The 144179-nt window shown below is 39.4% G+C and overlaps 8 protein-coding genes across 9 annotated transcripts; 3 read left to right on the plus strand and 5 right to left on the minus strand.

Moving 5' to 3' along the window:
- Positions 1 to 13872: 13872 nt before the first annotated feature.
- Positions 13873 to 35624, plus strand: LOC143862202 (uncharacterized). The gene is made up of 3 exons (XM_077373212.1): positions 13873 to 14185; positions 16984 to 17194; positions 30689 to 35624. The coding sequence occupies exons 1-3, from the start codon at positions 14012 to 14014 to the stop codon at positions 35428 to 35430; spliced, it is 5127 nt and encodes a 1708-aa protein (XP_077229327.1). The 5' UTR covers positions 13873 to 14011; the 3' UTR covers positions 35431 to 35624.
- Positions 35625 to 44364: 8740 nt separating this feature from the next.
- On the plus strand, positions 44365 to 57047 carry LOC143862072 (uncharacterized). Its single transcript, XM_077373066.1, has 3 exons — positions 44365 to 44629; positions 46483 to 46693; positions 52094 to 57047. The coding sequence occupies exons 1-3, from the start codon at positions 44456 to 44458 to the stop codon at positions 56833 to 56835; spliced, it is 5127 nt and encodes a 1708-aa protein (XP_077229181.1). The 5' UTR covers positions 44365 to 44455; the 3' UTR covers positions 56836 to 57047.
- Positions 57048 to 58601: 1554 nt separating this feature from the next.
- LOC143861622 (uncharacterized) lies at positions 58602 to 64073 on the minus strand. Its single transcript, XM_077372516.1, has 4 exons — positions 63956 to 64073; positions 61530 to 61808; positions 59740 to 59798; positions 58602 to 58880 (listed from the first exon to the last, which is right to left on the minus strand). The coding sequence occupies exons 1-4, from the start codon at positions 64071 to 64073 to the stop codon at positions 58722 to 58724; spliced, it is 615 nt and encodes a 204-aa protein (XP_077228631.1). The 3' UTR covers positions 58602 to 58721.
- A 1079-nt stretch (positions 64074 to 65152) lies between these two features.
- On the plus strand, positions 65153 to 90932 carry LOC143862479 (uncharacterized). Its single transcript, XM_077373528.1, has 3 exons — positions 65153 to 65446; positions 67706 to 67916; positions 85944 to 90932. Exons 1-3 carry the CDS (start codon positions 65273 to 65275, stop codon positions 90683 to 90685), a joined length of 5127 nt encoding a protein of 1708 aa, XP_077229643.1. The 5' UTR covers positions 65153 to 65272; the 3' UTR covers positions 90686 to 90932.
- A 1348-nt stretch (positions 90933 to 92280) lies between these two features.
- LOC143862227 (uncharacterized) lies at positions 92281 to 96126 on the minus strand. Its single transcript, XM_077373235.1, has 3 exons — positions 95448 to 96126; positions 93537 to 93595; positions 92281 to 92677 (listed from the first exon to the last, which is right to left on the minus strand). Exons 1-3 carry the CDS (start codon positions 95875 to 95877, stop codon positions 92519 to 92521), a joined length of 648 nt encoding a protein of 215 aa, XP_077229350.1. The 5' UTR covers positions 95878 to 96126; the 3' UTR covers positions 92281 to 92518.
- Positions 96127 to 97881: 1755 nt separating this feature from the next.
- Positions 97882 to 103169, minus strand: LOC143861716 (uncharacterized). The gene is made up of 3 exons (XM_077372606.1): positions 102829 to 103169; positions 102131 to 102308; positions 97882 to 101877 (listed from the first exon to the last, which is right to left on the minus strand). The coding sequence occupies exons 1-3, from the start codon at positions 102985 to 102987 to the stop codon at positions 98063 to 98065; spliced, it is 4152 nt and encodes a 1383-aa protein (XP_077228721.1). The 5' UTR covers positions 102988 to 103169; the 3' UTR covers positions 97882 to 98062.
- A 3296-nt stretch (positions 103170 to 106465) lies between these two features.
- LOC143861623 (uncharacterized) lies at positions 106466 to 115334 on the minus strand. Its single transcript, XM_077372517.1, has 3 exons — positions 115173 to 115334; positions 114218 to 114428; positions 106466 to 111891 (listed from the first exon to the last, which is right to left on the minus strand). The coding sequence occupies exons 1-3, from the start codon at positions 115332 to 115334 to the stop codon at positions 106466 to 106468; spliced, it is 5799 nt and encodes a 1932-aa protein (XP_077228632.1).
- An 11152-nt stretch (positions 115335 to 126486) lies between these two features.
- Positions 126487 to 128752, minus strand: LOC143861055 (NAC domain-containing protein 83-like). Of its 2 annotated transcripts, none has more exons than XM_077371942.1 (3): positions 128123 to 128752; positions 127167 to 127453; positions 126487 to 126896 (listed from the first exon to the last, which is right to left on the minus strand). In XM_077371942.1, the coding sequence occupies exons 1-3, from the start codon at positions 128301 to 128303 to the stop codon at positions 126624 to 126626; spliced, it is 741 nt and encodes a 246-aa protein (XP_077228057.1). In that variant the 5' UTR covers positions 128304 to 128752; the 3' UTR covers positions 126487 to 126623. The 2 variants fall into 2 exon arrangements, with proteins under 2 accessions (XP_077228057.1, XP_077228058.1); XM_077371943.1 differs by having other exon boundaries at positions 126487 to 126893; positions 128123 to 128749.
- Between the last annotated feature and the right edge of the window lie 15427 nt (positions 128753 to 144179).

Consider the following 144179-nt stretch of genomic DNA (forward strand, 5'->3'; position numbering starts at 1 on the left):
GTGGCTCTTCCAACCCATTGCAACTATGGTTGTCAATGGATCCACTTCGGATGGTCATGATTCGTTCATATCCCTTATCGATTAGATCCTTTTCCGAGTGCTTCTTGGATCTTACTTCCAAGTCCAGGTCACGATCCATTCTGAATGGGACCATCTATTGGAGTGTTCTAGGTCCTACCCAGTTATATACAATTAGAACTTAGGATTAAAGAAACAAAGGGGGAAGAAACTTGAGAGAGAGAAAAGAATCATCATCGAAACAAAAGCAATAATGTGTTGGGGCCGAATGTAAGGTGCAAAATAAAATAGCCGAATATCAACCCATTCATCTATTCTGTGGTAATAAAGCTCCAATCCATATTGCTGCTAATCTTTTGTTTCATGAGAGGACCAAACTCATTGAATTATCATGATGGTTTTTATCACTGCGGCGAAAAGAAGGGATGAACAAAGGGGGTCTTCCCACTATCAATCCTTCCTAAGATCCTTGAGAGTTTGATCAAGATGTTGAAGTTTATGCTCAATTGGGATCCCTCTTTGTTGATACTAAAGATAATGGTATGGATAACGAACTTGAGATTCATCCACCTCTTTGTTTCTGTTCTTACTGCAATGAAACATAGAGAGTATACTAATTTTTCAGGGTTTCTGACTTGTGGGTATTACATGGGGGTTAGGCATCCTTCTTTCCTCTCTGTTGTAATTTTCTTTTTCATCCTGTGACCATGACGCGTGGGAGTTTTGAAACTATGGATAAAACCAGACGTAGTGCACACGTTTTACATGTTATCTGATCGATATTTCCAAGCTTCACGTCGAGTAAAGTTTAAAACGGAGGGAACAAAAGTGTGTATCGATCGAAACAGTTTGGGCATAACAATAGAAAAAACCAGAAACAGAGCAATTACAAGCTCTACATGTCTTTGTTAATTGGCACTAAAGAATAAACAAATTTCTTTCTTCCTATGCAGCTTTTTCACAAAAGAGTCTAGGGTTGCACTCTGTGGGGGCCGCCTTGTAGCAGCCCCGGACGTTCAAAAGGCTAAAAACAAGACTTTGAATCTCCTTTCCTTATTCTTCTTCGATTTCCCTTTTGACGATTCCTGCATAAATGGAGCATTTAAGAAGAATCACTACAAGAAATATAGGTTTTGGTGATGGACTAAATCTGTCACTATAAAGCAAAAATCCATAGCTATAAGTAATTAGAAAAAACCCATCTCAAAAAATGCATTGCTAAGGAGCCGTTTGGATATGCGGATTTTATAATCTTGGATTTCCTTAAAATCGTAGTTCGGAGACTAGAAAAGAAGGAGACCGACTGCTTCGCTTGTCTTTATAATCTTGGATTTTAAGTAAGAAATTCAGGTTTTAGAAATCTCTCCCTCATCCTGTGATTTCTAAAACTTGAAAACATGGGATGATCGGTTACGCTCTTGCTGACGGAAAGAAAGGCGAGAAATCAAAAAACGACGGCTGGTCCGCTTCTGCTCATCTCATCTACGATTTCGAAGAAATCCCCGATTCTAAATTCGGCGTATCCAAACGTCCAGGCTTTGGCGATGGAAATTCAAGGTTAACTACAGACAAATACCGTCACTAATCAATATTTTTTCAAAAAAAATAAAAAATTAATTGAGTTAGTGACGAAAAACCCGTCTCCAATATTCCTTTTTTAGGGAACAATTGCCTAAAATATTATTAGAGACGGAGTCCATTATTAATTGTCTGTTACTGAGACCAACTAATTTCCATCGCTAAAGATCTTTTTTTTTTCCCCACAATTGCCTAAAATGAGTCGCTAAAGGGGTTTTCCTTGTAGTGAAATTAAAGTGTAAGCTTCCAGAGCCATTCAATTTTGATCAGATGGATTTTGGCTGCAATTCGTGCGTAATTTGCAATATAAAATTACTTTGTATTATAAAAAAATGCACTTAGGTTGCACACCAAACATACCATCATAATTTTTTTTTATTTTTTTTAAAATAACCATTTTATTCAATAGTAACCGATCGCAAGTGCACTTCAAGTGTAAAGATTGCCCCATAATTTCTCAAGACAAACATGCCATCGCATTTGCAATGTATAGTGTGCAAAGGAGGCATATGGGCAAGTGAGAGATCCATTTATGAGCTTTAAGGAGAAATTTCAGACAGTTCTAAGGTTCTAACCGTTTGATAAATGACATTTTTTTGCGAGTTAGACAATGTAATACCTCATCTGAACTAGGAGATTCTTCTCCCTCCTTTCTTCTCCTCTTTGTTCTTCTTACCTGCATTTCCATATACACCAAGGAGATCAGGGTACTAACGTTCTTGAGAAATTATATGGTGTCCCACCGTGAAGTAGCGTCATGGTGGTACTTCAAAAGTACCACCCTTGATATTTGATCCAACAGCAGCCTCTTAAAAAGTGTGCTGCAGTTAGATCAAATATCAAGGGTGGTAGCTTTTTTACGCTACTTGACGGTCCGTGCATCATCTAAAAACTCTACTTTGGATCTTCTTTATTTTAAGGGAGCTGATATTTACACCTGTTTGCCTCTGTAATTATCACTCAATTTTAGTAGGAGGGCAACTTGGGCTTAGCTCAGGCCGGCCCAATGGATTCAACCCGGTTTCGGCCCATGTTTAAGGTTGAGTTGACTTACTGGAAATAATTTTCTAAACTGGAACATATTTTACAAATTAGGGATTTAATGGTAAAACTCCCTTCTTAAAAAATTAAACAAACTATCAACGACCAATTTGACGTGTTTAAAATAATATTTAAAAAAATTGAATTAGAAAAGCTCAAGCAGTTGAATCATGATGACATTAATGTTTTAAAGTCAAATTTTAGAAAACAAAGATTTAAAGAAAATGGAAAATGCATAAAATAAAAAAACAAAACTATATCATAAAACAAATACGTAACTTATAAATTAAAAAGTTAAAAGAAAATCAAGAAATTGACCAGTCTTAACTTATATTTTTTATTAATTAATAAGATAACTTTGTAAATGGTAAAGTTTTTAATTTTTACTTTTTTAGGTTTAAAGAAAATGATATAATTAACAAATTAAGAGGCCAACTTTAGTAGGTATATCAGCCAACGTTTGAAGTGAACCCATCAATTTAAATGGGTTGCATGCTCTAAATAGAAAATTGTAAAGTTGAATTAGTCTTTTGAAACTTATACTAGCTCGATGCCGAGGTTTTAAATTTCGGTTTCGGTACCGATTTCAGACCCCAAGTCATTCATGCTCTAGGGGCGGAGGCACATAGAGCATGAATGACTTGCAAAATCTCTTTTGTGGGTTTAGGCTGTACATGCATTCTAAGCTAGTTTAGCGGCCATGGCCTCCCAATGACCCATGCGGGCAAGTGTAAATTAGTTTGGCCTCCCCAAGTGTAAATTCCTGGCTCCGCCCCTGTCACTATGTGACCTCTGCCAAAGAGGAGAAACTAACACTGGCTTGGTCAAGACGGATTGACAAATTGACCAAGTGCGTCAGTTTGATCCTTTTTTAAAAACATTGGTTTTGCTGATAGCAAAGAGGTGAGATGTGAATATCAGCTCTTGATGATATGATAGAAATGCCCTCTCGGGTTCTGCAAGTATCCAGGAATATCTCTCTCTCTCTCTCTGATGTGTTTCTCTAATCCTTTGCAGAGATGACCTCTCTCATTATTTTACCTCTAAAGTTGGGTTAAGACTTAAGGGTGCACCTGACCCTACAGAAACAAAGGCATGAATCGGGAAATCTCGTCTCTGTTCACATGTGAACCTAGGCCACCTGACCCAGGAAAAATATCCGGATCTGGAGAGGAAGATGAGCGAATATGGCCTGCCCTAGCATCTCCTGAAGCAAGCTTTTCCCACCATGTTGACTCCTTGACGAAATACAGAATCAGGGACCCTGACCTTTCGGCTGAACGGATTGTTTCGTCTGAGGGACTTCTCGCCCCATCCATGGTTTCCGGCATGGACTCTCAAAAAATCCTACCAAGCCAATCGGAAATGAATCTCTTGCCTAAAAACATAGCAGAATCCACCCTGCAAAAATACTGGCCCTCGGAATACCTCCTTGCAACCCAACCCGCCTCCTGCCAACCTATCCCCTTCTCCCTTCTCTCATCACCCCCAATCTCCGATCCAGGTACCCGCTACAAAAGAGGAACTAGAAATCACAAAAATTTTGACAAACCTGTAAGAGCCTTTTCATCTTCCCCAAAAGCCACTAACCCTCTCCGAAATCCAGTATCAACTCACCCCTTCAGAAAATCCATCCCCTTCAAAGCCCTTGATGCGGATTCCAGGTATCATCTTACTCCACCTCCTCCAGCCTCCCTTTCCAGCTTCCTTCCCATCGAAGAGGGCAACTCTGCAATTCAACCCCCATTTCCTCAGGTGACTGAGTCCACTCAATTGGGAGAATCTAACTCAATGACTCAACAAGGGCGATCGCCAATTCAATCGACCCCCTCCCTCATCTCAATCCCCGCCCCTATTCCCCCTCACTCCCCGTCCCTAGCTGCAAACCTGCAACTTAGAAACTTCCCCAAAGATTCCCACTGGCCTGCTCTTCACCAAGATAAAAGCTCAACAGAACCAAATTCGGAATCCCATACCCTCCAAGGACCTACCTGGAATCTCTCTTTACCCTCCCAAAGCCTCTAGTGGTAGACACAAAAATTGCTTTTCACACTCCCATTGAAGCAGACACAAACCCTAGAAGGGCAAATATAGTTGAGGAAGACTTCCACAATGCCTCAAACAAATGAAACCACTGCCTCCTGGGTTATTTTCTTGGTAGACGCCCCTTCTACCTTTCACTAAAAGAGCATCTAATGAGAAAATGGATGCCAAAAGGAGACTTCAAGCTCATGGCCCTTCCCAAAGGATTCTTCCTCTTCAGATTCAGCAATGAAGAAGACTGTACAATGGTCTTAGAAACTCCAACTACTTATGGAGGAAGAACCCTTATCATTCAAAAGTGGTCACCAGAATGTGCCCTAGAGAAGCCAAGGTTAACCTCCATTCCCCTCTGGATCAAACTCCCCGGTCTTCATCTAAAATTCTGGACCCCAACTGCTCTGGGAAAGATTGCAAGTCTGATTGGGCGCCCTCTATACATGGACACCCAAACTGCTGAAGGTACTAGATTAACATTTGCAAGGATATGTGTGGAGATATCAGTAGATGATGTCCTCCCTGAGACCCTTCACATTCAAACTCCCACAGGCATTGAAACCCAAGAAGTTGATTATGACTGGCGGCCCAAAGCATGTCAATATTGCAAGGAATTCAGCCACTCAACTGAGAAATGTTCCCAATTCCAAAGACCAAAACCTAAGTCAAAGCAAGATTGGATTGTAAAAGGTCCTATTGCTGAAATCTCTGCTCCTGCTCAAAAGCTCCTTCCAGAGTCTGATCTGGAAATAAGCCAGGTTGGGGGGGAAATCTCCACCTCAAATGTGTTTGATTTGCTGGGAGATTTTGTTGAGGAAGAAACTCTTCCTCAGCCCTCTCAAGCCCCGCTCCCCTCCTCCTTATCTTCGGAAGCAAACCATTTTCCTTACCCAAACCATCGCCAACCCTGTCCTCAGCCCGCTTCTTTGGCTGATTCCCAACCTGAAACAGCCCCAGCCTCTCCCCAATCTGACCCCCAACCGTCGGCTGCAACTCTGCACTCCAAATCCTCTCCCGCCTCTGTGCCAGGAAATCCAAACTTAACCTCCTCTACCCCATCATCCAGAAAAAAAGGAAAAGAGAAATACCCCATTAAAAGCCCGGAGTCCCTTACGGAATGTCCATCCCTCCTCTTCCCTTGTTTCCAAGGCTCTGGAAAGCCTTGTGAGAATCGGGAAATCTCCTTGACCTCTCCTGCTGATTCCCAATCTGACGCCGCCCGAGCCACTCCCCAATCTGACCTGCACTCAAAATCCACCCCCTCCCCTGAATCAAAAAATCCAAACCTTACCTCCTCTACCCCATCATCCAGAAAAAAAGAAAAAAAGAAAAACTCCATTAAAAGCCCTGAGTCCCAAGCAGATCAACTCTCTAGAAGGGACACTCCCCCACAATCCCCTTCCCTCTTGGGCCAGACCGTTCCCTCAACAACCCCTCTGAGCCCACCCCTCCCCCATCCTCCTGATCTGGCTAGCCTGAAGAAGACCCCTCCCTGCCATTCAGCAAGTCTCTCCATGAGCCCTCCTTCCCTCGCCATTATTCCTAAATGAAGATTGTAAATTCCTGGAATATCAGAGGTCTCTGTACCAGCAACAAAAGAAAAGAAATTACCGAGCTCATCAGAAAGACTCGGGCTCCAATATGCTGCATTATTGAAACAAAAGCAAAGATTCACAAGCTAAATGACTATGCTTCCCAAGTCTGTGAAGGATGGAAAGTTCATGGAAACTATTCTGCTGTCATAAAGGGCAGAATTTGGATCCTCTGGAACCCAAACCTTGTAGACATCAATATTCTCGAAGAGTCCAGCCAATATGTCCATTCAGAGGTGCGGATCATCCAAACCAATCAATATTTCAACCTTACTGCAGTCTACGCCCATAACTACTATATCTCCCGTAGAGCCCTATGGTCTAATTTAGAAAGTTTGGAACCTGGAATTTCTCTCCCTTGGTTATTGGTGGGGGACTTTAATGTAGTCAGATATGCTAGTGAGAGACTTGGCAACACAAACCATCACCTCAATGAGATGGAAGAATTCAATGAATGCCTCACCAACTGCTCCTTAACTGATCTTCGTTCAGACAGCCAAACCTGGACATGGCACAATAGATCCTCTGCTAATAGAAAGGTAGCCAAGCTTGATAGATCCCTGGTCAATGAGCTATGGCTTCACCAATTCCCCCGAGCCTTCACTGAATTCCTTCCTCCTGGCATCTCAGACCATTGCCCCCTATCCATTTCCATTCACCCTCAGGAAAACCTTGGTCCTAAACCCTTCAGATTCATGAACATGTGGATTGAGGACAGATCTCTTTTCCCTATTGTTGAAAGAGCTTGGAACTTCAATTTCAAAGGAAACCCAATGTACCAACTCTGTCGCAAACTCAAGGAAGTCAAAGCCCATTTGAAGGCTTGGAACAAAGACATCTTTGGAAGAGTGGACATAACTACCCCTCTTATTCGAAACAAGCTATCTGAAACCCAAACCCTTCTTCAATCTGACCCTCTCAACCTTGATCTCATATCTCTTGAAGACAAGCTCAGGTCTGACCTTATAATAGCCTCATCCCTAGAAGAATCTCTATTCAAGCAGAAATCTAGAGTGCAATGGCTCCAACTTGGAGACTCCAACACCAAATTCTTCCACTCCTCCATGAAATCCAGACATCACCAAAATAGCATCCTTGCCATAAATGGTCCTAATAATTCCCAAACCTCTAACCCCAAGGAAATTGCAGACATCTTTCACAATCACTTCATTAGGGTGCTGAACAATGGTAAATCCCAAAACCTCCCCCCTCCAAACCCCATTAGAAGACTAACTGCTGATCAAGCCTCCTCCCTGTCAAAGGAAGTCACAAAAGAGGAGATTAGAGAGGTGGTGTTCAAGGCAAACAGGGACAAGTCCCCAGGACCCGATGGTTTTAATGCAGCCTTCTTCCAATCTTTCTGGTACCTCATAGAACATGACTTCACCAAAGCCATCCAAAACTTCTTCATTAAAGGCACTTTGCTCTCGGAGATCAACTCTACCTTCATTGCCCTGATCCCAAAATGCCTTGAGGCCTCCACCCCTGAAAAATTTCGTCCCATCTCTCTTTGTAATTTTGTTTATAAAACTATAACAAAAATTTTGGCAACAAGATTAAAGTCTGTGATGGATTCCCTCATTCACCCTGCTCAGTCAGCTTTCATTCATGGTCGGCTAATCCAGGAGAATATCCTTCTTTCACATGATCTCCTTCACAAGTTTCACACCCACTCATTCCCTAGAACTATGTGCCTCAAGTTGGATTTAGCTAAAGCTTTTGACAATGTGAATAGGAATGCTCTTCTGGAGTTCATGGAGAAGCAAGGATTTGATGATAAGTGGTTAGGGTGGATTTCTGAATGCATAAACAAACCATCTTTCTCTATCATTATCAATGGCTCACCCCATGGCCACTTTACCTCCTCAAATGGCATAAGACAAGGAGATCCCTTATTCTCTCTTCTCTTCTGCATCACCATGGAGATGTTATCCGTCTTCTTTGAGGAAGCTCTGAATCAAAAAAGGATTACTTCCCCTTTTTCTAGAGGTAGCACCACCATAACCCATCTAATGTTTGCTGATGATCTAATGGTTTTTGCAGATGGGAATATTTCCTGTGCCTCAGAAGTGCTTGACTGCCTGAATAAATTTTCTATTACAACTGGGTTAGAAGTGAACAAGGTCAAAAGTGTAGCCTTTTATGCGGGTCTGGGTGTCTCTCAAAAAAGAAGAATTTCTCATATGCTTCAAATAAAAGAAGGCAAGCTTCCAATCTCCTACCTGGGCCTCCCTCTCATCTCTTCTAGGCTCTCTGCAAATGACTGCACTCCTCTCATATCGAAGATCAGAAAGCGATTGCAACTTTGGTGCTGCAAGAACTTAGCTCAAGCTGGAAGAATTGAGCTTGTAAAATCAGTCCTTAGCTCATTCCATATTTACTGGGCTTCCTCATTTGCCCTCCCCAAAGGTATCCTCAAACAAATCGAAAAAATCTTCAGAGACTTCATTTGGGGTGGCCCTGACTGCATCAAAAAAATTCACTCAATCAGCTGGTCTGAAATGTGTAAGCCGAAAAGTGAAGGGGGGGGGGGGGGGGGGCAGGTATCAGAACTCTAGAAGATATTTGCAGGGCTCTGCAAGTCAAGCTGCTCTGGCACCTCCTTCAAAAGAAACAATCTCTGTGGACAAACTGGGTTCAAAACAAATATGTCAAAAGGAAAAATATTTGGACTGCACCAATGCCGTCAAAACCTTCCTGGGGAATCAGAAACATCTTCAAAGCAAGGGAATTGGCAAAACCTTTTATTTGCTATCAAATTGGGAATGAAGAAGAAATTGATCTCTGGGATCAGCCATGGCTTCCAGCTGGAACGCTGAGCTCTCTCTTCCACAGAAATCATTCAGATTACTCCCTCAGTTCTCTAAATCTCCTTTCTGACATATGTATGGATGGAATTTGGAAACCCCAGCTCTACAAGCCATCCCTCAGAGATGAAAAGGTTGTACTTAGTCAGATTATTCTAAGTGATGATGAATGCAATCATCCCATTTGGAAACCAGCCACAGATGGAGCATACAACACTAAAAGTGGATGGGACACACTTAGAAATAAGACTCCTAAGCCCCCTTGGCCGGCAACCATTTGGTACCAGGGCCACATTCCCCGTTTCGCCTTCACTGCATGGAAGGCCATGCACAACAAGATGCTCACAAAAGACAGAATCAGGTCTTATGGCATTATGATTGACCCAATCTGCTCTCTCTGCAAATCTGAGCCTGAATCTGTGGATCATTTATTCTTTAGGTGTAGTTACTCAGCTTGGATCTGGAAAAATCTTCTCGGGAGAGCTGGTTATAGAAGAAGGCCGAGACTCTCCCTGCTGGAAGAGGAAGAATGGGTGAGACTTCACAGCAAGGGAAAAGGTCAGGTGGCAACTACCCTAAAGCATTGTTTCTCTTCCCTAATCCATCATCTCTGGACTGAGCGCAATCAAAGAATCTTCCTATCATCGAGCACCCACAAGAAATACATCCTCAGATCCATCCTCATGGAAACAAGCACCAAGATTAATGGAATGAATCTCTATGACATTCCCACTCAAAAGAACCAAAAAGTTGCAAGGCACTTCAACCTCAAACTCTCCCCAAAAACAGCTGAGCCAAGAATCTGTTATTGGATCCCTCCAAATAACCTGGAATTCAAGCTAAACGCAGACGCCTCCTTGGAGCCTGAAGGTGGCGGGATTGGAGGCCTTATCCGTGGCTCCCATGGGCTGTCCCTTGCAATGTTCTCGGAAAATGTTGCTAAGCAGGAAATCTTTGAGCTCGAATTTGATGCAGTTGCTAAAGGATTGGAGCTCTCCATTGCCATGGGCATCCAATCACTGTGGATAGAATCTGATTCAATTTTCATTGTTGATATTATTAAGGGGACTGCCACTGTTCCATGGACAAAGAGAACCCTGTTGCGCAAGATAAGAAATCAGCTCCTCCTCCTCCACAGTTGGAGAATCTCCCATTCATGGAGAGAAGCAAATTCCGCCGCGGACTTTCTCTCGAAGAGAAACTGCCCCTGCAAAGGGATCTTCACTGATCCCTCTTTGGCCCCCCCATCCCTCCTCAAGATCATTGACGAAGACCGAATTGGAACCCCCTACACCAAGCTGTAATCTTCTTTTGTATCTGTTTTGTTCTTTTGGTTTCCAACGGGATTCTTACATCCCTTTGAGACTGTTGGCTTCTAAGCCCCCCTAATTGTTTCTTACATTTTTTCTTATCAATGATATCTGGTAGGGGTCTTGCCTAACCCCAGCTTACCTATCAAAAAAAAAAAAAGTATCCAGGAATATGACATAAATGCGAACAAATAAATCAATAAAAAGACCAAAATGCCCTCTTACAATCCTTTATAGTGTCTAAACTCCGTTTGGATGCTGGAAAAGAAGGAAAATGGAAAGGACGAGGAAAAGGAAATGAATGGAAAAATGCCTGGCATAGATACAAGGATGATTACAAGTCAGTTTTTGGTGCCACCTCGGCCGACAAACAATCTACAAAGGGTAATCGCAGCTCTCGAAATTCCGGTTCCCTGTCAACCACCAGGTGTTTGCCGGGACCGAAACCTAAAAATCCTCCTACTTTCTCTCTTTTCATGGCAACCAAACGGACTCGAAATCACTGAAAATTAAGCGGCCAACTTTAGTAGGTATATCAGCCAACGTTTGAAGTGAACCCATCAATTTAAATGGGTCCCATGCTCTGAATAGAAAATTGTAAAGTTGAATTAGTCTTTTGAAACTTATACTAGCTTGATGCCAAGGTTTTAAATTTCGGTTTTGGTACCGATTTCAGACCCCAAATCAGAAATTTCGGGCCGAAATTTGGTATTTTTGCTCGAAATTTCAGACCGAATTTCCGAAATTTCGGACCGAAATTCCAAAATTTTGTAACAATTTTTTTTAAAATAAAAAATGACATTTAATCGAAATTTCAGACCGAATTTATCGAAATTTAAAACCATGCTTGACACTGCTAGCTGCTTGATTTTAAGTTTTTCAGAAGTTAACTGTCAGATTTCTGACTTGACGACTTGACAACAAGATCTTTCGGTAAGAAGCCACATTCTAGGACCCGAAAGCCTTGTGACTACTGCCAGCTAAAGTTAAAACGAAATGTCCTTTCTCTTTAGCTTTGGCATTCAGCCACTATGCAGGGGCGGAGGCACATAGAGCATGAATGACTAGCAAAATCTCTTTCGTGGGTTTAGGCTGTACATGCATTCTAAGCTAGTTTAGCGGCCATGGCCCCCAATGGCCAATGCGGGCAAGTGTAAATCAGTTTGGCCTCCCCAAGTGTAAATTCCTGGCACCGCCTCTGTCACTATGTGACCTCTGCCAAAGAGGAGAAACTTACACTTACACTGGCTTGGTCAAGACGGATTGACAAATTGAGCAAGTGCGTCAGTTTGATCCTTTTTTTAAACATTGGTTTTGCTGATAGCAAAGAGGTGAGATGTGAATATCAGCTCTTGATAATATGATAAAAATGCCCTCTCGGGTTCTGCAAGTATCCAGGAATATGACATAAATGCGAACAAATAAATCAATAAAAAGACCAAAATGCCCTCTCACAATCCTTTATACTGTCTCCGTTTGGATGCTGGAAAAGAAGGAAAATGGAAAGGACGAGGAAAAGGAAATGAATGGAAAGATGCCTGGCATAGATACAAGGATGATTACAAGTCAGTTTTTGGTGCCACCTCGGCCGACAAAAGATCTACAAAGGGTAATCGCAGCTCTCGAAATTCCGGTTCCCTGTCAACCAACAGGTGTTTGCCGGGACCGAAACCTTAAAATCCTCCTACTTTCTCTCTTTTCATGGCAACCAAACGGACTCGAATTCACTGAAAATATAGAGGATAGAAACCCCCCTACCAATAAACAAAATTGGCGCAAAACACATCAAAAGATGATAATTTTAAAAGGAATGTTGAAAAGCTATTAGGCTCGTCTGAAAAAGACACATTGGGCCTCACTTCTGCAATATGTATGTGATCAGATCCATTGATCCAAACAACAACCATAAGCCCCCCCTAATTGGATGATCCTAAGCCTTTGATCCAACAAGCTTCTTTTGAGTGGTTTTAAGAAATAAAATCTAAACTGTTGGTTTTTTTAGTCCATTTTCTTAGATGGTACCAAAACCATGTGGCTTCCTCGATGATTTTCTAATCTAGCAATTATACCACACGTGGGGTCCAAAAATTGAATGTATGTTAGGTACCTAACCAAATAAACCAAAAGCTCCCTAGGAACACGCTAGGGTAGGCCCTTTAAACCTATCCCATACCAGGCTGGGTCGCAGCTACCTAGGCTGGGTCTAATTCGGGACTGCAAAATTCGATGTTGGCTGCTATGATACCAAATTTAGGTACCTAACTAATACACCAATAGCTCCAGGAACACATTATTCTAGGCCCTCTAATCATGTCCCATAAGTCCATACCAAGCTGGGTCCCACCTAATCCTATACCTAGGTAAGCCCCCCACTCAGGACCCACAACATTCCATGCTAGTCGTTTCCATTAGGAAAACATGGAAGGAAGGGCATTTGTGTCATTTCATGCTGATTTGAAAAAAAAAAACGGAAAACAACGGCTACCATACCTTCTCTCGCTCGTTCCAATCTCGCCCGAGTCACAAACCGAGTTGAGGCAGTACTCTCTAAAACTCGGCGATCCAGGCAAATCCCCAAACCCTAAAACAATCTCATCATCCATCTCTGAAAACCCATCTCTCTCTTCATCTTTTTCCTCATCAATCTCCTTCGCCACATCATCAAATTCCGGCACCGGATCCCGATCCATCGAATCCTTCTCCGATCCGACACTCTCTGGCGAAAGTGACTTTTTTTGGCATATATTGTGAATTGAATAAGTAGGAGATCCCTCTTCCTTTAAACCCTCTTCTAGAAGCTCCTTCTTTGAAAGGGGGTTCCATTAATTTTCCGCCGCTTTTTTATCTCTTCGATTTTCCGGCGAATGGGGCCAAACCCTAATGTCGGGGTTTCGTCTGTATCGGGCCTCGAAGCCCCACACCCCATTGAAGCAAAATCGAGAGACAGAGAGAGAAACTGAGATTGATAGATGGAGAGAGATAGAAAGAAAATGGGTTTCTACACACAAGTGTAGATAAGTTATCTACACACTAGCTTAAAATACAGTGGAGGGTATATTGTTTGGGTGATCCAAACCATTCATTTGATTGGCCCTCACATAGATAGAGTGTCCACAAAAAATCAGCTCGATAGGATCATACCAACCCTACGATTTGTGGAGGTAAAATGGTTGTGTATAACTTACCTACACTAGTTACTTGCTGTGTATAAACCGTTTTCTCATTTTGGAGTGCAGAAATCATTTAACTTAGGGAGTTTTTAGTAGTTTTCCCGGAGGAAAAAAGTAATAGAAAAAGAAAAAGAAAGAAAAAGCAGATGCCACCGAAGTGAGAAAGTCGAGAGGAAGGCAAAAAGGAAGACTAGAAGTCCAATCGTCGTCTCGAGCCAAGCAAAGTCTCCCTTTAGCCTTTTCCGGCACGACGTCCGTACATTCTCTCTCACACACTCTCTCATATGTGCTATTGCTTCTCTTGCAAGTTTTCTGATGTTATAAAGACCAACCACAGATAAAAATCATGGACACAAGAAAGGCTCTGAGAGTGAGAGTGAGAGTGCAGAGAGAGGATTTGCACTGTGAGTTTTTGTTATTAATTTGCTGCTAAGGGATCTGTTTTGACTAGTATCATCATGGCCACTACTAGTACTAGTACGCCAAAAGAACACATTGAGGAGATAAGGAGGGTGAAATTCTCAATCGGAGGAGAACCAAATCTTCTCACTGAAGATCTCCACCAGGCTGTGAAAAACCTCTCCGCAGAACTTTACGCCAAAGACGTCCATTTTCTCATGGAGCTCATCCAGGTATAATGGATAATCTTAGCCGTTGATTGTGACCGTCATGTTGAACCCAATCTGAGTTTCACCCACGGACCACACCGTAGGGTGATCCAAACTGTCCATTTGATGGGCCACAATCTAAGTAGACTGTGCAGTAGGATGATCCTAACCCTCCAATTTTTCGGGGTTAGGATCAGCCTATGGAAATGATTTTTGCCTATCAAATTGACGGCCTGGATCATCCTACGTGTGGGCTGTATGTACTTTAAAAAAAATTTGTGTATGTACGGGCACCCATCTAATAGTTGAGCATTTCTGTAGGATGATCCTAACCCTCCGATCTAATAGAGGGACTGCACAAATTTTAAAACTTCTATAGATCGGAGGGTGAGGATCATCATATGGAAATGATTTTTGAGGCTTAATCTATTTACGTGTTGGCCCAACAAATGGACGGTTTGGATCATCCTATGGAGTGGGCGCTACCATTCTTTTTTATTTTTAAAATACGGCTTTATACTGCCACACATCATATAAAATCTCCGAACCACTTTACAGTGTCGCCGTATAATCCAGTATTTTCTCAAAAGGTACGGCAGACTCCATGGGTTGATCCAAACCGTCAATTTGTTGGGCCATAACTTAAACATAGTTTGTGCCTCCAAAATCATTTCCATAGGATGTTCCTAGCCCTATGTGGTCCAACAAATGGATGCTTTGGTTCATCATATGGTATTTTAGAGTTTTTATATCGTGGCCGCCTGTGAAGTACTGCCCTTGATATTTGGTCCAAAAGCAGCCAAGTTTTTAAGTGGCTGCTTTTGGGAGTTTTTATATGGTGCCCGACTGTCAAGTCCCTCGTGGGCGGTACCACCCTCGATGTTTGATCCAACTGCAGATCACTTTTTAAGATGCTGCTGTTTTTGGATCAAACATCAAGAGGTACTTTTATGGTACCACACGCAAGGGACTTGACAGTCGGGCACCGTATAATTTCTCTTGCTTTTGGATCAAATATCAAGGGCAGTCCTATCATCATATTTCTCACAAGCGACTTCAAGGGCGGCAACCAAATAATTTCTCTTTATTTTGTGTGCTTAAAGATAAGAAATAGAGATTTTATACGGTGCCGATCTGGCGCGGACACTGGTGGGGAATCCACCCTTGATATTTGATCCACCAACAGCCTACTTTTTCAAAATTTTAAGGGCTGCTGTTGGATCAAATATCATGGGTAGATGCCCCGCCAGTGTCCGTTAGGGCTGCAACTCGGGTCGGGCGGGTCGGGTTTTGGAGAACCCAACCCTACCCAAGAAATATCTCGGGTCGGGTCGGGTCGGGTTTTTTTTCGGAAAACCCACGATTCCCAAACCCGGCCCTACCCACGATAAATCTCGGGTCGGGTCGGGTCGGTTCGGGTTTTCTCATGTTGACGCAATTTTTTAAGGAAAATTCTTGTTTGGCAAGGCAACTCAACTCATAGAAGCAGAAACTACACTCACATTACACTTGAATCAAACAATTATGTAATTACACTCACATTACACTTGAATCAAACAATGCTGTAATCAAACAATGTTATAATTACAATCAAATAATGCTGAATCAAACACTTGAATCAACTCAACTCATAGAAGCAGAAATTACACTCACACGCAATAACAGTGGGTGCGTGGGTTTTCACTTTTAACTTTTAACTAACAATAGAAAAAAAATGTACATACTATAACTTATGTAACTCGGGTCGGGTTGGGCCCCTTCAAACCCGGCTCGACCCGAGATTCATGCGAGCTTTTGAATGCTCAACCCGGCTCGACCTGAAACCCATGAAACCTGAACCCAACCCAGGCTATTTTCGGGTCGGGTCGATGCGGGTCGGGTAAAACCCGGCTCGAGTTGCAGCCCTAGTGTCCGTGCCCGAACCGTCACCTTATAATTTCTTACATGGTATATACATGTGAAGGCCGGTGTTTTTCAAATTGTACAGTGGGGCTCACTTCATAAGATGATCAAAACTGTTCATTTGTTTTGCTGTACCCCATAAATCTTCTGCATATGATGATCCCAGCCCTCTGTTTCTATAATGTGCAGACCCTCTACAGATTGGAGGGTTAGGATCATCCTATGGAAATGATTTTTCTAGGTACATCCTAATTAACTTGTTTCTCGACAAATGAACGTTTTGGATCATCCTATGAAGCAGTCCCCGCCATGCGTTTTGGAAAATACTGCGCGCTCACCTCATAAAATTTCAATATTTCATATGATGAATGGGGTATAAACACCTCAAGGTTGTACGAAGAAAGTACCACCCTTGATATTTGATCCAACATCAGCTGCTGTTGGATCAAATATCAAGGGTGGGATGATGAGTTCGTGTTCATACGCCCATTCATTATGTAATTATCTTTCTGTGCTTTTATATGGTAAATACCAACAGTTGGGCATGCTTGTTTGGTTGATCCAAACCATTCATTTGTTGGGCCCTGACATAGATAGGGGTGCCCAAAAAAATCTTTTCCTTAGACTCTACGTACATTTTAAACCTCAACAAATCTTTTCCTTAGATTTTCTGGCACACTCTCTCTATGAGAGGACCCAACAAATGAATGTTTTCGATAATCCAAAAATGTGGGCCCAGTGTTTTTTTTGGGGCTGCACTTGCACACACGGCCATGCACCATATAGTTTCTCTCTCTTTCTTATATCCATGAAATCTCTATACGTTAATAGGAAAATATACTTAGATTGTTCTTCGTAAAGTTTTGTTTAGAAAGAATATTATATGCTGAAGATGATGAGTTGAATTTTATGTTACGCAGAATGCTGAAGATAATGAGTATCCTGCTGGTGTGAAACCATCTTTGGAGTTTATCATCACATCAAAGGATATAACTTTGACTGGAGCCACTGCAACCTTACTTATTTTCAACAATGAAAAGGGTTTCTTTCCGAAAAATATTGACTCAATTTGCAGTGTGGGGCGATCCACAAAGAAAGGAAATAGGCAACGTGGTTATATTGGAGAGAAAGGTCCGGTCTAATTTGACACCATTAGATACTCTCAATGCTTGAATTCATGTTTAGCGCATTTTTTTTTCAAATTTTTTGTTTCAAAAATTTTAATGGTTCATCATTCATTAGTAGTCTAAGTGTAGATTAGTTAATTTTGTTGATTATAAAATTTGAATTGCAATATTTGATTCTGGCTTGGTATTTGTGAATGAAATATTTGTTCTGATTCATATTTGTGAAATGTTTAAATGGGTTTCTGACTTGTTTTTTAGGTGGGTTAGATCTTGCATTCACTAGCGTGGTCCTTATTTATTTTGTATTTGAAACATAAATGTTTTCTCCTATCGTTAAACCTTGTACTCTGTATGCAAGTATAAAAATGTATTCATGTTTGTGGTCTCTGTATGTAAGTACCATTTTTTTTTAACAATAAAAAGTTTTATTAGAGAAGAGAAGGGTAACCCCGTAACCAAGGTGGTCGAAACAAGGAGAACTAAACATGTGCAACAGGAAAAAGCAGTCCTCAAGGGGGTAGAAAATCGAAAATCTCCAATGCCACTCTTTTAACTTTCATCCGTACAAGTCTATCCATGTCACTATTTGCCGATCTCTTCATGTGCTGAATTCGTACATGAAAATCTTCCACCTAGTCTAAATCTCATCGACTATATGAACAAATCTCCAAGGGTGGGGATGACTGTCGTCCATCCACCTAATTACGTTAATGGAGTCTCCCTCTACAATCAACCTGCGTAAGTCCCCTCACCTCTATAATTCTAATCACCTCTATAATTCTAATTTCTTGAAGGACTGCTCTCAATTTTGCTTCATTAGAATCCATGATCCCAATGGGGCCAGAGAAAGCTCACATCCTTAGACTCAATCATCCCTGAGAACTTCTCTGACCCCGGCTGGCCCTAGGTAGCCCAAGTATGAGCCATCAAAGTTAGTCTTTAAGAGTCCTTGTTTGGGAGGAGACCACAGCGAAGGGCTCTCCCTCGTATCCCCCTTTAACAAATCTCTCTCCACCAGTTCCGTAAATTAGTACTTGAGATGAACCTAAAAGAAGGATGAATCTTTAATCGAGTAATAATAAGATAGATGGCTTTCAAAAACAAAAAATACAGACTTTTAACCAAGTCTCTTAATATTCTATCATTTCATTCCTTTCAATTAACCCATATCGAAGCCAGCAACACCACTCTCCACAAAATCCATGGATCGGGTGACCAACAGTCAAGGATATTAGTCATCCTAGCCGAGAAAACCCACGATAACTTGAATCTCTCTTGAATTCAGCACTTGACATCTTTGGCTATCCTGCAATGAAGAAAGAAATGATCCAGTCTGTCTGCATTTACACATGGGGTGCAATGATTAATAATTGGTATCTTGCGATTGAACATATGACCCACTATCAAAATTGTATTTTTGAAAAGCTACCTGCCCAAATGCGCAAACTCTATTTGGAGCAGGCATACTCCACAATCTGGCCAGACGAGAGAAAGAAGGGTTAGGAACCGGATGGTGGTTGAAAGGTTTGACCGTGAATACCCCAGACGAACTCCAGATCCAAACCCTCATCTTTTCCTGACTTCTTAATGCAGCACAAGCCCAATGAGTTCAACAAACATGTAATACCGTCGATTTCTTTCTCATAAAAGCTTCTCCTAAACTTTATCTTCCATGAGATCTGGCCCTCCTCCCACTAAAAACAGTCTATGACGATGACAGCCTCATCTGAAGACACCCAAAACAGATGTTCCTTGCCAAAGCAAGCCCTTCACACCATTTTACATGTTGGAATTTTATCCTTTCCATAGAGTAGACTTTAAGCCTAATCCCCTTGTCAAACTTATGCTTGATCTTCAAAATATTCCCCCACACAATCAATCCACCCCTCCTGATCTGATCTTCAGAAATCCACCTTCTAGGGAGAGAGTCGTACTTGTAAGTGCTCGGTTCCGAATAAGCACAGACGCGATCTTGGGCGTGAAACTTTGAGAAAACACATGAGATTATCATAGTGAGTTTCCAAATGAACGGAAAACACATACCTCTCTCCATAGCTTATGGTTGGGTATGCTTGTCAACAATTTTCTGTTCTATAGTGAACTCCTCATCTGTAATAAGAGGCTGATGCACAAAATTGAGTGAGAAGCCCGCATCATTCTCTCTTCACATCTACAAGCCGATGGGAGCCCAGATGCTCGGTTTCACGTGGATACAAAAACCGGCTTCCTCTGTCTCCTTTGGCGTTGTGGATCCCGATCCGAGAGAGAGGCGGGGAACGGGCCATACGCTAAGTCTCTATGGATCATCCACGTGAATGGAGAGCTCTACTAAGGAACTCTCGAAAGAAGTGCCTCTCACAACATGAGTGGCGATACAAAGGTGAGATACCTCTCGATTCGGGGACTAGCCCAGATTCGAGGCGTACCTTAAACAAAGAAGAGTCGCCATCCAAGGAAGTGGGCCAATGATTTCATACTATGCTCTGTTGCAACGGATAACCAGAGATATAAAAGAAGGTTCGTGCCTGGTTACGAAATCGGAAGGTCTAAAGAGCACCTCATCCGCCCAAGTGCAAATACCTGGTCTCTTATGCCATTTACTTAATAATTTTGAAGAGTTTTGGGTGAAAGTCATATGAAATGGGAACGAATATCTCCGAGAAGACGTCTATCTATAAAAGGGAGATGAATAATAAGCACACATAAAAGGAATGAAAGAATTGTCGCCTAATAATAGCTAGGTTTTGAGTGTCATACCTAATTGGTGTCTGAGTTCTGGTGTGCAAACACATGCATACTACAGCTAAAGGTATAGGATCTGTGCATGAAAGTAAGAAAACACAGCAAAACATACAACATAAATCAATTCTAAACATAAATGGATGAAATGAATCCTAAAACTCTAATGCATTGACTCGGACCAAGATGGCCGTCCATCTCAGCTGCTCTACGTATCCCGGCTTCGGGAAGAATCGGAGTCAACGTAGTTCGATGACCTATTTTAAACTACGATGCCTAACCATCAAGAACTGCTATCCTAGACTCGATCCACTAGACTCGACTAATTTTAAAGCTTTTTGCACAATTGCTTACGTTCAAGTGAATTGTAATTTTTAGGACTCCCTATATGTCCTAACTAAAGCAAGTTGATTAGCCTTAAACTAATGCAGGTGGGCCCTATACCCTATGTGTAACTAGGCTGTGCATCCTAAAGAAAACTATGGGCTGACTATATGCTTCCTAGTCTAGCCATTGGTTCGACTAAATGTCTAACCGATCAACTTGAGGCCTCCTAACTCTAGGGACACTCACACGACTGGACACACCATATCAACAAATCAGGACAGACTCCTAACTCTAAAATACCCCAAACAGCTAAGACAGACTCTTAACTCTAGGAGAAAGATCTTTCTGAAAAGGTTTTAAATATTTTTTGTATTTTTTTTTTGAATGTTTGAAATGTTTATTTTTGAAAGTTTGGCTGGACTTGGAATATGAATCCCAAGCTGCACTACGTACCCTGTTGAAAGGGATCAAACCAACGTAGTTCGGAACAGAATTTCCTAGCTGCTCCTAATGACTCGAGATTTTTAAGATTTTTGGCTTTTGAAATGTTTTTGATGTTTTTGAAATTTCTGAATGTTTTTGAATTTTTGACACCAGAGGACAAAATCCTATCATCATAAGGGGAGGATAGACTCCTGAATATCCCGCAAAGGTTGGACAGCATCCTATGCTTTGCGGGGGAAAAAAAACAGAATAACAACTCTGCAAGGGTTGGACAGCATCCTATACCTTGCAGGAGCAGATAGAAAAACACATGATTTGATGAGAGGTTGGACAGAATCCTAACCCCTATGATGATAGGACAGACTCTTGAAAGACTGACTCTCTGGCTAAGGACAGACATCCTATGCTAAAGGATTGACTCCTATACGAAAGGACCGACTCCTAATGCACAACCCTAAGAGGGGAGGTGCCAACGAGACTAGGCTAGTCTCTTAAAAGAAGAGGAGATAAGAAGGGTGCTAGTGAGACTTGGCAAGTCTCTTAAACACAGAGATGGGCTCCATTGCCCTTGCAATGATAAGAAGGATACGGGTTTTAACAGACCAAGTCGGTCCTTAACCTAAAGGATGTGTTCTATTTGAGACTTGGATTGTCTCCTATGTATGACTCCCTAATGAGACAAAGCTTGTCTCCAAAGGATTTGATTATATTTTCGTGAGACATAGCTTGTCTCCCTAAAACGGTGATGATCAGTAGGATAAATGAGACACAGCCTGTCTCTTAAAAAAAAAAAAAAAAAAAAAAAGAAAAAAAGAAAAAAGAAGAAGCTCTAGATAGCTCTTTCATTGCCCTTGCAATGAAAAGGAGAAACAAAATATCCAAGATACATGCCTAAAAGACTTATAGAGTCTTCTAAATGAGAGGGGAAAACGCTATTTGGACTTAGTTAATCCCCTAAGGATGGGCTTGGGCTATCGCCTTCATTGCCCTTTCACAAAATATGCATAACTCTTGAATACTAGAGCCAAATCTAATGGAGGTAAGACGAGGGTAAAGAGTACCGAGATTTACCACTCTGACTGACCCATTCTATATGCAACAAAATCGATTTAGTTAATAAAATGGAGTGGTGCAAATTCTAAAATATGTGCATGAAAGTACTGTAGCTTCCACAATATATGACTATAGTTCGAAACTTAGTCGGCCAAATAATTATTCCAAAATTCTATTAGACACATACAAAGAACTGAAAAGAAACAGTTAGAGGTTAGAAGCATATAAAATTAGGTGCGCATATATGGATTCTGCAAACCTATAACAGTAAAATTTATGTGCAACACAACTTAGCAAATCCGAATGTGCATATGAACACAAAACTAAAGAAAGCATGTATATGACTCATACTCAAAAGAACAGAATATCTATTTTCACATTCATGCTAATTCCAGGAAAGAGATGAATCTAAATAGAACTACCTGGAAGAATTAGCATCGAAAACAGTTGATCATGACATTTGTAATATCAAAACTAAAGACATTGAATACCATCATAGTTCCAAACTGAAATCTTACCACTAGGGTTTAGTGACAAGAAATATTATCAATAAAAAAAAAAAAAAACTAGAATGAAGATAGAATTACAAAATGAACCTCACTAGCAAGTAGAACTTACGCTCAGACCATCTTATCCTTTGATCACTTAGAGATATCAACCAAATATATACCTCATGAAAATTATTGTAAGCCATATGGGAAAGAAAAAACCAATTAGGATAGTGCAGATACTACCATATTATTATGCTAAGGGAGTTTCACTATCTACACTAATTCGTTAAAGTGCGAATATTGGCAGCCAAAATCTTCTTTAACATTCACAGTTACATGTACTTGACATAAAAAAAAATCTCTTTTCCTACTTCAATTAAATGGGAAGGCCTAACTGCTATAAAGAGGTCATGAATTCCTCTCAGTCAAAATCTAGATTACATTATTTTGATAGAGCATAATAACAGAATCGTTTTGATGCTCTCAAATATGACCACCACCAGACATGTATAATGTTGATACAATTCCTAAGACAAATTATGGGTAAAAGGTGAATCAACATCACTAGAGAATAACATGTGTTAGTATCTTTATATCCAACCAATAGTGATAATATCATTTGCATCAAGAGTCAGAACATATGCGTGAAAATGAATGATGAACACCTTTAATTTAAAAATAAATAAAAATTACATCAATATAACTTTCTATCATACATAATACTAGTAATGAAAACTATAGCTGATTCCACAAGACACTTAAGTGATAGAGGTCAAGTTTTAATGAAAAGTGGAATCCTGGAAATGACCTCTCTCATGAAATGATCATCCAAAAATCTAATGATCTTACATTCTATAGTTAAGTTTATATATGAAAGAATTAAATGAAATCATGTACATAACTTAAGATCTACATATTGTAGACACACACTTATAGACTCACACACCCCTACTCACAGTCACCTACACATCAAACCCGAACTATGTTGCAACTGATAGCAATGAGTTAATTACAGACACAAATAATAGAATAGTGCTGATACTAAGACATATAGTTAATGCCAATGTAAAGGAAACTAGACTTGCACAATTTGTAATACCAACTATGAAGAGGATAACTGAAATTTGTATAAACAATAATGCAAACTGTGAAAAAGAAAATGATTTTGTGCAACTTGTAATGCCATAAATGAAGTGAAAACTGATTTTGGGCAACTACTAAAACATGATTGGAACCACAACATTAATTGATCAACTTGTCAAAATATGATCGACTTAATCATACCATAAATAAAATGAAGTGCAGACAACCAAACAAAACATGATACTGACAAGTTCTATGAGCAGCCCATTCCTTCTAATTTCAACATCAATTTTTGATCCAATTCTATTCAATATAAGCCTATGTAATACTGCTAAGTTTACCATCAACTCTTATAACTCAACAACTCATTACTGAAAAGGACATCATCAATATAATATAACCACACACCTTCAGCTCATATATCATACAATCATCTTAAGATTTTTAGACCTCATTTAGCATAACAATGTCAGTATCACTTATCCTAAAGGAATCAAATAAGCTTGATGTAATTATACCATACTACATCTAGTTTTGCTAACAATGGTAATGACTATATCTTATTTATACTAGCATAACACCAAGAACCATGAAAACAACAAAATATGGGTGTACAAATTCCATAAACAAGCAGAAGGAATTAATCAAATTTATACAAATAAAGGAACAAAATGCTACAAAACAGGTGGAGTGTTTTGGGTCTGTACGCCCAAACACATGCTATATGTGATATCATGAGGATTAAAAACTAACGTAGCCATCAAACCTGTAATGTTAATAATAATAATAATAATATAAAAAAAAATGAATGCAACTATTACACCTGTAATGATAATAGTATAAAAGAAAACCTGAAACAGCACTTACTGGAATATATAGTGTTGATAATAAAGATGGGAAACTGATGAGCAACAGATGTGTAATATATGTGCAACATATGTGTATTTGATGTGCAACAGATGTGTATTTGATGTGCAACAGATGTGTATTTGATGTGCAACAGATGTGTAGTTGATGTGTAACAGATGTGTAGTTGATGTGCAATAGATGTGTAACAGATGGCAACTGATGTGTGACAGATGTGCAATAAATGGCAAATGTTATGAATTCCCTTCATACATACTATGGTCATAGGTTTGTGTAAATTTACAAGTAATTATTTTGACAAACATGTGAAATAGAAATCAAATACCTAATCAAAATTATTAAGACAAAATAAAATAGAGCAAATTATTCCACCAATTATGAGGACTGCCTTATTCCAACAACAAAATGAAGGCTGCTAATTGTTTTCATTTCAGGTTATGGCTAACTAGTTTAAGGTTTTATTAATGGAATATTCAGCCAAACTTCATAGTAAAAACAGTGGATAAGGGATAGAATAAACAAAGGCACTGCTTATACTTTCAATACTATGCTTTAGTAATGATCTAATCATACCATACAATCAGGAAAACACAGCTAAACTAATTTCATTTGCCCAAAGAATAATTTAATTCGCTCACAGTTATAATAGAGTCTTTTGATATTTGAAGTTCTGTTGAGAAGTCCTACCGGTTTTTGTGAGAGGATAAAAATAATAGATAAAGCAAATGGTGCAATTAACAACGCAGCCACATTTTAAAGTGCTGGTGAGAAATTCCATCGGTTCTTGTGAGAGGATCAAACCAAGTAAAAGGAACAGGTTCTGCTCTGTGATGTCAAAGCTAACAATCGAAGTATTCAATGCAATGAAAATTGGTTCAGTTTTATGCAATCAAAGTAAGCAATTAAAGTGTATAATGCAATTGAAAACAGGTTCAGTTTTGTGTAGTCAAAGCGGACAATAGCAAAACAAAACAGACATTGCCAAATAAGGCTTAAAATGCCATAGAAACAGGTTCTATTTTGTATAGAAATCTTTCTACCATATTCCATCATAAGTGATTTTTCTCCTTTAATAAAACAAGTGAAAGAAAGCATAGCTTCACAAGTTTTAGGATGTATGAGACAATCCTCTATTCTCCCAGCTTCTTCACAACATGAACTAAATTCTATGAAAAATATGAGTCATGCAGAGTAACAATTCATGCAGACAGTAAGATCAAAATTCAGACTTTATCATAAATTCTCCCTCCTCTTTCTTTCTTACTCAATTTGTCAAGAACTACAATTACCTTTGACAACTAGTGTTGTCATAAAAAAAAATTGAACCTGTTTCACTTTTAGAGCACAGTAAATAAGAATATAAAGGACCTTAAGTGATGGAACCAAGCATTACTTTATTGTCAGTGACTAAGGGATAAAACCAAATTTTCATATAATTCCCCTGAGTAATCAATTTTCAGGTGCAAACAATACAGGTCAATAACCAAAATGAATTTCTCAAATAGGAAACATCCTTTCCTACTCCCTTTGCTTACTCTTAAACAGTCAAAGGAAATAACACTTGGTTAAAAGATTAGCACTACATACAACTGAATTTTAAGAAGTATACACTCAGGTCAAAATTTGATTTATTGAAAATCTAGTATATATATATTTTTTTTTGCATAAGACCAAACGTAAGATTTCTACTATAAATTTTTCAAAATTCTTTTTAATCCAATATCCACAAGCCTTAAGTATAACACCTCTTTCTCCTGTTCATTTTTCTTATCATATACACACTTAATAAGGTCTTTCACACTCTCTTTTGTAACTCTAGACTTGTTTACAAAATGAAATCATCTCAAGGAATAGCAACAATCTACACATCAAAGATACAATTTCATCGACTCAGGTCTTCGCAATTACCTCAACAGCAATCAAAACTAAGAGACTATTTTTAGGAGAAAACAACATGAAGACATGCTTCAAACATTCTTATCTAAAAAAAAACTGTACGAATAAAGCAAGCAGAAACACACATCCAGCAACCTTATGCTCAACTCATCGATCATGATTTTAACATAAACTTTTCTTCCACGCATATAAGAAATTGAATTAGTTCAAATAAATGAAGATTTTCCACATACCTCTGAAAATGACGAATTTAGAAGCTCACTGTAGCTAAAACCTTGCTGGAATTCTGGTGAGATAAGAAATTGCACTTCCAAACCTCGTCTCCTTCTTTCTTTTACTCTGAACACTCCAGATCTATGCTTCAAACCATCAGATCTGTAAACGTGCAGATCTCGCTTTGATTTTCTCGATGTGAAAAATTAAGATTTCGAATTAAAAGAAAAGCAAGATGAAAGTCAAAGAGATTTATAGTGATTGAATGAGTAAAAAGCTAGGCCAAGGTTTGCCGGAGAAGAGAATATGACCTGAAAATCAACCGGAAAACGATCGGAGAAGAAAGAGAAGCGGATTTAGGGTTTCGGTTTTTGCAGATCTACTTTCTCTCTCTTTCTCTCTGATTTCTGCTTCTCTCTTTTTTACAGATCTGAGGTTTTGGGATGAACAGATCTACGGTTTTGTGAAACTAAGGTTTCTAAAGGGAATATACAGGGAAATCAACAGATTCACAGAAGAATGAGAAGAAGAAAATCAGAAATTTCATGATCTGAACTTGGCCGGAGTTAGGCCGGAGATTGATCGGAGAGGACGAACAGAACTAGGATTTACACAGAGGAATGTAAGAGTTTTGAAGTGAAAAGATGAAGGAGATATGCCGATGATAGGTTACTCTTACCGGAAAGTGTGAACGGTCGGAAAACTTGCCGGAAAATGATCGGAGAAGATGAAGAATGGTGAGATCTGTTTTCTCTTACTAGAAAACCGAGAGCTTCTCTCTAGAAAATGAATTTTTCTCTCCTTTTTTTTTAAAAATGAACTTAATTTCATATTTATAGGAAAAATGGGAAATTGATATTGGCACAAATATTTGATGGGCGCGCGGAAATTTGATATGGCGCGCTTGTCAATTTTGTCCCATTCGGCCCAGGTTCGGCCCCATCCAGGATAATCCACCCCCCTTTTAGTTTACACTACGGATACTCTCACATCTCGTTCGCTAGGCAAACGCGCTCGGAATTCAACAAAATTTTACAAGGACCTTGGTGAGACCCTAACCTATCTTGGTAAGAAATTTGGGGTCCTATCTCAATCATTTGATGGGGTTCTACTCAATCATGGGAGGATTAGGGTACGGTCAAAATGGGGTGTCTACAGGCGTGCGTGAGCAGCTTGGACGAAGGGATTTTTAATCCTTTATATATACCACAATGGGAGTTGGGAAAGGAGACTCCCATTATACTCACTTCCCTCTCTCCCCACTATCTATGCTGTGCATGTTTTAGGAAATAACCTCCTTTAGCATGTTTGAGTTTATCTCAATCTCGAAGGACTGAGCCCACAAGATCATTGCCACGATCTTTGCAACGGCCACTTAATTAGGATTTTCCTAACAACACTTGTTCTCAATAATCTTGGTCCACAGCTGACAACTCTCTTCCCCAAATCCCCATAACCATTTCCCAAGAAAAGTGTTGTTCACACTTCTCAAACTTCTAAAGACTAATTATCTTGCCTTTATTGGTTTATACACTGCTGCCCAACTAACACGATGAAACTTCCTTTTATCATCAGATTTACCCCTAAGAAACTCCTTTGAATCTGCTCAATCCGATCGATCACATTTATTGAGCATCTAAAGACCAATAAAAAGTATCTATGGATGTTGGCAAGAACCGCCTTCATGAGGGGTAATCCTTTCTCTCAACCAATGTTCTGAAAATCGGAATCGAATCGTAAATCGTAATAGGGGTCGAATCGTATCGTAAATCATAAGATTCATTCAGAAAAAAAAATCTATATCTATATATAATAAACAAATTAAAGAATAAAAAGTAGCCAAATATTCATTTTTCATACAAATTCTTGAATTCAAATAGAAACTACCATGCCACTAGGTGTTCGATGTTATTAAACCATTGTGGATGGTTGTCGTGCTTATATGATAGTTTCTAAGTATGTATTTGTGTTTATTCTAGCATTTCATGAAGTTTCATCTTTAAATTCTATCATTTGTATATTTTTTTCTTCATATGTTTCCTTTTTTTGATACGATTTGCACTGAAATTTCCAACCACAACTGAAATGCTTCCGTTTCCTTGGTGACCGAAATTGACCCAAATCAAAACAGAAACTCAAATTTAAAATATCGGGAGTGATAATGGTTGTGTTGCTTGGACACTTGGCATTGGTGCCAAGTTTTTGGGTGTCGGCAACCTTAGAAATCCCAACTCAGGGTACTTTTCATCCATACAAGAAATTAAAAAATGTAAAAATAAAAAGTAAAAATATAATTGAAATTGAACTTTAACGTAAATTTTAAAAGCATATAAATTATTGAGTTGTGATTTGCTGATTAGGATTTATGAATTATCAATCACAGATTTTTATTTGAGTAATTTTAAAGATGGTAATCTAAACTAAGTAGGGACTTGCTAGGGACCATCGCAGAAGGCATTTTGCGGGCTGGCTGTTGCAAGAGAGTGCAGGCACCTTAGATGAATTAAGTGAATAAGACAAAATCTGTTGAAAAGTGAGCCGGTCCGCGAGTTTGCCTTCTGCGATGGTCCCTAGCAAAATCCCCACTAAGTAACGATAAGTCAATAAGTAGTAACTTCATACTATCAAATATTCTTAAGGAACTAAATAACTAAAGTAGTAATCTCAACAGTCAACAAACAACATTGGTAATGAATAAACATCCATGGTTCAAATTTTACATAACATCATAATTCATAAGATGTAATAACTGTCAAGAAAAGAGATTGCACCATTGCAGTCAACATACATACATGTTCATTGAATATATGTACAGCGGACATTTATTTTTGATTAATATGAAAACATAATAGCAATTGCTTTAGATTCAAAGTTTAAAATCCAACATGAAAGGAATTGTACGAGTCATACTGCAAATTACATGATTTGATAATGGGCACTGAAAACAATTCAGACATCGATTAATGCTATCCGTCCAAGTATTGACCTGTGAGAGATGAGTAATTATCAAACATCCTGTTTATTATTATAAAGTTTTAAAAGGATACTATTTGAAATTAATAATATTATGTGTCCTACAGCTCATTAAAGGTGCTGCGCATCTAGACTACTTGATTTCCAAGTGTTTAGAATGGGGAATCTTTAAATGGGGTGTCAAGTGTCCAACGCTTTTGATAATGTCATCACAGCATTCCATCTGTATGTAACCACAGGTGTTTTGTCGTGTCCAAAGGTGTCCAATCGTCCTGAAGTTCCAAAACTTTAGTGTTCAGGTACACAGGATAATTCTGAAATTTAGAAGACAAAAATCAATTTAGAAGGAGACTTTGATATGAATGATTTGCTGGAATCAATGATGAACCAAGAGGGGAACCACTTAAACCTAAAGAAAAAAAATTCTACATGACTCTCCTAAACAAAGTCACCTTTGGTGTAGATTTTTCTTCCTTTTCTCTTTTCATTGAATTGCTACTACATAAATACAAGCAAGAGGGAGTGCCACATCACAAGCACACTTACCCACTAACAAGACACATCATAAATAACTAACTCCCACTACCCTAAACTCATTTGCCACAACTAATGGCCATTGCACTAAAACACATACCCACTATTATGCACAAACCCACCCCACATATATCATAAGAAAATATACATAACATTCCTTCCCCCTTACAAATGACCTTGTCGTCAAGGTCGAATTATTGGAGAAAAACTTATTCCACCAGGGTCCCAAATCTTAATGGTTTTACGTCGCCTCCAATATCCATCGTGATCAAAGTTGGGAAGAAATAAGATTTTTCATGAAGCCACTTCAAAATGATGAAATGATCAAGTTGATCCTTGGTGGTGTCTGCAACAAAACTATCTTTGCCTCCATCAATTCTCGCATTTTTCTTCACATGAACATCAACACTTCCAAGATTTAACTTTTCTCTGTTTTTACGCATTTCTTTGATCTCCTTGCTGAATTTTTCCATGCCTTCCGCAAACCACCGGTGTTCTTCCTTCATTTTCAAAAAAAGTACTTTGATTTGCCGGAAATCATCGCGTAGGGATTCCAAAATCTCTCAAGGCGCAGCCATGATGTAGGATCTACTGCTCTGATACCAATTTGTTACGTGCCTAATTGGTCGTAACGAAAATAAACGAAAAGAAAAGAGAGAATGGAGTGGTGGTTACCATATCATTATTCTAAAACTTTCTTTTATTCTCTTGAAATTGAATTTTCTTTAACATGCTACTTTTAATGACCAAAAGTATATTTCATCCCTCCTAAAGAATTTAAGAGTAAGTAGGATGCATGATCGTTTTGAATAGTTCAAGATTTCCAAATATACTTGAATATGTTTCTATAACAAAATTCCATCCTCGTTGATTTACAGGCATTGGGTTCAAGAGTGTATTTCTGATTACAAGCCAGCCTTATATTTTCAGCAATGGGTATCAAATAAGGTTCAACGAAGACCCACTTCCGGACTGCAATGTTGGATATATTGTCCCTGAATGGGTGGAGGAGAATCCAACCCTCTCCGACATACATCAGATATATGGTTCTGATCGAAGCCTTCCCACAACAGTTGTAATCCTGCCTTTGAAGTCTGAAAAGGTGGGACCTGTGAAGCAACAACTGTCAAGTATACACCCTGAGGTTCTCTTATTTCTTTCGAAAATCAAGAGGCTCTCAGTCAGGGAAGATAATGACAATCCCAGTCTCAACACTGTCAGCGCAATATCTATTTCAAGTGAAACTGATTTCCAAACAAGAAAGAACATTGATGCCGAGTCCTACACTCTTCGTCTCTCTGCAGAAGAGGACTCTGAAGAAAATGAGAAAGAATGTAGTTATTATATGTGGAGGCAGAAATTCCCTGTTAAATTGGAAAACAGAGTCGAAAGGAGGATGGAAGTTGAAGAATGGATGATAACTCTGGCTTTTCCAAATGGGGCCCGTCTAAATAGAAGAAATACGGGGCAGAGCTTCCCCGGAATCTATGCATTTCTACCCACAGAGATGTTTACAAACTTTCCGTTTATAATTCAGGCAGATTTTGTTCTAGCATCATCGAGGGAAACGATACTCTTAGATAACAAGTGGAATAAAGGTATCCTAAATTGTGTGCCTTCGGCTTTTGTCAATGCTTTCATCTCACTTGTCAAAGCAACTGAAAGTGCACCGGTATCTTCCCTGCCCCCAATGTTTCAGTACTTGCCAGTGGGTGAGTCCTCATATCCAGAGTTGAATACTGTTAGAGAGGCGATAAAAGCAAAAGTGGTTTCAGAGCATATCATACCATGTGAGTCATACACAAAACAAAAGATATTCTGTCAGCCTAAGGAAGTGGGTAGGTTAATGCCCGCTTTTTGGAATATATTGATCAAGGCCAGGGTGCAAGGGGTGCACTTGCACAATCTGTCATCCCACGGAACATTCGTTCTTAATTCTTCATTTGATAAAGCTGTATATGATTATGTTTTGGATTTCTTGGATGTGGGACACGTGGATAACGAATGGTACGCCAAGTGCATCAATAGTTCTAATTTAGTATCAGGTGTTTCAGAGGAAGTTTATATGGAGCTTCTCTATTTTTTTGCTGAGAACTGGGGCGGTCTTTTCCGAAATACTAACGTTAAGACATTACCCCTTCTGAAATGTGTGGATCAGGATGGGAATGTCTCTTTGTTGAGTATTCACCGAGCTACACAGCTGTTGCTGGAGAAAATATGCTTATCGTCTGACGTAGAGCACATTTCCTGGCTTATCAATTGGAATCGGGAATTCAGATGTGCCGGGGGCAGGTTCTTCATGCCAAATAGTACACAGGTGGCTTTCAAATTATTTTCGAAACGGGAGACTGTACAGGAATGGCTTCGAGAACAAGCAAGTGTGGAGGATTTCACTGTCAATGGTTACGGTGAGCTTGTTGTCAAAGCACTAAATAGCGATAGAAGGCTTGTCATTGCTTTCACTCATTTCTTATATCACTCCTACACGAACAATTATTTGTCCGAGCGAGAAGTCAGTAAGTTGTGTAGTTCCATGCCTCTTGTAGATAGCTATGGGTGTATGATTACACAAAGGAGGGGGGTACTGGTCCCTGCAAATGGAAGCAAGTGGGTGGGATTATTGGGTTCAAACCCTTGGAGAAGACAAAGCTATGTAGAATTAGGAGAAGATTACATCAGAGCAGGCTATTTTGCCAATGTATATGCATCTGAGAAACAGCTAATGCCGTTTCTAGAACGGCACGCCAATGCGTCCGACATACCCCATTTGTGCCCTCCGGATGCTGAATTTGCTACTGTGTCGTCTCCATTAACGAAGGAAAACACGTTTTTGCTCCTAGAGTGGATTCAAAATCTGAGGCGTATGGGGATCACTATGCATCTGAGCTTCTTGCAATGCATAAGAAATGGGAGTTGGCTAAAAACATCTGTTGGTTACAAGCCTCCGTCAGAAGCATTCCTATCTAGCTCAGATTGGGGAAGTCTATTGCAGATGGGGTCCGTGCTTGTAGATATTCCTTTGATTGATCAAGAGTTCTATGGCAATAGAATGAGTTCCTACAAGGAAGAGCTAAAAACAATAGGCGTGATGTTTGAATTTAGCGAGGCATGTAAATTCATTGGCAAACATCTCATGTCGCTGGCTACTTCCTACAGCTTAAGTAGGGCCAATGTACTTTGTATGCTGAACTTCATAAAATTTCTGAGCGAGAAATATTTGTCTCCCAAAGAATTCATCGAGAGTGTAAAAGAGGGGAGATGGCTAAGAACTTCCCATGGTGTCAGGTCCCCAGTTGGGTCTGTTTTTTTCGATCCTGAATGGACAGCTGCATCACAGATTAGTAACCTCCCCTTCATTGATAAAGACTACTATGGTAACGACATCCTCAACTACAGAACAGAGCTTGAGTTACTGGGTGTTGTAGTTGGTTTTAACCAGAATTACCAGCTTGTGGTTAGCAATCTTAGACTGCCATCATCTTTATCTTCTTTGACAGCTGATAGTATTGTTTTGATACTGGAATGCATTAGGCATTTGAGATCGTGCGAGTATCTCATAAGAACACTAAAAGGTCAGAGATGGGTAAAGACCAACCTTGGCTACAAGTTACCGGATGAATCCTTGCTTTTCGATTCTGAATGGGGATGCCTTCTAAATATAGTTGATGACATGCCATTGATCGATGAAGAATTTTATGGGCCCCGCATTACGTCATACAAGAACGAGTTGAAGGAAGCAGGGGTCGTGGTAAGTTTCGAGGGAGGATCCAAGTCAATTGCTAAACGTTTCAAACAGCTTGCATCTAAATGTTCTGTTACAAAAGGAAATGTGCTCTCTTTGCTAGATTGTTACAGGAACTTTAAGAAACTGCACCGTCCTTTCTCCTTAGATTTATTGAGCTGCATCCGCGATGAGGAGTGGTTGCTGACCTCTCTTGGCTACAGATCTCCCAAGGAGTCTGTTCTGTTTGATGCAGAATGGGAATCCATCTCTCCAATTGCGTCTCTTCCATTCATTAATGATTCTGACCAATTCTATGGGAAGGACATCTATGAATATAAAGATGAACTCAAGGCTTTTGGGTCTGTTGTGGAATTCAAAGAGGGATCAAGGTTTGTGTTTAATGGTCTTAGGATTCCCGGGACTCCAAGCGAAGTGGCCCCTGCGAGTGTTCTTTCACTGCTGAAATGCATTCGAAATTTTTGCAAGGGCTCCTTACCTGAGGAGTTCTTGAAATGTATTGATAAACGATGGTTGAAGACGCATGCGGGTTACAGATCTCCACGCGAGTGTATCCTATTTGATTCAACTTGGACTTCTTTCTTGCAGCGGGAAGATGGGCCTCTCATTGATGAAGCATTTTATGGATCTGAAATCACATCCTATAAACCAGAGCTTGATTCAATAGGAGTGACCCTGGATGCTCAAAAAGGTTGCTCATTGGTTGCAGGTAATTTCACTTACCATTCTCAGTTTGATGTTATAACTAGAATTTATACATACTTGAACAAATTCAACTGGGAGCCAGACCATAAGTCTGCTAAGTGGATTTGGATCCCAAATGGATGTGACATGGGTGAATGGGTTAGTCCTGAAGGCTGTGTTCTTCATGACAAGGATAATCTCTTCAGCGCGCGCTTGAATGTTTTGGAGAAACATTATGACAAAAAACTGTTTGGATTCTTCTCCTTAGCTTTTGGAGTAAGGCACAGTCCTAATATTGATGACTACTTGAAGCTCTGGAGCGATTGGGAGAATTCACGCAGCCAATTGACATGTGCCGAATGTAATGCTTTCTTGGTGTTTGTTACAAAACACTGGAATAAAAAAACAGAGAAAGTTCTCACTGATAGCATTAAAAAACTACCTGTGGGCTCCGCCTTAGGTGAAATTCTGTTACTCGACAAGCAAGATGTGTTCATTCCTGATGACCTACAGCTGAAGGATCTATTTGAGAAGGCTTCTCCGGAACCAGTATTTGTTTGGTATCCTCAACCAAGCTCACCTTCAATGTCTCTTAGTAAGCTGTATGATATATACGGAAGTATTGGGGTTAAAACAATTTCCGAAGGTGTAAAGAAGGACGACTCTCCGATATTGAATGACATTGAATTCAAGAATGTCAATCAAAGCGGAGCCTACATTGGACGTGGGTTGTTCAGAATTATACTTGGGTTTCTGGCAGACTCTTCTTTTGAAATGTCTGTAGAGATGAGGCGTCAGATTGTTAAATACCTTCGTGATACTACAGTGTTAGAGACTGATGAACCCATAACGGTGAGTTATATCCTATCACTGTCGTCAGGGAAGAGTATTAATGCAAATGCGAGCCGGATGATTCGCTGGGAGAGAGAGAATGCAAAGCTGTTTATTCAGAAAAATGAGAGATCGTCCGGGCTTAAGGCTAGAGTTGAATTTGCTACTTATTTCTCTGAAGTAATATCCAGTGGACTGCTGTGGGAGAATCCGGATCGAATTGCAGGTCTCTCTGAGCTTATCAAGCTCGGTTTTTTTTGTGAATTTGAACATGATGCTGTTGAGTTCTTGCTGAAGACCAAAAATCTGCAACTTTTCATCGAGGATGAGGTGTTTCTTTCGTCTCTTTTTCCCTCTAAGTAGTGGTTTGAATCATGGACCATGGATGGATAAGTAACTATGCTTATCTAGTAAGGTTTCTTCTCTTGTTTGATCTTTTGAAGCATGTTTTTCTGTTTTACTTTTGCTGTCTGGTTTGTAGAAAATAGTAGAAGCCATGTTCCAGTGTTACTTTTTGACTTTTTCATGTATCATTTTCTTTCTCTTGCTTTATAGGATCTTACTGCCTTAAGTTTATCATTAGCATTTTATTTGCTGACTTTCTCTGCCGATCTCTACTGTTCTTTTTTGGTGTTATAGTTTTTGGAATATGATAATCACTGAAATATTAGATGAAATATTAGTTAACTGTAATTTCTAGGAGGGAACTGATATGCTCGCCCCTTTTTTTAACTTGGGATAGCCAGCTCTAGTGTATTTATGATTACTCTTTTACACTAGAGGGGTGGCTCCACTAGAAGTGGCTGCCCCCAATTAAGAAAAATGGGCGAATATATCGTTTCCATTTCTAGAAATTTCAGTTTAGTTTTATTTTTGTAATCTACCATATAATTTTTCTTTGCTATTTTAAAGTGTAGGGAAATTCTTTCTTTTCCATTTTACTAGTAGTGGAAAAAGCATTGACATCTCAAGTCAAATTATGAAGACATCTTGGAAACCTTTTATGCGCTTTGTGGCTCCTCTCATTCGGTACCTCAAAACTTCTCAGCGGGGTTTTCATATCATCTTCCAACCCATTGCAACTAGGTTTGTCAATGGATCCACTTCGGATCTGATCCACCTATGTCTTGGTCTTGATCCGTTCATGTCCCTTAATCGATTAGATCTTTTTCGTACATTCGCGCACCCTCGATTCATATCTAGGATGTTCTATTGGATTTTGTGGCTATGATGTTTGAGTCACGGTCCAAATTAATTTCAGATCTTATGGTACGCATCCAATGGACGCAGTTGGATCCATCTACTGTGCTAGTTTTTGTGCCTCTCGATGCTCCATCACAGGCTACTGTAGAATGCTAGATGATAACGCCCTCGGAAAAGTGAGAAGCAAAATACTATTTCAAGATTATTTGTTAAGGCTGATGTCAGATCATGGCACAGACCTGCAAAATAAAATAGCCGAATATCACCATTCTTCTATTCTGTGACAATAAAGCTGCACTCCTTGCTGCTAATTTTGTGTTTAATGAGAGGACCAAGCACATTGAATTATAACGATGGTTTTCAACAATGTGGTGAAAAGGAAGAAATGAACAAAGGGGGTCTACCCACTATCAATCCTTCCCAAGATCCGCAAGAGTTGATCAATATGTGGAAGTTTACACTCTATTGGAATCCCTCTTTCTTGATACTAAAGATAATGGTCAGGATGACAAATGTGATATTGATCCATCACTTTGTTTCTGTTCTTACTGCAATGAAACATGAAGAATATACTAATTTTTCATGGGTTTAGGCATCCTTCCTGGGGAGTTTTGAAATTATGGTTAAAACCAGCTGTAGTGCACGCGTTTTACATGTTATCTGATTGATGGTTCCAAGCTTTACATTGAGCAAAGTTTAAAACGGAGGGAACAGAAGTGTGTTTAGATCGAAACAATTTGGGTGTAACCATAGAAAAAACAAGAAACAGAGCAATTACAAGCTCTACATGTCTTTGTTAATTTGCACTAAAGAATAAAGAATAAAGAAATTTCTTCTACATGTGAGGAGACAATAGATGAAAACACAACACCCCATGAGAGGGGGAAGCAACTGCAGAAGAAAAAAAGAAAAAGAAAATGAGAGGAAATTTTGAAAAAGAGAAAAAAAAAACTGTTCAAAAAGGAAAAAAACTTTTTAAAGTTTTCTTTTCTTTCTATGCAGCTTTTTCACACAAGAGTCTAGGGTTGCCCTCTGAGGGGGCCGCCTTGTAGCAGCCCCGGACATTCAAAAGGCTATAAACGGCGACGGAACCTTTGGCCAAGACTCTGAATCTCCCTCCCTTATTCTTCTTCGATTTCCCTTTTGACGATCCCTGCATAAATGGAGCATTTAAGAAGAATCACTACAAGAAATATAGGTTCTAGTGATGGACCAAATCCGTCACCATAAAGCAAAAGTCCATAGCTATAAGTAATTAGTGATGGAAAAACCCCATCTCAAAAAAGGCATTGCTAAGGGGCCATTTGGATACACGGATTTTAGAATCTTGGATTTTCTCAAAATCGTAGTTGGGAGACGAGAGAAGAAGGAAACTGACTGCTTCACTTCTCTTTATAATCTTGGGTTTAAGTAAGAAATTCAGGTTTCCAAAATCACTCCCATATCCTATGATTTCTAAAAGCTGGAAAGATGGGATGATCTCCTGCTCTCTTGCTGACGGAAATAAGGACGAAAAAACAGAAAACGTCGTCTCCCAACTACTATTTGGAGGAAATCTAATAATGAGTCGGTCTATAAATGAGTCGCTAAAGGGGTTCTCCTTGTAGTGAAATTAAAGTGTAAGCGGGCTTTAAGAGCCATTCAATTTCGATCAGATGGATTTTGGGTGCAGTTTGTGCATAATTTGCAATCTACGTTTACGTTGTATTATTAAAAAAAAATGCACTTAGATTGCACACCAAACATACCTTCATAATTTTTTTATATAAAAATAGCCATTTTATTCAATAATAACAGATCACAAGTGCACTTCAACTCTAAAGATTGCCCATATAAAAAGATCCTGTATGAGCTCCTAATTTATCAGGACAAACAGATCATCACATTTGCACTTTATGGTGGTTCAAATGAGGCATATGGGGCAAGTGAGTGATCCATTTATCAGCCATAAGGTGAAATTTCATGCCGTTCATAAATGACTTTTTTTGGAGTTAGAAAGGTGTTATTGTAATACCTCTTCGGAGCTAGGAGATTCTTCTCCCTCCTCTCTTCCGTCCTTTCTGTTCTTCTTACCTGCATTTCCATATACACCAAGAAGATCAGGGTACTTACTTTGGGTCTTCTTTATTTGAAGGGAGCTGATATTTACCCATCTTTGGCTTTGTAATTATCACTCAAATTTTGGAGCAACTTGGGCTTAGCTCAGCCCGGCCCAATGGGTCAGATTTCTGAACAGACGACTTGACAACAAGATCTTTCGGTAAGAAGCCAGAGTCAGTCTAGGACCCGAAAGCCTTGTGACCATCGCATGCTAAAGTTAAAACAAAATGTTCTTGTCTCTTTGGCATTCGGTTCCTATGTGATCTCTACCAAAGAGGAGAAACTTATACTAGCTTGAAAAAAATAGTTTAGTTCAAGTTGAGCCATTGCGTCGGTTTGAACAATTTCTTTTAAACATTGGTTTCGCCGATAGGAAAGAGGTGAGATGTGAATATCAGCTCTTGATAATATGACAAAAATGCCCTCTCGGGTTCTGCAAGTATCCAGGAATATGACATAAATGCGAACAAATAAATCATCAGAAAAAGACGAAAATGCACTCTCCCAATCCTTTTTAGTGTCAAAACTTGAAAATATAGAGGACAGAAACCCTCTATCAATAAACAAAATTGGCCCAAAACACATCAAAAGATGATCATTTTAAAAGGAATGTTAAAAGCTATCAGCCTCTTATTTTCAAAATAAAGCTATTAGGCTCTTTTGAAAAAGACACACAACACATTGGGCCTCACTTCTGCACTATGTATGTGATCAGATCCATTTATCTGAACAACAACCATAAGTCCACCCTGATTGGATGATCCTAGGCCTTCGGGATCCAACAAGCCTCTTTGAGGGTCCCAAGATGGTTTTTTAATCTAGCAATTAAATCCCATGTGGGGTTCAAAAATTGCCACCAAAAGCTCCGTAGGAACAGAAACACCTTAAGCTAGGCCCTCTAGTCCCATACCTAGGCAGGCCACCAGTTCGTGACCACAACATTCTACTATCACTTTCTGTCTTGTCGTTCCCATTTTGAAAACATGGAAGGAAGGGCATTTGGGGTAACTTTGTAAATGGTAAAGTTTTTAATTTTTACTTTTTTAGGTTTAAAGAAAATGATATAATTAACAAATTAAGAGGCCAACTTTAGTAGGTATATCAGCCAACGTTTGAAGTGAACCCATCAATTTAAATGGGTCGCATGCTCTAAATAGAAAATTGTAAAGTTGAATTAGTCTTTTGAAACTTATACTAGCTTGATGCCAAGGTTTTAAATTTCGGTTTCGGTACCGATTTCGGACCCCAAATCCGAAATTTGCTATTTTTGCTCAAAATTTCAGACCGAGTTTCTGAAATTTCGGACTGAAATTCCAAAATTTTGTAACAATTTTTTTTTAATAAAAAAATGGCATTTGATCAAAATTTCGGACCGAATTTATCAAAATTTCGGACCGAATTTATCAAAATTTCGGATTTCGGTCGAAATTTAAAACCATGCTTGACACTGCTAGCTGCTTGATTTTAAGTTTTTCAAAAGTTAACTGTCAGATTTCTGACTTGACGACTTGACAACAAGATCTTGCAGTAAGAAGCCACATTCTAGGACCCGAAAGCCTTGTGACTACTGCCAGCTAAAGTTAAACGAAATGTCCTTGTCTTTTTAGCTATGGCATTCGGCCACTATGCAGGGGCGGAGGCACATAGAGCATGAATGACCTCTTTTGTGGGTTTAGGCTGTACATGCATTCTAAGTTTAGCGGCCATGGCCTCCCAATGACCCATGCGGGCAAGTGTAAATTAGTTTGGCCTCCCCAAGTGTAAATTCCTGGCTCCGCCCCTGTCACTATGTGACCTCTGCCAAAGAGGAGAAACTAACACTGGCTTGGTCAAGACGGATTGACAAATTGAGCAAGTGCGTCAGTTTGATCCTTTTTTTAAACATTGGTTTTGCTGATAGCAAAGAGGTGAGATGTGAATATCTGATGCTCTTGATAATATGATAAAAATGCCCTCTCGGGTTCTGCAAGTATCCAGGAATATGACATAAATGCGAACAAATAAATCAATAAAAAGACCAAAATACCCTCTCACAATCCTTTATAGTGTCTAAACTCTGTTTGGATGCTGGAAAAGAAGGAAAATGGAAAGGACGAGGAAAAGGAAATGAATGGAAAAATGCCTGGCATAGATACAAGGATGATTACAAGTCAGTTTTTGGTGCCACCTCGGCCGACAAAAGATCTACAAAGGGTAATCGCAGCTCTTGAAATTCCGGTTCCCTGTCAACCACCAGGTGTTTGCCGGGACCGAAACCTAAAAATCCTCCTACCTTCTCTCTTTTCATGGCAACCAAACGGACTCGAAATCACTGAAAATATAGAGGATAGAAACCCCCCTACCAATAAACAAAATTGGTGCAAAACACATCAAAAGATGATCATTTTTGTTAGGCCTAAAATCGGTAACATGTACAGCAGTGATGTAAGAGCTGAGCTGGATGACTAGGGGAGCTGAGTCCTGAGGGAACGGAGTGAACGAGGAGTGAGGTGGTCGAGAAAGAGTCCTGCTATGAGGGCTGAGTCCTGCACAAGGCAAGCGAGGTCAGAAGACCAGACTGGGTTTTACTCCAGACAGGCCCTTCGACACTCAAGTCAGTATGAGCAGGAGTGAAGGGGAGATGTCTAAGAGTTTTTAGGGAGAGAAGGGATTTTTCGCATTACCCATTGGTCTGAGCTTTGATCCCCTATTTATAGGGGATAACCTGGTGAGGTGTCCAGGACAGGTGTCTTGGACAGGTGGCGGCCTGTGAGAGGCTAGAGTTCACCTACTCCTGGACAGGTGGCGGCCTGTGAGAGGCTGGAGTTCACCTACTCCTGGACAGGTGGCGGCCTATAAGAGGCTGGAGTTCACCTACTCCAGGACAGGTGGCGGCCTATGAGAGGCTGGAGTTCACCTACTCCTGGACAGGTGGCGGCCTATAAGAGGCTGGAGTTCACCTACTCCAGGATAGGTGGCGGCCTATGAGAGGCTGGAGTTCACCTACTCCTGGACAGGTGGCGGCCTATGAGAGGCTGAGATTTTTACACCCCATCAGTTGCCTCCCAGTTTTCCAAGTCATTGAGGGACTTGGGAAAGTGTGATCAATCGTTTCTCTGAATGGGTAGGCATTGTCTGGGAGTGAATCGGGGAATCCAGTCCGGAGATCCAGTCCGGAGTCCGGCTGGAAGTTGAGTCCGGAGATCCAGTCCGGAGTCCGACTGGAAGTTGAGTTCGAAAATCCAGTCCGGAGTCCGGCTGGAAGTTGAGTTCGGAGATCCAGTCCGGACTGCACTGATTTTTGTCGTTTTGTTGAAACGCGTTATATCCAGTTCGGCTTTTGCCGGACTGATTTTTGTCGTCTTCCGGCCAGTCCGGTTCGGACCGCACTGATTTTTGTCGTTTTGTTGAAACGCATTATATCCAGTTAGGCTGTACATGCATTCTAAGCTAGTTTAGCGGCCATGGCCTCCCAATGACCCATGCGGGCAAGTGTAAATTAGTTTGGCCTCCCCAAGTGTAAATTCCTGGCTCCGCCCCTGTCACTATGTGACCTCTGCCAAAGAGGAGAAACTAACACTGGCTTGGTCAAGACAGATTGACAAATTGAGCAAGTGCGTCAGTTTGATCCTTTTTTTTAAAACATTGGTTTTGCTGATAGCAAAGAGGTGAGATGTGAATATCAGCTCTTGATAATATGATAAAAATGCCCTCTCGGGTTCTGCAAGTATCCAGGAATATGACATAAATGCGAACAAATAAATCAATAAAAAGACCAAAATGCCCTCTCACAATCCTTTATAGTGTCTAAACTCTGTTTGGATGCTGGAAAAGAAGGAAAATGGAAAGGACGAGGAAAAGGAAATGAATGGAAAAATGCCTGGCATAGATACAAGGATGATTACAAGTCAGTTTTTGGTGCCACCTCGGCCGACAAAAGATCTACAAAGGGTAATCGCAGCTCTCGAAATTCCGGTTCCCTGTCAACCACCAGGTGTTTGCCGGGACCGAAACCTAAAAATCCTCCTACCTTCTCTCTTTTCATGGCAACCAAACGGACTCGAAATCACTGAAAATATAGAGGATAGAAACCCCCCTACCAATAAACAAAATTGGTGCAAAACACATCAAAAGATGATCATTTTAAAAGGAATGTTGAAAAGCTATTAGGCTCTTCTGAAAAAGACACATTGGGCCTCACTTCTGCAATATGTATGTGATCAGATCCATTGATCCAAACAACAACCATAAGTCCCCCCTAAGTGGATGATCCTAAGCCTTTGATCCAACAAGCCTCTTTTGAGTGGTTTTAAGAAATAAAATCTAAACTGTTGGTTTTTTTAGTCCATTTTCTTAGATGGTACCAAAACCATGTGGCTTCCTCGATGATTTTCTAATCTAGCAATTATACCACACGTGGGGTCCAAAAATTGAATGTATGTTAGGTACCTAACCAAATAAACCAAAAGCTCCCTAGGAACACGCTAGGCTAGGCCCTTTAAACCTATCACATACCAGGCTGGGTCGCAGCTACCTAGGCTGGGTCTAACTCGGGACTGCAACATTTGATATTGGCTGCTATGACACCAAATGTTAGGTACCTAACTAATACACCAATAGCTCCAGGAACACATTATTCTAGGCCCTCTAATCATGTCCCATAAGTCCATACCAAGCTGGGTCCCACCTAATCCCATACCTAGGTAGGCCCCACACTCAGGCCCCACAACATTCCAGGCTAGTCGTTTCCATTTGGAAAACATGGAAGGAAGGGCATTTGTGTCATTTCATGCTGATTTGAAAAAAAAACCGGAAAACAACGGCTACCATACCTTCTCTCGCTCGTTCCAATCTCGCCCGAGTCACAAACCGAGTTGAGGCAATACTCTCTAAATCTCAGTGATCCAGGCAAATCCCCAAACCCAAAAACAATCTCATCATCCATCTCTGAAAACCCATCTCTCTCTTCATCATTTTCCTCCTCAATCTCCTTCGCCACATCATCAAATTCCGGCACCGGATCCCGATCCATCGAATCCTTCTCCGATCCGACACTCTCTGGCGAAAGCAACTTTTTTTGGCACATATTGTGAATTGAATCAGTAGGAGATCCCTTTTCCTCTAAACCCTCTTCTAGAAACTCCTTCTTTGAAAGGGGGTTCCATTAATTTTCCGGCGAATGGGGCCAAACCCTAATGTCGGGGTTTCGTCCGTATCGGGCCTCGAAGCCCCACACCCCATTGAAGCAAAATCGAAGGACAGAGAGAGAAACTGAGATTGATAGATGGAGAGAGATAGAAAGAAAATGGGTATCTACACACAAGTGTAGATAAGTTATTTACACACTAGCTTAAAATACAGTGGAGGGCATATTGTTTGGGTGATCCAAACCATTCATTTGATTGGCCCTCACATAGATAGAGTGTCCACAAAAAATCAGGTCGATAGGATCATACCAACCCTACGATTTGTGGAGGTAAAATGGCTGTGTATAAACCTTCACAAATCTGTTCATTTTTTGGCTCCACGGTTCGAAGGGTTAGAGTGATCCTACGAAGCTTTTTTTTTTTTTGCACACCCTATCTATGTGAGGGTCCATCAAATGAATGCTTTGGATCACCTAAACAATGTGAGCCCCCACTGTATTTTAAGCTAGTGTGTAGATAACTTATCTACACTAGTCAATTGGTGTGTATAAACCGTTTTCTCATTTTGGAGTGCAGAATTCATTTGACATTTCCCTTTGTTTCAGGGAGCTTTTAGTAGTTTTCCCGGAGGAAAAAAAAAAGAAAAAAAAATCAGATGCCTCCGATGTGGGAAAGTGAAGAGGAAGGCAAAAAGGAAGACTAGAAGTCCAATCGTCGTCTCGAGCCAAGCAAAGTCTCCCTTTCGCCTTTTCCGGTACGACGTCCGTACATTCTCTCTCACACTCTCTCTCATATGTGCTTTTGCTTCTCTTGCAAGTTTTCTGATGTTATAAAGACCAACCACAGATAAAAATCATGGACACAAGAAAGGCTCTAGAGAGTGAGAGTGCAGAGAGAGGATTTGTACTGTGAGTTTTTGTTATTAATTTGCTGCTAAGGGATCTGTTTTGACTAGTATCATGGCCACTACTAGTACTAGTAGGCCAAAAGAACACATTGAGGAGATAAGGAGGGTGAAATTCTCAATCGGAGGAGAACCAAATCTTCTCACTGAAGATCTCCACCAGGCTGTGAAAAACCTCTCCGCAGAACTTTACGCCAAAGACGTCCATTTTCTCATGGAACTCATCCAGGTATAATGGATAATCTTAGCCGTTGATTGTGACCGTCATGTTGAACCCAATCTGAGTTTCACCCCTTAGCTGTAAGGTCGTTTGGTGTTTAGGAAGCAACTATATGATGGGTGGCCATGCAAAACCGTTTTTTTAAAAATGTATGGCACGGATCACACCATAGGGTGATCCAAACTGTCCATTTGATGGGCCACAATCTAAGTAGGCTGTGCAGTAGGATGATCCTAACCCTCCAATTTTTCGGGGCTAGGATCATCCTATGGAAATGATTTTTCCCTATCAAATTGACGGCCTGGATCATCCTATGGTGTGGGCTGTATGTACTTTTTAAAAAAATTTGGGTATGTACGGGCACCCATCTAATAGTTGAGCATTTCTGTAGGATGATCCTAACCCTCCGATCTAATAGAGGGACTGCACAATTATTAAAACTTCTATAGATCGGAGGGTGAGGATCATCATATGGAAATGATTTTTGAGGCTTAATCTATTTACGTGTTGGCCCAACAAATAGACGGTTTGGATCATCCTACGGAGTTGGCCGTACCATATTTTTTTTTTTTCAAAAAAAAATACGGCTTTATACTGCCACCCATCGTATAAAATCTCCGAATAAGGTTCCTATTAAGTGTTTTCAGTACAAGACGACCTGAACCACTTTACGGTGTCGCCATATAATCCAGAAGGTACGCCAGACTCCATGGGTTGATCCAAACCGTCAATTTGTTGGGCCATAACTTAAACATAGTTTGTGCCTCCAAAATCATTTCCTAGCCCTACGTGGTCCAACAAATGGATGCTTTGGTTCATCATATGGAGTAGGCCGTACCATACCTGTTGAAAAATACCAGACTATATAAGGCCACACTATATAAAAACTCCGAAACCTAGATCATATTTATTTTAGAGTTTTTATATCGTGGCCGCCTGGGAACTACTGCCCTTGATATTTGATCCAAAAACAGCCAAGTTTTTAAGTGGCTGCTTTTGGGAGTTTTTATATGGTGCCCGACTGTCAAGTCCCTTTTGGGCGGTACCACCCTCGATGTTTGATCCAACTGCAGATCACTTTTTAAGATGCTGCTGTTTTTTTATCAAACATCGTGGGCGTACTTTTATGGTACCACGCACCAGGGACTTGACAGTCGGGCACCGTATAATTTCTCTTGCTTTTGGATCAAATATCAAGGGCAGTCCTATCATCATATTTCCCACAGGGGACTTCAAGGGCGGCAACCAAATAATTTCTCTTTATTTTGTGTGCTTAAAGATAAGAAATAGAGATTTTATACGGTGTCCGATCGGGCGCGGACACTGGTGGGGAATCCACCCTTGATATTTGATCAAACAACAGCCTACTTTTTCAGGCTGCTGTTGGATCAAATATCATGGGTAGATGGCCCGCCAGTGTCCATGCCCGAACCGTCACCTTATAATTTCTTACATGGTATATACATGGTATATACATGTTAGGATCATCCTATGGAAATGATTTTTCTAGGTACATCCTAATTAACTTGTTTCTCGACAAATGAACGTTTTGGATCATCCTATGAAGCAGTCCCCACCATGCGTTTTGGAAAATACTGCGCGCTCACCTCATAAAATTTCAATATTTCATATGATGAATGGGGTATAAACACGTCAAGGTTGTACGAAGAAAGTACCACCCTTGATATTTGATCCAACATCAGCTGCTGTTGGATCAAATATCAAGGGTGGGATGATGAGTTCGTGTTCATACGCCCATTCATTATGTAATAGGAAAATATACTTAGATTGTTCTTCGTAAAGTTTTGTTTAGAAAGAATATTATATGCTGAAGATGATGAGTTGAATTTTATGTTACGCAGAATGCTGAAGATAATGAGTATCCTGCTGGTGTGAAACCATCTTTGGAGTTTATCATCACATCAAAGGATATAACTTTGACTGGAGCCACTGCAACCTTACTTATTTTCAACAATGAAAAGGGTTTCTTTCCGAAAAATATTGACTCAATTTGCAGTGTGGGGCGATCCACAAAGAAAGGAAATAGGCAACGTGGTTATATTGGAGAGAAAGGTCCGGTCTAATTTGACACCATTATATACTCTAATTAGTAGTCTAAGTGTAGATTAGTTAATTTTGTTGATTATAAAATTTGAATTGCAATATTTGCTCCTGGCTTGGTATTTGTGAACGTAATATTTGTTCTGATTCATATTAGTGAAATGTTTAAATGGGCTTCAGACTTGTCTTTTAGGTGGTTTAGATCTTGCATTCACTAACATGGTCCTTATTTATTTTGTATTTGAAACATAAATGTCATCTCCTATTGTTAAACCTTCTACTCTATGTAAGTATAAAAATGTATTTGTGTTTGTAGTCTCTGTTTGTAGTAACATTTTTTGAACAATAAAAAGTTTTATTAGAGAAGAGAAGGGTAACCCCGTAACCAAGGTGGTCGAAACAAGAAGGAGAACTAAACATGTACAACAGGAAAAAGCAGTCCTCAAGGGGGTAGAAAATTGAAAATCTCCAATGCCACTCTTCTAACTTTCGTCCGTACAAGTCTATCCTTGTCACTATTTGCCGATCTCTTCATGTGCCAAATTCGTACATGAAAATCTACCCCCTGCTCTAAATCTCATCGACTATATGAACAAATCTCCAAGGGTGGGGATGACTATCGTCCATCCACCTAATTACGTTAACAGAGTCTCCCTCTACAATCAACCTGCGTAAGTCCCCTCACCTCTATAATTCTAATTTCTTGAAGGACTGCTCTCAATTTTGCTTCATTAGAATCCATGATCCCAATGGGGCTAGAGAAAGCTCACATCCTTAGTCTCAATCATCCCTGAGAACTTCTCTGACCCCGGCTGGCCCTAGGTAACCCAAGTATGTGCCGTCAAAGTTAGTCTTCAAGAGTCCTTGTTCGGGAGGAGACCGACGAGAAGGGGTCTCCTTCGTATCCCCCTTTAACAAATCTCTCTCCACCAGTTCAATAAATTAGTACTTGAGATGAACTTAAAAGAAGGATGAATCTTTAATCGAGTAATAATAAGATAGATGGCTTTCATAAACAAAAAATACAGACTTTTAACTAAGTCTCTAAATATTCTATCATTTCATTCCTTTCAAATAACCCATATCGAAGCCAGCAACACCACTCTCCACAAAATCCTTGGATCGGGTAACCAACAATCAAGGATATTAGTCATCCTAGCCGGGAAAACTCACGATAACTTGAATCTCTCTAGAATTCAGCACTTGACATCTTTGGCTATCCTGCAATGAAGAAAGAAATGATCCACTATGTCTGCATTTACACATGGGGTGCAATGATTAATAATTTGCATCTTGCGATTGAACATCTGACCCACTCTTAAAATCGTATTTTTGAAAAGCTATCTGCCCAAATGCGCAAACGCTATTTGGAGCAGGCATACTCCACAATCTGGCCAGACGAGAGAAAGAAGGGTTAGGAACCGGATGGTGGTTGAAAGGTTTGACCGTGAATACCCCAGACGAACTCCAGATCCAAACCCTCATCTATTCCTGACTTCTTAATGCAGCACAAGCCCAATGAGTTCAACAAACATGTAATACCGTTGATTTCTTTCTCATAAAAGCTTCTCCTAAACTTTATCTTCCGTGAGATCTGGCCCTCCTCCCACTAAAAACAGTCTATGACGATGACGTCCTTATCTGAAGACACCAAAAACAGATCAGGGAACACCACTGCCAAAACAAGCCCTTCTCACCATTTTACATGTTGGAATTTTATCCTTTCCATAGAGTAGACTTTAAGCCTAATCCCCTGGTCAAACTTATGCTTGATCTTCAAAATATCCCCCCCCCCCCCCCCCCCACAATCAATCCACCCCTCCTGATCTGATCTTCAGAAATCCACCTTCTAGGGAGAGAGTCATACTTGTAAGTTCTCGGTTCCGAATAAGCACAGACACGATCTTGGACGTGAAACTTTGAGAAAACACATGAGATTATCATAGTTAGTTTCCAAATGAACGCAAAACACATACCTCTCTCCATAGCTTATGGTTGGGTATGCTTGTCAACAATTTTCTGTTCTATAGTGAACTCCTCATCTGTAATAAGAGGCTGATGCACAAAATTGAGTGAGAAGCCCGCAGCCTTCTCACTTCACATCTACAAGCCGATGGGGGGTAGATGCTCGGTTTCACATGGATACAAGAACCGGCTTCCGCTGTCTCCTTTGGCGTGCGTGAGCAGCTTGGACGAAGGGATTTTTAATCCTTTATATATACCACAATGGGAGTTGGGAAAGGAGACTCCCATCATACTCATTTCCCTCTCTCCCCACTATCTATGTTGTGCATGTTTTAGGAAATAACCTCCTTTAGCATGTTTGAGTTTATCTCAATCACGAAGGACTGGGTCCACAAGATCATTGCCACGATTTTTGCAACGGCCAGTTAATTAGGATTTTCCTAACAACACTTGTTTTCAATAATCTTGGCTCTCTTCCCCAAATCCCCATAACCATTTCCCAAGAAAAGTGTTGTTCACACTTCTCAAACTTCTAAAGACTAATTATCTTGCCTTTATTGGTTTACACACTGCTGCCCAACTAACACGATGAAACTTCCTTTTATCATCAGATTTACCCCTAAGAAATTCCTTTGAATCTCCTCAATCCGATCGATCACATTTATTGAGCATCTAAAGACCAATAAAAAGTATCTATGGATGTTGGCAAGAACCGCCTTCATGAGGGTAATCCTTTCTCTCAACCAATGTTCTGAAAATCGGAATCGAATCGTAAATCGTAATAGGGGTCGAATCGTAAATCGTAATAGGGGTCGAATCGTATCGTAAATCATAAGATTCATTTAGAAAAAAAAAAATCTATATCTATATATTATAAACAAATTAAAGAATAAAAAGTAGCCAAATATTCATTTTTCCATACAAATTCTTGAATTCAAATAGAAACTACCATGCCACTAGGTGTTCGATGTTATTAAACAATTGTGGATGGTTGTCGTGCTTATATGATAGTTTCTAAGTATGTATTTGTGTTTATTCTAGCATTTCATGAAGTTTCATCTTTAAATTCTATCATTTGTATATTTTTTTCTTCATATGTTTCCGTTATTTTATACGATTTGCACTGAAATTTCCAACCACAACTGAAATGCTTCCGTTTCCTTGGTGACCGAAATTGACCCAAATCAAAACCGAAACTGAAATTTAAAATATCGGGAGTGATAATGGTTGTGTTGCTTCGACACTTGGCACTGGTGCCAAGCTTTTGGGTGTCGGCTACCTTAGAAATCCCAACTCAGGGCACTTTTCATCCATACAAGAAATTAAAATATGTAAAAATAAAAAGTAAAAATATAATTGAAATTGAACTTCAACGTAAATTTTAAAAGCATATAAATTATTGAGTTGTGATTTGCTGATTAGGATTTATGAATTATCAATCAAAGATTTTTATTTGAGTAATTTTAAAGATGGTAATATAAACTAAGTAGGGATTTCCTAGGGACCATCGCAGAAGGCATTTTGCGGGCTGGCTGTTGCAAGAGAGTGCAGGCACCTCAGATGAATTAAGTGAATAAGACAAAATCTGTTGAAAAGTGAGCCGGTCTGCGAGTTTGCCTTCTGCGATGGTCCCTAGCAAGATCCCCACTAAGTAACGATAAGTCAATAAGTAGTAACTTCATACTATCAAATATTCTTAAGGAACTAAATAACTAAAGTAGTAATCTCAACAGTCAACAAACAACATTGGTAATGAATAAACATCCATGGTTCAAATTTTACATAACATCATAATTCATAAGATGTAATAACTGTCAAGAAAAGAGATTGCACCATTGCAGTCAACATACATACATATTCATTGAATATATGTACAACGGACATTTATTTTTGATTAATATGAAAACATAATAGCAATTGCTTTAGATTCAAAGTTTAAAATACAACATGAAAGGAATTGTACGAGTCATACTACAAATTACATGATTTGATAATGGGCACTGAAAACAATTCAGACATCGATTATTGCTATCCGTCCAAGTATTGACCTGCGAGAGATGAGTAATTATCAAACATCCTGTTTATTATTATAAAGTTTTAAAAGGAAACTATTTGAAATTAATAATATTATGTGTCCTACAGCTCATTAAACGTGCTGGGCAGCTAGAATACTTGATTTCCAAGTGTTTAGAATGGGGAATCTTTAAATGGGGTGTCCAGTGTCCAACGCTTTTGATAATGTCATCACAGCATTCCATCTGTATGTAACCACAGGTGTTTTGTCGTGTCCAAAGGTGTCCAATCGTCTTGAAGTTCCAAAACTTTAGTGTTCAGGTAACACAGGATAATTGTGAAATTTACAAGGCTAAAATCAATTTAGAAGGAGACTTTGATATGAATGATTTGCTGGAATCAATGATGAACCAAGAGGGGAACCACTTAAACCTAAAGAAAAAAAATTCTACATGACTCTCCTAAACAATGTCACCTTTGCTGTAGATTTCTCTTCCTTTTCTCTTTTCATTGAATTGTTACTACATCAATACAAGCAAGAGGGAGTGCCACATCACAAGCACACTTACCCACTAACAAGACACATCATAAATAACTAACTCCCACTACCCTAAACACATTTGCCACAACTAATGGCCATTACACTAAAACACATACCTACTATTATGCACTAACCCACCCCACATATATCATAAGAAAATATACATAACATTCCTTCCCCCTTACAAACGACCTTGTCGTCAAGGTCAAATTATTAGAGAAAAACTTATTCCACCAGGGTCCCAAATCTTAATGGTCTTACCTCGCCTCCAATATCCATCGTGATCAAAGTTGGGAAGATATAAGATTTTTCATGAAGCCACTTCAAAATGATGAAATGATCAAGATGATCCTTGGTGGTGTCTTCAACAAAACTATCTCTGTCTCCTTCAATTCTCGCATTTTTCTTCACATGAACATCAACACTTCCAAGATTTAACTTTTCTTTGTCTTTACACATTTCTTTGATCTCCTTGCTGATTTTTTCCAAGCCTTCCGCAAACCACCGGTGTTCTTCCATCATTTTTGAAAAAAGTACTTTGATTTGCCGGAAATCATCGCGTAGGGATTCTAAAATCTCTGAAGGCGCAGCCATGATGTAGGATCTACTGCTCTGATACCAATTTGTTACGTGCCTAATTGTTCATAACGAAGATAAACGAAAAGAAAAGAGAGAATGGAGAGGGGGTTACCATATCATTATTCTAAAACTTCTTTTATTCTCTTGAAATTGAATTTTCTTTAACATGCTACTTTTAATGACCAAAATTATATTTCATCCCTCCTAAAGAATTTAAGAGTAAGTAGGATGCATGATCGTTTTGAATAGTTCAAGATTTCCAAGTATACTTGAATATGTTTCTATAACAAAATTCCATCCTCGTTGATTTACAGGCATTGGGTTCAAGAGTGTATTTCTGATTACAAGCCAGCCTTATATTTTCAGCAATGGGTATCAAATAAGGTTCAACGAAGACCCACTTCCGGACTGCAATGTTGGATATATTGTCCCTGAATGGGTGGAGGAGAATCCAACCCTCTCCGACATACATCAGATCTACGGTTCTGATCAAAGCCTTCCCACAACAGTTCTAATCCTGCCTTTGAAGTCTGAAAAGGTGGGAGCTGTGAAGCATCAACTGTCAAGTATACACCCTGAGGTTCTCTTATTTCTTTCGAAAATCAAGAGGCTCTCAGTCAGGGAAGATAATGACAATCCCAGTCTCAACACTGTCAGCGCAATATCTATTTCAAGTGAAACCGATTTCCAAACAAGAAAGAACATTGATGCCGAGTCCTACACTCTTCGTCTCTCTGCAGAAGAGGACTCTGAAGAAAAGGAGAAAGAATGTAGTTATTATATGTGGAGGCAGAAATTCCCTGTTAAATTGGAAAACAGAGTCGAAAAGAGGATGGAAGTTGAAGAATGGATGATAACTCTGGCTTTTCCAATTGGGACCCGCCTGAATAGAAGGAATACGGGGCGGAGCATCCCCGGAATCTATGCATTTCTACCCACCGAGATGTTTACAAACTTTCCGTTTATAATTCAGGCAGATTTTGTTCTAGCATCATCGAGAGAAACGATACTCTTAGATAACAAGTGGAATAAAGGTATCCTAAATTGTGTGCCTTCGGCTTTTGTCAATGCTTTCGTCTCACTTGTCAAAGCAACTGAAAGTGCACCGGTATCTTCCCTGCCCCCAATGTTTGAGTACTTGCCAGTGGGTGAGTCCTCATATCCAGAGTTGAAAACTGTTAGAGAGGCGATAAAAGCAAAAGTGATTTCAGAGCATATCATACCATGTGAGTCATACACACAACAAAAGATATTCTGTCAGCCTAAGAAAGTGGGTAGGTTAATGCCCGCTTTTTGGAATATATTGATCAAGGCCAGGGTGCAAGGGGTGAACTTGCACAATCTGTCATCCCACGGAACATTCGTTCTTAATTCTTCATTTGATAAAGCCGTATATGATTATGTTTTGGATTTCTTGGATGTGGGACGCGTGGATAACGAATGGTACGCCAAGTGCATTAATAGTTCTAATCTAGTATCGGGTGTTTCCGAGGAAGTTTATATGGAGCTTCTCTATTTTTTTGCTGAGAACTGGGGCGGTCTTTTCCGAAATACTAACGTTAAGACATTACCCCTTCTGAAATGTGTGGATCAGGATGGGAAGGTCTCTTTGTTGAGTATTAACCGAGCTACGCAGCTGTTGCTGGAGAAAATATGCTTATCATCTGAAGTAGAGCACATTTCCTGGCTTATCAATTGGAATCGGGAATTCAGATGTGCCGGGGGCAGGTTCTTCATGCCAAAAAGTACACAGGTGGCTTTCAAATTATTTTCGAAACGGGAGACTGTGCGGGAATGGCTTCGAAAACAAGCAAGTGTGGAGGATGTGACTGTCAGTGGTTACGGTGAGCTTGTTGTCAAAGCACTAAATAGCGATAAAAGGCTTGTCATTGCTTTCACTCATTTCTTATATCACTCCTACACGAACAATTATTTGTCTGCGCGGGAAGTCAGTAAGTTATGTAATTCGATGCCTCTTGTAGATTGCTATGGGTGTATGATTACGCAAAGGAGAGGGGTGCTGGTCCCGGCAAATGGAAGTAAGTGGGTGGGATTGTTGGGTTCAAACCCTTGGAGAAGACAAAGCTATGTAGAATTAGGAGAAGATTACATCAAAGTAGGCCATTATGCCAATGTATATACATCTGAGAAACAGCTAATGCCGTTTCTAGAAGGTCATGCCAATGCATCCGACATACCCAATTTGCATCCTCCGGATGCTGAATTTGCTACGGTGTCGTCTCCATTAACGAAGGAAAACACGGTTTTGCTCCTAGAGTGGATTCGAAATCTGAGACGTAAGGGGATCCCAATGCATCAAAGCTTCTTGCAATGCATAAGAAATGGGAGTTGGCTAAAAACGGCTGTTGGTTACAAGCCTCCGTCAGAATCATTCCTATCTAGCTCAGATTGGGGAAGTCTATTGCAGATGGGGTCCGTGCTTGTAGATATTCCTTTGATTGATCAAGGGTTCTATGGCAATAGAATGAGTTCCTACAAGGAAGAGCTAAAAACAATAGGCGTGATGTTTGAATTTAGTGAGGCATGTAAATTCATTGGCAGTCATCTCATGTCGTTGGCTGCTTCCTACAGCTTAACTAGGGCCAATGTACTTTGTATGCTGAAGTTCATAAAATTTCTGAGCGAGAAATATTTGTCTCCCAAAGAATTCATCGAGCGTGTAAAAGTGGGGAGATGGCTAAGAACTTCCCATGGTGTCAGGTCCCCAGTTGGGTCTGTTTTGTTCGATCCTGAATGGACAGCTGCATCACAGATTAGTAACCTCCCCTTCATTGATAAAGACTACTATGGTGAGGACATCCTTAACTACAGAACAGAGCTTAAGTTACTGGGTGTTGTAGTTGGTTTTAACCAGAATTACCAGCTTGTGGTTAGCAATCTTAGACTGCCATCATCTTTATCTTCTTTGACAGCTGATAGTATTGTTTTGATACTGGAATGCAATAGGCATTTGAGATCATGCGAGTATCTCATAAGAACACTAAAAGGTCAGAGATGGGTAAAGACCAACCTTGGCTACAAGTTACCGGATGAATCCTTGCTTTTCGATTCTGAATGGGGATGCCTTCTAAATATAATTGATGACATGCCATTGATCGATGAAGAATTTTATGGGCCCCGCATTAGGTCATACACGAACGAGTTGAAGGAAGCAGGGGTCGTGGTAAGTACCGAGGGAGCATCCAAGTCAATTGCTAAACGTTTCAAACAGCTTGCATCTAAATGTTCTGTTACAAAAGGAAATGTGATCTCTTTGCTAGATTGTTACAGGAACTTTAAGAAACTGCACCGTCCTTTCTCCTTAGATTTATTGAACTGCATACGCAATGAGGAGTGGTTGCTGACCTCTCTTGGCTACAGATCTCCCAAGGAGTCTGTTCTGTTTGATGCAGAATGGGAATCCATCTCTCCAATTGCGTCTCTTCCATTCATTAATGATTCTGACCAATTCTATGGCAAGGACATCTATGAATATAAAGATGAACTAAAGGCTTTTGGGTCTGTTGTGGAATTCAAAGAGGGATCAAGGTTTGTGTTTTATGGTCTTAGGATTCCCGGGACTCCAAGCGAAGTGGCCCCTGCGAGTGTTCTTTCACTGCTGAAATGCATTCGAAATTTTTGCAAGGGCTCCTTACCTGAGGAGTTCTTGAAATGTATTGATAAACGATGGTTGAAGACGCACGTGGGTTACAGATCTCCACGCGAGTGTATCCTATTTGATTCAACTTGGACTTCTTTCTTGCAGCGGGAAGATGGGCCTCTCATTGATGAAACATTTTATGGATCTGAAATCACATCCTATAAACCAGAGCTTGATGCAATAGGAGTGACCCTGGATGCTCAAAAAGGTTGCTCATTGGTTGCAGGTAATTTCACTTACCATTCTCAGTTTGACGTTATAACTAGAATTTATACATACTTGAACAAATTCAACTGGGAGCCAGACCATAAGTCTGCGAAGTGGATTTGGATCCCAAATGGATGTGACAAGGGTGAATGGGCTAGTCCTGAAGGCTGCGTTCTTCATGACAAGGATAATCTCTTCAGCGCGCGCTTGAATGTTTTGGGGAAACATTATGACAAAAAACTGTTTGGATTCTTCTCCTTAGCTTTTGGAGTAAGGCAGAGTCCTAATATTGATGACTACTTGAAGCTCTGGAGCGAGTGGGAGAATTCTCGCTGCCAATTGACATGTGCCGAATGTAATGCTTTCTTGGTATTTGTTACAAAACACTGGAATAAAAAAACAGAGAAACTTCTCGCTGATAGCATTAAAAAACTACCTGTTGGCTCAGCCTTAGGTGAAATTCTGTTACTCGACAAGCAAGATGTGTTCATTCCTGATGACCTACAGCTGAAGGATCTGTTTGAGAAGGCTTCTCCGGAACCAATATTTGTTTGGTATCCTCAACCAAGCCCACCTTCAATGTCTCTTAGTAAGCTGTATGACATATACGGAAGTATTGGGGTTAAAACAATTTCGGAAGGTGTAAAGAAGGACGACTCTCCGATATTGAATGACATTGAATTCAAAACTGTCAATCAAAGCGGAGCCTACATTGGACGTGGGTTGTTCAGAATTATACTTGGGTTTCTGGCAGACTCTTCTTTTGAAATGTCTGTAGAGAAGAGGTGTCAGATTGTTAAATACCTTCGTGATACTACAGTGTTAGAGACTGATGAACCCATAACGGTGAGTTATATCCTATCACTGTCGTCAGGGAAGAGTATTAATGCAAATGCGAGCCGGATGATTCGCTGGGAGAGAGAGAATGCAAAGCTGTTCATTCAGAAAAATAAGAGATCGTCCGGGCATAAGGCTAGAGTTGAATTTGCGACTTATTTCTCTGAAGTAATATCCAGTGGACTGCTGTGGGAGAATCCGGATCGAATTGCAGGTCTCTCTGAGCTTATCAAGCTCGGTTTTTTTTGCGAATTTGAAGATGATGCTGTTGAGTTCTTGCTGAAGACCAAAAATCTGCAACTTTTCATCGAGGATGAGGTGTTTCTTTCGTCTCTTTTTCCCTCTAAGTAGTGGTTTGAATTATGGACCATGGATGGATAAGTAACTATGCTTATCTAGTAAGGTTTCTTCTCTTGTTTGATCTTTTGAAGCTTGTTTTGCTGTTTTTCTTTTGCTGTCTTGTTAGTAGAAAATAGTAGAAGCCATGTTCCAGTGTTCTTTTTGACTTTTTCATGTATCATTTTCTTTTTCATGCTTTATAGGATCTTACTGCCTTAAGTTCATCATTTGCATTTTATTTGCTGACTTTCTCTGCAGATCTCTACTGTTCTTTTTTGGTGTTATAGTTTTTGGAATATGATATCACTGAAATATTAGATGAAATATTAGCTAACTGTAATTTCTATGAGGGAACTGATATGCTCGCCCCTGTTTTTAACTTGGGATAGCCAGCTCTAGTGTATTTATGACTACTCTTTTACACTAGAGGGGTGGCTGCCCCCAATTAAGAAAAATGGGCGAATATATCGTTTCCATTTCTAGAAATTTCAGTTTAGTTTTATTTTTGTAATCTACCATATAATTTTTCTTTGCTATTTTAAAGTGTAGGGAAATTCTTTCTTTTCCATTTTATTAGTAGTGGAAAAAGCATTCACATCTCAAGTCAAATTATGAAGACATCTTGGAAACCTTTTATGCGCTTTCTGGCTCCTCTCATTCGGTACCTCAAAACTTCTCCGCGGGGTTTTCATATCATCTTCCAACCCATTGCAACTAGGTTTGTCAATGGATCCACTTCGGATCTGATCCACCTATGTCTTGGTCTTGATCTGTTCATGTCCCTTAATCGATTAGATCATGTTCTATTGGATTTTGTGGCTATGATGTTTGAGTCACGGTCCAAATTAATTTCAGATCTTGTGGTACGCATCCAATGGACGCAGTTGGATCCATCTACTGTGCTAGTTTTCTTGCCTCTCGATGCTCCATCACAGGCTACTGTAGAATGCTAGATGATAACGCCCTCGGAAAAGTGAGAAGCAAAATACTATTTCAAGATTATTTAAGGCTGATGTCAGGTCATGGCACAGACCTGCAAAATAAAATGGCCGAATATCACCATTCTTCTATTCTGTGACAATAAAGCTGCACTCCATATTGCTGCTAATTTTGTATTTAATGAGAGGACCAAGCACATTGAATTATAACGATGGTTTTCAACAAGGTGGTGAAAAGGAAGAAATGAACAAAGGGGGTAATCCCACTATCAATCCTTCCCAAGATCCGCAAGAGTTGATCAATATGTGGAAGTTTACACTCTATTGGAATCCCTCTTTCTTGGTACTAAAGATAATGGTCAGGATGACAAATGTGATATTGATCCATCTCTTTGTTTTTGTTCTTACTGCAATGAAACATGAAGAATATACTAATTTTTCATGGGTTTAGGCATCCTTCCTGGGGAGTTTTGAAATTATGGTTAAAACCAGCTGTAGGGCACGCGTTTTACATGTTATCTGATTGATGGTTGCATGTTATCTGATTGATGGTTCCAAGCTTTACATTGAGCAAAGTTTAAAACGGAGGGAACAGAAGTGTGTTTAGATCGAAACAATTTGGGTGTAACCAATATAAAAACAAGAAACAGAGCAATTACAAGCTCTACATGTCTTTGTTAATTTATAAAAACAAGAAACAGAGCAATTACAAGCTCTACATGTCTTTGTTAATTTATAAAAACAAGAAACAGAGCAATTACAAGCTCTACATGTCTTTGTTAATTTGCACTGAAGAATAAAGAATAAATAAATTTCTTCTACATATGAGGAGACAATAGATGAAAACACAACACCCCATGAGAGGGGGAAGCAACTGCAGAAGGAAAAAAAAAATGAGAGGAAATTTTGAAAAAGAGAAAAACAAAAACTGTTCAAAGAGGAAAAAAAACTTTTTAAATTCTATGCAGCTTTTTCACACAAGAGTCTAGGGTTGCCCTCTGAGGGGGCCGCCTTGTAGCAGCCCCGGACATTCAAAAGGCTATAAACGGCGACGGAACCTTTGGCCAAGACTCTGAATCTCCCTCCCTTATTCTTCTTCGATTTCCCTTTTGACGATCCCTGCATAAATGGAGCATTTAAGAAGAATCACTACAAGAAATATAGGTTCTAGTGATGGACCAAATCCGTCACCATAAAGCAAAAGTCAATAGCTATAAGTAATTAGAGATGGAAAAACTCCATCTCAAAAAAGGCATTGCTAAGGGGCCATTTGGATATACGGATTTTAGAATCTTGGATTTTCTCAAAATCGTAGTTGGGAGACGAGAGAAGAAGGAAACTGACTGCTTCACTTCTCTTTATAATCTTGGGTTTAAGTAAGAAATTCAGGTTTCCAAAATCACTCCCATATCCTGTGATTTCTAAAAGCTGGAAAGATGGGATGATCTCCTGCTCTCTTGCTGACGGAAATAAGGACGAAAAAACAGAAAACGTCGTCTCCCAACTACTATTTGGAGGAAATCTAATAATGAGTCGGTCTATAAATGAGTCGCTAAAGGGGTTCTCCTTGTAGTGAAATTAAAGTGTAAACGGGCTTTAAGAGCCATTCAATTTCGATCAGATGGATTTTGGGTGCAGTTTGTGCATAATTTGCAATCTACATTTACGTTGTATTATTAAAAAAAATGCACTTAGATTGCACACCAAACATACCTTCATAATTTTTTTATATAAAAATAGCCATTTTATTCAATAATAACAGATCACAAGTGCACTTCAACTCTAAAGATTGCCCATATAAAAAGATCCTCTATGAGCTCCTAATTTATCAGGACAAACAGACCATCACATTTGCACTTTATGGTGGTTCAAATGAGGCATATGGGGCAAGTGAGTGATCCATTTATCAGCCATAAGGTGAAATTTCATGCCGTTCATAAATGACTTTTTTGGAATTAGAAAGGTGTTATTGTAATACCTCTTCGGAGCTAGGAGATTCTTCTCCCTCCTCTCTTCCGTCCTTTCTGTTCTTCTTACCTGCATTTCCATATACACCAAGAAGATCAGGGTAGGTACTTTGGGTCTTCTTTATTTTAAGGGAGCTGATATTTACCCATCTTTGCCTTTGTAATTATCACTCAAATTTTGGAGTGCAACTTGGGCTTAGCTCAGCTCGGCCCAATGGGTTCAAGCCGATTTCGGCCTAGAAATAATTTTCTAAACTCGAACATATTTTACAAATTAAGGATTTAATGGTAAAACTCCCTTCTTAAAATATTAAACAAACTATCAATGACCAATTTGACGTGTTTAAAATAATATTTTTAAAAATTGAATCAGAAAAGCTCTCTGTTCGGTCCGAAATTCTCCGAAACAGTTGAATCATGATGATATTAATGTTTTAAAGTAAATATTTTAGAAAACAAAGATTTAAAGAAAATGGAAAATGCATAAAATAAAAAACAAAACTATATCATATAACAAATACTTATAAATTAAAAAGTTAAAAGAAAATCAAGAAATTGACCAATCTTAACTTATATTTTTTTTATTAATTAATAAGATGACTTTGTAAATGGTAAGTGTAAAGTTTTTAATTTTTACTTTTTTAGGTTTAAAGAAAATGATATAATTAACAAATTAAGAGGATAACTTTAGTAGGCATATCAGCCAAGGTTTAAAATTTCGGTTTCGGACCCTGAAATTTCAAAATTTCGGTCGTGGTACAAAAATTGAAACCAATATTTTATTCAATATTAAATTTCGGCCGAGATAAAATACCGTTTCGGATTTTATTGAGGTAATTTCGGATTTCGGTCGATATTCAAAACCATGATATAAGCCAACGTTTGAAGCGAGCCCATCAATTCAAATGGGTCGCATGCTCTAATTTGAAAATTGTTAAGTTGAATTAATCGTTTGAAACTCATACTAACTTGATCAAGACACTACTAGCTGCTTGATTGTAAGTTTTTCAAAAGTTAAGTGTCAGATTTCTGACCTGACAACTTGACAACAAGATCTTTCGGTAAGAAGCCAGAGTCAGTCTAGGACCCGAAAGCCTTGTGACTATCGCATGCTAAAGTTAAAACAAAATGTTCTTGTCTCTTTAGCTTTGGCATTCGGTCCCTATGTCATCTCTGCCAAAGAGGAGAAACTTATACCAGCTTGAAAAAAATAGTTTAGTTCAAGTTGAGCAAGTGCGTCAGTTTGATCCATTTCTTTTAAACATTGGTTTGGCCGATATGAAAGAGGTGAGATGTGAATATCAGCTCTTGATAATATGACAAAAATGCCCACTCGGGTTCTGCAAGTATCCAGGAATATGACATAAATGCGAACAAATAAATCATCAGAAAAAGACGAAAATGCACTCTCCCAATCCTTTCTAGTGTCAAAACTTGAAAATATAGAGGACAGAAACCCTCTATCAATAAACAAAATTGGCCCAAAACACATCAAAAGATGATCATTTTACAAGGAATGTTAAAAGCTATCAGGCTCTTATTTTCAAATAAAGCTATTAGGGTCTTTTGAAAAAGACACACAACACATTGGGCCTCACTTCTGCACTATGTATGTGATCAGATCCATTGATCCGAACAACAACCATAAGTCCACCCTGATTGGATGATCCTAGGCCTTCGGGATCCAACAAGCCTCTTTGAGGGCTTTTAAAAAAGAAAATCTCCATGTGGGGTTCAAAAATTGCCACCGAAAGCTCCATAGGAACAGAAACACCTTAGGCTAGGCCCTCTAGTCCCATACCTTGGCAGGCCACCAGTTCGTGACCACAACATTCTACTATCACTTTCTGTCTTGTCGTTCCCATTTTGAAAACATGGAAGGAAGGGCATTTGGGGTAAAAAAAATGGAAAACAACGGCTACCATACCTTCACCCTCGCTCGTTCCAATCTCACAAACCGAGTTGAGGCAATACTCTCTAAAACTCGGCGATCCAGGCAAATCCCCAAACCCAAAAACAACCTCATCATCTATCTCCGAAAACCCATCTCTCTCTTCATCTTTTTCCTCCTCAATCTTAACTTATATTTTTAAAAAGGTAAAAGAAAATCAAGAAATTGACCAGTCTTAACTTATATTTTTTATTAATTAATAAGATAACTTTGTAAATGGTAAAGTTTTTAATTTTTACTTTTTTAGGTTTAAAGAAAATGATATAATTAACAAATTAAGAGGCCAACTTTAGTAGGTATATCGGCCAACGTTTGAAGTGAACCCATCAATTTAAATGGGTCGCATGCTCTAAATAGAAAATTGTAAAGTTGAATTAGTCTTTTGAAACTTATACTAGCTTGATGCCAAGGTTTTAAATTTCGGTTTCGGTACCGATTTCGGACCCCAAATCCGAAATTTGAGGCCGAAATTTGCTATTTTTGCTCAAAATTTCTGACCGAGTTTCTGAAATTTCGGACCAAAATTCCAAAATTTTGTAACAATATTTTTTTAATAAAAAAATGGCATTTGATCGAAATTTCGGATCGAATTTATCGAAATTTCGGATTTCGGTCGAAATTTAAAACCATGCTTGACACTGCTAGCTGCTTGATTATAAGTTTTTCAAAAGTTAACTGTCAGATTTCTGACTTGACAACAAGATCTTTCCGCAAGAAGCCACATTGTAGGACCCGAAAGCCTTGTGACTACTGCCAGCTAAAGTTAAACGAAATGTCCCTGTCTCTTTAGCTATGGCATTCGGCCACTATGGAGGGGCGGAGGCACATAGAGCGGCGGAGGCACATAGAGCATGAATGACTTGCCAAATCTCTTTTGTGGGTTTAGGCTGTACATGCATTCTAAGCTAGTTTAGCGGCCATGGCCTCCCAATGACCCATGCGGGGAAGTGTAAATTAGTTTGGCCTCCCCAAGTGTAAATTCCTGGCTCCGCCCCTGTCACTATGTGACCTCTGCCAAAGAGGAGAAACTAACACTGGCTTGGTCAAGACGGATTGACAAATTGAGCAAGTGCGTCAGTTTGATCCTTTTTTAAAAACATTGGTTTTGCTGATAGCAAAGAGGTGAGATGTGAATATCAGCTCTTGATAATAAGATAAAAATGCCCTCTCGGGTTCTGCAAGTATCCAGGAATATGACATAAATGCGAACAAATAAATCAATAAAAAGACCAAAATGCCCTCTCACAATCCTTTATACTGTCTCCGTTTGGATGCTGGAAAAGAAGGAAAATGGAAAGGACGAGGAAAAGGAAATGAATGGAAAGATGCCTGGCATAGATACAAGGATGATTACAAGTCAGTTTTTGGTGCCACCTCAGCCGACAAAAGATCTACAAAGGTTAATCGCAGCTCTCGAAATTCCGGTTCCCTGTCAACCAACAGGTGTTTGCCGGGACCGAAACCTAAAAATCCTCCTACTTTCTCTCTTTTCATGGCAACCAAACGGACTCGAAATCACTGAAAATATAGAGGATAGAAACCCTCCTACCAATAAACAAAATTGGTGCAAAACACATCAAAAGATGATCATTTTAAAAGGAATGTTGAAAAGCTATTAGGCTCTTCTGAAAAAGACACATTGGGCCTCACTTCTGCAATATGTATGTGATCAGATCCATTGATCCAAACAACAACCATAAGTCCCCCCTAATTGGATGATCCTAAGCCTTTGATCCAACAAGCCTCTTTTGAGTGGTTTTAAGAAATAAAATCTAAACTGTTGGTTTTTTCAGTCCATTTTCTTAGATGGTACCAAAACCATGTGGCTTCCTCGATGATTTTCTAATCTAGCAATTATACCACACGTGGGGTTCAAAAATTGAATGTATGTTAGGTACCTAACCAAATAAACAAAAAGCTCCCTAGGAACACGCTAGGCTAGGCCCTTTAAACCTATCCCATACCAGGCTGGGTCGCAGCTACCTAGGCTGGGTCTAACTCGGGACTGCAACATTCGATGTTGGCTGCTATGATACCAAATGTTAGGTACCTAACTAATACACCAATAGCTCCAGGAACACATTATTCTAGGCCCTCTAATCATGTCCCATAAGTCCATACCAAGCTGGGTCCCACCTAATCCCATACCTAGGTAAGCCCCCCACTCCGGACCCACAACATTCCATGCTAGTCGTTTCCATTTGGAAAACATGGAAGGAAGGGCATTTGTGTCATTTCATGCTGATTTGAAAAAAAAAACGGAAAACAACAGCTACCATACCTTCTCTCGCTCGTTCCAATCTCGCCCGAGTCACAAACCGAGTTGAGGCAATACTCTCTAAAACTCGGCGATCCAGGCAAATCCCCAAACCCAAAAACAATCTCATCATCCATCACTGAAAACCCATCTCTCTCTTCATCTTTTTCTTCCTCAATCTCCTTTGCCACATCATCAAATTCCAGCACCGGATCCTGATCCATCGAATCCTTCTCCGATCCGACACTCTCTGGCGAAAGCGACTTTTTTTGGCATATATTGTGAATTGAATCAGTAGGAGATCCCTCTTCCTCTAAACCCTCTTCTAGAAGCTCCTTCTTTGAAAGGGGGTTGCATTAATTTTCCGGCGCTTTTTGATCTCTTCGATTTTTCGGCGAATGGGGCCAAACCCTAATGTCGGGGTTTCGTCCGTATCGGGCCTCGAAGCCCCACACCCCATTGAAGCAAAATCGAGAGACAGAGAGAGAAACTGAGATTGATAGATGGAGAGAGATAGAAAGAAAATGGGTTTATACACACAAGTGTAGATAAGTTATCTACACACTAGCTTAAAATACAGTGGAGGGCATATTGTTTGGGTGATCCAAACGATTCATTTGATTGGCCCTCACATAGATAGAGTGTCCACAAAAAAATCAGCTCGATAGGATCATACCAACCCTAAGACTTGTGGAGGTAAAATGGATGTGTATAAACCTTCACAAATCTGTTCATTTTTTGGCTCCACGGTTCGAAGGGTTAGGGTGATCCTACAAAGCTTTTTTTTTTGCACACCCTTTTAATATGAGGGCCCATCAAATGAATGCTTTGGATCACCCAAACAATGTGAGCCCTCAATGTGAGCTCCCACTGTATTTTAAGCTATTGTGTAGATAACTTATCTACACTAGTCACTTGGTGTGTATAAACCGTTTTCTCATTTCGGAGTGAAGAAATCATTTGACATTTCCCTTTGTCTAGGGAGTTTTTAGTACTTTTCCCGGAGGAAAAAAGAAAAAGAAAAAGAAGTAGAAAAAGCAGATGCCTCCGAGAGGAAGGCAAAAACGAAGACTAGAAGTCCAATCGTCGTCTCGAGCAAAGCAACGTCTCCCTTTCGCTTTTTTCCGGTAGGACGTCCGTACATGATATGTGCTTTTGCTTCTCTTGCAAGTTTTCTGATGTTATAAAGACCAACCACAGATAAAAATCATGGACACAAGAAAGGCTCTGAGAGTGAGAGTGAGAGTGAGAGTGAGAGTGAGAGTGCAGAGAGAGGATTTGTACTGTGAGTTTTTGTTATTAATTTGCTGCTAAGGGATCTGTTTTGACTAGTATCATGGCCACTACCAGTACTAGTAGGCCAAAAGAACACATTGAGGAGATAAGGAGGGTGAAATTCTCAATCGGAGGAGAACCAAATCTTCTCACTGAAGACCTCCACCAGGCTGTGAAAAATCTCTCCGCAGAACTTTACGCCAAAGACGTCCATTTTCTCATGGAACTCATCCAGGTATAATGGATAATCTTAGCCGTTGATTGTAACCGTCATGTTGAACCCAATCTGAGTTTCACCCCGTAGCTGTAAGGTCGTTTGGTGCTTAGGAAGAAACTATATGATGGGTGGCCATACAAAACCGCATTTTTTTAAATGTATGGCACGGACCACACCATAGGGTGATCCAAACTGTCCATTTGATGGGCCACAATCTAAGTAGGCTGTGCAGTAGGATGATCCTAACCCTCCAATTTTTCGGGGTTAGGATCATCCTATGGAAATGATTTTTGCCTATCAATTGACGGCCTGGATCATCCTATGGTGTGGGCTGTATGTACTTTAAAAAAAAAATTGGGTATGTACGGGCACCCACCTAATAGTTGAGCATTTCTGTAGGATGATCCTAACCCTCCGATCTAATAGAGGGACTGCCCAATTATTAAAACTTCTATAGATCAGAGGGTGAGGATCATCATATGGAAATGATTTTTGAGGCTTAATCTATTTACGTGTTGGCCCAACAAATGGACGGTTTAGATCATCCTATGGAGTGGGCGGTACCATACTTTTTTATTTTTAAAATACGGCTTTATACTGCCACACATCATATAAAATCTCCGATTAAGGTTCCTATTAAGTGTTTTCAGTACAAGACGACCTGAATCGCTTTACAGTGTCGCCATATAATCCAGTATTTTCTCAAAAGGTACGCCAGACTCCATGACTTAAACATAGTTTGTGCCTCCAAAACCATTTCCATAGGATGTTCCTAGCCCTACGTGGTCCAACAAATGGACGCTTTGGTTCATCATATGGAGTAGGCCGTATTATACTTGTTGAAAAATACCAGACCATACAGCCACACTATATAAAAACTCCAAAACCTAGATCATATTTATTTTAGAGTTTTTATATCGTGGCCGCCTGTGAAGTACTGCCATTGATATTTGATCCAAAAACAGCCAAGTTTTTATATGGTGCCCGACTGTCAAGTCCCTTGTGGGCGGTACCACTCTCGATGTTTGATCCAACTGCAGATCACTTTTTAAGGTGCTGCTGTTGGATCAAACATGAAGGGGGTACTTTTATGGTACCACACACATGGACCTTACAGTCGAGCACCATATAATTTCTCTTGCTTTTAGATCAAATACCAAGGGCAGTCCTATCATCATATTTCTCACAGGGGACTTCAAGGGCAGCCACCAAATAATTTCTCTTTATTTTGTGCGCTTAAAGATAAGAAATGAAGATTTTATACACTGGTGGGGAATCCACCCTTGATATTTGATCCGACAACAGCCTACTTTTTCAAAATTTTAAGGGGCTGCTGTTGTATCAAATATCATGGGTAGATGCCCCGCCAGTGTCCGTGCCCGAACCGGCACCATATAATTTCTTACATGGTATATGCATGTGAAGGCCGGTGTTTTTCAAATTGTACAGTGGGGCTCACTTCATAAGATGATCAAAACTCTTCATATGATGATCCCAGCCCTCTGTTTCTATAATGTGCAGACCCTCTACAGATTGGAGGGTTAGGATCATCCTATGGAAATTATTTTTCTAGGTACATCCTAATTAACTTGTTTCTCCACAAATGAACGTTTTGGATCATCCTATGAAGCAGTCCCACCATGCGTTTTGGAAAATACTGCACGCTCACCTTATAAAATTTCAATATTTCATACGATGAATGGGGTATAAACACGTCAAGGTTGTACGAAGAAAGTACCACCTTTGATATTTGATCCAACATCAGCTGCCGTTGGATCAAATATCAAGTGTGGGATGATGAGTTCGTGTTCACACGCCCATTCATTATGTAATTCTCTTTCTGTGCTTTTATATGGTAAATATCAAATGTTGGGCATGCTTGTTTGGTTGATCCAAACCATTAATTTGTTGGGCCCTGACATAGATCCTTTCCGTAGACTCTACTATCCATGAAGGCTTCTACACTATGCCGTACACTTTAAACATCAACAAATCGGAGGGTTAGGATCATCCTATGTAGAAGATTTTCAGGGCACACTCTATCTATGAGAGGACCCAACAAATGAATGTTTTGGATAATCCAAAAATGTGGGCCCACTGTTTTTTGGGGCTGCACGTGCATACACGGCCATGCACCATATAGTTGCTCTCTCTTTCTTATATCCATGAAGTCTCTATACGTTAATAGGAAAATATACTTAGATTGTTCTTCGTAAAGTTTGGTTTAGAAAGAATATTATATGCTGAAGATGATGAGTTGAATTTTATGTTACGCAGAATGCTGAAGATAATGAGTATCCTGCTGGTGTGAAACCATCTTTGGAGTTTATCATCACATCAAAGGATATAACTTTGACTGGAGCCACTGCAACCTTACTTATTTTCAACAATGAAAAGGGTTTCTTTCCGAAAAATATTGACTCAATTTGCAGTGTGGGGCGATCCACAAAGAAAGGAAATAGGCAACGTGGTTATATTGGAGAGAAAGGTCCGGTCTAATTTGACACCATTATATACTCTAATTAGTAGTCTAAGTGTAGATTAGTTAATTTTGTTGATTATAAAATTTGAATTGCAATACTTGATTCTGGCTTGGTATTTGTGAATGAAATATTTGTTTTGATTCATATTAGTGAAATGTTTAAATGGGCTTCAGACTTGTTTTTTAGGTGGTTTAGATCTTGCATTCACTAACATGGTCCTTATTTATTTTGTATTTGAAACATAAATGTTTTCTCCTATCGTTAAACCTTATACTCTGTATGTAAGTATAAAAATGTATTCATGTTTGTAGTCTCTGTATGTAAGTATCATTTTTTTTAACAATAAAAAGTTTTATTAGAGAGGAGAAGGGTAACCCCGTAACCAAAGTGGTCGAAACAAGAAGGAGAACTAAACATGTGCAACAGGAAAAAGCAGTCCTCATGCGGGTAGAAAATCGAAAATCTCCAATGCCACTCTTCTAACTTTCTTCCGTACAAGTCTATCCATGTCACTATTTGCCGATCTCTTCATGTGCTGAATTCGTACATGAAAATCTACCACCTGCTCTAAATCTCATCGACTATATGAACAAATCTCCAAGGGTGGGGATGACTATCGTCCATCCACCTAATTACGTTAACGGAGTCTCCCTCTACAATCAACATGCGTAAGTCCCCTCACCTCTATAATTCTAATCACCTCTATAATTCTAATTTCTTGAAGGACTGCTCTCAATTTTGCTTCATTAGAATCCATGATCTGCAAGCTTTGGTTTTTGCATCCGGACTGGTTCCGGACCAGGAGCGCGCTCCCGGTCTTTGCGGAGACGAGCCGTGGCGAACCAAGCATCAAGTACCCTAGTTTTAGTGAACTGAGTTTCCAATTTGATGAGTACCCAAGTTTTAGCGAACTGGGTTTCCTAGGAGCTTTGGTTTTTGCATCCGGACTGGTTCCGGACCAGGAGCGCGCTCCCGGTCTTTGCAGAGACGAGCCGTGGCGAACCAAGCATCGAGTACTCTAGTTTTAGTGAACTGGGTTTCCAAGGAGTACGAAGAGATTTGTAAAAGAGCTTCTTTCATTCATATTTCAGTATATATTTACAAAGTCGCTTTTACGCCAGGCAGCTTACAACTGATAGTATTTGCGGATGTTCTTTGAATTCCAGGCATGGGGTAGTAGCTGCTCCTCAAGTGTTTCCAGCTTATAACTTCCAGGGCGAATCACCTCTTTTATTCGGTACGGCCCCTCCCAGGTTGGGGAGAGTTTTCCGCCCTTCTTTGGTTGGGAGATAGCAGCTTTCCTTAAAACCAGGTCCCCTGCTCGGAATTCTCTGGGGCGCACCTTGGAGTCATGATAGTTGGACACTTTCTGCTTGTAGGCGGCGACTCTGATTCGGGATTCTTCCCTGGCCTCCTCCAATAAGTCGAGATTTGCGCGGAGCTCGTCACCATTGAGCTGTTCATTGAAGTTGGTGACTCGGGGAGACGGGGTGCCTACATTGACCGGTATTACTGCCTCTGTTCCGAAGGACAGGTTGAATGGTGATTCACCCGTTGGTGTGCGCGGAGTGGTGCGATACGCCCATAGGACGTGATAAAGCTCATCTGCCCATCGGCCAGCCTTTTCGTCTAGCCTTTTCTTTATCCCCTGAAGTAGGATTCGGTTTGTCACTTCTGTCTACCCATTGGTCTGCGGGTGCGCCACTGAAGTAAACCTCTATTCGATTTTTAAGTCGGAGCAAAACTTCCGAAAGTTCCGGCAGTCGAACGGTTTACCGTTATCTGTTATCAAGACGCGTGGGATCCCGAATTTGCAAACCACCGACTTCTAAAAGAAGTTCTGCACGTTCTGCTCTGTGATCTGGGCTAGAGGTTCGGCCTCCACCCACTTGGTAAAATAATCGATGGCCACTACTACGAATGCGCGCCTTCCGGAGGCCGGTGGAAAGGGGCTCAGGATGTCCATCCCCCAAACTGCGAAGGGAAGTGGGCTGATGATCGGGGCCATAGACACAGCAGGCTGGTGAATGGTGGGAGAGAACTTTTGGCATCTCTCGCACTTCTTGACCAGGGTCAGTGCGTCTTGTCTTAATGTGGGCCAATACAGACCTCTCAGCAACACTTTGATCGCCAGGGCCTTTCCCCCTAGATGCTCCCCTCAAATTCCTTCTTGTGTCTCTTGCAGGGCGTACGCGGCATCGCTGGGCCGAAGGCACTTCAGGTACGGGAGGGTGTAGGATCTTTTGAACAAGTTCTCACCATCAAGGGAAAATCGGGCTGCTCTTTGTGTCACTTTGCGGGCTTCTTTTTTTGCTTCGAGTAGTTTCCCACTACGTAGGTAGTCGATGATCTCGTCCATCCAGCAGGACTCGTGCTCCACCTGCATCACTTCAGCGGCCTTTTTTCTATACTGGATTTCTGGAGAAATCCCATGCATATATTCCCGAGAGTTGTGTATTCGGATGCGGCCAGCTTAGACAGCACATCTGCTTTTGTGTTTTCTGTCTTGGGGATTCTGATAACCTCAAAACTTTTGAACCTAGTGGATAACTGACGGACCTTGGAGAGGTATTTGATCATACGCTCGTCGTGGGCCTCGTAGATTCCTTGAATCTGGTTTGCAACCAACTGGGAGTCACAGTAGGCTTTCAGTCTTTGGGCGCCGGTCTGGATTGCGAGATTCATTCCGGCGAGGAGGGCTTCATATTCAGCCTCGTTGTTGGATGCGCGGAATCCAAACCTCAGGGCGTAGTCTAAAGTGAAGTTGTCCGGCCTGGTTAGAACCAGACCGGCTCCACAGCCACCCTTGTTTGAAGATCCGTCCACGTGCACTTCCCAGAGCGGTTCGGCGGTCGATGGATCCTGCTCTGCTGGTGGTATGGGGATGAGTTCTGTTCCAGTTCTATCTTCTGTGCGTTCCTCAGTTGCGATTGCCTTTCCCACAGCTGGGGTTTGGACAATTTCGGGTTCGGTGATCTGCTGGGGGATGGTGCATTCAGCCACGAAATCTGCCAGCACTTGAGCCTTGATTGCTGGTCTTGGCATGTACTGGATGTCGAATTCGCTCAGCTCCGCGGCCCATTTCACGAGTCGTCCTGAGGTGTCCGGCTTATGGAGAACTTGCCTGAGCGGCTGATCAGTCAGGACCCTAATTGTGTGAGCTTGAAAGTACGGCCTCAACTTCCTGGCTGTCATTATCAGGGCGTAGGCCAACTTCTCGACCCGCTGGTATCTGACTTCGGCATTGTGCAGGACTTTGCTAACATAGTAGACCGGTTTTTGTTGGCTGTGCTCTTCACGAACTAGGACAGCTGCTAGAGCCAGGGGGCTCACGGACAGATACAAGAGTAGCTCCTCACCCAGTTCCGGCTTTGTCAATAGTGGTGGGAAGGATAAGTACCGCTTCAAATCCTCGAATACGGTCTGGCACTCCTCCGTCCAGGGCGCAGTCTTAAGTCCTTTGACGGCGTTGAAGAAGGGCAGGCACCTCTCTGCAGACTTTGAGATGAAGCGCCCCAGCGCGGCCACCATTCATGTTAGTCACTGCACTTCTCTGATGGTTTTTGGTGGAGTGAGCTCCACCACGGCCTTGATCTTCTCTGGATTGGCCTCTATCCCTCTTTGGCTTACCATGAACCCTAAGAATTTTTCCGAGCTGACGCCGAAGGTGCACTTGGTGGGATTGAGCTTCATCTTATGCTCTCTCAGAACTTGAAATGTTTCTTTCAAGTCGGAGACGTGATCTTGCACACTTCGGCTTTTGACCAGCATGTCGTCGACATAGACTTCCATGTTGCGGCCGATCTGGTTCCGGAAGAGCTTGTTCACGAGCCTCTGATACGTGGCCCCGGCGTTTTTCAGGCCGAAGGGCATGACACGGTAGCAGTAGGTCCCCTGGTCTGTTACAAAGGAAGTCTTCGGTATATCTGACTCATACATTCTGATCTGATTATATCCGGAGAAGGCGTCCATGAAGCTCAGTAGCTCGTGACCTGTGGTTGCGTCAATGAGCTGATCGATTTTTGGTAGCGGATAGCTGTCCTTGGGACAGGCTTTGTTAAGATCAGTGAAATCAACGCAGGTCCTCCACTTTCCATTTGTCTTCTTTACCAGGACTACGTTTGCCAACCAGTCCGGGTATTGGATTTCTCGAATGAAGTCAGCTCTCAAGAGCCTCTCCACTTCTTCTTTAATCGCCTGCCGCCTTACGAGGGCGAAGTGTCTTCTTTTCTGCTTCACTGGCCTGCAGGTTGGGTCGACACCAAGTCTGTGCGTGCTGACCTCCGGGTCTATACCGGGCATGTCCATGGGAGCCCATACGAAGACATCTGCGTTGTCCTGAAGAAATTGGGTGAGGCTGTGCCGGGTGCCGCTGTCTAGAGAGGAGCCGATCTGAACGACCTTCTCATCATCATTTTTGCACAAGGGGATGGAGATGAGGTCTTCGGCGGGCTGAGTTCCCTGAGCTTCATCCCTCAGATCGAGTAACTCAATCGGCAGCGACTCCACCACGTTTTTGCCCTTGAGTGCCATTGCATAGCACTCCCTGGATTCCGGTTGGTCCCCTCGGACTTCTCCCATGCCGTTTGGCGTAATAAACTTCATCTTCTGGTGATACGCCGATGCGACAGCGCAGATCAGGTTCTGGCCAGGCCGTCCCAAGATAGCGTTATAGACCGAAGTGGCCCTTATAGACACTCCATTTTGACCGGACCCGGGTTCGAGTTGCTTGAACAAAGCCTCGTCAAATCAGTGAATTGGGGTCCCAAATTGAACCCTGAAGTAGCTTATGGTCCCACCGAGGACCCCATAAAGTTTCGGCAAAATTTGCCAAGAAATGGCAAATAGGACGAGCCGGGAAAGAGGTGTAATGTGTTTGAAAAGGGGAGTGAATTATCTACTGAAAGGGATGTCCAATTGAGAAGGGGAGTGAATTATCCTGCGATGGGCGCGCCCGAGCCGAATAAGACAAATCTGGCGGGCGCACCTCATCAATTTCCGCGCGCCTCATCAAGTGAGGGTGCCTTTATCAACACAGTTATTTTGATATATATGTAAAAAAAAAGAAAAAGAAAAAGAGGGGACTGTTCATTCTCGTTTAAAAACAGAGAAAAGAGAGCCAGAGCAGAGAGAGAGCGAGAAAGGGGATCTCGCGTTCATCTTCTCCGGCATATTTTGGCGGAATCCGGTGGTCCATTTCCCGATCTGGAATATTGGAAGAATTCCCGAGACTTGCAAAGAAGAGAGAGAGATGGAGAGACGTTTTTCTTCCCTAAACCCTAAATCTTTGATTCATTTTTCTGATTTTAGATTCAAAGCTTTAAAAAGCTTTAGATCTAAGCTAGAAAACCTAATTCTCCTCCCTATTTCTTCTCCGATTCTTCATTTCTGGCATGATTCATCGGAAGATCTGGCAAAACTTCTCTTAATTCCGATCAAGATCCAACCGATTATCATCCGTAAGTTTCTTCACTTTTCTTTTGCAAGCTTGTTTTCTTTCAAACCCTAGCCTTATTCTTTTCTTCTTAGACTTTAATTCCGATCAAGATCCATGGATTCCAACCATACTTCGACCAGTTTGTTTAGCTAGATCTTGATTTTCACCGTCCAATTCGAAATCAGATCTAGCTATTCTAAATCCTCAAATCTCAGATCTATACATTTTTCATGTTTAAAACCCTTGATCCGATCATGTACCCTGTAGATCTGATTTTTATTGGTTCAGATCTCATAGTCAATAGACCAGATTTGAGCGTTCCACTTGATTTTGAACAAGGAGGCATCACTTGCAAGTAGATCTGTGTGTCGAGCAAGATTTCATTCAAAATAATTCCTTAATCTTCAGAGAAAGGGTATAAATCGCAGAAGAAGAAGAAGATCCGACTTTCTTCTCCGTCAGGACGGCCAGAGTTCAGATCTGAATATAGAAATCTCGGATTTATGCATTTCAAGCTCGGATCTGTATCTTTCAAGTATAAATCGGAGCATAGGTACCAAAGGTAAGAGCATCTTCATTTTTATTTACAAATCTTGTGTTAAAACTCTTTGAGATATGAGCAATAATCAGATCCTTCTTCTTTACTCAGTTTTTTGAGATAGTTTAAAGCTTTGCTAGAACTTCTTATCACAGTTTGAGTGGATCTCGCTTGCTAATGCTTGTTGTATTAGTAATGTTTCTCGTTTTCTTTATATAATTTTTGTTGAAGATTTTTCATGTTCTCTGTATAAGACTGGATTTGAGTCATTTCAATCCATTTTATATGTGTACTATCTGTGTTTGTACGTTGAAATTGATATGTATGAAAAAAGTGATAAGTTCTTGTGGCATAGAATTTATTTGATTTTTTTAGGTCATTTTATCAAAAGATGGAATGGGCAGATATGTGCAGTTGTATCTGATATGGTTGATTTCATCCTTTACCTCACCCCTATTTTGATTCTACATTTTCTGATGTACAGTTTTGGTCTTACTAGTTCATGTTGGGATTAATAGGTGGCAGATATTAATAATATGATGGTAATGTCTGTTAGTGCTGTGTGTTGCGGATGACAAGGTTTATTAGTAGTGTTCATTTTATTGAAAAACTTCATGGTGTTCATAAACTTGAACAAGTAAAATAGCTATATGATCACTTCATTCAAACAAACAAAAATCTGATTCTGTGTATTCTATACATATATCACATGGTTCATGAATCCCCTGGTGGTTCATAATTCATATAAAGGGTATATTCTTTATTCCATGTGTGGAATTGTAGCAGCTATAATAAACTGGAACTTTGGTAATAGACAAAAGAGGATTGGCTGGATTTTGTTTTGTGTGAATGTACATGGCTGCTGATATGTTGATGATAACAGATATATGTTGATTTTCACGATTATTATTGTAAAGAAAGTGATCATGTTCCATGTATGAGCTTGAGAATTATGCTGCTCCTTTTTAGCTTTTGAGCCTGGGAGTTGTTCCTAGTATCCCTTTATTTTCAGAATTGGTGAATAAAAGTAATATTAAGTTTAGCAGGCAATCACAATGGCTCTGGTAATTAGTTTGGAGTAGTTTCATTGTTCCTGTGAAAATTAGAAATAACTAGAAAGGCAAGAAAGCATAGCTGAAATGTTTTGGTGCAAAGTTATGTAGTATAACTGTCAAAAATGGTTCCATTGACATCCATCATGTTGAGCTTGGTCTTTGAATTCAAAACAGATTTTTTTTAGTTGGTTATCTAGATGTGTCCTTTTGGAATGCTATCTAAACCAAATATTAAGTGCTTGATATAAATGCCTTACAATATGGAAAATCAGGAACAGGAAATTACTTCTCACTGGATTTTATATGATTTTAACCTCATTCTTCTATTTGAATTATCATATTGGAATCATGTTCAGCCCTATACAGATTTCTGAACTGTTAATTCTGTTCAGGCCGCATGCATTTACATTCTTAGGTAGATTATGTGATAATGATAAAAGTACGTCGTTGAGTTTACCTAAGATCCAGTTGACTTGGTGTCACAATACTGCTAATGTGTTTAATTCTATGACGGGAATTCACTTATATTGAAGCCAACCATCTTGAATTCTCCTTTTTGTTGCCTTCAATTTGGAATGCATTAGTTTCTTTGTTTTAGTGAGAAGTGGGTGTAGTATCAACTATGCATTATTGAACCATGATATGAGATACACTAAAGAACTGCATTGAAACCACCATTGGAATCTCGTATACTACCTCAAATCTGCTACAGGTTCATCAGTCCTTCAATGATCATTTTACCCAGTGACAGACCATTCAATATTGGAACAATTGGTGATAGGCTGTCCTCACAGGTCATTCCCATTCCAACTTCAGAACTTGTACAGCCTGAACTCCCACTTCTAGCTTCTTCAAATTGGATGAAAATGAGGGCTAGGGCCTATGTCTTTTCACTTTAATAAAGTCAACATGTTATGATTGTGGTTCATTTTTCTAAGGTGTATAGATGCTCTGTCCCATTTAAAGCATCTCATTTTATGGTGACTTATATGCTACAAACACTGCTAAGATAGAAGAGAAATACTCTGTTATGAGAGTATACCTGTGTGGCTATGCATCTACATGTGATCGTATAAGTGTGTGTATAAATATATATGGTAATAAATGGATATGGCTGTGTATGTATGAATGTGTATGAGTGTATACATCTGTATGTAGATGTAAATGAGAATATGAGTGAGGGGGTATCATGACTGATGCTATCTAAAAAATGTCTGTGAGTAGTTCTATTCTGTGATATTTTAAAAGGATGTGTGAGGCTAGGATGAGTGGTCCCAACCGATCGAGCGTTTGTGTGTGTTCAATTTACTTGCATCTTTCGGAGCATCTATTTACTTGTGGTAAAAATACAGAGTTTAAATAGTAGGCTTGTACTTCACTAGGCAAGGACTTGAAACCAGGAGCCAAAACCTGAAATCAAAACCAGTGGTTTATTTTCTTATTGTGTTAAACCTATTTTAAATCACCTTATGTTCATTTTATGGAGAAGAGATAACATGGCTAATCACATAAAAAGCTGAATCTGTTTCTATTTGCACAGCCCACTTCAATGGCCATTTTACTGTCACAGAGCCAAACCTGTTTATTGCATTGCACATTTCAATTGTTGTTTTTTCTAGCACAAAGCTGAATCTGTTTCTATTGCAGAGTCCACGTCAATTGTCATTTTATTATCATAAGAACTGAACCGGTTTCTATTGCTGTGTACACTTCAATTGCTAGTTTTACTTTTACAGAGCTGAACCTGTTTCTATTGTATCGCACACATCAATTGCTAGTTTTATTGTTACAGAGCTGAACCTGCTTTATTGCATTGCGCGCTTCAACCGCCAATTTTATCGTCACACATCTAAACTTGTTTCTATTACATTACACATCTCATATTGACAGATTTGATGCCGTGAACGGTAATGGAGTAAATATTTTAGTGAAAACACCAAAACATGATAGAGTTAATAGTATTTCCTAGTTGGTTTATTTAATCCTGTTCTAATAAATGTATGCTCAGATATAATATGGTTTGTGATATTCTTTTGAAAATCCAGTTATATCTTGATTAATTTTGAGTGATAGATAAAAAAAAAAAAAGAAACAAAATGTTAGCATTATTACTTCATTTTCTCTAGGGTGGAAACAATAATATTTTGGATGGTTCTTTAGATAGCAGAGGGTAAGATATGTTAGCACAAGTATCAATACATTGTGGTGCTAATATCATTTTCTTGCTATACCTTTAAGGGCGATGAAGGTGCTAGCCCAAGCCCATTATTTTAGGGGACTTGCTCAGTCTTAGTAGAGCTTCCCCTCTTTTATTTAGAGACTTCTCTAGTCTTTTAGAAACCTTTAAGTGGTAGTTTCTCTTCCTCATTTAGGAGACCATTGTGGTCTTATTAGCGAGTTCCGTGCTAGGAGACACACTCTGTCTCATTGAGGTAGTTCTCTTTTGGAGACAAGCCTCATTTTGGACCTACCCTTAGGGAGGTCGCTTTAGTTTGGTAGGGAGTATGCACATAGGAGGTATGCCTTGCCTCATTTACAGAGCCCCTATTTGGAGACAAGCCTTGTCTCATTTAGAGGGTTTTCATTTTTAGAAGGCTTACCCAGCCTTATATTAGAGCAGCTCCTTTTAGAGAGTCTTTGACTCATTCTTCCTTTAAGTTGTAATATTAGAGAGCCTTTGGCTCACTTATCTTCGTTAGTGTTTTTTATTAGAGAGTCGTTGACTCGCTTGTCTTTGGGATGGCATTGTTAGAGAGTCGTTGACTCCCTCGTCCTTTGATAGTGGTGTTAGAGAGTCTTTGACTCATTTCTCCCATTTTCTTTAGTTATTTTTAGTAGTTTCTCTTTTAGAGTTGTTTTCTTTCTTCTTTGTTAGAGACTAGCACAGTCTCATTAGAGCTTTTCTTATTTATGATCTTAGATCGTTCCCTCGTCTTTGGCGTTAATTTGCCTTGTTTAGGGGTTTCCTCTATTTGCCCTAGGGTTTAGCCCTAGGGTTTTGCTTGGTATATTCCCTTAGGTCTTTGACCAAAAGGGTGAAATCAGAAATTAAAAATCTAAAAACATCAGAAATTCGAAACTCAAAAACATTTGAAAACTTTAAAAATGTCAAAAACATTGAAAACTTTAAAAATGTCAAAAACATTTGAAAAACATTAAAAACCTTAAATCTTTTGGATCGTTAGGTTTTAATTAGGAGAGTTCGTTTCGAACTACGTTGGCTTGATCCTCTTTCACGAGGTACGTAGTGCAGCTTGGGATCTTTATCCCAAGTCCAGCCAAACCTTTAAAAATAAATTTGTCAAACCTTTCAAAAATGCAAAAACTTTTTCAAAACCTTTTTCAAAGAGATCTTCCTCTAGAGTTAGGAGTCTGTCGCTGTTTGGTTTGTTTTAGAGTTAGGAGTCTGTCCTGATTCGTTTGATATGGTGTGTCCTGTCGTGTGAGTGTCCCTAGAGTTAGGAGGCCTCGAGTCGATCGGTTAGACATTTAGTCGAACCGATGGCTAGACTAGGAAGCATATAGTCAGCCCATGGTTTTCATTAGGTTGCACAGCCTAGATACACATAGGTTATAGGACCCACCTGCATTAGCTTAAGGCTAATCAACTTGCATTAGTTAGGACATATAGAGAGTCCTAAAAATTACAATTCACATGAATTTAAGCAGTTATACAAAAAGCTTTAAAAATCATTCGAGTCTAGGTTAGTGGTTCTAGATGGTTAGGCATCGTAGTTAGAATAGGTCATCGAACTACGTTGACTCAGATTCTTCCCGAGGCCGGGATACGTAGAGCAGCTGGGATGGACGGCCATCTTGGTCCGAGTCAAGTCGCATTAGAGTTAGGACTTGTTTTGTCCTGTCATATATAGGATTGATTTGTGTTTTATGTTTTGATGTGTTTTCTTACTTTCTTGTACTGATACTATACCTTTAGTTATAGCTTGCATGTGTTTGCACACCAGAATTTAGACACCCATTAGGCTTGTCACTCATAACCTAGCTATGCTTAGGTGACACATCTTTCATTTTATTTTATGTGTGCTTATTATTTTTATCCTCAAGAAATGCATGTTTAAGTAGACGACTCCTGAGGATTGTTCCCATTTCACATGATTTTTACCCAAACTTCTTTGGAGTTAATAAAAATGGCATAAGAGACTAAGTACTTGCACTCGGACGAATTGGGGGTGCTCTCAGACCTTCCCCATTTGTAACCAGGCACGAACCCATATATATTTCTGGTTATCCATTGCACAGAGGATTTGATTTTAGGATTCCATGGCATATCCACGGATGGCGACTCTGAGTTTATTTCAGGTATGTCTTGATTTCGAGCCTCGGCTCCGGATCGAGACATATCTCATTCGTTTTGTATCGCCACTCGTGCTATGCTATGAGGGTGGCATCCGTTTCGAGAGTTCCTTGGCAGAGCTCTCCATTCACACGTGGATGACCCAGAGGGTGTTAGGGACCCGTTCCCTCACCGTCCTTGGATCGGGGTCCACAGCCCTCACTACCAGGAAGTTGACCATGGCAAAAGCTTGGCAGGGTGGCTCTCCGACGAGGACGGGGAGTTCGATCTGTCCCTCCACCTTGACGACCTCTCCTGAGAAACCGAACAGATCTGAATTCGCCGGCCTTAAGCAGTCGTCACCTATCATCATTCTCTCGAAAGCGTGATAGTACAAAATATCGGCCAAGCTCCCATTGTCGACCAGGATTTTCTTCAACTCCCAGTTTGCGACGAGCATGGTTATGACCAGTGCGTCGTCGTGTGGCAGTATCAAATTGTCGAGATCCGCATCTGAAAAGGAGATCTCATTATCCGTCCTCATCTTCTTGCTGCATGTGTGCACGACGTTGACTCGGCGTGCATATGCTTTTCTTGCAGCTGACGATGTGCCCCCAGCGGCGGGTCCTCCCATAATCATGCCAATGACTCCCCTTGGCTGGGATCGGTGTGCCTCTGGTGGTGGACTGGATGGCGGAGGAGATTGACCCTGGGCACGGGGCGGTGGTGACCGCCGAGGGCTCCGGCCCTGGGGACTTTTCCCTTTGCGCTCACTTCTGTGGCCGTCTCTTCGGATGTATTTTTTCAAATAGCCCCGGCCAATCAACTGTTCGATTTCTTCCTTGAGCTGCCAGCATTCGTCCGTGTCGTGGCCATGGTCCCTGTGGAACCGACAGGACTTCAACTTGTCTCTTCTATTTCCCTTGGAGATCATTTTGGTCGGCCACCGCACGAACTCTTCTCTACTGATAGCGGCCAGTATGTGTCTCCGGGGGATGTTGAGAGGGGTGAAGTTCTCCTCCCTCCTCTGGGGGGACTTTTCTCTTCTGACGGCCTTGTCATCCCTACTCTGTTTAGTAGGGTTCTTATCTTCAGAGGTTCTCCTCCAATTTGAGTCCAGGGCAGCCAGTGTCTCTTCCACTGATATATATTCCTCTGCCCCGGCCATTAGATCTGCTAGAGAGTGCGGATTCCGGCGGGCCACTGCTCGGCGGAAATCATTAGATCTAGCACCTGCGAGAAGTGCGTTTGTAGCGGCTGAGGGATCTAGATTCGGCACTTGGAGTGCCTCCCTGTTGAAGAGGCTGACGAAGGCTTTCAGAGGTTCATTATCCTCCTGCCGCAAGGCCATCAAGGATGCTGTTGTTTTCCTTGGCCTACGGCTGCTCATGAAATGGCGGACCAGATCTTCCCCGAAATCATCGAGTTGCTGATGGAGTTCGGTTTGATCCTCGAGTACCAGTCCCTTGCCGCACCAGTAAGGGTTGTCAGGAATGCTCTGCAGAGGAAGCCGTCTGACGCACCGTGGAGGAGCATCATGGTCCTGAACGTCTCCAAGTGGTCCACAGGGTCAGTGGTCCCGTCGTATTGCGGGACGGTTGGCATTTTAAATCCTCTGGGTGCTGGGGCACCCATGACGTCTTTGGTGAACGGCGTTCTGCTTGAGAACGCCTTAGAAGCAGGCCGGCTCTGATCTTTTGCCAGCTCTTCTATTCAGTGGTCCATCTCTTCCATCCTCCGTAGCATCGGATCAGCTCTACGGTCTGGTCGGTCCAGTGACCTGTTTCTCTCCACGGATTGGCTCACCGCGGAGCCGGACTGGCTTTCCGAGCTCCTACGATGAGGTCGGAGTTTTTCCTGTGGCGCGCGGTCTTCCTGGGCTTGATGCTTTCGTGCAGAGCGGGACAACGATCTCCGGCGGCGGTGAGGTTCGGTGTGAGCGTGCCGAGCTCTTGAGTTATGGACTGGCCTTGAGGAGTGGTGAGTTTGGTCCCCACCATGGCGCGATGACTCTCCCCTGTGTACATTCGACCTTTCCTGGACAGGTCGTGGAGTCTCTGGAGGATGTTGGGGAGGTGCTTGGATTAGCTGCTGGTACTGACCGACCAGAGCTGTCATTTGTTGAAAAAGAGCTTGAACTTGATCCGGAGTAGGCGTAGGATTGAGGTGTTCCGAGCGAGCAGGGCTCTGTTCGGCTGTGGCAGAGGTAGCCACCACCTGTGAGGCGATTCGCTCACTCCGGGTCCTGCGAGGCAGCACGGCGCGAGTAGCCCGTGCAGTTGGTACTGGAGCATTCCTCCGTCCTGCCATTTTTGTAAGGGGATCTGAACAGCTTTTAGTTCGGGGTCCCACGGATGGCGCCAATCTGTTAGGCCTAAAATCGGTAACAGATATGACAGTGACGTAAGAGCCGAGCTGGAGGACCCGAGAAACCGAGGTGAGGAAGCTGAGTAGCTGAGTCCTGCGTAAAGAGCAAATAAGGTCAGAATGACCAACCCGGAGTGTTACTCCGGACAGGCCCTTCGACACTCAAGTCAGTATGAGCAGGAGTGCAGAGCGAGTTTAAGAGTGGTGGGTGAGAAGTTATTACCCTTTTTATGAGCTTTGGAAGCCCTTTTTATAGAGGGAAAACTGGGGTAGTTGGAGAGTTATTACTCCAGGACAGGTGTCGGCCAGATATAGGTTCGAGCTTACCTATTCTGCTGTAATTACCAAACTACCCCTGCTGACGCGGGGTCTGAGGTGGGCCATCCTCGGGCCACGTGTCGACAGCTAATAGGCTGCTGTTTTTATACCCCATTAAAGGGTTAGGAACCGGATGGTGGTTGAAAGGTTTGACCGTGAATACCCCATACGAACTCCAGATCCAAACCCTCATCTTTTCCTGACTTCTTAATGCAGCACAAGCCCAATGAGTTCAAAAAACATGTAATACCGTCGATTTGTTTCTCATAGAAGCTTCTCCTGAACTTTATCTTCCGTGAGATCTGGCCCTCCTCCCACTAAAAACAGTCTATGACGATGACGTCCTTATCTGAAGACACCAAAAACAGATGTTCCCTGCCAAAACAAGCCCTCCACACCATTTTACATGTTGGAATTTTATCCTTTCCACAGAGTAGACTTGAAGCCTAATCCCCTGGTCAAACTTATGCTTGATCTTCAAAATATCCCCCCCCACAATCAATCCACCCCTCCTGATCTGATCTTCAGAAATCCACCTTCTAGGGAGAGAGTCGTACTTGTAAGTGCTCGGTTCCGAATAAGCACAGACACGATCTTGGGCGTGAAACTTTGAGAAAACACATGAGATTATCATAGTTAGTTTCCAAATGAACGCAAAACACATACCTCTCTCCAATCTCCATAGCTTATGGTTGGGTATGCTTGTCAACAATTTTCTGTTCTATAGTGAACTCCTCATCTGTAATAAGAGGCTGATGCACAAAATTGAGTGAGAAGCCCGCAGCCTTCTCACTTCACATCTACAAGCCGATGGGGGGCCAGATGCTCGGTTTCACGTGGATACAAAAACCGGCTTCCTCTGTCTCCTTTGGTGTGCGTGAGCAGCTTGGACGAAGGGATTTTTAATCCTTTATATATACCACAATGGGAGTTGGGAAAGGAGACTCCCATCATACTCAGTTCCCTCTCTCCCCACTATCTATGTTGTGCATGTTTTAGGAAATAACCTCCTTTAGCATGTTTGAGTTTATCTCAATCACGAAGGACCTAGCCCACATGATCATTGCCACGATCTTTGCAACGGCCACTTAATTAGGATTTTCCTAACAACACTTGTTCTCAATAATCTTGGTCCACAGCTGACAACTCTCTTCCCCAAATCCCCATAACCATTTCCCAAGAAAAGTGTTGTTCACACTTCTCAAACTTCTAAAGACTAATTATCTTGCCTTTATTGGTTTACACACCGCTGCCCAACTAACACGATGAAACTTCCTTTTATCATCAGATTTACCCCTAAGAAATTCCTTTGAATCTGCTCAATCCGATCGATCACATTTATTGAGCATCTAAAGACCAATAGAAAGTATCTATGGATGTTGGCAAGAACCGCCTTCATGAGGGTAATCCTTTCTCTCAACCAATGTTCTGAAAATCGGAATCGAATCGTAAATCGTAATAGGGGTCGAATCGTATCGTAAATCATAAGATTCATTCAGAAAAAAAATAATCTATATCTATATATAATAAAAAAAATTAAAGAATAAAAAGTAGCCAAATATTCATTTTTCATACAAATTCTTGAATTCAAATAGAAACTACCATGCCACTAGGTGTTCGATGTTATTAAACCATTGTGGATGGTTGTCGTGCTTATATGATAGTTTCTAAGTATGCATTTGTGTTTATTCTAGCATTTTCCAACCACAACTGAAATGCTTCCGTTTCCTTGGTGACCGAAATTGACCCAAATCAAAACTGAAACTGAAATGTAAAATATCGGGAGTGATAATGGTTGTGTTGCTTGGACACTTGGCACTGGTGCCAAGTTTTTGGGTGTCGGCAACCTTAGAAATCCCAACTCAGGGCACTTTTCATCCATACAAGAAATTAAAAAATGTAAAAATAAAATGTAAAATTATAATTGAAATTGAACTTTAACGTAAATTTTAAAAGCATATAAATTATTGAGTTGTGATTTGCTGATTAGGATTTATGAATTATCAATCAAAGATTTTTATTTGAGTAATTTTAAAGATGGTAATATAAACTAAGTAGGGATTTGCTAGGGACCATCGCAGAAGGCATTTTGCAGGCTGGCTGTTGCAAGAGATTGCAGGCACCTCAGATGAATTAAGTGAATAAGACAAAATCTGTTGAAAAGTGAGCCGGTCCGCGAGTTTGCCTTCTGCGATGGGCCCTAGCAAAATCCCCTCTAAGTAACGATAAGTCAATAAGTAGTAACTTCATACTATCAAATATTCTTAAGGAACTAAATAACTAAAGTAGTAATCTCAACAGTCAACAAACAACATTGGTAATGAATAAATCTCCATGGTTCAAATTTTACATAACATCATAATTCATAAGATGTAATAACTGTCAAGAAAAGAGATTGCACCATTGCAGTCAACATACATACATGTTGATTGAATATATGTACAACGGACATTTATTTTTTATTAATATGAAAACATAGTAGCAATTGCTTTAGATTCAAAGTTTAAAATCCAACATGAAAGGAATTGTATGAGTCATACTGCAAATTACATGATTTGATAATGGGCACTGAAAACAATTCAGACATCGATTAATGCTATCCGTCCAAGTATTGATACTTGGACCTGTGAGAGATGAGTAATTATCAAACATCCTGTTTATTATTATAAAGTTTTAAAAGGAAACTATTTGAAATTAATAATATTATGTGTCCTACAGCTCATTAAAGGTGCTGGGCAGCTAGACTACTTGATTTCCAAGTGTTTAGAATAGGGAATCTTTAAATGGGGTGTCAAGTGTCCAACGCTTTGGATAATGTCATCACAGCATTCCATCTGTATGTAACCACAGGTGTTTTGTCGTGTCCAAAGGTGTCCAATCATCCTGAAGTTCCAAAACTTTAGTGTTCAGGTAACAAAGGATAATTGTGAAATTTAGAAGACAAAAATCAATTTAGAAGGAGACTTTGATATGAATGATTTGCTGGAATCAATGATGAACCAAGAGGGGAACCACTTAAACCTAAAGAAAAAAAATTCTACATGACTCTCCTAAACAAAGTCACCTTTGCTGTAGATTTTTCTTCCTTTTCTCTTTTCATTGAATTGCTACTACATAAATACAAGCAATAGGGAGTGCCACATCACAAGCACACTTACCCACTAACAAGTCACATCATAAATAACTAACTCCCACTACCCTAAACTCATTTGCCACAACTAATGGCCATTACACTAAAACACATACCCACTATTATGCACTAACCCACCCCACATATATCATAAGAAAATATACATAACATTCCTTCCCCCTTACAAACGACCTTGTCTTCAAGGTCGAATTATTGGAGAAAAACTTATTCCACCCGGGTCCCAAATCTTAATGGTCTTACCTCGCCTCCATTATCGATCGTGATCAAAGTTGGGAAGAAATAAGATTTTTCATGAAGCCACTTCAAAATGATGAAATGATCAAGATGATCCTTGGTGGTGTCTGCAACAAAACTATCTTTGTCTCCATCAATTCTCGCATTTTTCTTCACATGAACATCAACACTTCCAAGATTTAACTTTTCTCTGTCTTTACGCATTTCTTTGATCTCCTTGCTGATTTTTTCCAAGCCTTCCGCAAACCACCGGTGTTCTTCCTTCATTTTCAAAAAAAGTACTTTGATTTGGCGGAAATCATCGTGTAGGGATTCCAAAATCTCTGAAGGCGCAGCCATGATGTAGGATCTACTGCTCTGATACCAATTTGGTACGTGCCTAATTGGTCGTAACAAAAATAAACGAAAAGAAAAGAGAGAATGGAGAGGGGGTTACCATATCATTATTCTAAAATTTCTTTTATTCTCTTGAAATTGAATTTACTTTAACAAGCTACTTTTAATGACCAAAAGTATATTTCATCCCTCCTAAAGAATTTAAGAGTAAGTAGGATGCATGATCGTTTTGAATAGTTCAAGATTTCCAAGTATACTTGAATATGTTTCTATAACAAAATTCCATCCTCGTTGATTTACAGGCATTGGGTTCAAGAGTGTATTTCTGATTACAAGCCAGCCTTATATTTTCAGCAATGGGTATCAAATAAGGTTCAACGAAGACCCACTTCCGGACTGCAATGTTGGATATATTGTCCCTGAATGGGTGGAGGAGAATCCAACCCTCTCCGACATACATCAGATATATGGTTCTGATCGAAGCCTTCCCACAACAGTTGTAATCCTGCCTTTGAAGTTTGAAAAGGTGGGAGCTGTGAAGCAACAACTGTCAAGTATACACCCTGAGGTTCTCTTATTTCTTTCGAAAATCAAGAGGCTCTCAGTCAGGGAAGATAATGACAATCCCAGTCTTAACACTGTCAGCGCAATATCTATTTCAAGTGAAACCGATTTCCAAACAAGAAAGAACATTGATGCCGAGTCCTACACTCTTCGTCTCTCTGCAGAAGAGGACTCTGAAGAAAACGAGAAAGAATGTAGTTATTATATGTGGAGGCAGAAATTCCCTGTTAAATTGGAAAACAGAGTCGAAAGGAGGATGGAAGTTGAAGAATGGATGATAACTCTGGCTTTTCCAAATGGGGCCCGTCTGAATAGAAGGAATACGGGGCAGAGCTTCCCAGGAATCTATGCATTTCTACCCACAGAGATGTTTACAAACTTTCCGTTTATAATTCAGGCAGATTTTGTTCTAGCATCATCGAGGGAAACGATACTCTTAGATAACAAGTGGAATAAAGGTATCCTAAATTGTGTGCCTTCGGCTTTTGTCAATGCTTTCATCTCACTTGTCAAAGCAACTGAAAGTGCACCGGTATCTTCCCTGCCCCCAATGTTTGAGTACTTGCCAGTGGGTGAGTCCTTATATCCAGAGTTGAATACTGTTAGAGAGGCGATAAAAGCAAAAGTGGTTTCAGAGCATATCATACCATGTGAGTCATACACACAACAAAAGATATTCTGTCAGCCTAAGGAAGTGGGTAGGTTAATGCCCGCTTTTTGGAATATATTGATCAAGGCCAGGGTGCAAGGGGTGAACTTGCACAATCTGTCATCCCACGGAACATTCGTTCTTAATTCTTCATTTGATAAAGCTGTATATGATTATGTTTTGGATTTCTTGGATGTGGGACACGTGGATAACGAATGGTACGCCAAGTGCATCAATAGTTCTAATCTAGTCTCAGGTGTTTCTGAGGAAGTTTATATGGAGCTTCTCTATTTTTTTGCTGAGAACTGGGGCGGTCTTTTCCGAAATACTAACGTTAAGACATTACCCCTTCTGAAATGTGTGGATCAGGATGGGAATGTCTCTTTGTTGAGTATTAACCGAGCTACACAGCTGTTGCTGGAGAAAATATGCTTATCATCTGACGTAGAGCACATTTCCTGGCTTATCAATTGGAATCGGGAATTCAGATGTGCCGGGGGCAGGTTCTTCATGCCAAGTAGTACACAGGTGGCTTTCAAATTATTTTCGAAACGGGAGACTGTACAGGAATGGCTTCGAGAACAAGCAAGTGTGGAGGATTTCACTGTCAATGGTTACGGTGAGCTTGTTGTCAAAGCACTAAATAGCGATAAAAGGCTTGTCATTGCTTTCACTCATTTCTTATATCACTCCTACACGAACAATTATATGTCCGAACGGGAAGTCAGTAAGTTGTGTAGTTCCATGCCTCTTGTAGATAGCTATGGGTGTATGATTACACAAAGGAGGGGGGTACTGGTCCCTGCAAATGGAAGCAAGTGGGTGGGATTATTGGGTTCAAACCCTTGGAGAAGACAAAGCTATGTAGAATTAGGAGAAGATTACATCAGAGCAGGCTATTTTGCCAATGTATATGCATCTGAGAAACAGCTAATGCCGTTTCTAGAACGGCACGCCAATGCATCTGACATACCCAATTTGTGCCCTCCGGATGCTGAATTTGCTACTGTGTCGTCTCCATTAACGAAGGAAAACACGTTTTTGCTCTTAGAGTGGATTCAAAATCTGAGGCGTATGGGGATCACTATGCATCAGAGCTTCTTGCAATGCATAAGAAATGGGAGTTGGCTAAAAACATCTGTTGGTTACAAGCCTCCGTCAGAATCATTCCTGTCTAGCTCAGATTGGGGAAGTCTATTGCAGATGGGGTCCGTGCTTGTAGATATTCCTTTGATTGATCAAGAGTTCTATGGCAATAGAATGAGTTCCTACAAGGAAGAGCTAAAAACTATAGGCGTGATGTTTGAATTTAGCGAGGCATGTAAATTCATTGGCAAACATCTCATGTCGTTGGCTACTTTCTACAGCTTAAGTAGGGCCAATGTACTTTGTATGCTGAACTTCATAAAATTTCTGAGCGAGAAATATTTGTCTCCCAAAGAATTCATCGAGAGTGTAAAAGACGGGAGATGGCTAAGAACTTCCCATGGTGTCAGGTCCCCAGTTGGATCTGTTTTGTTCGATCCTGAATGGACAGCTGCATCACAGATTAGTTACCTCCCATTCATTGATAAAGACTACTATGGTGACGACATCCTCAACTACAGAACAGAGCTTCAGTTACTGGGTGTTGTAGTTGGTTTTAACGAGAATTACCAGCTTGTGGTTAGCAATCTTAGACTGCCATCATCTTTATCTTCTTTGACAGCTGATAGTATTGTTTTGATACTGGAATGCATTAGGCATTTGAGATCGTGCGAGTATCTCATAAGAACACTAAAAGGTCAGAGATGGGTAAAGACCAACCTTGGCTACAAGTTACCGGATGAATCCTTGCTTTTCGATTCTGAATGGGGATGCCTTCTAAATATAGTTGATGACATGCCATTGATCGATGAAGAATTTTATGGGCCCCGCATTAGGTCATACAAGAACGAGTTGAAGGAAGCAGGGGTCGTGGTAAGTTTTGAGGGAGTATCCAAGTCAATTGCTAAACGTTTCAAACAGCTTGCATCTAAATGTTCTGTTACAAAAGGAAATGTGCTCTCTTTGCTAGATTGTTACAGGAACTTTAAGAAACTGCACCGTCATTTCTCCTTAGATTTATTGAGCTGCATCTGCGATGAGGAGTGGTTGCTGACCTCTCTTGGCTACAGATCTCCCAAGGAGTCTGTTCTGTTTGATGCAGAATGGGAATCCATCTCTCCAATTGCGTCTCTTCCATTCATTAATGATTCTGACCAATTCTATGGCAAGGACATCTATGAATATAAAGATGAACTCAAGGCTTTTGGGTCTGTTGTGGAATTCAAAGAGGGATCAAGGTTTGTGTTTAATGGTCTTAGGATTCCCGGGACTCCAAGCGAAGTGGCCCCTGCGAGTGTTCTTTCACTGCTGAAATGCATTCGAAATTTTTGCAAGGGCTCCTTACCTGAGGAGTTCTTGAAATGTATTGATAAACGATGGTTGAAGACGCATGTGGGTTACAGATCTCCACGCGAGTGTATCCTATTTGATTCAACTTGGACTTCTTTCTTGCAGCGGGAAGATGGGCCTCTCATTGATGAAGCATTTTATGGATCTGAAATCTCATCCTATAAACCAGAGCTTGATGCAATAGGAGTGACCCTGGATGCTCAAAAAGGTTGCTCATTGGTTGCAGGTAATTTCACTTACCATTCTCAGTTTGATATTATAAGTAGAATTTATACATACTTGAACAAATTCAACTGGGAGCCAGACCATAAGTCTGCTAAGTGGATTTGGATCCCAAATGGATGTGACAAGGGTGAATGGGTTAGTCCTGAAGGCTGTGTTCTTCATGACAAGGATAATCTCTTCAGCGTGCGCTTGAATGTTTTGGAGAAACATTATGACAAAAAACTGTTTGGATTCTTCTCCGTAGCTTTTGGAGTAAGGCACAGTCCTAATATTGATGACTACTTGAAGCTCTGGAACGATTGGGAGAATTCACGCAGCCAATTGACATGTGCCGAATGTAATGCTTTCTTGGTGTTTGTTACGAAACACTGGAATAAAAAAACAGAGAAACTTCTCACTGATAGCATTAAAAAACTACCTGTGGGCTCCGCCTTAGGTGAAATTCTGTTACTCGACAAGCAAGATGTGTTCATTCCTGATGACCTACAGCTGAAGGATCTATTTGAGAAGGCTTCTCCGGAACCAGTATTTGTTTGGTATCCTCAACCAAGCTCACCTTCAATGTCTCTTAGTAAGCTGTATGATATATACGGAAGTATTGGGGTTAAAACAATTTCCGAAGGTGTAAAGAAGGACGACTCTCTGATATTGAATGACATTGAATTCAAGAATTTCAATCAAAGCGGAGCCTACATTGGACGTGGGTTGTTCAGAATTATACTTGGGTTTCTGGCAGACTCTTCTTTTGAAATGTCTGTGGAGATGAGGCGTCAGATTCTTAAATACCTTCGTGATACTACAGTGTTAGAGACTGATGAACCCATAACGGTGAGTTATATCCTATCACTGTCGTCAGGGAAGAGTATTAATGCAAATGCGAGCCGGATGATTCGCTGGGAGAGAGAGAATGCAAAGCTGTTCATTCAGAAAAATGAGAGATCGTCCGGGCATAAGGCTAGAGTTGAATTTGCGACTTATTTCTCTGAAGTAATATCCAGTGGACTGCTGTGGGAGAATCCGGATCGAATTGCAGGTCTCTCTGAGCTTATCAAGCTCGGTTTTTTTTGTGAATTTGAAGAAGATGCTGTTGAGTTCTTGCTGAAGACCAAAAATCTGCAACTTTTCATCGAGGATGAGGTGTTTCTTTCGTCTCTTTTTCCCTCTAAGTAGTGGTTTGAATTATGGACCATGGATGGATAAGTAACTATGCTTATCTAGTAAGATTTCTTCTCTTGTTTGATCTTTTGAAGCTTGTTTTTCTATTTTTCTTTTGCTGTCTTGTTAGTAGAAAATAGTAGAAGCCATGTTCCAGTGTTCTTTTTTACTTTTTCATGTATCATTTTCTTTCTCATGCTTTATAGGATCTTACTGCCTTAAGTTCATCATTTGCATTTTATTTGCTGACTTTCTCTGCGGATCTCTACTGTTCTTTTTTGGTGTTATAGTTTTTGGAATATGATATCACTGAAATATTAGATGAAATATTAGCTAACTGTAATTTCTAGGAGGGAACTGATATGCTCGCCCCTTTTTTTAACTTGGGATAGCCAGCTCTACTGTATTTATGACTACTCTTTTACACTAGAGGGGTGGCTCCACTAGAAGTGGCTGCCCCCAATTAAGAAAAATGGGCGAATATATCGTTTCCATTTCTAGAAATTTCAGTTTAGTTTTATTTTTGTAATCTACCATATAATTTTTCTTTGCTATTTTAAAGTGTAGGGAAATTCTTTCTTTTCCATTTTATTAGTAGTGGAAAAAGCATTCACATCTCAAGTCAAATTATGAAGACATCTTGGAAACCTTTTATGCGCTTTGTGGCTCCTCTCATTCGGTACCTCAAAACTTCTCCGCGGGGTTTTCATATCATCTTCCAACCCATTGCAACTAGGTTTGTCAATGGATCCACTTCGGATCTGATCCACCTATGTCTTGGTCTTGATCCGTTCATGTCCCTTAATCGATTAGATCATTTTCGTACATTCGCGCACCCTCGATTCATATCTAGGATGTTCTATTGGATTTTGTGGCTATGGTTTGAGTCACGGTCCAAATTAATTTCAGATCTTATGGTACGCATCCAATGGACGCAGTTGGATCCATCTACTGTGCTAGTTTTCTTGCCTCTCGATGCTCCATCACAGGCTACTGTAGAATGCTAGATGATAACGCCCTCGGAAAAGTGAGAAGCAAAATACTATTTCAAGATTATTTGTTAAGGCTGATGTCAGGTCATGGCACAGACCTGCAAAATAAAATAGCCGAATATCACCATTCTTCTATTCTGTGACAATAAAGCTGCACTCCATATTGCTGCTAATTTTGTGTTTAATGAGAGGACCAAGCACATTGAATTATAACGATGGTTTTCAACAATGTGGTGAAAAGGAAGAAATGAACAAAGGGGGTCTTCCCACTATCAATCCTTCCCAAGATTTGCAAGAGTTGATCAATATGTGGAAGTTTACACTCTATTGGAATCCCTCTTTCTTGATACTAAAGATAATGGTCAGGATGACAAATGTGATATTGATCCATCACTTTGTTTCTGTTCTTACTGCAATGAAACATGAAGAATATACTAATTTTTCATGGGTTTAGGCATCCTTCCTGGGGAGTTTTGAAATTATGGTTAAAACCAGCTGTAGTGCACGCGTTTTACATGTTATCTGATTGATGGTTCCAAGCTTTACATTGAGCAAAGTTTAAAACGGAGGGAACAGAAGTGTGTTTAGATCGAAACAATTTGGGTGTAACCATAGAAAAAACAAGAAACAGAGCAATTACAAGCTCTACATGTCTTTGTTAATTTGCACTAAAGAATAAAGAATAAAGAAATTTCTTTTACATGTGAGGAGACAATAGATGAAAACACAACACCCCATGAGAGGGGGAAGCAACTGCAGAAGAAGAAAAGAAAAAGAAAATGAGAGGAAATTTTGAAAAAGAGAAAAAAAAAACTGTTCAAAAAGGAAAAAAACTTTTTAAAGTTTTCTTTTCTTTCTATGCAGCTTTTTCACACAAGAGTCTAGGGTTGCCCTCTGAGGGGGCCGCCTTGTAGCAGCCCCGGACATTCAAAAGGCTATAAACGGCGACGGAACCTTTGGCCAAGACTCTGAATCTCCCTCCCTTATTCTTCTTCGATTTCCCTTTTGACGATCCCTGCATAAATGGAGCATTTAAGAAGAATCACTACAAGAAATATAGGTTCTAGTGATGGACCAAATCCGTCACCATAAAGCAAAAGTCCATAGCTATAAGTAATTAGTGATGGAAAAACCCCATCTCAAAAAAGGCATTGCTAAGGGGCCATTTGGATACACGGATTTTAGAATCTTGAATTTCCTCACAATCGTAGTTGGGAGACGAGAGAAGAAGGAGACCGACTGCTTCACTTCTCTTTATAATCTTGGGTTTAAGTAAGAAATTCAGGTTTCCAAAATCACTCGCATATCCTGTGATTTCTAAAAGCTGGAAAGATGGGATGATCTCCTGCTCTCTTGCCGACAGAAATAAGGATGAAAAAACAGAAAATGTCGTCTCCCAACTACTATTTGGAGGAAATCTAATAATGAGTCGGTCTATAAATGAGTCGCTAAAGGGGTTCTCCTTGTAGTGAAATTAAAGTGTAAACGAGCTTTAAGAGCCATTCAATTTCGATCAGATGGATTTTGGGTGCAATTTGTGCATAATTTGCAATCTACATTTACGTTGTATTATTAAAAAAATGCACTTAGATTGCACACCAAACATACCTTCATAAATTTTTTATATAAAAATAGCCATTTTATTCAATAATAACAGATCACAAGTGCACTTCAACTCTAAAGATTGCCCATATAAAAAGATCCTCTATGAGCTCCTAATTTATCAGGACAAACATACCATCACATTCGCACTTTATGGTGGTTCAAATGAGGCATATGGGGCAAGTGAGTGATCCATTTATCAGCCATAAGGTGAAATTTCATGCCGTTCATAAATGACTTTTTTTGGAGTTAGAAAGGTGTTATTGTAATACCTCTTCGGAGCTAGGAGATTCTTCTCCCTCCTCTCTTCCGTCCTTTCTGTTCTTCTTACCTGCATTTCCATATACACCAAGAAGATCAGGGTAGGTACTTTGGGTCTTCTTTATTTTAAGGGAGCTGATATTTACCCATCTTTGCCTTTGTAATTATCACTCAAATTTTGGAGTGCAACTTGGGCTTAGCTCAGCCCGGCCGAATGGGTTCAAGCCGATTTCGGCCTAGAAATAATTTTCTAAACTCGAACATATTTTACAAATTAAGGATTTAATGGTAAAACTCCCTTCTTAAAATATTAAACAAACTATCAATGACCAATTTGACGTGTTTAAAATAATATTTTTAAAAATTGAATCAGAAAAGCTCTCTGTTCGGTCCGAAATTCTCCGAAACAGTTGAATCATGATGATATTAATGTTTTAAAGTAAATATTTTAGAAAACAAAGATTTAAAGAAAATGGAAAATGCATAAAATAAAAAACAAAACTATATCATATAACAAATACTTATAAATTAAAAAGTTAAAAGAAAATCAAGAAATTGACCAATCTTAACTTATATTTTTTTTATTAATTAATAAGATGACTTTGTAAATGGTAAGTGTAAAGTTTTTAATTTTTACTTTTTTAGGTTTAAAGAAAATGATATAATTAACAAATTAAGAGGATAACTTTAGTAGGCATATCAGCCAAGGTTTAAAATTTCGGTTTCGGACCCTGAAATTTCAAAATTTCGGTCGTGGTACAAAAATTGAAACCAATATTTTATTCAATATTAAATTTCGGCCGAGATAAAATACCGTTTCGGATTTTATTGAGGTAATTTCGGATTTCGGTCGATATTCAAAACCATGATATAAGCCAACGTTTGAAGCGAGCCCATCAATTCAAATGGGTCGCATGCTCTAATTTGAAAATTGTTAAGTTGAATTAATCGTTTGAAACTCATACTAACTTGATCAAGACACTACTAGCTGCTTGATTGTAAGTTTTTCAAAAGTTAAGTGTCAGATTTCTGACCTGACAACTTGACAACAAGATCTTTCGGTAAGAAGCCAGAGTCAGTCTAGGACCCGAAAGCCTTGTGACTATCGCATGCTAAAGTTAAAACAAAATGTTCTTGTCTCTTTAGCTTTGGCATTCGGTCCCTATGTCATCTCTGCCAAAGAGGAGAAACTTATACCAGCTTGAAAAAAATAGTTTAGTTCAAGTTGAGCAAGTGCGTCAGTTTGATCCATTTCTTTTAAACATTGGTTTGGCCGATATGAAAGAGGTGAGATGTGAATATCAGCTCTTGATAATATGACAAAAATGCCCACTCGGGTTCTGCAAGTATCCAGGAATATGACATAAATGCGAACAAATAAATCATCAGAAAAAGACGAAAATGCACTCTCCCAATCCTTTCTAGTGTCAAAACTTGAAAATATAGAGGACAGAAACCCTCTATCAATAAACAAAATTGGCCCAAAACACATCAAAAGATGATCATTTTACAAGGAATGTTAAAAGCTATCAGGCTCTTATTTTCAAATAAAGCTATTAGGGTCTTTTGAAAAAGACACACAACACATTGGGCCTCACTTCTGCACTATGTATGTGATCAGATCCATTGATCCGAACAACAACCATAAGTCCACCCTGATTGGATGATCCTAGGCCTTCGGGATCCAACAAGCCTCTTTGTGGGGTTTTAACAAAGAAAATCTCCATGTGGGGTTCAAAAATTGCCACCGAAAGCTCCATAGGAACAGAAACACCTTAGGCTAGGCCCTCTAGTCCCAAGGCAGGCCACCAGTTCGTGACCACAACATTCTACTATCACTTTCTGTCTTGTCGTTCCCATTTTGAAAACATGGAAGGAAGGGCATTTGGGGTAAAAAAAATGGAAAACAACGGCTACCATACCTTCACCCTCGCTCGTTCCAATCTCACAAACCGAGTTGAGGCAATACTCTCTAAAACTCGGCGATCCAGGCAAATCCCCAAACCCAAAAACAACCTCATCATCCATCTCCGAAAACCCATCTCTCTCTTCATCTTTTTCCTCCTCAATCTCCTTCGCCACTTCATCAAATTCCGGCACCGGATCTCGATCCATCGAATCCTTCTCCGATCCTACACTCTCCGGCGAAAGCGACTTTTTCCCGCAGATATTATGAATTGAATCAGTAGGAGATCCATCTTCCTCTAAACCCTCTTCTAGAAGCTCCTTATTTGAAAGAGTGGTTCCATTTATTTTCCGGCGCTTTTTTATCTCGTCGATTTTCCGGCGAATGGGGCCAAACCCTAGTGGCGGGGTGTCGTCGGTATCGGGCCTTGAGGCCCCACACCCCATTGAAGGAAAATCGAGAGAGAGAGAGAGAGAGAGAGAGAGAGAGAGGGTTTTTTTTGTGGGGGGTTGGAGGAATTAGGGTTTGGAATGAAAGGAGAGGTGGAACGAGGTCTTCGGGATGAGGAGAAAATGTGGGGATGGAGGATTTTCATGGGTTTTTTTTTTGTTGGGAATTTGTCAATCAGTTGGAGGGGTTTTAGGGTTTGGAAGGTGAGGATGGGTTTTGGTTTCTGTCGTTAGAATGGATGGTGAGATGTGTGTTTTGCTTCCTGTTTTTAGGTCCTTCATTTTATTACTAACTTAGAAGTGGGCGCCGATGTCTAGACAGGATGGCACTTTTATTAGATCTTGGCCGTTCATCTTGTGGACCCTCATTCCCTACATTTGCTATAGTATATGAGAAAATGATATTGCCACCCTGAATTTTCTTTTGGGAAATGATATTAAGACAACCGAATTTTGATATTTTCACTAACCCATCTTGTCTTTTAATATTTAAAGAGCTGTTAAAAGATTATTACGGGTGCATTCTTTAACCATTCGATTCTCATTCTGGAAGCCAGAATCATTTCTTAGTCTTTATAGTGCTTCCAGAATCAGAATCACGTTTCTTTAACTCATTTTAAGAATAATCTTCTATTTTTTTTAAGAGAATCACATTCTGGTGGAATTAAATACAATCGATTCTAGAGTGCTGATTTGTGGGTTATACATAAGTGGGTCATTATACCCTTCACAGGACAACGGTATAATAACTACCAATGAAACTTTGTTTGGTTGCAAGTAAAAAATATTCCATTGAATTTTTGTAGAAAAAGGGAGGAGACAAGCATTTATTAGACAAGGGTGTCATTATGAGTGGAGAGAGAGAGGGAAGAAAGAGAAAAAGAGAAAAAGAGAGAACACTATTTCCTAGAAAATTACATGGGAGACTTCCAAGGTAATGCTAATGTCACCTCCCTTTTTCGGATTTTTGTTTTTTGCTATTGGATTTTTGTTTTTTACTAGCAACCAAACGAAGCTAATCTCCTGGGTGAAAATATCATAAAGCGAGAAAATAAACTTCTACTCCCCCGAGCCTTGACTTCTACCTAACCTACCTACCTCTCACTCATACCTCATCTCCCATACTTACTTTCGATTACATATCTCCAAAGAGCATTCTTTTCAATCCCAAAGCGCCAAAGCTATTTTCCCAAAAGAGCCTTATTTCTTCTAATTAAATTTCCAATTCCCAAACCACCGCCTTTCTTTGGTAGGAATACTTGACTTTGGTTCACCAAATGTTTCAATTTTTTTCCTTCCCATAGGAAATCCCTTTGAATGCAACCTCCAAAAGATAGAAATGCATTTTCCTTCCTGCCAGTTTTTTCTCCTTCCTCTCAATAATTCAGGTTCCATAATGTAGCCGACGGGGTACCCAGGCCTAATGGCAATCCTAGGTACATAAGTGGAAGACTAAGCTCCACAACTGGTTATGATCCACATTGCAACTTGCTATCGTGCTTTTACCCATATTAATTTTCAAACCTGAAACCATCTCAAAATAAAATGGAGATTATGAATCTAACCATTTGTTGCTTTGCAAAAAATGATTGTGTCATCTGCAAATTTCAGATGGGATATAGATCCCAAGCCTCTAAATCTGACAACTATTAGACTGGGATAAATTGATTTTACCTTTGCATGTCAAATTTCAGAATTTTCAAAAAAAAAAAAATCTGAGTAGTAACAATCCTCCATTCCTTCCTCAAAAATGAAGAATACTAGAGAAGAATCAATGAATGGATTTCAGAAGGGTGGAATATGTTATCCATGAAGAGTAAAACACTTGTACAAACGGTCATTAGCACATGGGATAGCAATCCCCTGAAGGGTCATAGCAATGCTTGTGCAATTAACTAGAGACTAACAGGTTGTTCAGGAAATATGCCTTGCTTTGGCTTGCTGTCAAATAGAGTCAGATTTCATCTTTCATTTTCTTCTTTACACGGTTGATGAGATGAATATATCAAAATTCTAAAGTATTTTAACAGATATAAGGCAACGATTATTTAAATCAGTACCGCATGCCCAACATATGATTCACTTGTCCATAAAAACTAATCAGTAAGTGATACAAGATCAAAACAGAAGCCATTTCCATAGCAACAGCATCACATACAAAAAAACTTGGAGGTCAATGCCTTCAACTAGGATGTGACCTCACTCCCAAAGCAGTTGAGAAAAATGGGAGCAAAGTTTTCTCATAGTATCGCTCAAGCACCTTTGGACGTGCAGAACTAGAAATGTATTCTTCCTCGTAGAGCACACAGTCCCGACTATTCGTCCATTCCCCAACTTCACTACTGTCACCAGGTATCCAAATCCAGCAATCAGATTTTTCGTCTGGTTCCCAGTTGAACTTTTGAAGGTATTGATAGATCCTAACTATAGCTGGGAAATCTGTATGACAGTGTAGACAGCTAGAAATCAATCTACATCCACTCCCAACTCTAATTCTGACTCCTATTGCACTCAGCTCATTCCAGTATGATACAATGTCATCCCCATAGAATGCTTCGTCAATAAACGGAGCATCATCCCTCTGAAGAACAGACTCCCACTCAGAATCATATAGAAAGCACGCAGCCGGTGACCTGTAACCCATGTGGGTCTTCATCCATTGCTTTTTTCTTATACCTCTCAAGAAATCATCGGGCAATGACTGCACCGATGACTCGGTGAGTTGATATCTGATGCACTCCAGCAATGCAATTACAATAACAGCGGTCATGTCATTTTTAAGTTTAGGAAATTTGAGTCCAGTGGCTACAAGTTGGAAACTTTTGCGAAATTCAACTAAGACACCAAATGACTTGAGCTCATCTCTGTATGACCTGATTATTCCTCTGTAATGGGTTTCGTCGACGAATGGAAGGTCAGCAATTTTGGATATAGGTTCCCACTCAGAGTCGAACAAAGCTGATTCTCGTGGGGATTTAAAACCGAAACAAGTTTTCAACCACTTTTCATTAGAGATGCTATCCATAAGCTCCCCACACAACAAATGACTGTTGTTTCTCAACTGTTTACAGCATTCAAGCAACAAAATAGCAGTATCTTCCGTAAAACAAGGTGACGATAGGATTGATTTTATGTGTCTAGATGCCTTTTGGCATGCTCCATCAAAGGTAACAACTACTCCAGCTAAACCAAGCTCCTCCTTGAAGAGTCTTATGCTGCTCCCATAGAAAGACTCATCAATCAGAGGGACATTCACCAGCTCCAAAAGGCATCCCCACTCAAAATTATACAGATAAGACTCATGTGGAGACAAATAACCATGGTTAGTTCTCATCCATTTTCGTTCTCTGATCATTTTCATAAATCCTGAAGATGCTTGAGAGTGCCGAATGCATTCGAGAATCAAGATTCCACTTTTTCCTGACAAGGTTGACAAAGAAATAGGGAATTTGAAATTTTCTGTTATAAGCTCATACCTCTGCTGGAATCTCATCACAACACCTAACAATTTAAGCTCATCCCTATAATATTGAATATCCTCCCCATAATATTCTTCATCAACAAAAGGTAGTTCAGAGATTTGTTGGAAAGCTTCCCATTCCTGACTACACAGTAAAGACCCAACTGGCGCCCTGCATCCCTGGGAAGTTTTAAGCCATTTTTCCTCTCTAAAGCTTCTCAAAATCTCCCGAGATGCCATCTTTTCCTGCACTAGATACCGAATGAATCTTAACAATGAAAGAACCTGATCTTTTGTTAATGTAGTGGTGGCTGCAACTGACATGACTCTGTGGGCTACAAAGAGGCAGCATTCCTCAACCTCAGAGACAACCCCTAACCGTTCAAGTTCATTCACGTAAACATCAATTTGATTCCCATAGAAGTTCTTATCGATTAAAGGGATGTCGTCAAGCACACTGCCCACTTGTACAAGAGCTCCCCATCTGGGGCCACAAAGAAACGACTCGGCAGGAGATTTATAGCCCAAACAGGTTTTCAACCATTTTCCTTGTGTTATACTCTTTATAAACCTATTGGGAATTTCTATACCCTTAATCATTGAATTCTGAATCCATTCTAGTAAGAGAAGGGCATTGTTCTTTGACAAAGGTGAAGAGGCTGCTAGTAATGAAGCATCCGGGGGACAGGCTTCAGGTATATCTACAGCACCAATACATCTCTTTAGAAAATCTAAGAACTGATTCTCCTCTACACTTTCACCGGCAAAACATCGAGGTCGGACATAGTCCTCTCCTAATTCAACATACTTTTCTCCTCCCCAAAGGTTAGTAAAAGCTAATTCCACCCACTTACTCAGAGATGCAGGCACAAGAGCTTTTTTCCTTTCCACAATAACTTTGCCATATTTGTCAACAACCGGTATTCCTCCACACAATTTAGTAACAAACTCTTCAGTAAGATATTTCTTCGACAGAGTATGAGACAAGAAGTGACTGAATCCAATTACTAGTTGAGCGTCTTTGGAATACTGCACATTATACAGAATTGCTTCGCTAAAATCACGAATGGTAACATCCACAATGCCCGCAAATCTATACATCCAGAGACAGAGAGTTTCCTTTTTAGAGAACTTCTCCAAAGCCATCTGCACAGATTCAGGCATAAAATAGTACTTTGATGCACATTTGAACTCCCTGTTCCATTGTGTTAGCCATTGAATGTACTGTTTGTCAGCTGATATGTATATTTTACAGGGGCCGGTTATGGCTGTATAAATGCTACATAAATCCATCCTCCCATATTGATCAATGTACCGTAGGATAGGAATGTTTTTCATAGAGCAGTTTTCGAAACCATCGACCCAGTTATCAGCTAGAAAGCAAAGAAATTCCAAGTAAACATCCTCAGAAATGCACAAAACTAGATCACATCTTTCAACACACTGTGAATACCAATTATAGCTCATGTATTCAACCTGCAAAAAATTCATGACATGATTAAATTGAGCTTTGTCCAATGTAGAATGTAGAACATATTTCCCATGGGATGAAATTTTATTCAAGTAAATACCCTCTTCCCTCGCTTTGATCAAGATTTCCCTGAAGGCAGGTAGCAGTCTTCCTACTTCAAGAGGCTTCTGGAAACAATTTTCCTCAGGCAGCCATTCACAAGGCATGATGTTTTCAGAAACCAACTTGGCCCGAATGGATTCTCTCACGAGCTCAATCTCATTATGCAGTGAATTCTGAACTGGCAAGAACTCAAATAAATTTAACTTTGAAAACAAATGGCCTACATTCATGGTTTCCGCCATCGCAATGAAAGCATCATGGAAGGCAGATGCAACACAATTGAGAATTCCTCTGTTCCTCTTGTCTGAAAAATCCAATTCTCTTGATGCCCATAGAAAATCTGCCTGAATTATAAAGGGGAAGTTTGTGACAATATTCGTGGGCTGGTATGTAAAGACACCCATTGAGTCTGCTTGCTGATTAATACGCCTTTCCAAAGGAAAAGCTAAAGAAATCACCCAATCCTTCATTCTTATCTTCTCATCCATTTGGTCCTCTAACTTGACAGGAAACCTCTGCCTCCTAACATAATAAGAGCACTCATTCTCACCTTCAACAGACAGACGAATAATATAGGAACCCGCATCAACATTCGTGCTTTCACCCGATAAAGATATTCTGCTGACAATGCAAAACTCATTACTGACATCATTCTCCTCTCTAACTGAAAGTTTTCTAATTTTGGAAAACAACAGAATTTCTGTATTTACGCTAGAGAGTTGCTTCTTCACAGCGCTTATAATTCCAGATTCCAAAGGCAATATCAATGTTGTAGTTGGAATTGTCTTACCAAAACCATAGATTTCTTTTATGTGTGAGAGAGTTGGGCTTTCATCAATCCAGTCAGGGATAATGAATGTTGTAGTAGAATCAGTACACATCACTTCCTTCAATCTAATCCCATATCCATTGCTAAATATACAAAGCTGGGAAATTGATGAAACTAAACTGCTCAATCCTGTTCCTGCAAATTGTTGAATTTCTTAAAAGTTGACACACAAAACAAAACACAAACGATTTGAATTTCTTATTTGCTCATTGAAAAGAATCAATCTAAAGGGATGAACCCGATAAAACAAGTGAAAAATCAGTAGAGGATGAAACTACTTTGCTCTCCAGTTAAAGATTTCATGTTCTTATTTGCTGATTAAAAAGATTCGACGTAAATAGATGAACCTAATAAAACCAGTGACAAATCAGTAGAGGATTGAACTTACTTTGCTCTCCAATTAGCCCTTTACTGCAAATTCTGGTGATTTTTTCTCTGGACAGACCCATGTCATTGTTATAAACAAGAAGGGTAGCTTGTGCTTCGATTCCCGCAATAGATTTTGAAGTGAATACGAATTCAATCGAGGGATTAAGATCAGAGGAGTATTCATTATCTTCTGCAAACTTTAAGTGATACAAACAAGGTTCAAGTGAGAGATAGTTTCCATCAATATAGATACAATGTAAACACACAGTAACTCAATTAAACTCAAACGAATTGACTCATGACTCAGCGAGTAATACATCTTTTGGTGAATTACAAGTGGTCCTACCTTTACGTGAATGGTGAAAAACCAATTATCTAAATAGACCAAAATGCACTCACCATTAGAGGAAAATTCTACAAATGTTGAGGGATGGTCATTGGAGATCACCATGAGATTCATGAATGCATATTGATCAATTCATGACAATCTAAGTAACTCACATAAACTCCAGTGCACCTACTTTAACAGTTTATTATCAGAATAGACAAAAACACCCTCAACATTAAAGAGGAAAAATTCTACAAAGCAATTTACTTCGAAGTCATAAAAATAGGAAGATTTATTAATCCGGCCTTGCCAAAAAAAAAAAAAAAAAAAACTGGCATTATTCTGATGAAATTTTAGTTGGGTTTTGAATGAAAAGAAGAAAGTGATACCAGAATCACATCCATTACAAAGTTGGGAACGTGGATGGGAGATGTAATTGGTGAACTCTCCAATGGCCTGTGAGAGAGTTTTCTGAAAGAATAGGCTTCTCTTGGCATGAGCAGGAGAGAGCTTCGGATTTCTTCGATGGTTTCTCTCGGAGTAGCCATTAGAGATAGCAGAGAGATGAAATCTACATTCCCAACTGAGATATTTGGTGGGTTGGAGAGAGAGAGAGAGAGAGAGAGAGAGAGAGAGAGAGAAGAGAACAAGAAATGGGTTTTGATGAATGAGGATTTTAAGATTCAAACTGATATTAATATCAGAAATTACTCGTTTGGAGGCTCCTCAACTTCTCTGACGATTGAGTTCCCGAGGTAGCCCTGTTTACAACTTACAGGTGAGGCTCTGTTCATTCATCATAAAGGCAGCCGATATTGGCACTATCATGTTTTGATAATGGGACGAACTCACCTTGTGTTTTATTGTTTAACAAGCTGTAAAAAGCATTAACAATTCCCACAAAAAGGCTCTCAGCAGCTAACCTATCTTAAATCAACCAATCACTTAAAGAGATGTTCACCAAGAAGATGGCAAGCAGAGTTTCATTGAAACAGTGGTTGCGTTCTTTAACTATTCTCCTGATTCTTATTTTGGAAGTGATAATCAAATCTTAGTCTTTGGTGTAGTTCCAAAATCAGAATCATGTTTCTTATCTCATTTTAAAGAATGATTTTTTCTAATTTTCTTAACAAAATCGGGTGGGTTCTATTCAATCAGTCGTTTCCACTATTTTCTTTCCCATCCAAACACCCCCTAATAAGATTCAAACGGATGTAAACGTTTTGGGGCAGTGGAAAGGCAAAGTAATTAGAACGAGGTGGCCAAGAAACAACAATTGTACCCTAGAATTTGTTTTCTCCATAATTTTTGTTTTAACTAGATAAGATAAGATCCAAAGGAATTTTCCCCATAAATTTTGTTTTCTCCCTAATATGTCATCGCTTTCATAGAATTTCATTAAAGAGGGTGGGAAAGGGTGACCATGCTATAACATAAACCCTTCACCTTCCTCTCCCTTTTATTATGTCACACCTTCATTTGATCATATCTCTCTCTCGATCATGAGTGGGGGCCTGCCTTGGTATGGGACTGGGTGGGACCCAGCCTGATATGGTACAAGTTTAAGGGGCCTTGCGTAACGGGTTCCATCAGCTCTGGAGTTTTTCGTGTAGTGGTAGTAGGGTACCTAACAATCTTAACCCAGTTGAGAGTTTAAAAAATCACTGTAGTTTCATGTGTCAATTTTCCTGTTTTTAACAATCGAGGGGCTGTTATCTGGATTGAAGAACTATTAACCGAATTCCAACATAGTGTTGGTAATATTGCTCAAATTAATCAAGTGAGGAGACCCAAATGGCGGATGATGAACAAAATCATTCAAGTAAGGAGGTCCAGAATCAGGGTGAGAACCAAGACAAAACCAAAGAAAAAGGTAAAGGGAAAGAACTGACAAGGATGCAACAACCAAATGCACCACTAAATTACCCCTATGTATACCCGGCCCCACATCTGGTCTGTCAATCAGTATTCAATCTGAAGTTACCTCTAGGCTTTTTTGAGGCTGTTTATGTTCTTGCAAAACGTCAGATAGCCAATGTTGATACCAATACCCAGATCAAGTTTGGGTGTTTAAGGCTAGAATCTGTCAAAGCTGGGTGGTATGATGGGCAACTTAGAATGTGAACAATTTCATGTCCATAATGAAGGAAAGGCCCTATGCACAACTTTCTGCACTTGTTGTTCCTTTTATCATAGAAGCTTCTTTCCGAACTTATGGCGCAGGCTTTATCGAAATATTGAATCAAATAGAGAAAATTTCATGACAAGTGCTAGAGACCATATGCCGTTCTTGCCATTAGATTGATGTATTTTGTATCCAAAAACTCAAATCCAAATCCAAATACAAAAAATGTGGCCTTACAGATAATTCATTTAATTTTGCACTTTTATAAATAATTCATTTAATTTTTCTTCGCCCATACTATTAGGGTTATTAAGGTGTTACTACAACCACATCAAGATCTAACATATTCTCCTCAATCGATTTCAATCACATAAGCTTAATTAATGAACTCAATGCAAGGAATCTGCTATGGACCATCGCAGAAGGCATTTTGCGGACCGGCTGTTGCATTTGAGAGCGGCCATATCAGAGAATAAGACAAAATCTGTTGAAGATATGCAAATCCTTTAATCCCGTAATCCATCAGGAATTTGATGGATTCTTTTTTATCACTATTATGAATTACTCACCTTCTTTCCTTTTATTAATCTTTTATCATGGAATCTTTTGTTAATTTCTGCCTTATTTGAAGCTAGGATTAGGGTTAGGGTTAGGGTTTTGGAGGAGAAGGGGGTGAGTTCGTACATAATCCAATGGTGTGTGTTCATGCTGGGATGTTGGAGGGACGTTGGATGTCTTGATGAAACATCAATGTTTTTGAAATCAATGTTTTTGAAATCCAAGGTTGTATCCAAAAAGCACAATACCAAATTCTTGAAAATTACAAGATGCTATCCGAACAACAAATTTTTAAATCCAGAATTTAATAATCGGGATTTATTAGATCCAAGATTTTGATGAAATCCGAGATTTTAAAATCTTGATATCCAAACTACCCCTTAGAGTTTCCTTTGTGTGCTTCTTTTCTTCAATTTTTTAAAAATATTCTTGATAAAAAAAATCTTGGTTGCACATTCTGCTGCGTTAATCTCTACATTTTCCCTATGTTCAATTAGCATCTAAAACAAGATGCAGCAGGTTGCAGTGAACTATGGAAATTATGTGTTGATTAGTAAACATAAATCAAATAGGAAATGCTTTCAAACCCGTTTCGCACAATGCTGAACAGTGGCAACTTGGTTAAGAACCATCCATATCATTTTCTAGTAATTAATCACAGTCTACATTTATAAAAAAAAAGGTGACCCATGTGAGCACAAGTCTAGAAATGCAGTAATACATACTCACATATACTTTCGACAGTAGAGTACGTCATCTTAAATTAGCTGATTTCATATATTTCTTTTGCAAGGTTAATGTATTATGTGAATGTGAGCTGATATTTCTACAATTCTACTACCTTGTGTCAAGTAACTTTGCAACCCTCTATTTATTTAGAATTCTTCTATTGGCTCTCAACAAAGAGGGGACTGGAACAGTCAGAACAGTAACAAAAGGCGAGTGGAAATTCTGTTTCCCTGTGCAAAATTAAGTGCCAAACAGTACAAACTTGTTCTGTAGCACCTTCTGCACTAATGTAACCTATGAAATGATTAAAATGTCTAAGTTAAAGAACATGGTGAGTAGATTGATCACTGCAGTTAATTTGAAACATTTAAAGGAAACACTAACCATTTCTCAAATCTCATTTATGGAGCCATATCAGTATTGAAAACCTGCAACTACAAACCAATGCCCAAAATAATTAGCTGCAGTCTTACAAAATCTTTGACAGAGAAAGTAGCTGACAGAGAACCAATGCTCCTTGACAGACATATAAACTAGCTGCACTTCTACAAAATCTTTAACCACACACAATCAAACTATATCCATAAATATACTGTTGTGGATGCAACCTTGGATTACCAAAAAGAAAACTCAGATGAAAGAAACTGTTCATCCTCAAAGAAAACTTGCAGGTTTTCCATCTTTAGCAGCGTGTTCACTGCATCCACCTCAAAACCCAATAAGCATCCTAATCTTATCAGCTTGAAAAGACCATCAATAAGTTCAGTTCTCTCCCATAGCAATCCTTCAGATACTTCTTTGGCAAAAAAAGTAGCGAATTTTAATCTTGTCTTCTCATGAGAAGTTGAAGATGCCTGAACAATTAGCCTGGAAGAACTTTTCTCAAAGCAAACCATTCTGCTACTCTTTGCACTCAAATGCTTTTCCTCAGATGACACAATTAGGCTATAACTCACCACTATGGGCCGATCAGTTTCGTAGACAGAGAGGTCAAGAAGATCTCTTGCAATCTTGTGTCTGTTCACTACTGGAATTTGAAGGCGTGGTTCTGCCAGAAAACCCAACACGAGTCTAATCAGACCTTCCCCAATCATCCCACCTCTTGATTCAAGCTTCTTGAAATTAGAATTCATGAATGTAGAATCCAAAGAATCTTCTGTAACAGCTTCAGAAATATTACGGACACCCAGAATTTTGTAGGTCTTGTACAATTCACACAAAGGAAGCGAAGGGAGACTGGGTTGTGGGTACCACACAAACAATGGTTCTTTGCAAGATCTTGAAAACATGTCCATCATCTGCAGGACATCAGGGATGAAAACGTTTTCTTTATTTACTAACTGAACCTCTCCGCAGACATGATTGTTAGTAGGTAGCTTTGTTATCTTTCTTCCAAAATCTTTCACAGTTTGATGGCCCCAAGTTAGGACATGTGACCAAAAGGAACAGCATTTAGCATGTGTCAGTTTATGCCGACTGTTCTCCCAATGATACCACAGCCGGAAGTAATCCTCAATCAATGGCACATGCGGCACTTGAAAAGCAGAGGAAAAATACTGGAGCAATGACTTGTCATAGTAACTTCTCAAAACATTTAACCGCGAGCAGAAAAGATTGTCCACGTCATAAATAACACAGCTATCAGGCATTACCCATTCTCCATCGGTACTGTTTTTCGGGATCCATATGCGAAAATCCAATTTATTTTCTGGTTTCCATCTGCACATGTTAAGGTAACTGTAAATCCTTCTCAAAGAAGAAAAGTTAGTATTGTTTCCAATAAGGCCCGCTATCAGAGAGCATCCTTTCCTGAATTCAAATTTCACGCCCACAGCCTTCAGTTCTTCCCTGTACAAAGAAATACTGGCTCCATAAAAACTTTCTATGATGAAAGGTGCATCTTCAGGTTCCAATACAGTTGCCCACTTTGAATCGAAATATAAACATTCCTCCGGTGATCTGTAGCCCATCGGAGTCAACAGCCAATTTGTGCTTTTCAATTTGCTGAGAAAATCAGGTAAGAACTGATCAGATCTTTCAAGCAAACTTCTTACACACTCGAGTAGTGATAGTACATTGCTCACACTTAGTACTGCAGGCTCCTTTGGTAATTTGAGACTTTTTGCCACAAAATGGCAGCCATCTGCAAAAGTTACAATGACACCCAGCATTCTCAGTTCTTCCCTGTATAAATAGATACTCTTGCTGTAGAAGGCATCGTCAACAAATGGAATATCAGCTATAAGAGAGATTGAATCCCAATTTGGATAAAAAAGGACAGAGTCCTCACATGTTGAGTAACCATGATGGGTTTTTATCCACTTCTCGCCAACTAAGCAGTTGTTGAATTCCATCGGTAGAGTAAACTGCGTTCCCCTTAAAGACTTGAAACATTCTAACAGGTTGAGTACGTGATCTTTTGTTAGACTAGAGGAAGAAGAGAGCAACTTGAAACAACTTGCAATCCTATTAAATACTCTAATAAAACTTACTTTCACCCCAAGCATCTTTAGCTCAGCCTTGTAATCCTGAATTCTTCTTCCATAAAAGGTTTCATCGATCACAGGAATGTCTAGTACATTCAATAGACAATCCAATTCAGTATGGGAAATAGAAGATTCATTCGGAGACTTAATACCAACCGTAGTTCTCAGCCATCGCTTATCTCTTATCTTTTGTATCAAACGAGTGAGAGAAGACCCTGGATTTTGGTTGGAGTTCATACTTCTGATACATTCTAGCAGCGAAATCACATACTCCGGTGCAATTTCACTGGGTTCTCTGGGAAATTTGATACACGGAGCCACAAACTTCAATCCCTCAGTATGATCAACTACAACCCCCAACATTTTCAGTTCTTCCCTGTAGGAATAGATTTCTTCCCCATAATAAGATTCATCGATAAATGGAAGTTCACAAACATTAGAGAGAGAGACCCATTTTGAATTGAACAAAAGTGAATCCTGAGAAGATCTATAACCACAAAGTGTTTTCAGCCACTTCACACCCTCCATACATTTATTGAATTCTTTTGGTAATGATGAATAGTGTTGTCCTCTTAGTTTCCTTAAGCATTTAAGTAGTAGGAGCACATTTCCTTTTGTCAAATTGGTAGAAGACGAGAGTGACTTGAACTGATCGGCAATTATCTTTGAAGCTTTGTCAAAATTAACTGTCACCCCCAATGCCTGCAACTCAGCCTTGAATGAATGTATGTTGCTCCCATAAAAAGTTTCATCAATCACTGGCATGCCACTAACAATATTTAATAAACAACTCCAATGATTTTTAGGGAGTATGGACTCAGATGGGGAACTAAAACCAGTTGTTGTTTTCAGCCAAGATTGATTCTGAATCTTTTCAATCAACTTGAAAGCAGAAGTTCCCAATTCTCTAATGCATCTCAAAATCAAAGTAGTGTGGTTACTCGTCATTGCAGATAGGCCTTTCTTGAAAATGAAATTTTCAGCTATCAATTCATACGCATGGACCAACTCCACTACAACACCTAGCAATTTGAGTTCATCACTGTAGCAGTGAATTTCCCGTCCGTAATATGTCTCGTCAACAAATGGAAGATTGGCAATATCTTTTACAGTTTCATTTTCAGAAACCAGAAAAACAGATCCAACTGGAGTCCTATACCCATGAACTGTCTTCAGCCACTTCCTTCCTTTCAGACTTTCGACAAAATAGTCAGTCAACATATAATTTCCCCGTAGGTACTTTACGAATTTCAGCAATGAAAGAACAGTTTCTCGAGTTAAAACAGATGCAGCTGCAAGAGAAGAGACACGATCGGCGATTACCCGGCAAGCATCAACACTTTCATACTTTACCCCAATTATTTTGAGATCTTCCTTATATGAGATAATCTTGTTCCCATAAAAATTTCCATCTATGAAGGGGAGACCAATTGAAATGTCTGCTATATTTGCTAGGATGGATTCTGCGTCTCCATCAGAAAGGAAACACTGGTTTGGAGACGCAAAGCCTTGGATAGTTTTCAGCCACTTTCCTGTTTCAATGCTTTTCTTGAACTTTCTAGGAAGTAAAATATAATTTGTCCTCAAATTTCTAATCCAATCCAATAGTAAAAAAGCCTGGTCCTTTGTCATCTGCGAAGAATTTGGAAGTTCAGCATCGGGAGGACATAATTCAGGTATGTCCGTTGCTTTAAAATATTTCTGGAGAAAAGGCATCATCTGTTTTTCTGAAGTTCTTTCACCAGCAAAGTCACCAGGTCTGGAATATTCCTCCCCTAATTCAATGTATTTCTCTCCACGCCATGGGTTTGAGCCCAACAATTTTTCCCACGCACTACCAATTGCAGGGACCATAATCTTAGACCATTCAATGGCTACATGCCCATTCCCTTTAACAACAGGCATGGACTTGCACAACACTGCAACCTGTTGTTCAGTAATGAAAAGATTTGAAAAAGAATGGAACACAAAATGAGTGAAAGCAATTACTAAATTTTTATGTTTTTCACTCCGTAGAGTTTTGATGAGCCGGTGGCAGAAACTGTAAACACTTGTCTCTTCCACTGTTGCAGTGTCACACAACCATGGCATCAATAAATCTATTCTATTAAAGCTTAGAAGTGCCATCTGTGTACTGTTAGGAAAGAAAAAAGAACCTGTGTTCTGAAACTCCCTTTTCCATTTGTTTAACCATGCATGCTGTTTTGCATCCTTCGCAAAATGAATCTTATGTATTCTGAGTTTGGCTGCTTTAACACTACACAGTTCTAGTTTCTCGTACTGATCGATGTATTTCAGAATTGGGGTGTCTGCGACTGAACTAACACCAAAACCACTTTTCCAATTATCTGATAAGAAGCAGAGAAGCTCCATGTAGACATCTTCAGAAGCTAACAAGACTAGATTGCTTCCCTGTACGTACTTCCCATACCAATCATAATCCACATATTTCACCCCAAGGAAATCCAGTACCTTCTTGAAGTAATCTACATCCAAAGCAGAATGGATAATATGTTTACCATGAGAAGATATGCTCTTTAAATTAATCCCTTGTTCTTGTAATGCAAACAGAATTTCTCGGAATGCAGGCAGAAGCCTTCCTGCATCAACAGGCTTACAGAATACCCTTTGAGTGGAAAATGATTCGCATGGAATGATATGCTCGTCCCGTATTCTGGCCTTAATCGAATGTCTCACATCGTTTAATACAGCATAGGATGAGGTCTGAATGGGGAGGAAATTAAATATGGATGCCACAGAAGACAAAGGGGCAGATTCTACAGACTTCACAGAAGAAACAATTGCATTAACGAAGGCGGTAGGAACACATTGCAGAATTCCATTGTTCCATTTGTTATCTAACAGTATGGTTTCCCTTGACGATGATAATATAAAATCAGCTTGAATTATAAATGTAAAATTGGTCACCATTTCTGTTGGCAAGAAGGCAAAAACTCCAGAAGAAGAAGATCTTCTTTTCAGACGATCTCCAAAGGGAAAAGCCAATGAAATTACCCATTCCTCTATCTCCTTCCTTCCTTCAACCCGGTTCTCGTCCTTTACTGGAAATCTCTGCCTCCATATATAATAGTTGCACTGCTCACTGCTCTTAGCACTTCCTTCTGTAGCAGAAAGATAGAGTATCCGTGAATCGGCATCAATGTCCTTTATAGTTCTGAAATCTGTCTCACTCAATATTGAAATTTCACTGACCGAACCAGAAGTACAATGATCAACATTAGTTTCATGAACTGATAGCCGCTTGATCTTCAATAGAAATAGCAAGAGTTCAGGGTGCACATTTGAGAGTTCTAGCTTCACAGCTTCCACCTTGTCATGCCTCAATGGGAGAATAATTGCTGTTGTTGGAAGGGTCTTCTGAGTACCATATATGTCATGTATATCAGAAAATGTAGGTTTTGAATCAACCCATTCAGGAACAATGTAACCGATGCTGGAATTTGAGATGGGTTCCTCACTGAACCTGATCTGATATCCATTGCTGAATATGTAAGGTTGAGCAGTGACAAGAAATACACTCTTAAAACCAATTCCTGAAATCATATATTAAGGTAAATGAGTTAATGATGAAAACTCCAGGAAGGTTTAACAAGCAGACTTCCCCGATTAACAGAAAAAAATTTACAATGAATTTTATAGAGATTAGCTGTGAAGGTTGCGGAGATGGCATCAAGCGCATGACCACAACGATGCAATGCGTAACACTATCATATTTCTTTAGAAGTTATGGAAAGTTGAACTTTATTTTTTTTTAGAAACTTCATACCTGAATGTCCTGTTCTTGTTCTGAATTGTATCCCAGTTATACGAACCAACAATTCAGAGTGAATGAGAATACGAAAAACACAAATTATAGAAGTGATGGAGATCATTAGCCAAACTAAAAGTTGCCACTCTCTACGAGGTCCAATTGAGTTAACTGCAAGACGAGTTTCTGTTTTTCTTTTCCGTATAATTTTAGAGTCATAGAAAGAGTCCATGATGAAGATTTGTTTCAAAATAGTAAAAGTAGCCTCCAGGTGGGATTAGGCTAATTTTTGACTAATTATTTATTAGGATCCGACATTTATAATCATAGAAATAGGTGACCAAAAATTCAAGGAGTTAGAAGGGAGTCAAAAGAGTTTTAGAGAAAGCCATACAGGAGGAAGAAGAGCAAACCCAGTCGGAATCGCAAGAGGGGAAGACAACCCTGGTGGAAGAAGAGCAAGATTATTATGAAGAGTTGGAGGAGATGGCTAAAATGGGGGACGTACTAGGTATAGATTACAAGGGAGATGTGGAAGAACAAAAAGATAAATTTTGATATCGAGAAAAGAGATGCGGAAAAGAGGAAAAACAAGACCCCTGGTCGCAGGAGTCGAGAGCTCAAAGCTCTCAAGAATTGAAAGGGTTTTTTTTGGTGTGTAAATAGGCTTCTTGAACGTTTTTTAGGATGGTTGGAAGTTCTCAGAATTTTGGTTGATTGTGGTAGGCTATGGTAGTCCCTGTTTGTTGCAAGTGTTTGGAATGTTGTGTGGGGCTGGAAGCCCATGTGAAAAACTTTATCTTGCGAAGAATTATGGGAGGTTATTTTGGTCTATCTGAGCGTGCTTGAGGGACAGTGTCCTTTGCTGCTCGGGGGAGTTTTTCTCCCTGGATGACCATTCCTACCAATGATGATTGTTTTCTTATTTACCAAGGTGGGTGAAAAAAAGCTTTAGGTCCTTGATGCATTTCAAGGCATATTAACTCCTTGGTTATCTTCCAGGGAAATGATAAATGCGCCCCTTTTCATCACATGGGACACCCAACTGCAGAGTATGTGGCAATCAAATCCGTTGAATCCTTCTGACATGAAGTACATCAGCCCCTCTGCAGTCATTGATACACTGCTGCTGGGTGTCCCAAGTGATGAAAAGAGGTGCATTTATCATTTCCCATCTTCAATTATATGGATGATTTTGGGCACCACAGTATTCTGTCATTGGATGTTTTTGAAAGATATTGCAGAAGTTTGCTGAGAAAGGTCGATGCGGAAGGAAGTCTAGAGATGGTGGTTTTCTGTTAGTTGTTTGAGGAAGTTTGTATACAGTGTCTTATGCTTTTACTTTTTGGTCCTGGAGTATGCTCCTGGACCATCATACTAAGTAATTTCTGATGGGACTATCGGTCCCCATGTAAATTTCATGGTAAGAATATAATAGTCATTTTTCAAAAAAAAATAAAAATCGAGTTAATATTTTTAAGTCTTTCATACCTTCTATAAGTTGCAGGCTTCGGCCACCATTTTGAAGACGAATAACTGTAAATGTTTTAAAGTGTTGATGGTCTCTCCCTTATGTTGTGTGGGCTCATGGTATCAGCCAATGGTGGGTTCCACTGATTTTGTATGCTTCTTCCTTTGGTGAATTCCTAAGGGACAAAGTAAATTCTTATGTACAATCTATTTTTAATCTTAGTTTATTTGCCTAGTATTGCATTTTTGTATCAAGGTTTAATGCTGGATTCGATTGATTTTGTATGTTTCTTCCTTAGGTGAATTCCTAAGGGGCCAAAGTGAATTCTTAGGTACAATGCTAGGGGCAGTCTTTTTTTTCAATCATAGTTTATTACATAGGATATTATTTTTGTATTTTGTTACTCTTCTCATAGCCTGTCCTACGTTAAAAAGCCTCCTACAAATAACTGAGTTGGTTAAAAGGTTGTGAACCACAAGCCAGAACCAAGATAATTGATGACCCAAGTAACATAGAAAATTTCCTTTTTCTGCTGCTGAATATTATCTTTTAGTTATAGACTACCCTGTTTTCCAAATCCTTGTTTTCTGAATTTTTAAGTCACCTTCTGTAAAATTCTAAAAGAATCATTTATGCATACCTTTCTCCCCGATGAACCCTCCTTGTCTCTTTTCCTTCTTGGTTGATCTGCCCACACTGCAAATGGACTCAATGTTCCTTCTTGAAAACCCAATCTCATTGTTGAAAACAATTAAAGTTGCAGGAGCACCAGTACCCGTAATATCATTAGATGTAAATACAAATTCAAGAGCCGGATCTACACCGGGCAAGTACTCGTTGTCTTCCGCATTCTTGTATTAGAATGGAAAATTAGAAGAACCCATTGAAAGTATTAGTAGAATTCATAAAATCGCTCAGACACATATTTTATAAACCATAAAAAAAGAATGAAATTGAAGGGTCTAATTCTTAAAATTCTGAGTTCTGGATTAGCCCATGGATTGTTCAAACCATGAAAATTGAGAAAGGAAGTGGGTCTGATTTTTATAACTTAATTTAGTGCTGAGTTAGCCATGGACTGTCCAAAACCATCAACTAAAAAACATCAAAAGAACGAAGAATTGGGTCTTATTTTTGAAATATTTAGTTCTAAACTAGGCATGATTTTTAATTCATCAGTAACGAATTAGTCATGCTTTGTCCAAAACCGTAAACTAAAAATAAAAAAATGAAAAAGAAAGAAGTGATGGTTCTTATTTTTAAAATCTTTAATACTAAGCTAGCCATGGTTTGTCAAATACCGAAGACTAAAAAGGACAAAAAAGGGGCAAATGGAAAAATAAAAAGGAAAAGAGAAGAAGAGAAAAGGATAAATGAGGAAACAGATGGGTGTGATTATCACAATTCCCTGACATTGATTGTTGAAAACATGAAAAATGAAATATAGCAACAGTTCTGATTTTTTTAAACTCTCAACTGGGTTAGCATGGACTGTTGAAAACTATAAGAATGAAGAAATATTTATCTTTACAGATTTAAGTTTAACATCAGTTAAATGAGGAAAATATATTGATGTTCGGTAAAAAAAACAATACCTGTATGAGCTCCATAAGAAAATGAACATCCTTAGTGTAGAGCTCTGCCGAGAGATTTCTCACAGCATGGTAGAGATCTTCTGATAGAGGATTGGGTTCTCCTCCAATAGAGAATTTAAATTTTCTTATCTCTTCTATATGTTCTCTTGGTGTAGCAGCCATGTTTTTTTTTTTTTTTTTTTTCGAGAGAGAGAGAATCAAATGAAGACATGACAGAATAAAAAGGAGAGGAAGGTGAGGGGTTTAAAGAAGGGAGATGGAAAGCCAACAGACTCGAAGCTCGTTATAGCATGGTCACCTTTTCCCATGCTCTTTAATGAAAATCTATGAAAGTGATGAAAAATAAATGAGGATTTCCACATTGTTGCATGTATGGCCACCTCGTTCTAATTGCACCTTTCCAGTGCCCGAAATAAAAAAAATTGTAGAGAGAAAAAATTCCAGGGTACAATTGGGTTGAGAATTTCCTAGATAACAGGGATGAGGGATTCACTTTGCTGCATGGCCACCTCATTCTAATCACTTTGCCTTTCAACTGCCTAGCCTGAACGTCCGTTTGGATCTTATTAGGGGGTGTTTGGATGGGAAAGAAAATTGTAGTACTAATATTTTCCTAGAAAGTTTTATGGGTTTTTTTTTTTTTTTCTACAGTTTGGCTACCATTGGTCTTTTTTTCTTTCCTTAAAAAAAAAAATTTTAATTAAAAAAAAAAAAAAAAACCAGGGAGTCTGGAACAAAATTTCCTTGAAAAGCAAAGGAGCCAAACACTAAAAAAAACTCATATTTGAGAAAAAATTTCTAATTATATTGTTAACCTAGATCCAAAGTAAACACACTTGCTTTGATGGAAAATAGCATCTGCCTCACTTTGGGAGAAACTGAAATCTCAGCCAAAAAACACATCGATGGACAATGGTAACTACCTTAATTCCGTGGACGAGATTAAATAAGAAAAATACCAAAGAAAAAAGGTGACCGGTTAGGCCCTTTGGAAATCCCATGGTAGCTATGGCAACCCAAGAGGGGGGAGGGTGAATTGGGTCGGTAAAAGTACTTTTGCCAAAAACAATGTCAAATTAAAACTTTAAGCACATGCAAGATAAAAATCACAAATGCACAACCACATAAAAATAAAAGAGATAGAGTAAAGAGAGAGTGCACTAGATTTTTAAAGTAGTCGGTCCGAGGATCCACACCAAGGCCAACACCGAGAAGTTCGATGGCTTCACTAAATGATTTCCTTAACAAAGGGGAATCAACACAATTACAAACGAAAGGAGAGCTCTGCGTCTCCTACACTCGCCTCTGTGGAGGTGGCTCTGCGACTCCACACACACTCGCCATTTACAATGCTCTCAAAGAACATGAAAAATACAAATCACTCTAACTAAGGAGATCAAGCTCTCAAGCTCACCAAAAAACTCTCAAATGATGTACAAGTTGAAGTCCTAGATCTAATCCCTTAAGATAATCCCAAATTAAGGCACAGGGGTGTTTCACACTCTATAATAAGACAAAATATGTTTAGGAGTGTTCAATTGGGACCTAAGGGTGTATAGAACCCTTATATAGGCATTAGAACTCAAAACTAGCCATTTTAGGGGCAAAACTATAAATACAACGAAGACCCCAAAAACTACCCGTTAGAGCCCAACAGCTATAATTTTCAAGCAGATCTGGTCGACTAGCCTTGGTGGTCAACCACAGTCAAGCTTCTGGTCCGTTTTTCATTTTGGACAGAATCCAAGAGGTGTTTGACCATACCTGCACTTTTTTGCACACATTGATTTTTCCATTTTTATTTTTTTGGGCCTTTGCTCCTTGGTGTTTGGTCTTTACATTTATAATGTTTTGGACCTTTTTAGGGTCCTATGTGCCTTTAAGTGGGATTCGATATTACAATCTAAACACAAGACATTCACTCAAACTTCAAGATTAATGCTCTTCATGTTTTGGCTTTCTTCATGGATCAAGTCTTCACTTCTTTGGATCTTTAAGATCTCCTTCATTGCTTCGAGCCTTCATCTTCATTTGGCTTCAAATGATCTCCTCCATTTGATTCAAACCACGATCCATACCATTTTTCTTAGCTTTAGTGTTTGATTGCTAGAATCTCCAATACAAGTAAACATCAAAGACATTAGATATAACAACACAATTCAACTTGTGTTTGGAATCATCAAAACATAGAAGTCTCACCTTGGGCTTATGCCATTTTCCCTTTACCAATATTTAAGGTCTCAAAATCACGAAATCGTGATCTCCAAATCCAGTGGAAAAAATGGCTGGTGAATTTCATCGGTTTTGCAGTGGCTGATCGAAACCAAAACATTTTCTGATATATGCATATATAATTATGGTGTTTATGGGGTAGTTGTAATGTAGTATTTATGTAATTGTGAAAATGTGTTTTAGGGTTATGGGTGTTAGTTATTGCTTATATGTTATGTGAGTGGGTCAATAAGGGTGGCAATCCTTTATGCTTGTATTTAAGAAGTTACATGTTAAAGAAAATTGATAGAATTTTACAGCAAAAAGGAAACTTTGTTTTTTGGATACTCAATGTTCCTCTCAAATTTAACCATTAGGGTCTGTTTGGATGCCACAAGCACGGTGTCTCTCTGACGGTGTCTCTCTGGACAGTTTTGGGATCTTGGGGGCGCCAAGTAAGCCAAACCCCTTTCTCGGTTTCCTCTTTACCAAGAAAGCTTGGATAAACTTGCAGGTTGTCGAGGTGTGTCGGGTGATGTTGCAGCCCCGGAGAATCCCCCTCCTCTCTTTGGGTTAAACTTCACGAAAAAAGAGGGTACTCTCTCTCTCTCTCGCCCACCGCCCAGTCCTCACCACGCCCACCACCCAATCCTCTCGCTCTCTATTTCTCCGAATGGCAGGAGAAGAAGACACCTAGCTCATCCCGCCTCCCAGGCCGCCCTTCCGCCCATCCCGCTGCCACTCCTGCCACCCCCCAACTCACCCAGACCCACAGTCCGTTTCACTGTTGCCACGCCCGCCCCTCAGCCCAGCCCCTCTCAGAAAGAAGAGGAAGGGGGCTTTGTAGACAAGGCTCGGCCAAACCTTGTGTGCAAACTGAAGAAGGTGTTATACGGATTGAAGCAAGCACCGAGAGCATAGTATGGGAAGATCTGCGACTTTCTTCTGTCATTTACAAATTCAATTTATCTTTTTTGGTCTTCTTTTTTGTTTTTTATTCCCTCCATCCCACATTTACCCTTAACCAAAGGGTGGAAACCTTGGACAAGTCCCGAGAATTTCCAATTCCTATCTCCTCCCTTAGAACTACCTATCCCTGGATTTAAACTACATCCAAGCAGATCTTTAGGAGGTCCGGTTGCCTCGAATAAACCTCCTGTCTTTTATAGCTTTCCTTTATTTATTTGTGTTACGGCCAATAATGCATGTAACATTTTCCTCCCTCGGGAGTATCGGACACGGCATTTTAGGATCGAGTTATGAGAAGAAAAGTTTCCCCTTCATGAAGACATGAATTTTATAGTATTGGTGTTTGTTTACTATTAAGCCCTTCTGCCCATCCCACGGCCACTCCCAATCTCACCCAGACCCACCGACCCTTCCGCCCCCTCAGCCCAGCCCGTCCTGGGAAGAAGAAGAAGAAGAAGAAGGGGGCTATACTGTAGCAGATCGTTAAAAAAGAGAAAGTGACAAAAGAATTTCATTTACAAATTAAATTTATCCTTTGTTGGGTGTGGAAACCCCGGATAAATCCTGGGAATTTCCAATTCCTGTCTCCTCCATGAGAACTACCTATCCCTGGATTTAAGCTACATCCAAACAGATCCTTAGGAGTTCCGGTTGCCTCGAATAAACCTCTCCCTCTTTTCTATCTTTTCTTTGTTTATTTATGCTACCGCGAAATAGGCATGTAACATTTCCTCCCTCAGGCGTATTATGAGAAATTTCTTTCTCCTTCGTGAAGCTATGAATTTCATAGTTTCAGTGTTTGTTCAATATCTTTAACAAAAAATAGACCCTTTGCTATATCATTTTACGAAATCTAAACAACAAAAGAATAGGATACTTCAAAACCCTCTTGTTCATAGTTTTGTTGAGATGCAGAAACCTATCCAAATGTTCATTGGATCGTCGCCTTCTTCCCCCACCTCTGACTCCCTATTCTCTTCCATAATCCGTATCTTGGTTGACAAGGTAGAGTCGACGATGCTCAGATGACTTTTTGGTAGTCCAAACCATCTTCAGCCGTGAAGAATTAGAGTGTAGCAACTGACAGGGTATTAGCAATCCCCTCTAACATATGATAGGGGGATAGAATTTATGTGTTTCAGAGGTCATATATGGATAATCTTTGCAGAAAATAAACAAAATTGATGTAGTAATGGCTGACCTAACTATCTATGTAAGGCAAGTGTGCAGTGTTGTCGTTGAGTATGGAAAGTTTGAATGAGATTCCCTACACAAGTTATGAAGCCAATTCATTAGAAACTTAAATACACTGTTTTATCATGGTTGGGGAAATGTCCAAATTATAGTTGTGCCATAGAATGGATACAACAAATCCTACTGTCTCCACTTTTCAATTCTGTTGATACATTACTGACCATTTCAAAACATAGGATTATGATTTTTTTTGGGTGTGATAAATTCACCCCCTTTTTTCCATTTTCGCCCCATTTTACCCGGTATGCTTATAACAGGTCACAACCAGTAACCTAACTCTTGTTCGTACCACCATATCAGCTAAAGAAAATGGTGGGCAGAGACAGACCGGTTTTGGCATCTTCTCTGCCTACTACTTCTTCATGTTGTTAAAAACATTTTTTTTTAAACCAAACCAAAATAGTTCCTTAAAGTTTGTGACAAAAGGCTTGCCAACAGTTGCAAACAAAGTCTCTACTAAAGCAAATGTAAAGAACAGTCAAAACGCCTAAGGAAAAAGCACGTCAAGAGTCATGGCAAGGAGTGATCATTCTTCGCCTTCTTGTCTCTGAGCAGGCTCATTTCCCTAGCAAGATCCATAAACAGGTCCCTTGCTTCGTCGTAGGGCGCCACATTCTTATCAGCTGGCTTCTTAAGAACCTTAATTGCTCCAAGATGGCTCTGTGCCTTCTTGTCTATGAGAAGGCGGCATGAATGAGCATGTGATGAAGTCTTTTCCCTAGAAAGGGTCTTAACAGGTCCCTTGCTCTGTTGTAGAGCATCATATTCATTTCAGCTGGCTTCTTAAGAACCTTAATTGCCCCAAGATGGCTCTTTTTCTGAACAGCATCTATATAACCTTGCAATATTGGGGCTATGATCCCCACTTCATCCTTTACCCTTTTAACACGTGCCCTCTCCTCATTTGTCAAACCAGGTAGCCCATACGCTGATGGTATAATGTGATATTTCCATGGGTCCCTCTTTATAGGCTCCACAAGGCTATCTAAATCACTGAGATCATAATTACCCCTAGCACGAATTTCTTCCCACCAATTTGCTTCTTTCAGTGACTGGATAACTGCATGGCCAGAAGTTATGAGTGCCTGACCGGATGGTCCCCAACTAGACCTCAATCTAATTGCTTCAGGAATTAGTGTCCCTTCCCTATAAGCCAGTAATACTCCATAACTCTTCTTGGTGTAACCCAATGAAACCCTGTCTTGAATAAGATATCACGTGGTAGCTTTTCAAGAATTGCTTCACAATTGCAAGCCCGGCATATGGTCTTAGCCCTTTTCATGAAATTTTCTCTGTTGGATTCAATAAATCCTTCACCAGAAGTTCTAAAAGAACTTTATATGATAAAAGGGACAACAAGTGCACAAAGTTGTGCATTGGGACTTTCCTTCATTATGTTCAACATATCAGATGTGAATTCAATCATATAATCTTCATGGACATCAAATCGTTCACATTCTGGTTGCCCAGCATACCATCCAGCTTTGACAGATTCTAGTCTTAAACACCCAAACTTGATATGGGTCTGGGAATCAACATTAGCTATCTGATGTTTTGCAAGAACATAAACAGCCCCCAAAAAATCTTGAGGTAACTTCAGATCGAATCTTGGTTGGGAGACCTGATGTGGGCCCGAGTATACATAAGGGTAATTGAGTGGGAGTCTAAGCCACCACTCCTTTTCAACCTCTCCTAGAGCGGCTCTTTCGGGATCATAAAAGGGTCTTCTGTAAATTATGTCTTCAAGGTCATTGTCAACACTACTACGTGGTAGGAAACCATCTTTATCAGGTTAAGATCAGTTGGCAATGGCTTTGTTAACATGAAGGCCTCTTGTTTTATGTATCCTTTTTCATCCCTTTCATGAAATTTGTCGACCTTCTTTGATGTACCATCCAAGACAGCCATAACCTTAAGTCTTTTGCGTGAACCCTCAGTTGGGTCATCATACGAACCAGTCTATGTGAGCTTCAACATAGGTACATAAGGTGGTGCATTTTCCGGATTGACTTTTCCTTCACCCTTTTCTTTGGTTTTGTCTTGGTTCACTACACCTTGATTCTGGGTCTCATCACTTGATTGATTTTGTTCATCATCCGCCATTTGGGTCCTTTGGACGTCCGCTTGGTCTTATGTTAATGGTTCTTCAATCCTGACCGCAGCATTGACTGTTAAAAACAATAAGAATGAAGAGGTATTAATCGTTTACAAATTTTAGTTTATCATCAAGCAAATGAATAATGGAAATAGATGTTTCATAGAAAAAACCATACATGTATATAGAGTCGAAGCTTGTTATAGTTTGGTCACCTTTTCCCACACTCTTTAATGAAAATCAACGAAAGGGATGAAAAGTAAATGAGGATTTCCACATTGTTGCATATGGTCACCTCGTTCTAATTGCTTTACATTTTCCACTCCCCGAAACTTGAACGTCAGGTAAAAAACATTTATGGAGAAAAAATAATTACGAGGGTCCAATTGGGTTGAAAATTTCCTAGAGAACAGGGATGAGGGATTCACGTCGTTGCTTGGTCACCTCGTTCTAATTGCTGTACCTTCCCACTGCCCCAAACTTGACTGTTCGGTTTGGATCCAAGGTAAAGAAAACATTTATGGCAAAAAAAATTCCAGGTGCAATTAGGGGGTGCAACTTGGGTTGGCCTCAATAGGAACCTGACTGGTTCAACCTGATTTTGGCTCGGGTTGGATTGGTATTTCCTCAGGGTGGGTTGGGCTGGGGTTGGGTAAAGCCGGCCCAATTTAATTTCGGGTCGTATTAGGGGTTGAGGCCTTGCCCGACCCAAACCCGACCTCTGTTGTCTAATTTTATCATAATTTCTTTGGGTTTTTTTTTCTGTTCTTTTTTTTTTGGGTCCTAGGTCAACCCGAACCCAGCCTGATTCAACCCACCCGATTTGGAAAATGCTGATTAGACGGGTTGTGTTAGGGTTGAGAGATTTAGAGGCGGGTTGGGTTAAGATTGACCGTCCTTAAACTGAGGCGGGGCGCGTTAGGGTTGAGGGAATGCCATCTCAGGTTGGGCTAGCGTTGGCCTCAATCCTACCTGAGTTGCACCCATAGGTCCAATTGATTCAAGAGGAATCCTAAACTTACGGGCGCCCTTGCATAAATAATATGGAGTTTTTATATGATGAAAGGCCTTATAGTTAATTATTTTTCAAAAAGTACCCTACTGTCCACAACATAGGATGATCCAAACCGTCCATTAGATGGGACACGGACACAACCTAAATAGGTTGTGCTCCAAAAATCATTTCCATAGGTTGATCCTAACCCTTCAATCTATAGAGGGTTAGGATCAACCCTCTAACGTGCGGTCCTTCTATAGATTTGAGGGTTAGGATGAACCTATGTAAATGATTTTTGGGGCACAACCTATTTAGGTTACTGTCTCATCTAATGGACGGTTTTTATCATCCTATGGTGTGGGCCGTGTCGTACTTTTCAAAAAGTAATGGAGTAAAAACTCAATAGTATGAAAGGAGTTTTTATATGGTGACGGAACGTCAAGTACCGTCAAAACGGTACCCCCCTTGATATTTGATCCAACAGCTACCCACTTTTTAAGAGTCTGCTGTTGGATCAAATACCAAGAGTGGTACTTTTGAAGTACCACCATCACGTGACTTGACGATCCGGCGAGAGATAATTTCTCGTGTGGAAGAGCGCCCCCATTGGTTCAAAGTCACTATATTACATTTAATCTCTATGACTTTTACATTATTAGGTACTATGATAAATTTCCAAGAAAAGTGAGTTAGACAAGCACTAAAAAAAGTCCTTTTGTAAAATAAAAGTTCTAATAATTTATTTTTAACCTAGATCTTAACAACCCAAAGTAAAAAACTCTAGCTTGTTTAGGATTGTCTAATCTATGTGATTTTCAAGCTATGATCCCTCTGGGGGCCTATAAGATGGAACCCAAATAGCATGCATGTGTGCCAGGGCAATTTGTATCAGATAAAGGTGTCAATTTCTATGGGTACCACTTGGGTCAGGTTCAACCCGATTTAGGCTTGGGTTAGGTTGGGTTCGGGTTTGGAAATAAATTTTGGTTGGGTTAGTGCTTAGGTGGGCAAACAGACCCAACCCAAATCTAACCATGTCACCCTAATTTGATAATGAATTTGTGACTATTTTAAAATCTTAGGTTATGTTTTTTTTGGTAGTTTTTCTGTTTTGCCCCGGGCCAACCTGAACCCAATTCATTCCAACCCGACCTAATCTGATCAGTGTTCTTTTGTTTGAAAACGACCCACAGAGCTGATCTCTCCCTTGATTTCTTAGTCCATTTCTCCAGGTCAGGTACCTTCGAAAGTCTAATTTTTATAAGTGCTATAATCTAGAAGAAGGCATGTAGACGTGTTTGACAAAAAAACCCAAGTCAGCAATTCCATCAAACACAGCTTTGAAGCCTTTGGACATTGAAAGGGAGATAGAAATTGTGACGTGCATAACTCTAGAGACTCCTTATTAGATGCTTCTACACCAATCTCACAAGCTATCACTAGCTAATTAGAAAAGTGTTTAATAAACTGAGGAGTGCCATTATCAAAACAAAGGATTAAAGAACATCCAACTTCGTTATCGGCCAATCACGTCTCGCCAAGTCGTGTACAGTTTCTTCTGGGCCCGAGCCAAGTTAACACCCGACACGCCGAGTTTTTAATACGAAGCAAAGGATCATTTGACTACGCAAACAAGTATTATAATGATTTCAATTAGATAGTAAACTCTGCACAGTTTTGAGATGATAAAAGAAATGTGTTCAAAGGGGACATTTGACTATGTAAATTGTGTTATTTAAGCTCTTGGCCCATGACAAGGTGCCTTAAAAATGCCGACCAAGTTCCTTGTGAGACATCTCAAGCTCTCTTCCGCACGTCACAACTCCATACAAACAATTTAAAACAAGGGAGTGCAGATATCAATTCTCCTCTGGGAATTTAAAATTTTTGCAGTCAAGTAAATGATAAATGCAACCTAACAATCCTGGGAAAATGTAAGTATGTCTTTTTACATTGATTTTCCCATAGAAACACTATTTTTTCTTTGGCAACCAAACAGAACATGAGCACATTAGCATCATTATTGAAACAAGATGGTGGAGATCTCACTACCTACATGTATAAATAAGGAATTAGTATCTTAAGTAATCTTTATCATGAAGACTTGCGGTATAGAAGATAAAACCATAGTTGCAAAATTCTCGGAATAAATGACATTCTTAAAAAGATCTATACCCCATTTTAGACTTTAAAACATATCCTAAGTACAACAAAAAAAATTCTGTCTGAATTCTTTAATTAAACAAGAAAACATGAATTTCACAAATAAATCATCAATTTATAAGAATTATTTTTTTTGAAAAGGGTAAGCTGGGGTTAGGCAGACCCCGACCAGATATATTGAAAAAAATGGAGATTACAAAGATAGAGCAAGAGCGCACCCAAGCCACAAGCGACCGGGAAACAAGAACAGACTAAGTGCAAAGCAGCACGGACAAAAACAAAACAAGAACAACGGCCAAAAACCAACAAGCAAGCAACAACTAAGTGAAACAGAATTTCAAAGCCCAACAGCAAACAGAGGGGACACGAACCCAAAAGCAAGAGGTCCAGACCCCACTTAGGACTTGTAATGAATCTGAATTATTATATGAAAATCTCGTTAAAATTCAAAATTACTGAGAAAGACATTGTAATGAATCTGAACCCACATCCTACATTTGCAATCACATACACAAAACTAATCGCCGTATGCGTTTTATTGTGTCTTATTTAGAAACATAAGTATATCTATAGCATGAGCTTTTCCAAGTTTTTCGCAAACATTTTCCGAATTTCCTTTCCCAACTTGTCTAGCTAAACTATTCCCCCATCCGGAATTTGTAACTATGGAGATAACATGAAAAAAAAAGTACATTTTAATCCTTCGGAGAAAGAACATGACCAAAATTCAAGAAATAACATCCATTTCTTCTCGATGAAACTCAAGCTGCAAAAGTGATCTTCGACCATTGTTCGAACTCCATGGAATTTTGCAAAGTAATTGAGTACTAATGCTAGAATTCTTTGTTCGAACTCCATGGAATTTTGCAAAGTAATTGAGTACTAATGCTAGAATTCTTTGCTTGTTTACTGCTCATAATTATAGTTTGATCATTAAACTCGATCCGCCATTTTTTTTTATTGGTGTGGAGCTACAAAATGCATTGGTAATTAGGAGAATTTATATGGTACAGAAAACGCCATTGTTATATTGGATGTGTGCATTCTATTTAGAAACTCCACAGGTTGACCTCAAACTCAGTCCAGTGTAATTGATTTGAGTCTACTCGTTGCGACCACAGTGTGAGTTTCAAGTGAAGTACAGTGCTTTTTTACAGACATTATATAAAGATAGAAGCATTCATAAAAGGTGTGGCTGGAAGGGAATGGAGCTTTTACAGGTATAACCAATTTGGGCATCATTTGAGAATGGATTCTTTTGAGTGGTTTCATCTTTACAATATTCTGCTCAAATTGGTGTTCAACATGTGATTCAGATGCCATGGATTTGATTCCCCTCTCTTTAAGTTATTATTCTTGTGCATGAACAGAAGGCAGAAGGCATCTCTTTTAAAAAATCATAAGCCCGTCTTTCTTTCTTTTTCCTTTCTTTACCTCCTATGGTTCATCTCTTTTTCAAGAAAATCATTTGCCTTTTGATAAGAAAAGCTCTAAAGACACTGAACAGCATGTGTACCACACTGTATCTGGAGAAAGTTGTCTGAATGGGCAAATTGAAAGATTAATACTGATTTGAAATTTTGGTTTGCTTACAAAAACACCCACTTCCACAGTATACCCATTCCTGAAGTGTTAATTCTCTCTGTTTATAAAGTTGTAACATCGACAAGAGGCCCAAAAAACTACTCAGTACTGAGATAAATACGTTATTTTTCATGGACTTCGAAAGCACAAATTGTGGTACAACCAATTGAAGAGGATCTTATGCCTCTCTTCCACAAAAAGATGAAGAAAAGCTATTGCAACTACTGGTTTCTTCATTATGAGATCCAGTGGAAGAAAGTTCGGTGACACCACTCAAATTTGAAGACGACGAAGAATCCAAATCGGTTCTTTGTTGCATCATAAAATCAATGAAACCAGTTGTGACTCTCTTCTTGCAGAGTTGGGTGATTTTTACATCATTCTTGGCGCTTGTTTTCTTCAGAAATAGGCGACGGACTACCCAATCATCCATTTGTGGCATGGAGTTCTGCTGAAAAAAAATTAAGGAAATGATCAGAGAATTATGAGAAAATCTATAGGTGGGTGTTCCTACAGAGCTAATTATCATAAACCTAAGAACTAGAATGATTAAAAGCAGAGATGAATCAGTCAAGCGCGAAATTTTCGCAAAGATAAGAGAACGGTTTCGCTGTATTTGAAAGACTTGAGAAGAGAGACATGACCCGATTGGTCAATAAGGCCACTTTTTCAGTCTAAAGAGGGACAATACATCTGAGAAAACTATCAATAGAAGCTTTACTTGTGTGGAGTTTTTCCTCTCTGGGAAAATGCAAGCTCTGCTTTCTGCATCGGCAAGGCGATATTCATGCATGATCCAATCAGTTCTAGTCCCCTTTGGAGGCTTTCCCGCGTAAAAAACCAGGACTTTCTTCATCCCAACTACTTGCTTGCCTTTAGAAGATACAATTGGCTTGTCTGAACCAGTAGCCTTCCAGTAACCTGAACCAGTAGCTCTGTTGGATCGATTCCCATTTGGGTATTTCGCTTCTCTAATGCTGAAGAAATACCTTTCTTGCTCCCAATCACCTAAACAAATGAAAAAAAAAAACCCATTTTTCAGAACAAATCACAGCCAAAGATTACCCAACCAAGAGATCACGCTGTGTATTCATTTCATACGACAAAATGAGCCATTAGTAGTGAATGTATAATCAAGAACCCAGTTCTTGAAAGCCTGGTAAAATAACTAAATCATATCATATAAAATAACTCTGCAATGTACTTCCAAGCAAGCAATCACACATTTCAAATTAAATTTATATCCATCATCCATCTTTTAACAACCTATATACTGGTGATGAACTTGAAAACCAAAGCCTATAATTAGAAACAGTGGCAAAGTTTTCGAAATTATGACAAGATAAAATGATGATGATCTACCACAATATACTTTAGGATCTTAGAAAGTTAGATATTAAATAACACCGAGCTTTTGAAGTAATTCAGTCCAGGTCTCCCCAATCAAGCTCCTCTTATAATCACATATCATTCTTGCCAAACATACTTTCATCATTTGCCTATAAAACTTTGTGAAATCATGAAGACCATACCATATGCTCAAAATAGTTTTCATGCAATAATTATTTCAAAATATACTTTCACAGCGCGCACCGAATCACGAAAAGCAAAATCATAATTCCCAGAAAGAAAAAAAAAACAATGAAATTATCAATGAAGGCTGAAAATTGGACCGACCAGGCAAATCCCAAGGATCATGCTTGCACACATCGACCTCAGGAATGATAGAGGCGGGCAAGGGGCACGAGTAGACCTTCCTCTTGAGATACTGAACAACAAGTTCTTCATCAGTAGGATGAAACCTAAACCCAGGAGGCAATCTCATCACTCCATTCCTAATAAAATTCAGCTTCTCCATACCAAGAAAAACAGAACCCAACTCCAAAACCACCCCTCCTTTCAACCCAATTCAGCAAAACTCAAAGAACCCATGTCATGTTCTTGATTTAATCCAAGGACTAGAAGCAAAATGAGAAGACTAGAGAGAGAGAGGGAAAGAGGGAGAGATGTGGGTCGGCTAAGAAAAGAGAGGGTTGTTTATATAGTAATGTCATTGCTAGAATGGGAACTCTTATTTGGCGTAAACCAGACTCCAAAGCCTTCTTTGACGCATTTCAACAAACATTTAAGAGGTGGGAAATTGGGGGTAAAGGAAAAAGGTTGTGATGAAAGCAAACGAATGCATCTAAAAGACTTCCTTCTTGGAATTGCATTTTGGTTGTGTGGGCTTTGCCGCTTATGAGGGGTTCCACCTCCATACGCAAATGGGAAAACCAATTTGGGGAGACAAATCTCCAAAACAGCAATAAATATTCCGTCGGTTCTGATTACCTATATACCCTCTCTTTTGCATGGAATTTACTGTGCTTGAGGAGGATATGTTTTTATCTTTTGAATGGAAAACCAATTTGATCTTAAACTCACTTAGATGTGAAAAGACTAAAATACCCATAAATTTAGTCCCCCTTGCAACAACCACCTTCAAGAGTGCCCCCCCCCCCCCCCCCCCCCCACTGGACCATTTCATCAAGGTGCATTCATTATAGAGGCATAGAAAAATATAAAATTAAAGACTAATAAATGGATTTTGGTGAGATGGTCCAATGAGGGCTCTGGTTTTTTGCAATGCTGCCCTTCAATTTAACATTCATAAATACATTTGCACAGTAGTAACTCTAGGTACCATTGCGTGTAACATAGGTCTACCTGTTCTAGAACCGTCAATAATTAATGAACCGGCAGATCCATTTGCGACCCCTTTGGAAATATTACTTAAATGGTACTTCTTTCCCATCGGCTGATATCTCCTCTAAAACAATTCTCTTTGAGATCCTAACACCGTTGTAGCATACTCACTTCTCTCTTAACCTAGCTGTGCTAGGTTCTTTAACCATTGTTGTAGCTCACTATAAGTATTCCATGTCCCTTTATCCATAGCTAGCTATTGACTATGGTACACATCTTTCGTTGTTCACATGGCTTGTAGTTTAGTGTTTCTATTCAGCAGCCGTAATCATTGGCAAGAACTCATTGAATCCCTTCTTTGGGCTCATAAAAAGAAATTAATAGTTGCTCCTGCTACTCAGGCTAGAGCCTTAAGCATCGTACAAGGACGCATTGTGGGAGTAACCCATTACCTTCTAGGTGGGATTGCCACAGAATGGGCTAGGAAATGGCTTTAAGCAAAATTGCCTAGCAAATCTCTATTTATAGCATTTGGAGCATTGCAACAGGTGTAAAAAGCTACTTAAAAGGTGTAAAATAAAGTGAGTAGAGTCATTAGCAAACTATGATAGTGAGGAAGTTTGTTTGATATTAGGATGACCATATTTTGATAATGGGACGAAGTTAGCTTCTTTTATATGTCTTAACTAGTTGTAAAAGGCTATTACAATTTTCAAACAGGTCAGCCGATCAGATAATGTAAAACAAGATGAATTTGCACCATCATGTGAGTGCACATGAATAGTCTGCGCCACTATCAAAACATGAGCGTGCACATATAAATAGCCTGTGTAGCCACACAAAAAATATCCAAGCCAAAAATGCTGACCAATCCTCAATTTTCCTCCAAAATCGAAACCTCCACTAAAAATATAGCCTCAACAAATTCCAAATCCAACCAAAGTTAGCTTGAGCCTCCTTCCTTTCATTCCGCTCCAATTTTATTCCCAAACGAAATTCCAAATTAAAAAAGGACTCTATTTTCTTGGAAAGGACAGACAAAAGTAAGTGGAAATGCTGGAGAAGGGGTGGAAATATTATTTCCTTGGTGCAAAATCTAGATTAGAAAGTAAAACAAATTCATCTATTCTCCTCTGTTTTTTAAGTTGGGATAGCCACCTCTACTGTAAAAGAGTTTATAGTCATGGTTTCAAATTTCGGTTTTGGAATGCGTTTCGGTCCTCACCGAAACCGAAATTTCGGAAGAAACCAATATATTATTATTTTTTTCCATACCAAATTTTGGCCAAAATTTCGATTAAATATTAAATAATTAATAAAAATCGAGATTTTGGGTGAATTTCCTGAAATTTTGGAAAAAGTGAGATTTCAACCGATATTTCCAAATTTCGACCGAAATTTTCAGATTTTGGTCGAAATAATGTAACGTTTTGGGTATCCCTAATTTCGGTTTCGACGTTGACCAAAACCTGAAATTTTGGATTTCGGTCAAAATTTGAAACCATGGTTATAATAAGAAGGGGCTGTCCCAAGTGAAAACAGGGGCGAATATATCACTTCCTTGCTTGAATAATCGAAATAATCATGGGGCCATCCCATGTAGTTCACATGTAATTGGGTGGGTGGCCGTAACTCCCCTGGACCCCACCAGAGATGGCGCTCCGCTTAGAAAATCTCTAGGACAAAACTGCCGTTGAGAATGGGGTACGAACTCGAGATCCTTCGGAAGAGAAGACAAGAAATCACGGGTTAATATATTTTTGCACTTGGGAAAAGGGGAAGTTTTATCTTTCTATATTGTTTTGGGTGGTGCGTCTTGGAAGGGGGAAATGTTATCAGCACTACCATATTTTGATGATCGCACTCACTTTATTAAAAAGTAAGGTATGGCCTTCACCATAGGATGATCCAAACCGTCCATCAGATGGGCCACGGCCTAAATTGGTTGTGCCCCGAAAATCATTTCCATAGGTTGATCCTAATCCTAACCCTCCGATCTATAGAGGGACTGACTCTTAGAGCGTTGATCCTCACCCTCTATAGATCAGAGGGTTAGGATTAGCATCAACCTATGGAAATGATTTTTTGGTCACAACCTATTTAGGCTGTGTCCCATTTAATGGACGGTTTGGATCATCCTATGGCGTGGGCCATACTGTGCATTTTAATAAAGTGAGAGTGCGATCATCAAAATATGGTAGTGCTGATGACATTTCCCTTTGGAATAATGCATTCTAAATTGAAAGACACCGCTTAGTGTTTGAGCTAAGTGACAAAAATGCCACCTTCACATGATTCCTTTTTGAAGATTTTCTAATATCTTTTTATTTTTTTAAATTACGAAAATACCCTTTAGCACACGGTATAATAACCTTAGACAGCTGTTTAACTAATAAAAGATAAGATGAGTTAGTGCACTTATCAAAACATATTAGTGGCAACATCAGTTCCCTTCATAAAATCCATGTATTCAAATGGCCCATATGTGTAAATATATTGCACAACTTGTTTTCAATTATTATCCCACAACATTAAACTTCACTGATTACCTTCTAAGCACTAGTATGAAAAAATTCAATGAATTGGTTTGCCATTTCAAAAAAGGATACAACTGATAACTCAAAGCTTCATATTACCCCTTTCTGGTGATAAATCGTGAGGAAAAGCGTTGCTAAAATTTTACCATCAGCTATTTATATGTGACTAGAGTCGAACAAAAACAACTCAATTCAATTACTATCAATCCCGGTGAATCTTCAAAGAGGGTATACACCCAAAATTTCAATATACTAGACAATTTTAAACATTTTTTTAGAGTTTTTAGGTGACTAGGAACATTCGATTAACTTGGGTAGAAACAATGAGGAAATACTTGATGGCTAGAAACATAACAAAGAACATGACTTTAGATAGGAGAGAATAGAAGAAAATGATCCATGTAGACGAATCCAACTAGTGTCAGGATTAGACTTAGTCAATTTGAGCCGTATAGATTCTTTCACCTTCTTCATGTAAATTTTCTAAAGGATTCATTAGCTGACCCCAACTAGTTTGGAACAAAGGCTTAGTTGAGTTGTAGGAGCATTCGATTAACATAAACTTTAGGCTATAATCCAATAAAAAGGTGAACCCACGATGCAATGCCCCCAACGTGGTTAGTACATACACCCAATTTCGGTATATACTACACATGATCAAAACTCTAGTAACTACAACTAGAAAGAGGGAGAATGAGGATAGTTTTGGAATATAAGAGGTACAAGCAAAAATATTACTTTTGATAATATTGTAGTTTTATCACTAGCTTAACATCAAGTTAAAGAAAAAAAAAATGAGAATGGCATTTTCGTAATTTATGAGAATTCCTAGGGGTAACATCAGAATACAAATTTTGAGTGCAGGTAACGTGAGACGGTTGAGTTTTAGTTAACTCAGAGCCTCAAACATTGACATTGAGAAAGGATTCCGTATGGAGAAATGAAACCCTAGAAAAACAAAAAAGGGAGACAATTTGGAAAGAGAAAGGTGAGAAAAGTGTGGGCCCACGAGATTCTACGGGGGAGAAAATAAAGATAGAAGATTCTATGGAAAAGAAAAGAAAAAAGATTAAATAAAAAATCAGCCCCACTTGTTGTATGGACACAGAGAATAGTTTGGCTTTCGTAAGCCAGAATGCGGCTCATTTCTTTTTCTTTTTCTTTCTATTTTTTTTAATTTATTTATTTATTTTTATTTTTTTATGGTCAAAGGAGTTTGCGTGTGGGTGTTGAAGAAGGGAAAGAGAATCGTCAAAAACTGCAATTATTGTGTTTTGAGAAAAATAATGTTTTGGGTTTTCTTTTCTTTCTCCTTTTCCGCTTTCCGCTTTCTTATCATTTTATGAGTAGAAAGTGTAAAATTATTGCCTTTTTCTCTTTCTCCTTTTTCTTCCTGGGCACCCCTCTTCTGTATTTATGCAGGGGTGCAACTCGGGTCGGGTTCGACCTGAAAAAATCACAGGTTGGGTTGTGGTTGAGTTGATTCAGGTCGGGTTTGGGTTGAGAAAGTTGAACCTTCGGGTTAAGGTGTCGGGTTGACCCAACCGCATCAAAACCCGACGTTTAAAAAAAAAAAATTACCTAAAGAGAAAAGATATCACCATAATCGGGTCAACTCGACCGAAATTGGGAAATCAGGTTGGGTTCAGGTTAGCCTTTATCGGGTTGGGTTTGGGTGGACAGTTTAGAGTTTCGGGTTTGGTTCAAGTTGGCTTCAACCCGACCTGACTTGCACCCATACTATTCTTTTACACTTCAAAGGGGTGGCCCAGGGGAGAAAAGGGGCTAATATATCATTTCCTTTTATTTTGTGGGTTACATGTGTTTCCACTTTTTGGAAGACTTTTGAGTGATGGGATAAGTCATAATCCCCATTTGATGTTGCTATGAGTGGTTTTCATGGTTGGAATTTCTGTTTGTATAGTTTATGGAAAATGGGAGTTGAAGGAATCCCAAGATCTTGTCTATTTTTTTTAAAAAAAATTACAAAATTTTTTTTAAAAAATGTAGAGGAAATAATCTTCTCTATAGAGCTATCTCTACCATCCAATTCATCAATGTTCATATCTTGAAAATACACCAATCAGATTATCCTAACCATTCATTCAGTGGACTAATTCATGTCACTCATAATTTTTCATGTTCTATTATCATGATAAGGGATTCAGACCCTTTTGTTATCAGGCCAGTCTGCACTCCAGAACAAACAAGCGATTAGACAATTAAAAATGTTTGATTGGTGCGGCTTTTAAAGGGGAATGATATTTCCCCCCCCCCCCTATTATTCGTTAAGTTTTAAAGGCAAAGAAAAACGTTAAAGGGGGTGAATTTATCCTCAACCAGTGAACCATTCTCACAAAAACCGTTTAGGGCATGTTCGGCAACAATGGAAATTTTTTTCCTTGGAAAATAATTTCCTAATATCTATTTAAGGATTTGCTAAATATGGCTCAATTTTCAACTGTTTTTGTCTTATTCATTTAATTCATATGAGTAATGAGGTATCTGCTCTCCTATGCAACAGTCCGCCCACAAAATGCCTACTGTGATGGTCCCTACCACCCATAGAAAATGCTACCACCCATAGAAAACATAATGGGTTTTCTCTTCTTAGTGGTGCATGAATGGAAAGAGAAAAAGATAGGCTTTTTCGAGCTTACTTGTGCATAAAAGGGAAGAAAAAATTGAGTTTTTTCTTCTTAGGAAAGAGAACAGATAAGGGTTTTTGTTAAGCACAAAGGTAACTAAAGTTCTTTTTTTTTTTTAATGACAAGTTCTAATCCCAAACAGAAAAAAGGGTAAAAAGTAAAAGTAAAAGCCTTATCATTAGTTTACAAATATGGGGGTTTTGCACTACTTAAAGGAACATAATTATTGTAGAAGAAATAGACTCTTTTAGATAAATTATTTAAACATTTTTTTTTGTTTTTTAGGTGGGCACCATTTGTCATGTTTTCAAGATAGCAAACACCAACAGTTAGAAGAACTTGGAAAAGTAGAGGAACAAACATGGAATTATACGTGTGTGTGCTGTGTGTATATGGGATTTGCTAGGCAATTTCACGGAAAGCCATTTTGCGGCTTGTTTTTGCAAGAGAGAACAGCCACCTTAGATGAATTAAATCAATAAGACAAAATCCTCTAAAAAAGTCAGCCTATGTGGTTGTTCTCTCCCGCAAAAGTGAGACGCGAAATGGCTTTCCATGAAATGGCCTATATTAATTTGCAGTCCCCTAAGGAGAAGAGGCAAGTGCTCATGGAGCCATCACTTTGATATGGTTTGTTCCCATTGTTATAATTTTTAAATTGGGTGATCTTAGCCGATTATTATTAATTTTTAAACGAAAAGGCTTTCAAAACTGAGAACCGTTTTGAAAATAAGGATGACATATTGAAATACCCCGTAGATAGAAACCTTAGACAAGTGTTAAATTTTTGAACAATCATTGTGATCGTCACAAAAGCCATGGCCAACAGTTGTGTGAGAACCTGCCAACAAACCGTAGTCGGTCGGCCATCAAAAGGGACTTGAAATACAAGGGAAGCTCTTCATAAAATGGAAGGCTTAAGATTTGGGAACTTATACGGAGGCCAAGTGTATCTGCGTGTATTTCTATGATAGATAATAAGCAAGCAAAAAAAAATATTTTCATATAGTAGTAACTAGGAGAAGGCATCAGTTCCCATTCAGACTATCACATGGAAGGAAGAAAGCTAAGCTAGTACCTCCATCAGTCTCGTTTAGTTCGTCGTAGTATTTTAGGTGTAGAAGCAGGGGCGGAGCTACATGTAGCATAAGGGGGGCAGCTGCCACTGTTAAGTTGGGCCAAACTCCTTAATAGGCTCACCTCAATTGGGCCCAGCCCTTTTTAAAACCCCTTCGAAATTTGAAGCATGTCCCCCTTATGTATAGATTGCCCTCCTTATGTATAAATCCTGGCTCCGCCACTGTATAGAAGGAACTAAACCTACGCCCTCTGCGTGTATTTCTATGATAATAAGCAAGCGAAAAAGTATATTTTATGCCAAATATATAAGAAGAGTTACGATCATCAATGGCTTAGATCATCCAAGGAGGTGTGTCCTACTATACTTTTTTCTTCACATCCATTTATAAAAACTCCTAAAAGGTTTGTCCAAAAAAGGGCTCTTGATTGGATCCACATCATCAAATGTAACTGATTTTACTTTTTCAACCAATTTTAAAATGCAACTGAAAATTACGTGGATCCAATGAAGAGCCCTTTTGCGGCTCTTTATGCAAGGGCTCCCTTGTATCTATCATTGCTCTTTGAAAGATTACAATAATAAACCCTCGATTTGAAAAAAAAAAAGTGGTTTTAATGATATGTTTCAAGGGATTTTTACCTATAAATCACTAATAAGTAAAACATATACTGATTGGCCATAAAGAATAATGATTTAGTCACAAATTTTAAATCCTCAATGCCTAATTATGTTTACATAATGCAAATTTTTTTATATACGGAATATCATAATTTTAGAAGTGCTTGAAGGAGATTTTTATCAAAAAAAAAAAGTGTAATATTAAAGAACTTCTTGAAGATATTTTTCAAAAAATCATTTTTTCTACAATTTCATAAATTTTTAATGACTAATTGGGAAATGTGTTTAATTATGTCTATTTCCTTGGAGAGACATGACAGTTGGTTAATTTGGATCATTGAATAATGGGTCCCAACTACATGGTTCTACAGTTCTACTTCAACGCGCCAAAATAATTTGATAATTATTAAGAATGCTAAACATGATGCATTGCAGCCTAACTGCAGATTAACATACTCATTAATTATATGAAAGCTTATTTAAAACCATATAAATGTAGAGTTTCTTCCAACTATTAAATACCTTATAAATGCAAGTTCTTAACTTCTATTTATTATTTTATAAAAATAAAATTCTCTATAGCTATTAATTACATAATAGATCCAAATTTCTATGTGTTTACTTTATATATTTATACATAATGGTAAAACTTAGGTGATAGCTGAAATAATCATATGAAACCCACGATCAAAGGTGAGGAAGCCCAAGTTGTAAAGTCAAAAGTTCTATTCTTTTTATGAAAAAACCCTCATGAATTCATGGCTGGCTGCCTTTCCTAAAATATCAAAGGTGCTTTCCTTCATTTCTAAGGTAGTTTTTGTCAAGGTTGGGATTTGAATGATATAATCATCTTGCCCATAAAGCAAGACATGAGATCACAGAGAAGAAATGTACCCATCAAAATGACTACAAGCAACAAAACAATATCTTCCTTTTCTTTTGATAAAAAGATTGATATTGCACATTATAGCATGATGTGTGACTAGAAGATATGGTTAATCAAAATTATCATTTAATTCCTAATATGCCCTATGTTGGATCTCAAATGGCCTAAAAATCCCTATTTGTGGGCAATCCTAACGTCTGATTAAATGTACTTTCGGTCATTGATTTATTTATTTTTTGGGGTAGGTAAGCTGGGATTGAACATGCGACCTTAAGGTTGGCACACAAAGCCTCAACCATTGAGCTATAGGTCCAACCTCATCAAAAGAGGAGTGCAACAAGAGATCATCCCATGAGGTCCTACTCTCGCCCAGGCATGCTTAATTTCAGAGTTCTGATGGGATCTGGTGCATTGTGTTGGAATGATGGCACACTTTGGTCATTGAATGTTGACATTAAAAGTAACAATCTATGTCAGTTGCTATAAATACATATTAAAGTATGCAATTAGGTCACTTAGAGGTTTTCTAATGGGATTAAGTTATCTAATTTAGGAGTCCAAAATTAGAAAGAGTCTAGCGCACAAGTGAAACAAACCCTAATTCATATTCGATATATTAAGTGGTTGTTTAATGGAAGCAAGAAAACTAAAGCACTTAGGGTTCTCTGGGTGGCCCTGATCTACACTAAGCAAAGGCCATAGATTCCATTGATATAAGCATGAGACTTCAGAAGATTGAAAGACCTCTTCAGCGCTTACCACGCAGTGTTCGTCTGGAGAGTCTTCAACGGTCAGATCGCATGCATCATCTGTCAAATCCATCTGACAATTTTTCCATCTTATAATTGTCGGATTTAGCATTATTTTCAGGCCATCGAAGATTAACACAAAACTAACTGCGACCACTAAAAAAGCATATGTGAAATACCTCCCATATTTACATTTATACACGTTCAAATGCAACTGAACAGAACTTCGCTGCGCAACGTTGCACGGGAGGTTCCTGCGCAACGCCCTAAAATAAGGACGAAACAGGGGGTGTGGAAATATCAAACATAGGGTGTGATAATAAGAATCTCTAGGAAGTATAACATTAAAATTAAAAGTGACACAAAAGGTGAAGTTTATCACTCTCGTGTTTAGATTGAGTCTGGATTTAATGGAAGGCTGTTGGGACCCGGGTAGAACTCACCCTTAAAAGGCTAGCCGATAAGCACATCCACATCCATTCACTTTTCCGATGTGGGATTATTGCTTTCGTGTGGAACCCCAACAATCTCACCCTCCATGCAGAAGCAACGTGGACAATCTCGCCCCTCCACGCGAGAGCAATGTGGGAACTCTAAGAGAATTCCACTGTCCTCAAAGGTACACCGGAGTTACCACGCCCCAACTTTGATACCACTTGTTACGAAATTGGGGCGCCAAACAGCCCTCTGCAGTGACCCGATAACAATCCAAACACAAAATTCCACAATTTTGTGTTCGATTGTTAATGGGTCACCGCATAGGAACACAAAATTCCACAATTTTGTGTTCGATTGTTAATGGGTCACCGCATAGGGCTGTTAGGTGCTCCAAATTCGTAACAAAGGCTTAAGGAGATAGCTGAAAAAAAACTAACCAAAAACTCTTCCTCACTTCTCAAACCCTATTTCCCTATAACTCCCTCCATGCCGGTCAAAGTTCATTTTTGGATGTGAATGTAGAAGGAAATAAATATAGATTCGCATTTATGTAGTTTTCTTTTTCTCCTTTGAGAAGAAAGTCGGACGGTACAAAACCATTTGCATTTGGAAAATTTTAGGCTGATAACTGTTGGGAAAGTTGCCATGTTTTTCACAACTAAAGTAGAACTTATATGGTGGCCGCCCTTTACATATAAAGGGCGGAGAGAGAAAATATCAACCCCTTGATTTTTTATAAAGGGAAAAGTCAAAAAAAAGAGTTTGACCTGGATCAAAAATCAAGGGGGAGAGTTTTTTCTCTCTCTGCCCTTGTTGGTGGATGGTCGGCCACCATATAAAAACTCCAACTAAAGTCTGTTGGTTGTGGTGGGAAACCAAAAGAAAAAGGAGAGAAATGAGCGTGAATTTTCTCTCTTGTCTGAGGAGAGAGAGACCTTGGTTATCCAACTTTGAGAAAACATGATTAATGAAAGGTTATTAGAGAAATTATATGGTGGCAGGCCGTGTAATAAGAAGGGCGGAGAGAGAAAAGACCTGCCCCCCTTGGATTTTGATCCAAAGACAAATAAAAAAAGGGGGCTTTTCCTAGATCGAAAATCAAGCGAAGGGGGGTTTTCTCTCTCCGACCTTTACATGTAAAGGTCGGCCACCATATAAAATGTTGGATATTTTAATATTAAAGCATTAAAGGCTTTGACTATTTTGTGAATCAATTTCAAATTTTCTAGAGTTGTAACGTCCCTTCTTTATGATATTTTATTAATTTTTTAATGCTATTTATTTTTTACCTTTATTTGTCATTTGCAAACGATTTTTGATTTATGGGAAGAGACGTTGAAGGTGTAGTACATATACACTTGTTTAGTGTATGCATGAATACACTTTTTCTTCTCAACAGTATATGTTATTCAAAAGAGTACATGTACTTGGTTTTGTCTTCTTCTTCTAAACATTGTACTGTTCATATCTTCTTTCAAGAACTTTACAAGTTTTAAGTTTTACAATATTTCTTTCAAGTGGGCAAATTTGTTCGGTATCATACGTGTGCGCAAGGTCCGAGCCAATGCGTGCACACCGTCAACGACAAAGAAAGTGGTGTTGTATCCTGGAGATAGGTCACAAGAGAACCCGATTGCATACCAAGCGTGGTGGGGGCAATAATCTATCTTAAGGGTAGTGTTACTCTGTAACGTGCCTCTACCACTAAACTCTTTTTATTCTCTTACATATTTTCTTTGATTCTTACTTACGGATTTGCGGTTCACATTCGGGATCATCAAAGGTAATCATTTCTCCATTTCATTTCAATTTAATATATCACTAGTTTTGTTGAACTAATCTACTTGACCCCAAGATTATTTCCAACAATCTTAAGATAGATTATTGGATTAGTTCAACATGGCCGGTGAAGATTACACTCGTCCAGAGAGGTTTGACGGATTGAACTTCAAGTGTTGGCAACAACGCTTATTCTTTTGGCTTTCAACTCTTAAAATTGCCTATGTTTTGACCACACCCAAGCCTAGTCCTGAAGAGCATAAGCCCGCTCAATCCGAGGTTACTCAAAAATGGAAAAATGATGACCTTTTGTGTCGTGGTTATATACTTAGTGCCATGACGAATTCTTTGTATGACGTGTATTGTGGAATGAAGACCGCCAAAGAAATGTGAGAAGCTTTAGATAAAAAGTATAAGACCGAGAATGCCGGAGTGAAAAAATATGTAGTTGGAAATTATCTTAGATTTGAGATGGTAGATGGAAAACCCATCTTAGGACAAGTTCATGAATTCCAACTCCTATTGAATGAGATCCTAGGGGAAGGAATCAAAATTGATGACCGTTTCCATTCGGCGGTCATTATTGATAAACTTCCACCTTCATGGAAGGAATTCAGAAAAAGTCTTAAACATAGAAAAGAGAAATTATCTTTAGAAGATCTCCTAGTAACACTCCGAATAGAAGAAGAACATAGGAATCGTGATCAAAATGACAAATAATCGGAACTCCTTTCTAAGGCCAATCTTGTTCAGACTAGTGAGAATAAAACAAATAAAAACTTTGGGTCTCATCAAAACAAGAAAAAGATGGAGAACCCAAACCACTTCAAAAGTAACAAAAAGATAGACAAAAATAAGAAGAAAGAGGGTTGTCTCAATTGGGAAAAACTTGGACACTATGCTAGACAATGTCGACATCGAAAGGGGAAAGACACTTCCCAAAATGTCGGAAATTCTCAAGCGAAACCCACTCTTCAAGCCAATATGGTGAAATTCGGAACTGTTATTCACGGAACCGAAGTGAAGAAGCTTATAACCGTAGACTCTGAAGTGAACATGGTGTTCAATGTGAGTGATTGGTGGGTAGACACTGGAGCCACTATACATGTCTGTTGTGACAGAAGTGCGTTCGTCACCTATCATCAAGTAGATGAAAGCGAAATGCTTTTCATGGGTAACTCCTCAACGGCTAAGGTCATGGGGAAAGGGAAGGTTGATCTCAAACTCACTTTCGGCAAGGTTCTCACACTGCACCAAGTTCTCTATGTTCCAGAAGTCAGGAAGAACTTAATCTCTGGCTACTTGTTGAACAAGCACGGTTACAAGTTCGTCTTCGAATCTGATAAGTTTATTCTCACCAAGGGTGGGATGTTTGTGGGAAAGGGTTATGCTTGTGGAGGTTTATTCAAGCTCAATGTATCCATGAATGAAATCAATAAAATTTTTGATTTTTCTGCTTATATTATTGAATCGTATGATATGTGACATGGTAGATTAGGACATGTAAATTCACAATCTATAAAAAGAATGGTGAACTTAAGTATGATTCCAAATGTTTCTATTGAATAAAAACCAAAGTGTCAAATATGTGTTCAATCAAAATTTAGCAAAAAACCATTTAAATCAATAGAAAGAAATTTAGAAATCCTAGGACTTGTACATAGTGATGTATGTGACCTAAAAAACACTATTACTAGAGGAGGAAATAAATATTTTATTACCTTCATAGATGATAAATCAAAATTTGCAATGATATATCTTCTTAAATCTAAAGATGAAGCTTTAGAAAAATTTATAGCCTATAAAACTGAAGTGGGAAATCAGTTAGAAAAAAGGATTAAAATACTTAGATCAGATCGAGGTGGTGAATACACCTCAAATGAATTTTCTAAATATTGTAGAAAATATGGAATTATTTATGAGGTGACGACAACTTATTCTCCACAACAAAATGGAGTTGCAGAAAGAAAAAATAGGACTCTAATTGACATGGTAAATGTCATGCTAACTAGTTCAGGGCTACCACATAACATTGTAGACACCCCATTTTGACCATACCCTAAACCTTCCAAGTTTAAGCAAAACCTTATCAAACCAATGTTTTAAAACTCCAAATTTCACCTCAAGGTAGATTAGGGTCCCAGCAAGGTGCCCGTAAAATTTCATCGAAATTCGAGCGTGTTTGCTTAGCGAACGAGCCAAGAGAGGACCACAATGTAATCAGAAAAAGGAGGGTGAATTTATCCTGAACGGTGTTGATCATGGTCCGAATGGGACACGATCCAATCGCGCGCCTCATCAAATTTTCCGTCAACCGCGCGCTTCATCAAAGTGGAGTGCCAATATCAACTCTCACTTTTCCTTATAAGTAGCCATTTAATCTCATTTTAAAAAAAAGATAAAATTTTCGTTTTAGAGAGAGAGAGAGAGCGAGAGTTTTCCCCAAATCCCGAACCCTAATTTCCATTTTTCTTCTCCTTTTTCTTTCCGATCGATCTCCGGCTTAGCTCCAGCCGAGTTCTGATCATGAAATTTCTATTATTCTTCTTCTTATTCTTCTTTGAATCTGTCTATTTCTCTGTGTATTCCTTTTAGAAACCCTAGTCTCACAAAACCGTAGATCTGCTCATCCAAAACCTCAGATCTGTAAAAAAAAAAAGAAAAATTAGAACATCTGAGAGAAAGAGAATAGATCTGAGCATTGAAACCTTTAATCTTCGTGATTTTCTTTTTCCGGTCCTCTTCTCCGGTGGATCCGGCAAGGCTCTGCCAAAAGTCTTCTTCTCCGGTGGATCCGGCAAGGCTCTGCCAAAAGACTCCTTCTCCGATCGTCCTCGACAGAGCTTCGGTCAAGTTCTGAGCTCATAGATCTAGTCATTCGGTTCATTTCAACCCTGGATCTGAGATCAAGTTATAGTTCTGGTTTCTGAAAGGAGTTTTGATTTCAACACAGGTATTTAATAATTTCTCCCTTATTAGTTTGATTATAATACATAGTATTCTTGTCTTTAGAATTTATGATATAAATTTCGATTTTAAGTTTAAATTTGTAGTTAAGAGAAGAACGAAGAAGAGGATAACACTTCGATTTGCATTTTTATGGATGAATTTGATAAAAAAAAATAATAAAATCGGATCGGCTGTGTATAAGAGATTCTGATTTGCTTGATCCATTTAATTTTATAGTAGATCTGAAAGATTTTATATCATTTATATAGAAATGAACTAGAAAATTCCTTAGAATTAAAAATAAAAATGAAAATAAATAATAATATGTATTTTGTAATCAATTTCCAGGTTTTCTTGTTATTAGATTTGTGTATTCTCATTTATTTGAGTGTTATAGTTAATTTTGAAATTAAGTTGTAATTTGTTTCATGAACTCCTAGTAATTTTATTTATTTAGATGATAGTGTCATTGAAGTTGGAGTATCTGTATCTTCGTTATAATGCCTCAAAAATAACTTCTGTTTTAATTTCCATTAGTTAGCTCATGAGGTCGTAAAATTAGTATAATCTGTGACTTGTTTTGTTTGTGTGTATGAAATGGAATGAACTTTATGTTTTTAATAAGTTTGAAGAAAATTAGTTTATACAATCATTTGAGTATACTGTGTGGTGATAGTGACAATGTTTATTTGCCCTATATTTAAGACCTTTTTCTTAAATGCGCCAGTCATTTAGTCCTTTGTAGAGAGATTATCCTTTAAGCTTTCATTGATCGCTCGGTTGAGTGGATTTCCACTTATATCATTCCGGTTGGCTGAAGATATGACTCTATAGAATCTCTATGGATAAGGCCGTGTTAAAACTTCTGGAAACTTGATGCTTGAGCTCTATAACCTTAGCCTGTGTGGTTATATATTTTTCTCTTGTTGTACTGAAAATTGTTGCAAGTTCAAGCCCCCAATTTCTTCTATGTTGTCTTTAGTTTGGATTCACCCCAAAAAAATTTTAATTGGACATCATAGCCATCACAGGTCTCTTGATCTATCATTTTTTTTTTTTTTCAATGTTGATAGGATTACAGGCCTATACTTTTAAAACATGATATCTGTATAACTTGTTGTATAACCTGTTCATATGTTTTGACCATTTTTTTTTTAATTTTTTTTTTACAATAGTGTGCTTTACACAGGGGACTACTTCATTTTGATTAATAATACAGTATTAATTTGTTGGGCTTATGAACCTTTTGGCATAAATAAAGATTATCTAGGATTTATTTAGGATCATATTACTCTATGTGCCAATTTACTTTTTATCTGTGGTCGCGAGTATGGGAAACTCTTTTACAGTTCTTTTCTCTATTA

The sequence above is a fragment of the Tasmannia lanceolata genome, unplaced genomic scaffold, assembly GCF_043159265.1.
Source record: "Tasmannia lanceolata isolate RefF3 unplaced genomic scaffold, GAP_Taslan_0.1 ptg000037l, whole genome shotgun sequence".
Taxonomy (NCBI): domain Eukaryota; kingdom Viridiplantae; phylum Streptophyta; class Magnoliopsida; order Canellales; family Winteraceae; genus Tasmannia; species Tasmannia lanceolata.

Coding starts and splice junctions, on each gene's coding strand:
- LOC143862202 (XM_077373212.1), top strand. CDS start 14,012: ATGGCCACTACTAGTACTAGTACGCCAAAAGAACACATTGAGGAGATA. Junction 14,186..16,983: donor TTCTCATGGAGCTCATCCAG/GTATAATGGATA, acceptor TATGTTACGCAG/AATGCTGAAGATAATGAGTA. Junction 17,195..30,688: donor TGGTTATATTGGAGAGAAAG/GTCCGGTCTAAT, acceptor GTTGATTTACAG/GCATTGGGTTCAAGAGTGTA.
- LOC143862072 (XM_077373066.1), top strand. CDS start 44,456: ATGGCCACTACTAGTACTAGTAGGCCAAAAGAACACATTGAGGAGATA. Junction 44,630..46,482: donor TTCTCATGGAACTCATCCAG/GTATAATGGATA, acceptor TATGTTACGCAG/AATGCTGAAGATAATGAGTA. Junction 46,694..52,093: donor TGGTTATATTGGAGAGAAAG/GTCCGGTCTAAT, acceptor GTTGATTTACAG/GCATTGGGTTCAAGAGTGTA.
- LOC143861622 (XM_077372516.1), bottom strand. CDS start 64,073: ATGGATGATGAGATTGTTTTTGGGTTTGGGGATTTGCCTGGATCGCCG. Junction 61,809..63,955: donor AACGAGCGAGAGAAGGTATG/GTAGCTGTTGTT, acceptor TAAAAATATAAG/TTAAGATTGAGGAGGAAAAA. Junction 59,799..61,529: donor CGAACTGGTGGCCTGCCAAG/GTATGGGACTAG, acceptor ATGGAAATGCAG/GTAAGAAGAACAGAAAGGAC.
- LOC143862479 (XM_077373528.1), top strand. CDS start 65,273: ATGGCCACTACCAGTACTAGTAGGCCAAAAGAACACATTGAGGAGATA. Junction 65,447..67,705: donor TTCTCATGGAACTCATCCAG/GTATAATGGATA, acceptor TATGTTACGCAG/AATGCTGAAGATAATGAGTA. Junction 67,917..85,943: donor TGGTTATATTGGAGAGAAAG/GTCCGGTCTAAT, acceptor GTTGATTTACAG/GCATTGGGTTCAAGAGTGTA.
- LOC143862227 (XM_077373235.1), bottom strand. CDS start 95,877: ATGGGGTGTGGGGCCTCAAGGCCCGATACCGACGACACCCCGCCACTA. Junction 93,596..95,447: donor TGGAACGAGCGAGGGTGAAG/GTATGGTAGCCG, acceptor ATGGAAATGCAG/GTAAGAAGAACAGAAAGGAC. Junction 92,678..93,536: donor AATCTCCTAGCTCCGAAGAG/GTATTACAATAA, acceptor CCATTTATGCAG/GGATCGTCAAAAGGGAAATC.
- LOC143861716 (XM_077372606.1), bottom strand. CDS start 102,987: ATGGCTACTCCGAGAGAAACCATCGAAGAAATCCGAAGCTCTCTCCTG. Junction 102,309..102,828: donor TTGTAATGGATGTGATTCTG/GTATCACTTTCT, acceptor TATCACTTAAAG/TTTGCAGAAGATAATGAATA. Junction 101,878..102,130: donor AGGGCTAATTGGAGAGCAAA/GTAAGTTCAATC, acceptor AACAATTTGCAG/GAACAGGATTGAGCAGTTTA.
- LOC143861623 (XM_077372517.1), bottom strand. CDS start 115,334: ATGGCTGCTACACCAAGAGAACATATAGAAGAGATAAGAAAATTTAAA. Junction 114,429..115,172: donor TTCTTATGGAGCTCATACAG/GTATTGTTTTTT, acceptor TTCTAATACAAG/AATGCGGAAGACAACGAGTA. Junction 111,892..114,217: donor AGGGTTCATCGGGGAGAAAG/GTATGCATAAAT, acceptor ATATGATTTCAG/GAATTGGTTTTAAGAGTGTA.
- LOC143861055 (XM_077371942.1), bottom strand. CDS start 128,303: ATGGAGAAGCTGAATTTTATTAGGAATGGAGTGATGAGATTGCCTCCT. Junction 127,454..128,122: donor TGATCCTTGGGATTTGCCTG/GTCGGTCCAATT, acceptor TCATTTGTTTAG/GTGATTGGGAGCAAGAAAGG. Junction 126,897..127,166: donor AGAGGAAAAACTCCACACAA/GTAAAGCTTCTA, acceptor ATTTTTTTTCAG/CAGAACTCCATGCCACAAAT.